This window comes from Bos indicus, chromosome 2, assembly GCF_029378745.1.
Source record: "Bos indicus isolate NIAB-ARS_2022 breed Sahiwal x Tharparkar chromosome 2, NIAB-ARS_B.indTharparkar_mat_pri_1.0, whole genome shotgun sequence".
Taxonomy (NCBI): Eukaryota; Metazoa; Chordata; class Mammalia; order Artiodactyla; family Bovidae; genus Bos; species Bos indicus.
Genome location: NC_091761.1, coordinates 104,375,973 through 104,520,151, shown reverse-complemented (window position 1 = coordinate 104,520,151; position 144,179 = coordinate 104,375,973). Strand labels below are relative to the sequence as shown.

At 45.8% G+C, this 144,179-nt stretch overlaps 2 protein-coding genes across 4 annotated transcripts; both read right to left on the bottom strand.

Moving 5' to 3' along the window:
* Positions 1–65,148: 65,148 nt before the first annotated feature.
* On the bottom strand, positions 65,149–67,551 carry RPL37A (ribosomal protein L37a). Its single transcript, XM_019976444.2, has 4 exons — positions 67,441–67,551; positions 66,948–67,076; positions 66,301–66,383; positions 65,149–65,271 (listed from the first exon to the last, which is right to left on the bottom strand). The coding sequence occupies exons 1-4, from the start codon at positions 67,441–67,443 to the stop codon at positions 65,208–65,210; spliced, it is 279 nt and encodes a 92-aa protein (XP_019832003.1). The 5' UTR covers positions 67,444–67,551; the 3' UTR covers positions 65,149–65,207.
* Positions 67,552–80,614: 13,063 nt separating this feature from the next.
* On the bottom strand, positions 80,615–134,340 carry SMARCAL1 (SNF2 related chromatin remodeling annealing helicase 1). Of its 3 annotated transcripts, none has more exons than XM_019976435.2 (18): positions 134,044–134,340; positions 131,827–131,862; positions 130,593–131,431; positions 129,933–129,983; positions 125,505–125,744; positions 122,620–122,670; positions 114,938–115,124; positions 112,384–112,534; positions 111,332–111,490; positions 109,638–109,703; positions 102,487–102,627; positions 98,934–99,152; positions 92,195–92,265; positions 88,209–88,311; positions 86,735–86,917; positions 85,611–85,711; positions 84,560–84,656; positions 80,615–81,484 (listed from the first exon to the last, which is right to left on the bottom strand). In XM_019976435.2, the coding sequence occupies exons 3-18, from the start codon at positions 131,371–131,373 to the stop codon at positions 81,272–81,274; spliced, it is 2,814 nt and encodes a 937-aa protein (XP_019831994.2). In that variant the 5' UTR covers positions 131,374–131,431; positions 131,827–131,862; positions 134,044–134,340; the 3' UTR covers positions 80,615–81,271. The 3 variants fall into 3 exon arrangements, with proteins under 3 accessions (XP_019831994.2, XP_019831987.2, XP_070628035.1); XM_019976428.2 differs by having other exon boundaries at positions 134,119–134,340; XM_070771934.1 differs by lacking the exon at positions 125,505–125,744 and having other exon boundaries at positions 134,119–134,340.
* Between the last annotated feature and the right edge of the window lie 9,839 nt (positions 134,341–144,179).

Genomic DNA, 144,179 nt, shown 5'->3' with positions numbered 1-144,179 from the left:
TTTCTTTCTGCCTTTAAGGGAAGTTGATTTGAATGGAAAGCAGTTTTTCAACTTAGTCAGTGGTAGTCCTATTAATATGAAACAGGAGTAGGGAATTCTGGTGCTCAAAGAGATTCAAAGCACCCAGCTTTCACGACACACTTCTCTTGTACTCATTTTGAATCTCAGTGAACTGCCACGCTTGGTGCGCACAGGAATTCAGAGCTCCTGGGGCATTCCAAACACTCTGTGGGAATGGGGCAGTGAGGAATGGAGGACACACACGTTGCACGGACCTGCTGTGCTCATGAGCAGGCTCCAAGACCTAAGTTCACAGATAAAATTATTGTAAATTTCAAGATGGCCAGCAGAGCATTGGATCAAGCCCAGAGCCCTTCTGCGTGTGGGGCTTGATGAGACTGCACAGGCTGAGCATCCGTGACACTGGCCCTGAGTTTCCTTGAGGACATTCTGCTCCATTCAGGTCAAAGCTCTGTCCTGCCTCTGTGTTGTGTCACCCCCTTCCCTCTTTCACTTCCAGGAGGTCACAGGAACAGAGCTCTTCCTCCTGTCATCTATCTGCCTGATGGTCAAACCAGAAACCTGAATATTGCCTTGCATCCTCTCTCTCCCTCTAAGTCCTTATTCGCCCACCACCCCCTATCAATGCTCCTCTGGAAGCATCACTTGACTCCTCTCTCCTCCTGTCTCCACTGCCGTCACCTGGTCTGCTTACAAACCCTGCACATAGCTGCCTGATGGATTTCCCTGTTCCCACTTCCTCCTTCGGGTGGAACCCCAGACAGCAGCCAGAGAGATCTAGCTAAGAATAAAATTGAATCAGGTTGCTTTCCTGCATAAGATCCTTTAATGGCCCCCAGAGTTCTCAAGATCAAGGCTTACTCTGACCGTGACTTCTAGACTCTTTCTGGTCTGGCTCCTACCTCTCTTTCCAGCCACACTTTCTCACCCTTCACCTCTTTTTTCTGGTGAAACATGTTGAACAATGAACATTTCTCTGAACATATCTCGTTTTCCCTTCCTTCAGCTATTTTTACTCATTCCTCTCAAGCCTCAGTTATATCTCCCCCTGCCATGTCTATATCACCCCCATCATGTAACACTTCCAGTGCTACATCACCAGGAGTTATCTGCATCTCTCACTAGACTCTAAGCTCCTGAGAGCGCAAGAATCTTGTCTGAATCACTATAGAGTCTCCAGCACATCAAGTGCAGTGACTTTCACAGAGTCATCACTCCATAAAAAATGTGTCCAAAGAATAAGCTCTTTCTGGGCCAGCTGTGGCCACATGTCACAAGTGAGATAAAAGCTCCTTAGCAGGTGATGGGGTGAGTTGAGTGGTACTCAGCCCATCTCCTCATGTCCCTGGGGCCAGCCTTGGCTAATTCATTCACATTCCTTGGCAGGCTGTGCATGATTCTTTATGAGGGTTTTCTGGGCAAATGCTTAGCAACTTTCCATTTGTCAACAACAAGCCAAGAGGCTAAAGGCCAGAGAGAATTACCAACCTGTTTGTGAAATCAAGATTTTCAAGGATATCCCTTTGTTTGACCCAATCCAGAGCTTTTCCAAGCTGGGTCCACCTAATCCGACAGAGCAATAGAGAGGGAAGGGAAGGAGGGAAATTTATGTCATTTCCATGAGAAAAATGTCAACACTGCACCCAAAATGGTTAATCCAGAATGAAAGAGCAAGCAGTTACTCAGAATCAATTTAACACTTTGCTCAAAGCACCTCAGATTGTTGCAAAACCTCTCTGTGCTATTTTTAAAAAGGGGGGCAGAAAAAAACAAAACAAAAACCCAGCAGTTTGGAGTTGGGAACAAAGAGTCCCAGAATAATTGCATTTCCACACCATAGTCGCAGCAAAACAATCCTTTGGAAATGCTTTTTAGTTAACAAGTCCATTTACTTTCTTGTCTCTTTGGGTCCTTGTGATAAGGCAAGAGTTCCTTGCAGCCTTTGATACCGACTCCAAATCCTCTGCCTGCTTTCAAGGTCATCCTTGATGTGAGTTTGTCTCTGCCCTGTCTGTCTCACATTCCCAAGTTAGGCAGGCTCCGCTACTTGGATACATGTTCTACAAACACACATGCACATGGTCTTCATGGCTTCTCACGGGCACTCTCTACTACAATAGCTCTCGCTTGGTCTTTGCAGGGTTTTTTTTTTTTAATATGTGTATATAAAATTTGCCTTTGGTGTTCTGCAGTTTTGCTGTTGTGTGTCTTAAAGAATAGTTGCTTTTCCTTCTCAGGTTTGGGGTTTGTTGTGATTCCTAAATCTAAACATTTTCGTGTGCTGCATGCTCAGTTGTATCCAACTCTTTGAGACTCTATGAACTGTAGCCCACCAGACTCCCCTGTCCATGGGATTTTTCCAGGCGAGATTACTGGAATGGGTTGCCACTTCCTCCTTCAGGGGATCTTCCCAACCCAGGGATCAAACCCATGTCTCTGTGTTTTCCTGCATTGGCAGGGAGGTTCTTTACCATTGAGACAGCTGAGGAGCCCCCTAAATATTCTTATCTTTCATCAATTCTCAGGCATTTTCCCTTCTCACATGGCCTTACCCCATTCTCTCATTTTATCTTCTGGAACGTGTATTAGATATATGGGAGACTCTCATTTTCTTCTCTGTATCTGCTAATATCCATGTCATAGTTTCCATCTCTGGGCTCCCTCTGGACAATTTCCTAGGTTTACCTCTAAGTTAGTACTTCTTTCTTCAGCGATGTCTAATCTACTACTTAGTTTGTTCACTGAGTTTTTAATTTTAATGAGCATTTTTTTAATTTTTAAAAAAGTACTGTTTTATTTTTTAATTAATGGTTTAATGCTTTTATTTTTAACTGAACAAGAAATATATAATTTTTTCTTGTTGTAAATAATATAAAAGCTACAGAAATCTAGTCTCTTCTCACATCCTGTTACTGACCCACCTGTCATTAACAGTCATTCTTTCTGGATATTTACTGTTTGCAATTTTATACCTATCCTAATATATATAATATATGATATCTTAATATAGATGTATGTATATTTGCTTTATCTTTTAGGTCCGCCTTATTTTGTTTACTTCCTAGATATGTATTATGATTTTGAAACCTTACTTTATGCTATTAGTCATTTTAATAGCATGTTAGCTTGTGATCTCCTAGGATGATTCTGTAATCTAAGGTTCTGGGAAGTCAAGCCCTATTGCTTGTTGGATCTGTGGATTCTGGTTCATGGTTTTTCCTTGTGTGTTGTGTAATTGCAGATTGTGAGCTCATCTTCAGTAGGGATTTAATCTAGAGAAACTGGTATCATCAAAGTGTTTACTTCTAACGTGGTATCATTGGCCCAAACCAAATTTTATGTTATTTCTTAGCCCAGGGGTTTCTAGGTTGTACAGGAACTATTTATTCAAACCCCAAACCCACTAAAGACTCATGCCAGTGGTTTTGAATTCTTAAGGGAGACATTTTCCCCTCCTGACCTAGAGCTCAGTTCAACATAAACAAGCGTTCTTCCCATTTTTTTAAATGCTAGAGATTGACTATTTCTGGTCTACAATTGTTTAAAGGATGGTGTCCTTCCACGATCTTGGCTTTACGTGGAAGTCTTGCCAACACTCCACTTCCCAGAGGCTCAAGATCTTGTTTCTTGTCCCTGAACAGTATGAAAACCCAACCCCTTGTGTAAATAAACTGGCTGTCACACCAGCATCCCTCCTCCACCCCCTGGTAACTGCAAAGGACAGCCCATGTGCTTACTTTTCTAACTTTCAGTTCTCTCTTGGTTTCTGGCTCCTGGAGGCTTTTTGTACACTCAGGCTTGTTAATTAACAGGTAGTATTTCTTGTATGTAAGCACCACGCACCATGCTAAGTGCTTACACATATTAACTTATTTAACTGCAGCACTACCTCTGGAGGTAGGATACTGCTTTATCAGTTTCACTTTCATGTAAGAAAATTGAGGCCCAGAGAAGATGAGTAACATGCCCAAGGTCTCATGGCTAGTAAGTGAGGAAGCTCAGATTGAAACTTAGGCAACCTGCTTCAGAGCCTGTGTTCTTCATCAATAACTCTACACCACTTTCTGATTTAGGACGTGTAGGTGTTTTTGTAATGGGAAAATAGACTCCATATTTTATTTTCACACGTTCTCCCCAAACTAAGTGAAGAATAACTGCATGAATTGACGTGCTTTCTGTTAAGCAGACAGGCAGCTTGGTGATTTTTACCAGCTAGTCTCATTAAGTTGAAGCCTATATCTTGAGGGAGAAGCTAAAATCCAAGCTCTATCATGGGCACTTCTGCTGATGCAAAGTAAATGACTCAGATTTGGGGAAATTTTAGTCCATCGGAGTCATCACAGACTTTAGAGACAAGACTTGGACCATAGATTATCTGCATCAGAATAAATCCTAGATACTTCTTAAAAATGCAGACTTTGAGACCCTACCACAAACCTACTGAGTCAGAACTCCTAGGGTTGGGTCTAAGAATCTGCCTTTTAAAAATAATCTCTCTCTCAAAAAAAAAATCTCTCCATCAGGCTCTCATTCTAATGATCATTGGAGTTTGAGATACTGCTCAGAATGTGCACTGGGTCTATACTCCTTCTCAGGATGAGACCATTACAGGCCCATCAAAGCCCCCTTCCCTTCCCTTTATGATGTAGGATCACATACTGAACATACAAATGACAAAGCAAGCCCACAGAAGGTGACCCTCTGCTGGGCTCCATGGCATCTGGGTCTCCCCCACCTGGCAAGCACCACCTTGCGATATAATTAATTGTTGTGATGGTCGCTCTGTCTTCCCATATAGTCTGTTCAGGTAGAAAATATTCCATAGTCAGCTTTATGTCCCCAGTGCAAACCGTGGAACTTTATACAAGGCCATCACTCAATGTTGAATGGATGGATACATTGATTTGAATTGCTCAAGAGCCACCTGCTAATCAATGATAATGTGAGGGCTAGAGTGCAGGAGTTAATTTTCCCTAGAAGACTTTAAATCTTCCCACCCTGATATCCCAGCAGCCATTTTTCTCCCATTCTTTTAGAAGGAAATGAGATTTCCTTTTTTTTTTTTTTTGCCCAAAGTAGGTCTGAGGTATGTGACAGCCACTCATTCCTGCTCACCCCATCGTATCCCACTGTGATACAAAGATTGCTGTCCAGGCCCCTCACTGGGAGGGGAGTGAGGGCAGACCATTTAAAGGCTGTGATGCAGGAACCACTCATAAGTGTGATAGCCCAGACAATGATGAAAAGGGTTCAGACAAGACGTTCATGCTTGTTGGTGCTGGAAGGCAAGGAAGCTGGGCTGAAGTGCCAGTAAGGCTTGCTATGTTGCTCCTCCAAACATGACCCTTTGATCTGTAGGCTTGCCCCCTTGTGTCCGCTGCAGTTCTAGTGAAAGCTGGCAAGAGATCCCACGTCAGAGAAACTGACCCCTGGCCCCCATCAGCACTCCCAGCCCCCTGACATTTCTCCAAAGGACCTCAGTCCACACACTGTTCTTTATACCAGCACGTGCCCCAGGAACTCAGCCCCAGTTTTACCTTCTTGCTTAGCTCCTCCTCTGAGAAGAGGTTGTTGTTGTTATTGTTTAGTCGCTAAGTCATGTCCGAGTCTTTTGCAACCCCACGGACTGTAGCCCACCAGGCTCCTCTGTCCATGGGAATTTCCCAGGCAAGAATACTGGGTGGGTTGTCATTTCCTCCTCCAGGGGATCTTCCCGACCCGGGGACTGAACCTGCATCTTCTGCACTGGCAGGCAGATTCTTTACCACTGAGCCACCTGAGAAGACGGGGTTTACTGAAGTCTCCCGGTTTGTTTCTGTGTAGAACGCCTATACACCCGGTACTATCTGGGTTCCTCTGCAGGTTACTGAGATAAACAGAAGGTGGACCGCACCCTAACCGTTCAGATGGAAGACAGGCATTCACACCCACGAAACACACCCTTTACCAGGTTATCACTCAGGGGGCATTTCAGGCCTCACCTTCTCCTGCCTCCACCCTTTGATTTCTCTCTGAGGGAGTCATATCTTGGGCGGTATTGTTTTAGCACTCACAGGGCCTACGTGACAAGGGGCATGGATGCTGGGAGGTGATCTGCATGCTTCAGGCCCAGAGAATCCCAGGCCTCCCCCCAGAGCATCCTTGCACAGGAATCTAGAAAGAGCAAGACTGCTCCTGCCTCCCTCTCATGTCTCACTCCCGCTCTGTCTGTCTGTCTGTCTGCACTCTCTTCACCTCCCTTGTGTCACCTCTGACTCACAGTTGACTGTGTGTCTCAGTTTTCACTAATCTGCAAGCCTCTTGCGATGCTGTTGCTGGTGTGTTGGCGAGAATGGAGACTCAGCAGTCACCAACTGCTCCCACTCCCTGCAACAAACCTCCTGGGAATTAGGAGGCCAGTGGGTTCCAAGACACTATGACATCAAATGTCAAGGGGTCTGCCTAGCAGCTTCCTGTCCTCTGTACATGGACACTTTTGTTTGTTTATTTGTTTGTTCAGATGTATTTATTTGAGACAAAAAAGGAAGGTGTTGGTTCAGGTGTGAGCTGAAAACTGCTGCGTGGAGCTGAGGCATGATGAGGAGACATTAAGTATTTCCCCAGGCCCCAACTTCTCTCTCCTCATCCGTCTCTCAGCTCTGCTAACTCTGTTTGGCTCCTGTTCTCCTCTGGGGTTGCAAGATAGTCAAGCAGTCAAGCCCTCACCTCACCTCCAGTCCAATTCCAATGCAAGTGCCAGGACTGATTCTCACTGGCTCTAACTGGCCTCTGGTCATGTGACCACCCTGAAATTCTTACCATTGTCAATAGAGTTCACCCATCGTTCTCAGACCTGATCTTCCTAAGATACCCTCTTGAGTTAGTTCCACCAGGCCCACATAGACCTGAAGAAACACAGGAGGAGAGAAAATGAAGGCAAATGTTTGTAACAACTAATATTTTGAGCACCATAAGCAGTTCACATGAGTTTTGTTACTTAGTACCCACCTCTAAGGTATCTATGTTTAATGATGCTACGCTATGCTATGCCAAGTCACTTCAGTCTTGTCCGACTCTGTGTGACCCCGTAGATGGCAGCCCACCAGGCCAAATTTTACCCCCAACGGTGGAGAAGGGATGAGAACCCAGCTCTCCCTGATTTCAGAGTCATTCTCCCTCCATTTTACCTACACACCACTCCATTTTACACACTACACAGGCTTGAAAATCCAAGGTCTCTTGCCACCTCTCTTTCTCCCTTATTTCCAGGGCCAACTGTCAGCAAATCATGTTGCCTTTCCCTCCCCCATCCCCACACATTTGGGCTCTACTCCATCTGCCCCTGCTCTGCCAACCCACTGCCCCTGCCCTAGGCAGCCCTCAGCCCCTCTCTCCCAAATAAAGACAATAGCTTCCTAAGGGATCCTGGAATCCCTATGCCAGGACCCCACACTGATGGGCTCAGGCTGAACACTGGTCATAGACCAGCCTCATTTAACCTGTTTTTTTTTTTTTTTTTTTCCTTTTTTTAAACCAACATTTCTTAACTGGTGGAGCGGCTTCTCAGGTGGCACTAGTAGTAAAGAATTTACCTGCCAATGCAGCAGATGCAAGAGACCTGAGTTCAGTCCCTGGGTTGGGAGGATCCCCTGGAGGAGGAAATGACAACCTACTCCAGTATTCTTGCCTGGAAAAATCCCATGGACAGAGGAATCTGGCAGGCTATAGTCCATGGGGTCATGAAGAATCAGACATGATTGAGCCCTTGCTTTTGTTTTGCTTTTTTAAATTGGCGGGAGATTCCTCAAATTCAATTATTATTTCCAGTTTCTCTTAAAAATTGGAAGAACTGGAAAGGTTTTTTGCAAGTTTTAAAATTTTCTGAGTTCAATTTCCCACCTAAACTAGAGATAGTAATACCCACCTGAGAGGGTTGCTGAGATGATCATGTGGGGACTTGTACAGAGAAGGTACACTCAAATGGGCTCTTTCAGTTCAGTTCAGTTCAGTTGCTCAGTCCTGTCCGACTCTTTGCGACCCCATGAACCGCAGCATGCCTGGCCTCCCTGTCCATCACCAACTCCCGAAGTCCACCCAAACCCATGTCCCTTGAGTCGGTGATGCCATCCAATCATCTCATCCTCTGTCGTCCCCTTCTCCTCCTGCCCTCAATCTTTCCCAGCATCAGGGTCTTTTCCAATGAGTCAGCTCTTCGCATCAGGTGGCCAAAGTATTGGAGTTCCAGCTTCAACATCAGTCCTTCCAATGAATACCCAGGACTAATCTCCTCTAGGATAGACTGGTTGGATCTCCTTGCAGTCCAAGGAACTCTCATGAAATGATGGGACTGGATGTCATGGTATATTGTCACCCTACTTATTTAACTTATATGTAGAGTACATCATGAGAAACACTGGGCTGGAGGAAGCACAAGCTGTAATCAAGATTGCTGGGAAAAATATCAATAACCTCAGATATGCAGATGACACCACCCTTATGGCAGAAAGTGAAGAACTAAAGAGCCTCTTGATGAAAGTGAAAGAGGAGAGTGAAAAAGTTGGCTTAAAGCTCAACATTCAGAAAACTAAGATCATGGCATCTGGTCCCATCACTTCATGGGAAATAGACGGGGAAACAGTGGAAACAGTGTCAGACTTTATTTTTGGGGGCTCCAAAATCACTGCAGATGGTGATTGCAGCCATGAAATTAAAAGACGCTTACTCCTTGGAAGGAAAGTTATGACCAACCTAGAAAGCATATTAAAAAGCAGAGACAGTACTTTGTCAACAAAGATCCGTCTAGTCAAGGCTATGGTTTTTCCAGTAGTCGTGTATGGATGTGAGAGTTGGACTATAAAGAAAGCTGAGTGCCGAAGAATTGATGCTTTTGAACTGTGGTGTTGGAGAAAACTCTTGAGAGTCCCTTGGACTGCAAGGAGATCGATCCAACCAGTCCATCCTAAAGGAGACCAGTCCTGGGTGTTCATTGGAAGGACTGATGTTGAATCTGAAACTCCAATCCTTTGGCCACCTGATGTGAAGAGCTGACTCATTGGAAAAGACCCTAATGCTGGGAACGATTGGGGGCAGGAGGAAAAGGGGACGACAGAGGATGAGATGAGATGAGATGAGATGGCTGGATGGCATCACCGACTCCATGGACGTGAGTCTGAGTGAACTCCGGGAGTTGGTGATGGACAGCCAGGCGTGCTGCGGTTCATGGGGTTGCAAAGAGTCGGACATGACTGAGCGACTGAACTGAACTGAACTATGAAAACAACTTCCTGGATTCCTGTAGTGTCTTTCTCTAGGTACCCAAATGGCTCTCACCTGTGGGGTCTCCCCTTGCGATAGTCCTGAGAGGGACCTAAGAGCAGCTCTGGACGCCATTATGAGAAAAGAAACAGTATGATCCTGGAAAACTAAGAGGTTTTTATTTTCCCTAAAATCACACCATCAGGTAGAACCAGGACTAACTGTTCCGTCCAATACATTATATCAGGAAAGTCTGCCAACTCGTATTTTATAGACATTCTTACAGTGTTTACAAGATGTAAACACCTTACAGTGTTTACAGAAGAGATTCAGATGAGATGGAAGGAGGAAGAGCTGTCTGTTCTATCTGTGACCAGCCACCAAGGGGAGTTACACAATCCTCTGTGAGGCTGAAGGATCTAGGGATGCTCATCACGCCAAGAGTGCTCCCACTGGAATGATAATTTCTACTGCCACATCATAACTAACCAAATGATGTAATCAGTTTCACTGTTAGAGTCATCAGATATGATTATTGGCAAGGACAGCATTATGAAATATTTACAGTGAAGCCATCAAAACAATGGGCAGATCTATCTATGTGTACTGAAATACGGTTTACTAAAAAAGTGCAGAACAATGAAAAAATGGGAAGATCTGGCAATATTAAACCTGCATCTGTCTCCTCATGCCAGTAATGCATAAAGCACCGTGCCTGCCTTAAAAAGGCATCCGTGCTTCGGTGACGGAGAGGTAATGAATCCACCTACCAATGCAGCAGACACAGGAGAATTCCATCCCTGGGCCAGGAAGATCCCCTTGAGAAGGAAATGGCAAACCCCACCCCTACCCAGTACTCTTGCCTGGAAAATCCCATGGACAGAGGAGCCTGGCGGGCTGCAGTCCACGGCGTCGCAAAGAATCGGACACAACTGCGTGACTGAGCACACACAATGCTTCTGTTTGCCCACCTCCCCTTACTGTTCTTTTTTAAAAGTAAAGTTTAAATAGTAGAAGTACTGTATCCACAGATTTTAAAGTCTGGAAGTACCAACGGGGATACAGTGAAAAGTCTCCTTTCAAGTTCTATCCCACAGCCAAATAGCTCCCCTCTCTTATAGCCTTCCAGAGATATTCTGTACACAGACAACCAAACACACACACACACATATGTACTCATACTCTGTTTTCCTTGTCTTTATGATAACTCACTAAACTTCCTTTGATAACTCAAGGAAGTTATCTAAACTTCTATGAAGATAACTAAACTTCTATGATAACTCAAGAAACTTCCTTTCTTTATGATAACTCACTAAACTTCCTGCTGTTTACCTTGCATTTTCTCTTAACATTGTCTCTTGGAGATTAGTTAATATCTCTAAAAAAAGAGCTTTCTCATTGCTTTTTCTGTTGTTTTTGTTTGTCTGGTTTGGTTGGGATTGTTTTTGTTTTTGTTTTTTAACTGCTGGACAGAATTCCTTTCTATGGATATGTCATAGAGTATTTAACCAACACTCTCCTGATGGACTTCGGGGATATTGCTAATTATTTGCTATTATAAACAATTCCATAACAAATAGTCATATGCAAGTGGTATCTCACACATAAATAAGAATAAATTCTAGCAGTAGAATTGCAGGGTCAAAGTCTGATGTTAAAATGAAGCTTTTATAATTATTTATTTATTTGGCTGCATTGGGTCTTAGTCTCAGATGTGAACTCTTAGTTGTAGCATGCAGTATCTATTTCCCTGACCAGGGGTCAGACCTGGGTCCCCTGCACTGGGAGTGTGGAGTCTTAGCTACTGGATCACCAAGGAAGTCCCTAAAATGAATCTTTTCATTGCAGGGGACAAAACATGGTATCAGAAAGACTAAAGATGGCTCCTCCCACACTTGCTACACTACACTAACTGAGCCGTACTGATGTCTCGTATCATCTCTTCCACCAGACCTTAAGTTCAAGCAAGACAAGAATCTGTCTTACTTATCACTGTGTCTTAGAACGTAGTATCAGTAAATAGTTGCTAAAGGAAGGAAGAGGGGAAGGAAGAGTTATTCTAAATAGAGGCTAGTCCTTGGGTACAGTGGCCTCAGAAAGGTCCTCCTTGCCCAAAGGCCCTGATTTTTATGACCTAATCAAGTAAGAAGCCACCAGGCTCCCTAAAAAAGTCTCCAAAGTACACTAGAGGGAAAAATAAGAGAAACTCAACACCAAGGTCAGACTGAAGGAGAGTGAACATATTTTCTTCTGAGACAAGGAGCTGGTTAGATGCTGCTCTCCTCGCTGGCCGCAGTGAGAACAATATTGTGGATGCCAGACTCTATTCCAGGAAGGGAAAAGTTGAGATGAAGATAGAAAGATGGTCCATCAGGGGAAAAGATAATCAACCCTCTGGCCTCATTTTAGTTTTAACTAGATCCACATTTGCTCCCCAGCTTGGCAGACTGATGTTGACAAATGCCTTCTGTTTTCATTCAGATATTCCCCAGATATTTTCAGGAGTCCCTGAGCGGTATGTTTTGGCACAAATCTACCCATAGGATCTTCAAGAAATCTCATCCCTAAGCAAATTCAATACAGTAAGTCCCCTACATATGAGCCTATAAGTTTGTAAACTTTCAAAGATGCCTACGTGCATTCACATGTCCAGTCATGGAAGTTAGTCCACGTGTCTGACATACATTGTCACATGCATGCATTCTCTACACGTGGTTGTGCTTTTGTGTACTTCACTGTATAGCACTGTATAAAGTGCAATAGTACAGTATCTTTATTTCAAGCCCAGCATGTCCAGAAGCAAAACGGCAGATAGAATTGAACCCAGCAGGGAACCAGAACCCATGCCATCAATGCAATCAGGTATGAGTGAAACTGCATCCTGCCCTCTGTCTTCTGTTGCTGACGATCCTTCAGCTCGACCATCTCCCACCTCCTCTCCCCCCTCCAGTCAGTAACTCATGTTGCCTGTTCACTTGATGCCAGCCCTTGTATGGCAGCTGCTATACTGTACTACTGTACTCTTCAAGGTACTGGACTGCATGATTAAAAAATGTTTCCTATTTTGTGTGTTTGTTTTTTATGTATCATTTGTGTGAAAACTATTATAAACCTATCACAGTACAGTACTATATCACCAACTCTGTTAGTTGGATACCTAGGCTGTTATTGGACTTAACAGCACACTCTCAGAATGGAACTCATTTGTATGTAGGGGACTTACTGTAAAAGAAAATTAATAAGTCCATGGCGCTAGCTAGAATTTTCTCCAAATCTCATGTTGAGGCCTTATGCATTTTTCAAAAACAGAAGTCATCAGTAGGCCCGCAGTAGAATTTGTTGACTCCTATGAAAGGATGAAGGCAGAGCATTGAAGGTGTCAGAAGATGACTAAGGGTCTGAGAACCTCCTCCCTCCAAACCCAATAAAACCAAGCTTGGGAGGAGGAAGGAGAACCAGGGGAAGAGGGGGCAGGAGAGAGATGGTTGTGACTGGAGAAGGTGGATGAGCCTGGAAGGGAAGCAGGAGAGCGGTGAGGCAGAAGCTTTCCACGCTGTGGTTCAGAGAGTGAGAGAGAGGAAGGGAAGGGAGGAGATGGGAGAAGATGAAAGAAGAGGGCAGAAGACAGAGGAAAAGAGGGAAGAAAGGGAGAGGAGAGGAGAGCTGGGGACACATGAAGACCTGCTGGCCTCCCCAGTACCATCTCTCCAAGCTGGGACGAGCAAACACCCAAATCTTCATGGGGTCCGTGAGAGGCTGCCTCCTGGGAGGTTATGGAAACAGGGGCTGCGGGCAAGCCAACTGGAGAGGCATTTCGGCGACGGTTTGCCCTGGTATGTGAAAAATTTTTCCTGCTTAGATAGTTGGCAAACATTTTAGAAGCAAAATGGAATTTATTAACAGAAAATATTTGTCGAGGATTGTTCTGATTGTTCCCTCCCACCTCCCTCTGTTCTTTTCTTTCTTTCCTTTCTCTCTCTCTTTCTTCCTCTTCTCAGGGTGGAGGACTTCAACTAGATTCTTTCATCTTCCTTGGCAGTTTTGATCTTTCAGCCTGGCTCACGGGGAGAGAGTTGGCTTTAGGGGAAATGCTCACCTCCCACCCCCAACCCCAAACAAGACAGCTTTCTTCTCTATAGGCAGGTGTTTAGCTTTCTGCCTCAGAAGAGCTTGGGCTGATGCGGAACTGTTTCCCCTGACATGGGCTTGGAGCCCCCCACGAACTGGGTCTGAATCTATAATTGCTATTAGTGCTGTGGCTTTCATCTTTTTGAGCCTCCATTTCCTTAAAATAAAATGGGACGGGGGGAAATAATCCTTAGCTCTTGCCACTGTTGAGAAGACAAAATGGGAAAGTGTTTATTTTATTAAGTGTCTGGTACAGGGTCTGGCCCAGAGTAAAACCTCAGTACGTGTTAGTTCTGCTCCTTCGATACAGGACAGACATCCTGGTAGTAAACTGCTCACAGGGTTAATCAATTGTGGCTTAGAATATGGCAGTTTGGGTATCAGTTAATAAGGGAGAGGTGAGACCCAGCCGTGATGAAACCTACATTTAACCAGAGGCAGCAAAAGTGGACAATGTTTATTGAGAGTTTACTAAAACCAAGTATTCTAAAAACTGTATGGTGTTATTTCACCCACCCAAGTACCCTCCTATTTTACCAAGGCTTATGGCAACCTAGATAGCATACTCAAAAGCAGAGACATTACTTTGCCAACAAAGGTCCGTCTAGTCAAGGCTATGGCTTTTCCTGTGGTCATGTATGGATGTGAGAGTTGGACTGTGAAGAAGGCTGAGCGCTGAAGAATTGATGCTTTTGGACTGTGGTGTTGGAGAAGACTCTTGAGAGTCCCTTGGACTGCAAGGAGATCCAACCAGTCCATTCTGAAGGAGATCAGTCCTCGGATTTCTTTGGAAGGAATGATGCTAAAGCTGAAACTCGAGTACTTTGGCCACCTCATGGGAAGAGTTGACTCATTGGAAAACACTCTGATGCTGGGAGGGATTGGGGGCAAGAGGAGAAGGGGACGACAGAGGATGAGATGGCTGGATGGCATCACCGACTTGATGAACATGAGTTTGAGTGAACTCCGGGAGTTGGTGATGGACAGGGAGGCCTGGCGTGCTGCGATTCATGGGGTCGCAAAGAGTCGGACATGACTGAGCAACTGAACTGAACTGACTGATGGTATAAAAGCGACTGAACCAGCATTGAACCCAGACCATCTGCTTCCCCAGCCTACTTCCTTAACCATAATGGATGCTCCATCACTGAAGCAAATGAAAGAGAAATATGGAGTCATATTCTTGTGGATTGTACAGGCTTGGAGATCAGCTTTTCCAGATCTGTTTTGAGGAGGAGGGAAACAAAGCCCAGAGACAGGAAATTCGCACTCAGGGGCCATGGAGCTGGTGATGCTGGAGCCAGGACCGAAAGCCTGGCTTCTGGAATTTCAGGTCAGTTCCTGCCACCTAGAGAGGACCAGCTGAATCTGCTGCGGGAGAGAGCCAGCTGGTTGGTCACATTGTCCTTGAGGATTGTGGGTCTTGACTTAGAGCCCCAGATGGGAATTTGAAACTTATTTAACCCACCCCAAACCAAATGTTTTCCCAAGCACCTTGGTTGGGTGCTTGGCATTAGGGAGGCACCTGCGAGCGCAGACACCATGGAGGAGACCGAGGCAGAGGAATCTTCACTTGTGGAGCTTTGGTCCATGTTATGCTCAACTCTGATGAGCTAGAATATTGCAACTGCAGGAACATGACTCCAGAAACAATTGTTGGGCTCTGGGATGCACAGGAGGAGGAACCTAAGGGGAAGAGGGGTCAGGAAAGACTCATTTGCAATGACCCTAAGGAACCATGGGCAGGGTTTCATTGTCTCCCATCTAAGCCATACCTGTACACACAGGCACAGCCATACCAGTTCTCAAAATATCAAAAACGTCATGTACCACGTGGTAAACAGCCAATGCCCTGAGCCCCACTAGTGTCTCAGGCCGCAGTACTGTCTCTCCCAGCAACTTCATACCTCCCTCAGGTCCAGTAACAAAAGACTTTATGTTTGCCCCACCAGAGGTCCTCAGAGAGTGGCTCCTGCCTTTGGAGCTGGCCATCTGTGACTCAACTGGTCACAGGACCAGTCACTAAACTGGTCTAGGACTAAACTCATTCTTGGTGGTGGTTTAGTCACTAAGTTGTGTCCGACTCCTGCGACCCCGTGGACTGTAGCCCGCCAGGCTCCTCTGTCCATGGACTTTTCCAGGCAAGAATGCTGGAGTGGGCAGCCATTTCCTTCTCCAGAGGATCTTCCATCCCCAGGGACTGAACTCGGGTCTCCTGCATTGTAGGCAGTCTTGCATAGGAGGCAGATTCTTTACTGCCTGAACTCATCCTTACTGTTTTTAAATAGTTTGAATGTCCTTCTCCAGATGAAATTACCCAAATGGAATGAGGCATCTAAACAGAGCCACATGGGGTCCATCTGGGGTGGCTCCCTGGAGGACAAATCTTGCAAAGGAAATCTGAAGGGGTAAGAGATGCAGTTTACTGGCGGGGAGAGTAAGGGTTTGGACAAAAGCTCTGATTAAGGGGCAATCCTTCTGTGCATGCCAGGGTTTATACACAGGGTTCAGGCGCCCCGCACACCCCTCTACTTTCAGCTACCCTCTGGGCCCCTCCCCTGCGACAGACCCTGTGGGCAGGCCTAGCAGCCGGTGGCCACATTATTAATACTCCTTGATCTGCCCGACTCCCCATGGCTTCCCTGCCAGCAGTGCCCTCCCTCCCCTCTTTGCTCCTAGACAACATGTGCTGGAAGAATGCAGGTCAAAAGAGCCACAGAGGGCTCCCCAGCAACTCCTGAAATTCCTGCCTGGCAGTGTCCTCCAGAGGCTGTCCAGGCAGGGCTGTGGGTAGGAGGCTTTCACTGGGATGCAGAGATTTTGCAGGGAAAGAGGTTCAGTAACTTCTGGGCGATGCTGTCCTATATCTTGTGACAGTTGGAAAGGATTCCTTAAGGCTTCATCTCAGTCCCTTCTATTCAGAGGGAGAAAGAGTGAATTGGAACAGGGAAGAAGGGAGAGGAGGGGAGGGCCAAAGCCATGGCTTCTCCCTATCTTACTATGATGGGCTAGGTGGGCAGTTCAGGTGCCTGGCTCTGGAGCTGGACAGCCCTGGGCTCATATCCAGGCTGTCCCCTTACCAGCTGTCTGATTCCCATAGGTTATCTAACCTCCCAGAGCCCAGCTCCCTTTTTTGTTGTTGTGCTGGGTCTTTGTTGCTGCACGGGCTTTTCTCTAATTGCAGCAAGCAGGGGTTAATCTCTGATTGTGGTGTGCAGGCTTCTTTCTCATTGCAGTGGCCTCTCTTGATGTGGAATATGGGTTCCAGAGCGTGCAGCCTTCAGTAGTAGAATCAACTGTACCTCAGGCTTCCCAGGTGGCTCAACAGGTAAAGAATCTGCCTGCAATGCAGAAGATGCAGGAGACATGGGTTTGATCCCTGGGCCAGGAAGATCCCTTGCAAGAGGAAATGGCAACTCACTTAAGTATTCTTGCCTGGGAAATCCCATGGACAGGACTGAGCACACACACACACACACACACACACACACACACACACACTATACCTCAATTTTTTAAAAAGGAAAAAAAAATACACTGGAGCAAAAACAAAACAGGTTTGGGAAAATATTTAGTGAGAGAGAGAGAGACTCTTAAAATAGAAAGTACAGTGAAAAGTCAGAACACAAACTGTATTCATGGCATGATATCAAATATTCAATAGATATTGAGTAGACAAAAGGCTGGAAGGAAATTCACCAGAATATAAATTCTGGTCAATTTTGAGTGTTGAAATTAAAAGTGAGTTTTATTTCCTTCATTATACACGTAATCCATGTCATTGGGTTAATAGAAAATTTGAAAAATGCCGAATGGAATCACCACAAAGGGTTGATTTGCACTTTTAAGTATCGTTTTAAAAGAATGGGTGGCTTCTAACAGACCCACCAAAACCATCAGTGATCAAAATGATCAGCTCCTTTACTACCTGCTACTTACCTCCGATGTTTGTAACACCATACTCCATACACACCTACACACATACAAACGTGCACCAACTCCTGCCTATACGTGTGTGTGTGCTCAGTCATGTCTGACTCTGTGACCCCATGGATGTAACCTGCCAGGCTCCTCTGTCCATGGGATTCTTCAGGCAAGAATACTAGAGTGGGTTGCCATTTCCTTCTCCAAGGAGTTTTTCCAATACATACGTGTGCACGCACATGCGTGCACACACACATACGCAAACACAGAGAACCACCGAGGAGATTCCCACCTTAAATCTCTTGGGGTTATTGCAGGAACCCTAGGCTGAGGATAAGGCATCTGCTGGAAGGATGGAAGAGAAAAAATAAGAGGAGGTGGGACGTGGGGCTCGTGAGGGAGGAATGGAATGAGAAGGGTGGGAGAGTGGGCTTCTGGGAATAAAATTCCTGCAAATCACCATCTTCATTCAGAAAGATGAGCTGAGTTTTTTCCAAAGAAAGGGGAGTCGACAGGATGCTTGGGTGGCAGCTGTTTTTTTTTGAAAAAGTAGAAGCAAGAAGGTTGATTGTCTAGAAGGATTTGAGGGGCTTGCTCCCCAGCACCAGGAACACTAGTGTTCTATTTCGCGACAATAAACCACCCCACGACTTAGTGGCTGTAAGAGCAACAAGCTTTATCGTGCTCAGGTACCCTCGATTTGGGCGAGGCTCGATGAGGGCAGCTGACCCCTACTCCGCACTGTTGGCTGGACTGGCTGGACTGGGGGCTCCAGGACAGCTCGCTCATGGGGCGGGCACCTTGGCACTGGGTGTTCAGCCTGGGCCACGGGCTCAGAGCATCGGTTCCTCCCACGTGGGTCTCTCCTCTTCACAGACTGCTTTGGCTTCCCATTGGCACAGTGGCTGGCTTCCAAGAACCAGCGTCCCAGGAGACAGGAAGTGGCAGCTGCCAGTTTCTGAAGACCTGGACCCAGATATGGGCACAGCGCCTCGTCTACTGTATTCATTTGCCAAATAGTCACAAGGCCAGATTCAAGGGGAAGGGAGACAGATCCTGCTTCTCAGGAAGAGGAGGGTCGATGAGTCTGGGGACCGTGTTTTAAAACTGCTACTGAGGAGAGCAGGCAAGATTAGTTTTCACGGGCTTCATCCAGACCAAGCTGTTTATATTATAACATCAGGGCACTCATAAGGGTGGATGCGATAAAAATCTGTAGGGTGAGCAATGTTGCATCATATCCATAAAGAAGCAGTCTGCTTTGGCCTGGAAAAAGAAAGTGCAGTTTCTCTTTCTGGTCTACTTCCCAGCCCCCACCACACAGACCGCTTCAGTCTCTTGTCTCCTTCTACTTTCCCACGCACCCTAACGACTTTGGACAACCTCGCGACGGTCCCCAGGGCTGTGACTCCTCAGACCCAGCTCTGGGAGCCAGAGAATGTCAGGGACCACTCAGGTGTCCCTGGCGGGAGAAGAAGAGGCCACTTTCTCTCCGTGGGCAGGAGGAGGAGGCTTGGCAAGAGGCAGGAAGGAGCTGGTTGTGCTTCGTCCAATCAGTGTGCAGCCCTAGGGGACTGCTCCTCTCGTGAGACTTTAATTCCCATAAGCCTCTGAGAAGGGACCTCACCCATGGAGTCTGGCCCCTCATTCTCAGAGGACGCTGAGGCCTAGAGAAGGGCAGAGAGTGCCTGGAAAAGCAGGACTAGAACCCAGTTCTCAAGACCCCGAGCACAGCGCCCTCTCCACCAGCTCACCTCTTATGGCATTTTCATCCTCTACTATGGAGTTTCTACTGTAAGCGAGGCACTCACACGCCAAGGGGCTCATTTTTGTTGAGACGATATTTCCAATTCAGCACCTCCACCCAGCAACCCCTAATAGGGCATCTAAACATCTCCTCTAAAGAGGCCAGGCGCCGAGGAAAGAGCTGCAAAGCCAAGGCCATCTGCTTCCCATCCTGAGCTCACCACTCCCACCCAATCCACCAAGAGTGAGACTTCTCTATAGTCACAGCGCTATCTTCAAGGTGGGAAACGTACTTTCTACGGCACCATGTAGCCAAGGCCGATACCCAGTAACAACCATGCTTCCAGGAAATTAGGTTAAAAGGATGATACATTTATAGCAGAGTCCTCAAGTCCCCCTCCACACCACACACACACACCCCCCCAAGCCCCGTGCTCCGGGTAAGAAGCACAGCCTCAGTGGGAATGTTGCTATCTCACTTGAATATTGTGGCTGGCACACTGGTGGGAAGACTGGCACATGAATCTGGGCATCTGGGCACGAAATACAGGAGTGTTAGAGTTCTCCTCCAGCCATATCACACACCCACCCGGTCACCCCACAGGCTGTACAAGTCGTAACCTGCCTCAGGACGCCCAGAGGAAGGGACAAGTGAAGGCTAAAGCTCTGCTGGGGACTGACTTGCCCAGGCATGCCGCTGTAGGCAAGAAGGCCCTGTGCCCCTCATCCTTCCCCAGGCAGAATCCACCTTCCCAATATTTTTGGTTTAATAAACCATTTAACAAATATTTATTGAATATCGATCATGTGCTGAGGACTGTTACAGTCGCTGGGAATGAAACGAAAAAACCAGGCAAACAGAATCCCTGCCTTTGTGAAGCTGGTACCTCCGAGAGGAGACAGGAGAGAGTCAGAGGTCGAGAGTGCTATCAAAACGGCAATATGGAGGAGACAGAGGTTGCTGGGGGCGCTGCTCTAGATACCTGGTCTGGGAGCTGGGACCTGAATGAAGTCCTGCAGCCATGAGGAGACATGGTGACAGCAAGACCTGAGCTGAGGGGACGGCAGGCATCGACGCCCCATGGTGGGGTGGGGGGGCGTGTAGGGGTTGATATTCGAGCTGGCACGAGGTGAATAAAGGGAAGAGAAGTAGGAAATGAACCTGCAGAAGTAACAAGGGCAGGACTTCCCTGGTGGTCCAGTGGTTAAGATTTCGCTTTCCAAGGCAGGAGGTGTGGATTTGATCCCTGATCAGGGAGCTAAGATGCTACATGCCTTGAGGCCAAAAAACCAAAACAGAAGCAATATTGTAACAAATTCAATAAAGACTTTAAAAATGGTCCACAACAACAACAACATCTTTAAAAAGAAAATCTTTGGGGAATAAAGAGAAAAATAACAAGGGCTCCTACTGCTCTCTCTATGCTGGTGAAGAGGTAACTGGCACTTGTTTAGGGCTGACTGTCTGGCAGGCACCTGTCTTGCTCAACTCTCAAAACTGCCCCAGGTGGGCACATTCAGAACCCCCCAAGAGGACATCTAAACATCTCCTTTAGAGGGGCCAGGGGCTTCCTTCATGGCTCAGATGGCAAAGAATCGCCTGTCATGCAGGAGACCTGGGTTCGATCCCTGGGTCAGGAAGATCCCCTGGAGAAGAGGATGGAAACCCACTCCAGTATTCTTGCCCAGAGAATCCCATGGACAGAGGAGCCTGGTGGGCTACAGTCCATGGGGTCGCCAAGAGTCGGACACGACTGAATGACTAACAACAACAGCAGCAAAGCCAGGAGCCGAGGAGAGATCTGCAAAGCCAAGGCAAACTGCTTGCCAGCTCCCAGCTCACTACCCCCACTGGGCACACCAGGAGTGAGGCTTCTCCAGTCACAGTGGCATCTTTGGTAAAAGTGGTAACTGTACTTTCTGTGCCGTGATGTAGCCAAGGCTGATAGACCAGAACCATTCAGCCTAAATCCCCAAGCACCAGACTGTGTCCTCACCCTGTCGGGACATGAGAAAAGGTTTGGGAAGCGTTGCCACTTAAGACAAAATTTGCTTTCCCTTCCAGTTCGGAAGATTCAAAATGCATTTTCTATCCATTTAGTAGAGAAAACCTTCTACTGAGCTTTTCAGCCTTCCTCTCTTCCTCTTGTTCTTCGTTTCCTTTTTCCTTTACATATCTTCCGCATCTATGCTTGAGTGCTCTCTCTCTGTCTCTCTCTTTCTCTCTTTTTCTCTATCTCACACATCTTCACAATCTAATACAATGAAATACTCTTCTTAGGGGATCATGGGGGAATTTCTGACATCTGGGAACCTGGATAGAGTATATGTATTTACACTATATATATTGAGTTTTATCTCAAGAATTTGCTATTCCTTTGATTACCATCTTATTGGATGCAAGGGCAGGAACACTTTCCGTGGTGGCACCAGACTTGAGAGACACACTTCTAGCTATCACAGCCTCCTCCCTGGTTATTCAGTTCAGACATGACATCAGACATCCTTGGACCATTTCTAAGTAAAATTTTAGAAGAATCATGCTTCTTCTGAAAACTAAGATCATAGCATCCAGCCCCATCACTTCATGGCAAATAGAAGGGGAAAAAGTGGAAGCAGTGACAGATTTTATTTTCTTGGGCTCCAAAATCACTGTGGATGGTGACTGCAGCCATGAAATTAAAAGACGCTTGCTGCTTGGAAGGAAAGCTATGACAAACCTGGAGAGTGTATTAAAAAGCAAAGACATCACTTTGCCAACAAAGTGAAAGCTATGATTTCTCCAGTAGTCATGTATGGATATGAGAGTTGGACCATAAAGAAAGCTGAGCACTGAAGAATTGATGCTTTTGAACTGTGGTGTTGGAGAAGACTCTTGAGAGACCCTTGGACAGCAAGGAGATCAAACCAGTCAATTCTAAAGGAAACCAACCCTGAACATTCATTGGAAGGACTGATACTGAAATCGGAGCTCCAATACTTTGGCCACCTGATGCAAAAAGCCATCTCACTGGAAAAGATCCTGATGCTGGGAACGACTGAAGGCAAAAGGAGAAAAGGGCGGCAGAGGCTGTGAAGGAAAGGGAAGCCTGGTGTGCTGCAGTCCATGGGATTGCAAAGAGTCGGACTTGACTGAGTGACTGAACAACAAATGCTTCTGAAAAAAAAATCATTAGGACATTTTAAAAAAGACGTCAATCATAAAACTTGCTCCTACTGTCTTTGAAAAAAATTAGCATTGGAATACATCAATCTGGGATTTAAGTTTTCAGGGTGGGGTTAAAAGAAACACATGTATGGTTTCAGTGCTATCAATGATTCTAAACACACATCAGCTTCATGTGTCGAATGGTTTTTCTGATTCCATACATTTATGAGTGCTCTATGCCCCACCTTAGAACTGAGACATTGAGTCATGGAAGATGCTTTGTTATCAGACAACCCTGGTTTTAAATCCTGACACAGCCACTTACCATCTCTAAGTGTAAAAATACTTCTCTGAGCTTCAGTTTCCTCATCTATAAAATAAGAGACAAGAAATATCCAATTCTTAGGGTTGAAAAGACATGATGAGATAATGTCTAAAAGCCCTGGACACATGTTAATTTTCCTCATTCCCACATCCTTGCCTTGGGAGCAGAGAGATGATTCAAACAGGTATTACCACACCCTTACCATCAAGACGATTACAACGTTGTGGAAAAGACAACGCTTAGTAATATAAAATCGGAGAAGGCAATGGCAGCCCACTCCAGTGCTCTTGCCTGGAAAATCCCATGGACAGAGGAGCCTGGTTGGCTTCAGTCCGTGGGGTCGAGAAAAGTTGGATACGACTGAGCGACTTCACTTTCACTTTTCACTTTCATGCATTGGAGAAGGAAATGGCAACCCACTCCAGTGTTCTTGCCTGGAGAATCCCAGGGACGGGGGAGCCTGGTGGGCTGCTGTCTATGGGGTTGCACAGAGTCGGGCACGACTGAAGCGACTTAGCAGCAGCAGCAGCAGTAATATAAAACAGAAGGCCAATTTGGTGCAAAGTTGGAAATAATCAACACAAAGTAAGGGCATAAAGAGGGTGACTTGATAGAGAATGCTTCACAGAAAAGAGGGGCCTTGAAAAACTGTCAGTTTGAGGGACTTCCCTGATGGTCCAGGGGATAAGACTCTGAGATCCCAATGCAGGAAGCCAGGGTTTGATCCCTGGTCAATGAACTTGATCCCACATGCGGCCATTAAGAGTTGCATGCCACAACAAAGATCCACAGGCAGCAACTAAGACCCAGTGCAGGCAAATAAAGAATCTTTTTTTTTTTAAAGAAAAGAATTGGTAGTTTGGAGCAGAACTAAGCCTGGCACTTCAGACCCGGGTACAAAGGGAAGAATCAGACTAACATGTTTGAGGGAGAGGAGAAGACAAGACTGAGCAGAGGAGAGAAGCCATGGAAGGGAGCCACAAAAAATGATCAGGCAGCAGAAGGGCAGGGGTAGGAAGCGGAGATGCTGGGAAGCCAGGCAGAGGCAGGTGGGCATGACATCATAGGAAACGGGGGTAATTGCAGGTTCTGCTATCATGAAATCAGCTTGATGGAAGGGGAGGTTAAAGGCCTCCTGTATCCCCAGACAAGGGGCCTGCAGGAGGAGAGTCATTCACCAGGGAGAGGATGGGAGGTTCACCATGGCAGAGACGGCCGGGGCACAGGGGCGGAGGAGCAGGGAGGACTCCTGGAGTGAGTCAGGGCAGCAGGGAGAGTATGCTAACCACACTGAAACTGAGAAGTTAAGGAGGAGTGGCCAGAAGGAGAAAGCCCTGCCGTCGACGTTGGACAAGCTGATGTAAGAGCCCTCATGTGGATGTCTCTGGGGCCAGGTTCCACTTGCTGCCTCTTCTCTCACTTCCTTCCAGCATGTTTTCTTTTTTTTTTACTTTTTATTTTGTATTGGGGTTTAGCTGATTAACAATGTTGTGATAGTTTCAGGTGAACAGTGAAGGGCCTCAGTCACACATGGTATCCATTCTCCCCCAAACTTCCCTCCCATGCAGGCTGCCACGTAACACTGGGCAGAGTTCCCTGTGCTATGCAGCAGGTCCTCTTTAGTTATCCACTTTAAATACAGCAGTGTGTACATGTCCATCCCAAACTCCCAAACTGTCCCTTCCCTCTATCTTTCCCTCCTCCCTCTCCCACCGGCAACCATAAGTTCATTCTCTAAGTCTCTGAGTCTCTTTCTGTTTTGTAAGTCCATTTGTATCATTTCTTTTTAGAATCTACAAGTAAGGGCTGTCATACGAATATTTCTGCTTCTCTGTCTGACATATTTCACTCAGTATGACAATTTCTAGGCCCACCCATGTTGCTGCAAATGGCATTATTTCATTCTTTTTAATGGCTGAGTAACAGCATCATGCTTTCTAAAACCTCAACTGAATTCATCACCAGGTCTGCCTGGAGGCAGAAAGATATACAGGCTGTCCAGAGGAAGACAGAGATGCGCTCAGCGCATCTAAATCTTGGTTGGATCCCTGACCTATGCAGCTATTGGTCCCCCTAGTCATGTTCAGACTCCCTCACCTTCTGGCAGAAGAAAAATCAGAGTTTCTGGAAAGGATGTGATTGCATGTCAGGCAAAAATCTCATGACTCAGGGACAGTCAATGCCATAGAGGATATTAGAATCCTAAGGTGATGTTGTTATTCAATAACTCAGTCATGTCCAACTCTCTACGACCCCATGGACTGCAGTACGCCAGGCTTCCCTGTCCTTCACTGTCTCCCGGAGTTTGCTCAGATTCATGTCCACTGAGTCAGTGACGCTATCTAACCATCTCATCCTGTATCTTAGAATCCCAAGGTGACCTGGAGCTGATTTTAATGGGCTGTTGATACTCTCCTTCCTTGATTATGTGCATTCCAACTTCCTCCTCTCAGCTGTAGCTCGTCTTTTCTCTTTCTGTGAGGTACCCTTTGATAAATGGTCAGAGCTCGCTTGCACGGATCCTCTGGCCCTTGCATCCTGCCCCCAGGGAAGCCCACCCTTATCAGCTGCTGCAGCTCCCCGTGGCTTCTGCTGGCAGAGCTCTATGGGATTCTGGGCACCGGAATAGCAAGCAGGCCCGGAGGCAGCCAGCATCAGGAATCGAGGAAGGGAGTTCCAGATGGAAGCAACAGAGTGTGAAGATGCTTGACTGCAGGCCAGCCCTGGGGTGGGGGGAGGTGCGGGGGCTTGGAATGCCCTAAAAGGTTCCAGACCAGTGGAGAGAGGCTGCTAGGAAAGGCTGAGAGCATTGGCATGCAGACCCAAAGGAACGTCTGGTATTCAGCCCCTGTGTTAATAAGATTTGGGGAATTACAGACTCCCCACGATTGACATCACCCTCACCCCAAAATTCTCATGTCCACCCTTGAGCCTCCTGCCAAGATGACCAAAGCGGCATTTTTCAAGCAGAGGTGGAAATCTGCCACAACTCTTAACGAGTCTTTCATTCAAGACCCCCTAATACTTCTGCTGCCATCTATGAAATGTTGAGAAGGATAGGAAATCCAACTTCAGATTTTTCTGGACAGCTAGAAGGAAACAGGTGAACACAGAGGAAATGATTTACATCCATTACAAAGAAATGAATCAAAGCTAGAGAACAGAAAGAACTTCTCAGGAGTCTGAGAGGGTATGAGGTACAGACGATAGCCTCAAGAGCAAGTTTCCTTGTTCTGTCAGCTGCCAACACCTCCTCTGCTTTCGGAGGATAACTTGCTTCCTGCTCACAGAAACAAGCATGTTTGACCACTCCCAGGACTTGGTGAACCCAAGTACTCCAAGACCACCTCCTACCAGCCTCCATCAGAGCTCCCAGGTGGAGGTACAGACTCCTTCTGGCAGCAGCGACCAGCCTCACGCCCAAATGGAGGCAAAGCGAGAACACAAGGAAAGCCTGAAACACCACCTCAGCCTGAGGGCTTCAACTGCAGCTGAGGGAGCCCCAGAGTCCTAGCGAGGTGCCCCAGTGGGCGGGGGGTAGCGGCAGGCCAGGACTAGTTTGGGGTCTCCTACCCATACCGCAACCACAGTAGCTCTGATGATCTTGGTCTTACACACTGGGGTTCCATATGCTCTTGTTTACTAAGGGGGTTCTGAAACTCTAAAATTGTTGAAATGACTCTGTCTGCACTAATATGTTCTATAGGTAAAGAAACCAAAGCCTCGAGGTGTAAATGAACTGTACTCCAGACTTCTTTAGAATCAGATACCAAATCCAGCAGAAGAATTCTGCTGGGGTAAGTGCCCACGCTGCTGACCCCAAACTAAAGTAACATGCACATAAAGCCCATTTAGCCTTATATTCTTGCTTTTCTTCAGCTCTGTCTCCTCAGTTCCTAAGTACTTCTAGGACAGGCAGAGATGCCATTTAGGAAAGCGTCCCCTATCTCCCTCTGGGGCACTGCAGACACTCCTTCAGTTCTGTTTTGTGCATCCTCCATCATGAATGCGCTGTACTGTGGCTAGATCTAGGCTATGTACATCTTGAGGGTAGGGACCGGGTCTAATTCCAAAAATCTGTATAGTCTACACATTAGGGACAGTGCCAATAACTCAGGAGAAGCTCAGTAGATGTGATTGTTGGAAGGAAGGAAGGAATATACTTCTGCACAGACAATCTCTCCATTTCTCTTCCCTAAGCAAGCTAACCTCCACAGTTTTGTCTTTTTTTTTTTTCTTCTTCTTCTTTTTCCAGGTTACAGAGGGCAAATGCTGTAAATTCTCTTTAACGGAATAACTGGGCAGATGTACTTGGGAACATTTAAAAAACTAAGTTGGCATCGGAAAGGAAACAGCCAATATATTTAGCTACCCATGGCATGCCAAGGCCTTATTGAGACAGAAATAAGCACTGTAGGAGGAATCTCAATTAAATATTTTTCTAAGCAGTCAGCTCTGGGGCTTTGGCTGAACATGGATATAGAGCTGGGGCGAAGTACAGGACAGAGAGCCCAGAGGATTTTGAGGGGGGGCTTTGGAATCGTCTTGGGGCTGGGCTGCTTGCTAGTGACCCCAGGACCCCAGGGGTAGGGGGCCGACCTACTTCCATGGTCCAGAGAGCAAGATACCCTCCTTTCAGGCATTTTCAAGACTCCTACATGGAAGGCACCCATCACCTATTCTTAAGTGGCATTGTACCTCTGAAATAGTCTATGAGCGCTACAGTCTATCCAAAGTTCTTTCCATTAGTTAGCTCTCCCTTAGACTGTTGCTTTATCGAGAGATAAGGTTCCTGGAATGACCTGAGGGGAAACAATGACACTTTGGGCACAGAGCTCCACACACATCCTGCTTATCTTTGTTCAAATACACACTACTTCAATCCAGTGGCTCGGAATCGACCTGTCCCAGATGGCCTGGGGTGTGGGGACGCTGGGAGGGGTGAGGGAAAAGAGGGTACCTGGTGGGGCACTGGCCACAGGCAATCCAGTACAGAAGCCGTATCGTCTGCCAAAGTACACACATGTGAATAATCACACATATCTTTCCTTTTTCATATTTGGGATCATACTGTTTTGAAAACAGCTTTTCTCACTTAAAAACATATCATCAACATTTTCCCATGTCATTGAGTGTTCTCCTACGGAGCGATTTTTAACATCTATATTGCATGCTCTCATTTGGAAGTCAGACTTGATCTAGCCAGCCTCCAGCTGTTAAGCATTTAGATTGTTTCCTGTTCTTATAATGCTAAAATGAACACCCCCAGGGCGCAGCCTTGTGTTCATTTCTGGTCATTTTAAGAGGCAGAATGGCCCAGTGGTTAAGAAGGGCCTCACAGCTGTTGTCCTTGAATATCAAACCTTTGCTCACATGACAGAATCACTCTGGGCTTCATCTTCTTTATTTGTAAAATGAGAACTTACTTGTAAAAAGAACGAATAGTACCAGCCTTATAAGATTGTCCTGAGGAATAATTAAATTCATGAATATAAAGTGCTGATCAAAGAACTCTGTTCCTTGTTATGTGGCAGCCTGGATGGGAAGGGAGCTTGGGGGAGAATGGATACATGTACATGTATGGCTGAGTCCCTTTGCTGTCCTCCTGAAACTATCACAACATTGTTGAACAGCTCAGCCAGTTCAGTCGCTCAGTCGTGTCTGACTCTTTTCGACCCCATGGACTATATAGCACACCAGGCCTCCCTGTCCATCATTAACTTCCGGAGTTCACTCAAACTCATGTGAGTTGGTGACGCCATCCAACCATCTCATCTTCTGTCGTCCCCTTCTCCTCCTGCCTTCAATCTTTCCCAGCATCAGGGTCTTTTCAAATGAGTCAGTTCTTTGCATCAAGTGGCCAAAGTATTGGAGTTTCAGCTTCAGCATCAGTCCTTCCAGTGAATATCCAGGACTGATTTCCTTTAAGATGGACTGGTTGGATCTCCTTGCAGCCCAAGGGACTCTCAAGAGTCTTCTCCAATACCACAGTTCAAAAGCATCAATTCTTTGGTGCTCAGTTTTCTTTATAGTCCAATTCTCACATCCATACATGACCACTGGAAAAGCCATAGCTTTGACTAGACAGACCTTTGTTGAAAAAGTAACGTCTCTGCTCTTTAATATGCTGTCTAAGTTGGTCATAACTTTTCTTCCAAGGAGCAAGCATCTTTTAATTTCATGGCTGCAGTCACCATCTGCAATGATTTTGGAGCCCCCAAAAACAAAGTTTCTCACTGTTTCCACTGTTTCCCCATCTATTTGCCATGAAGTGATGGGACCAGATGCCATGATCTTAGTTTTCTGAATGCTGAGTTTTAAGCCAACTTTTTCACTCTCCTCTTTCACTTTCGTCAAGAGGCTTTCTGCCATAATGGTGATGTCATCTGCATATCTGAGGTTACTGATATTTCTCCTGGCAATCTTGATTCCAGCTTGTGCTTCATCCAGCCCAACATTTCTCATGATGTACTCTGCATGTAAGTTAAATAAGCAGGGTGACAATATACAGCCTTGATGTACTCCTTTCCCTATTTGGAACCACTCTGTTGCTCCATGTCCTTTTCTAACTGTTGCTTCCTAACCTGCATACAGGTTTCTCAAGAGGCAGGTCAGGTGGTCTGGTATTCCCATCTCTAATCGGCCATGTGCATGCTAAGTTGCTTCAGTCTTACCCAGCTGCTTGTAAACCTATGGATTGTAGCCTGCCAGGCTCCTCAGTCCATGGGATTCTCCAGGAAAAATACTGGAGTGGGTTGCCATGCCCTCCTCCAGGGGATTTTCCTGACCTAGGGATCAAACTGGAGTCTCTCACGTCTCCTGCATTGGCAGGCAGTTTCTCTACCACCAGCACCACCTGGGAATGGGCTACACTCCAATATAAAATTAAAAATTTGTTTAAGTGTAAGGTACTAAAAAAAGTTATCCTTAGCACAAAGAACTCTGCTCACTGTTATGTAATAACCTAAATGGGAAAAGAATTTGAAAAAGAATAGAGTTGATTGTTAATCAACTCCAATACAAAACAAAAAAAATTTTTTTTAAATTGCTATGCTGTGTTGTTGATTGAGAAAGTACTCAATAAACTTCTGTATTACGTCTTTTGGGTTATATTCTTCAACAAGGAATTTCTGCATCAGCAATTTTATAATGTTTAGACCTTTCCTTAATGTCTTTTGTTGCATGCCCTCCCATGGGACCAAGTAATGCTAAACATTTCCTCAGGTCCAGACCTCAGTAGCCACCTTCCCTTTGACCATATCCCTGCTCTCAGAGGTCTCATCTGCTCCACCCCCTCAGCTTTCTGACACCTGTGGTTCTCACTCATCACTAACATGCCAACCATGTCTCCACATGGGTGTCCCACCATCTCCAATCTCCAAATTCGACACCAAACCCACCACATCCTGCTCCCTCTCCTCCACCTCCCCAAGGCTCCTGGTTTCCATCTTCCTGTCATCAAAGCTTGAAAATTCAAAGACACCCTGAGTCGCTCATCCTCTGATATCTAAGCAGTTATCAGACCCACACATCATTTTTTCTCAGTATCTCCTGCAGTATCTTTCCCATTGCATTTCCAACATTATCACCCTTAGTCAAACTTTCATCATAAGGCAGATCCTCTTGCCAATCAGCTCTCCTCCTGCACACTCCTCCTTTGATCAACTTTGGCATGTATCTCTAGATGACCAGCCACACCCCTACTCAAGGATCCTCTGCAGTCCTCACTGCCTGAGTGAAGCCCACAGGCCTCCACTCGGTGTCCAAGGACTTCAAGGACCTAGTCTATATTTCCAGCCCTGTCTTCTGGACATTTTCTTGGGCAATTTTCTTTGCCTGGAATATCCATTTGCTCTAAATCTTATCCATCCTTCAGATGATTCTCTTCCCTGAGGGCTTTTCCAGTCCACAATAATAAGTTGTTTTACTTGGGACAGTTGAGCTACAGGCAATAGTTTGAGAAACACTCAAGGATATTTGGTAGCTCTCCTCAAAGGAAATCTATGGGCAGAGTCGCCAACAGAGTCGACAGTAGCAAACACAGTTGCTAACCAACATCTATTTCTTTCTTCCTGTGTCCTAACTGAACTTCAGTATTATTCAAGTCCTCACCTCTCCTTCAGTCAGCCATGTGCTCTAGGGAGGTCGACCTCATTTCTTTTTTTTTTTTAAAACACCAAAAACATTTTTGTACTGGGGTATAGCCAATTAACAATGTTGTGATAGGTTCAAGTGAAAAGTGAAGGGACTCAGCCATATATATACATGTATCCATTCTCCCCCAAACCCCCCACCTCTCTGACCTCACTTCTTAACTGGAGGAAGTAGTGATTAAGGACACAGGACTTGGGGCCTGAGTTCAAAGCTTAGTTCTGCCACTTCCTAGCTGCGTGGCCCCTGGGTAAATTATTTTAACTCTGTGTTTCAATGCCCTCAGGTATAAAATGAAGATACTAACAGTACTTCTCCTAGGGCATTATTTTTTATTTTTTGACCATGTGACACAGCTTACTGGATCTTAGTTCCTCAACCAGGGATCAAACCAGGCCCGGGCGGTGAAAGCACTGAGTCCTAACCACCGGACCACCAAAGAATCCCCTCTTAGAGCATTATAATACAGGTTTAACACTTAGCACAGTACCTGGCACATAATAAAAGTTGTAGGTATAGAGTACGTGCTGTTTTCAGCCCAACTAAGATGATCGGGCCATCACAGCATTCCCAGGCCACTTGTCCTTGCTTGCTTTGGGGCAGCCGTGGAATCCCAAAAAGTGCTGGCCAAAAAGTCATGAGCGTGTCTGCTGGAGATCTTCTGGGGGGGATTATCCTAACTCTTAAGAAGGAGACACAAGATTTTCTGACCCTTTATCCCCTGCACTACAGCCACGTCTGAAGTCTAGGATGAACAGTCTCAGGAGGGTGGGCCTCTGTTGATTGAATGATGTCCTCAGGGACCCAGACTCTCTCCTCTCTCTGTGCATCCTCTTCCATACACTGGTTTCTTCCAAAGAGCCAATTAGTCGTAGCAGCCCACTCACCACGTTCCAGGCACACTGACAACCCGAGAACTAGCAAGATTTCCCCTTTTCCCGGCTCATTAGGAGAAACAGACGCTTTCCCGTGGGCTGCCCAACAGCGCCCCTTACCCCCACCTCTGCCCGGGTTCCTGCCTCATTAGCTGGAATTGTGTCACGTGGCCTTTCTTGAAACAACCAATGGCAAAAGAAAGAAGGCTTTTTGTTGCTCAATCAAGGCAAGCCTAGACCTGGGGGCGGGGTCATCATCCAGAGACTACAGTGCCGCTTCTGGCAGCATCTCTCCTGGCTCCTTTTTATCCACTCGCAGTGGTGTCAAGGTGAGGAACTTCCGGGTAAGTTTCAGGAGACCTGACTTCTTGCCCTGGCACTGTTGCTAGCTAGCTGGTTGACTTTGAACACGTCACTTCACTTCTCTGGGGCAGTGTGCTCAATGGTAAAGCTTAACCCTGCCTTCTTGTTCTAAGAATCCAAGAAGAATATGAAGACAGCACTTTGTGAGCTTAAAGCTGTTCTATAAATGTAAATAAAGTGTGAATTTTAAGGGGCGGTTTTCCTTCTTCACGAATCCATTCCCTTAGGTAACAGATCTCTACAGCCTGCAGCCAGCTCAGGGAGTGAGTCAGGAATCTGTCTCCCTCCTCTTGGCTGCTCTCTAGGAGCTGCCTCGGCTTGGACCCCACTGTTGTATCAGCAGCCCCGCCACAGGTCATCTCCATCTCCACCACCATAACCACAGGTCTTCTTTGGACTGAAGAGTCTGTATTTTTTGGCCATGCCACTCAGTATGTAGGATCTTAGTTCCCTGACCAAAGATTGACATCATGTCCTCTGCAGTGGAAACGTGCAGTCTTAACCACTGGACCCATAGGGAAGTCCCTGGACTGGAAAGTCTTTAGGGAAGAAAACTCCTGCCTCTTTCAGATATCGAGGTCTATGTGCCGCAAATCTCACTGCCAGAAGGGCTGGGATGTTGCATTTCTATCTAGAAGCTCTAGGCCGTCTTCCTCTTGAACCAGTTTCCTGAGATCTGAGAAAGCCAGACAGGAAGGTGTTAGAAAGTAGCTGTTAAAAGCATGGGCTCCAGGGACTTCGCTGGTGGTCCAATGGCTAGGACTCCTCGCTTCCAGTGCAGGGCGCCTGGGTTTGATCCCTGGTCAGAGAACTGTACCCTACATACTGCAACTAAGAGTTTGCATGCTGCAACTGAAAGATCCCACACGCTGCACTGAAGAAGAAGGATTCTGTGTGCTGAACTGGAACCAGTGTCGCCAAATGAATTTTTTTTTTTTTCTTTAAAAAAGCATGGGTTCCAGAATCAAGCAGTTTCTCAGTTAGAAACTAGATCTCGATGCTCAGTAACTGGTTGATCTAAGCAAATCCTTTAGCCTCTGACCTTCAGTTTTTCCATCTTTAAAATGAATGTCTGCTTCATAAGGCTGCTCTTCGATAAGATGAAATATGTAAACCACTTAGCACTGGTTTGTGCCTGGCATGTAGCAAGAAATCAACAAGCAGCAGCTAGGCTTTCTAGTCTATTTATAACAATTGTTGGGGAAAACGAATCCTAGCTTCTCTCCGGTCCTTGAGAAGGTGGGAGCCTTGGGAAGAGGAAAGGAGATGTAGGTTCCAGTCCTGGTGCTACCACCATGAACGGTATGGCCTAGGTCACCCCATTTCTCTCTCAGCTTCTATTTCTTGATTCATAAAGTGTTGGGAGTTGATTGGAGCAACTCTCAGGCTCTGCCTGAGAGATTATTTCTGTGACTTCCGAGTTTTTCCATGACAAGAGTTCTAAAGTCTTCTTCTGTCCATCTGACTTTCAGAATTGGCTCGCAGGATGGTGTCCAGGCGTTGGTTCCTGGGGCGCTTCACCATTTTCAGACATGGACACTGCATCTCCAGATCAGTGCTGCTGCTGCCCTTTCTCCTTCACCCAGGGCTCCACTTAGGTTTCTTGGAGGAGACGCCATCCTCACCCGCCACCCCCACCCCAGGCCACTGTGTCCTTCCACTTTCTCGTCTCCTGCCAAAATTCCTGGCTCACTAAGCCAGGTAGGAAAGCGGTTTAGTTCGACCCAATCTGGCATTTTCTCAGAACCTCCCCTGCCTCTGGCACATTCCTTGTGTTTGGGCAGAACCCAGAGAGCTAGAGAATTCCTCTCCCTCCTTAGCGTGGGTCCCCGTGTTGGCATGCCAACAGCCCCAAATATTTAAAGCAATCATGAAAATGAGCTCAGAGTCCCATGCCAGAGCCTTGAAAGGAATTAGGCTAAAAACAGGACAAAGGAAGAGGTGAGGCCAAACGGAAAATGCCATGAAAGGCACTGCCCAGTGTGGCCAGGGCCCAGAGCCCTCCTCACTGGTTTCATTCATCTGCAGCCAGACCCTGTGCTGGGCACCAGTGATGCAGAGTTAAATGCATCATCACGCCTGCCCTCGAGGAGCAACTAGTTCAGCCAGGGAAGATATTCAAACAGAGTGCAGAGTGGTGAGTAGAGGCAAGATGCTACGAAAGGCACAGTAGAGCCACCAAGGAAGGGGGCATTGTCTCAGCCAGGGAGGTCAGCAACGCATCTGACGCAGGCCTGACTTAGGACAGGCATTCTCCAGGAGACAAGGCAGAAGATGTACTTTCAGGCAGAGGGAAAACGTGCTGGAGCCTGAGACAGGGTGGAGGAGAGAGAGAAAGTGCTCAAGCGTAACTGCTTTGTAAAGACCGGGTGTCTCCAGCAGGCATGTTTATGTGCAGGCAATGTGCGGGACAGAGAACAAAAGTAGCCTTACTATCTAAGATTTTTTTTTAATGTTGACAGAGATGGACACTTGGACGCACACAAACAGAAGGAAAGTCTTGAGCAGAAAGCCTGTATCAGAAGGGCCTTTGAGTGCCAGCCAAGCATGGTGCCTGTGTAGGGAGGAGTGCCCTCAGATCAGCACCTTTCCTGTGATCAGTCCAGGGAGACTGAGCTCCTGCTGGAGGGGAGGTGGGGTTTCCCAGGTCATTCGTGTGATGGAAGAGAGGCAGCTTGGCAGACAGGAAGAGCTGGCGTTCCTCCAGACACCAGGCACCGCCGCACAGAGAAGGCGCCAAGGTCAAAAGCAGATGCCCGAGTGAGCTGTGGTGAAGAGCTCCAGCAGGGGATGGGAGAGATGGGGCAGGCCCAGTGCCTACTCCTGCCGGAGTGCTTCCAAGTCCTCACAGCAGGGGTTGAGAATAGCTTTGATCTGAATCTTGGGCAGCCAGTGTGCCGGACAGCCATGGGGAAGCCTCTTTTGGAAAGAAATGAGCAAAATGAAAACGACACACGTGAAATGACCACTAGCTGCTGTAAAAAAGGAATGACCAAGACCTCTGCTAATAACAGTGGTGCTGTCAGCATCATCATCATCTTTATTTCAGTGGCTCTAACATTTACTCTGTGTGTGCTAAGTCGCTCAGTCACGTTCTACTCTGCGATCCCGTGGACTATAGCCTGCCAGGCTTCTCTGTCTATGGAGTTCTCCAGGCAAGAATACTGGAGTATTGTGGGTTGCCATTCACTTCTCCAAGGGATCTTCCCAATCCAGGGATCAAACTGGGGTCTCCTGCATTGCAGGCGGATTCTTTTACCATCTCAGCCACCAGGGAAGCCCAGTGTTTACTAAGCATCTACTATAATGCTTCATGGCACTTAATCTTCACAGCAACTTCAAGATATCAGTATCCTTACTAACCCCATTTTACAAAGGAGGACATATCTCCTCAGAAACCTCAATGAAGGTCCAGGATGCCCTAAAACCAGGCAGTGTGCACTTAAAAAGTGGAAAGTGTTGGAGGCTGACTTCTGTCTTACCCTCTAAATTCATATGTTGAGTCCTGCTGCCGCTGCTGCTAAGTCGCTTCAGTCGTGTCCAACTCTGTGCAACCCCATAGATGGCAGCCCACCAGGCTCCCTTGTCCCTGGGATTCTCCAGGCAAGAATACTGGAGTGGGTTGCCATTTCCTTCTCCAATGCATGAAAGTGAAAAGTGAAAGTGAAGTCACTCAGTCGTGCCCAACTCTTAGTGACCCCATGGACTGCAGCCTACCAGGCTCCTCCGTCCATGGGATTTTCCAGGCAAGAGTACTGGAGTGGGGTGCCATTGCCTTCTCCATGTTGAAGTCCTAGCCCCTAGTAGTTCAGAATGTAACTGTATTTGGAGACGGGGTCTTTAAAGAAGTAATTAAGTTCAAATGGGATCATTAAGATGAACTCATTCAATATGACTGATGCCTGATGAGAAGGGGAGATGAGGACACAGGCAGGCACAAAAGGGAAAATCATCTGAAGATACAGGAGAGCAGATGGCCATCTATAAGTCCAAGAGAGAAGCCTCAGAAAAAAACCAAACCTGTCAACACGTTGTTCTTGGACTTCCAGCCTCCAGAATTGTGAGAAAATAAATTTCCATTGTTTAAGCCTCCCAGGCTGTAGTGTTTGTCATGGCAGCCCAAGCAGACTAGTACAGGGAGCAGGAGCCCAGGAGTGCCTTAGAGAAAACAGGCAGCTCAAGTCTGCAGGAGCACATGGGGCCCACGCAGGGGAGCTGACCGCCACAAGCCTTTGCCTTATCCTTGGCTGAAGGGAGCCTAAGGACCTCTTAGCATCCTCAGTTGGGCACTGGGGGTCTGCAGTGGTGCAGCAACAGTGCATTGATGGGTGTCTTCCTTGACAATATCAGGGCTTGAAATCAATGGGGTGAGAACTGAGTTTAAAGAGACTGAAATACTAGCTCTACAACAAAGCAAAGCCATCATCATCTTTCATTTATACACCAGACCTCCGTGAGAGGGTCAGGGAAGCAGACCGATGTTTCCATTTGCTTCAAAAGCAAAACCGGTACCATGAAGGAATTCGTGTTCTCACCTGCAGTAGACCAGAAGAGCCCAGAGGCTGGACCCTCATGAGAAACGTGACTAGGATTGGTTAGTAACTAGGTCAGCAGTCACTGTGTCTGGGTTCTTGAATTCTTCGAAACAAGTTAATCATTAAAGGGAAGAGGTAAAAATATAGTCTTCGAGTTTGGTTAAACTAAAATTGGTCTAGTCGAGAAGGGGAGAGGGGAAGAGGGTTTCAGGAGTTCAACCAGCTTCTGATACAAGTGCTGTATCTGCTCTGGAATCTGCAGTCGATCTGGAAATTACCAGCAGTACAGAAGGCTCTAGGTTTTAGGATAGTGGGGCGTGGAGGTAGAGGAGTGAGGGAAAGGAGTCCAAAACTTTAAGAAAGCTAGATTTCTGGGTTGACAGTAGACTTTAAAGTAGGTACAGGCTACTTAGACAAAGAGAAGGCTAGCCAAAGAAATAAGGAGGACATCCTGCAGGAGGTGCTTTGTGAGCTGGGGTCTGGAGGAATAAGGATATGGAGCTTAAAGGGCGGATAAGATGTTTTTTCTCATAGAAAGTGTGAGAGAGAAACTCAAGAAGGTTCAGCTTCAGGAAGTCCTCAACAAAGCATTTAAAAAGAGAAGCAGGGGCCTCCCTGGTGGCTCACTGGTAAAGAATCCGCCTGCCAATGCAGGAGACACGGGTTCGATCCCTGATCTGGGAAGATCCCACATGCTGCAGGGCAACTAAGCCTGAGTACCATAATTACTGAGCCTGTGCTCCAGAGCCCAGGTATCACAACTGTTGAAGCCCAAGCACCCTAGAGCCCGTGCTCCACAACAAGAGAAAGCACTGCTATGAGAAGCCCTCGCACGGTAAAGAGTAGCCCCTGCTCACCACATCTAGAGACAAAGCCTGCCGCACAGCAACGAAGACCCAACACAGCCATAAATAAATAAATAAAACCACATTAAAAAAAAAAAAAGTAAAAAGTAGACGAGGATGGGATTCCCTTGGTGGTCCAGTGGCTAAGACTCTGCACTCCCAGTGCAGGGGACCTGGGTTCAATCCTGGGTCAGGGAACTAGATCCCACATGCAGCAACTGAGACCTGACGCAGCCAACTAAATAAATAAACAAACAACTGAGCAGTACCTTGGAGAGGTGTGTGTGTGTCCTGGGATTTTTTTTTTTTTTTTTTTTTGCTGCGCCACATGGTATGTGGGATCTTAGTCCCCAGACCAGGGATCAAACCCACGTCTCCCGCAGTCGAAGAGCAGAGTCCTAACTACTGGACAGTCAGGGAAGTCCCTGTGTCCGGGGACTTTAACGGGGAGGACCACTTGGTTGAATGTCTCTGGTGAGAAGCAGCACTAACAGAGCCAGAGCTGACGGTTGTGAGGTTTGCAGAGAGCTGAGCTAAGGGCGAGCAGAAATAAAGGGTCGTGAAAGAGGCCTGCTGGATTTCCAATCAGACCTGGAGTGTCAAGTTGCAGCCCCAGTGATAGTCAAATGTCTCGTATTTCTATTTGATCATTTCCACACTTAACTTCCAGCGAGCTGAGCACGCCATCTGCACAATGTCGGGCCAAAGAAATGAAACCCAGGAGGAAATTGCACTCTGGTGCAGCATAATCGGCCCGATATGCCTGGGATATTAGTTGAGACATGTGTGTCTTCACTCATCTAAGTATTAACATCCTGACTGTTTCGAAGCAGGATGTTTCCCATTTGGTCTGGCCCAGAGGTGGCTCCAAAATCAGCCATGAAGTGGTAGCTTTCCGGTCTCTCTGCACTCCTCTCCCCGGCTCCTAAATCGTATTTCTCCCTGGTTGTTGCCGACGATTCTCGTGTGTTGACAGGTTATGCGATTCAAGACAAGACACCAGCAGGAGTCCAGGTCTGAGCAAGAACCAGGCATGCGGCAGGGAGGCAACGTGAAACGAATGTTAAGTGACCGGGGCAGGAGGTGACCTGCCCATTCTTCCCAGCCGGCTCTCTTCTTGGCCCTGCTGACATGTCCTCTGTAGCCCGTGGGGGCAGTGGCCTATCTCAAATAAGTTCTGTGAACTCTGCAAACCTTAGTTTCTTCCTAAGGCTTTCTCCAGTTGCAGCGTGAGGGCTCCTCACTGCGGTGGCTTGTCTTGCTGTGAATCATGGGCTCTAGGCATATGGGCTCAGTGATTGGGGCATTTGGGCTCAGTGATTGGGGCACCTGGGCTTAGCTGCCCCTCAGCATGTGGGATCTTGCCAGATCTGGGATTGAACCTGTGTCTCCCACATTAGCAAGTGGATTCTTAACCACTAGACTACCAGGAAAGTCCCAGGAATGGTCTTCATTTACAAGACTGATTTAACCCTTCACAACCCTATAAGGCAAATTCCATTTTTATCTCTACTTTATAGAGGAGGAGGCTAAGGCACAGAGAGGTTGTGTAATTTGCCTGTGGTCATAGGGCTAGTAGATCTGGGATTCCAACTCCTCTGGATTCCTGACTCCAGAGGCTAGGTGTGAATACATAAAGGAGTGAATTAAAAAGCTGGGCTATTTGTGTGCAGACGGATCAAGGACGTGGATCCCAACAAGCTTCAGGAAGGTGCAGGTTATCTAAGCAGCACATCCATGACTTGAGGGCTGGAAGTTCTCATCCTGGCCCCACGGTGCCCAGTAACCTCAGTTATAATCTAATATTGCTGTGCAGTGGCCTAGCCACTCCAAGCTAGAGGTGAAAGCTGTCTCCCTTACTGAAAGAGGCACAGTATAAGCTATAATTTGGAAAGTTAGAACTGGAAAGGACCCAGAGGTTGCCTAATCCCTAATTGTACATTTGCGGGAATTGAGGGAAGAGGCAGGAAGTGGTGGAAGCAGGGCCCGCAGTACCTGCTGAGACAGAACCGCATCCCTGCCCAGCACCGTTTTTCCTGCCATGTCAGGCCAGGAGACAGTCCTATTTGAAAGTCAGAAGAGCAGTTACAGACAAAAAATGCAAGTTTTTTTTTTGAAGAAGAGTTGAATACATGAATACATGGCAGAGTGTTTTACAACGGAAGGTTTTCCTTTTTTGCAAGAAGTTCCTACAATACATGAGTCTGGTGAAGTCATCAGGCTTCGTGTGTCCTCCTGCCTGAAGCCTCAGGCTGATGCATGGCTGCATAGAGTGGATAGGACGCTTGTATGCACCCTCCTTGGCCAAATGGGCCACTTGCTGTTCCCCAGCCATCACAGTCAAGAGTGAACTTTCTGGGCTTGGGGTACTTTAGACCAATGGGTCAAGTTCTGGCTCCCACGTTAGTCAGACCTGAATGTGAGTCTCCATCCTCCTCTGATCAGGGTGTGACCTTTGGCAAGTCCCTTAACAGTTTCCCTGACTCCACTTTCCATTTATCAAGTGAGGAAATAATCTCCTCCTGGGGTGTTATATACATGAGATTAACATATGTACAGAAAGAATGTAGCAGAGGGCCTGACACTCAGTAAATGGAAACAGGACTGCCTCCCTCGCAGGTCTTATTCTGCATGCTGATTTGATTTATGGTGGTTTGGGTTTACTTCTTATCTCTGTCCTATCTTACTGGCAGGAACTAGGCCAAGTTCATCTCCATGCCTACCTCACCCTGAGCCCCACAAAATTGGTGCTCAGTGAGCATGCATTCAATTGGAATGACCTGGACACACAAATACCATGAGTTCATTGTAACCAGAAGCAAGGGTTATAGCTTTTGTAAAAAGCCTGTGGTGACTGCCTTTATAAATAGGCTTCAAGAGGTTCTGGGTAGAAATGGAGAGTGGGGCATTGTTCATGCTGACAGAAAAAATATGCACAACCTAAAAATTGAGTTGTGCTTTATTCATCGGGGCATTCTGAGGCCTTCAAGCCCAGAACACAGCATCTCAGATAATGCTAAGCAAACTATTCCCAAGAGGCAAGGGCAGAGCCAGGATATACAGGAATTTTTTGCAACAAACGACCAGGTAGTTGGCACATGAAAAACTTACTGCTAATCAAAGAAAACTAGACATCTCAAGATGCAAAGAATGAGACATTTAGAATGAGAAGATGCAAAGTCTGGGCTCACTGAAATCATTCCTTTGACTTGCACCTCAGCTACCTGGGGCCAGTATTCTGCGCTTTCTCATCCCGAGTTTCCTCCGGGCTCACCGTCAGGACAGCTGTAATGCAGTGGCTGGATGGCTGCATTATCCTTGGTTTACTGATATGGCAGGCAATAGTTTAGTTCACACTCAAAATTCTCGGCACTAGTTTTCTTATGGGTGATGAACACGATAATGGTAACCCCCACCGACAGAGGACTTTAATAGTCCTCTATTAAATAAAATAGTCCACATCAAGTTCTTCACCCCCTCAACCTCATGTCATGCTCACTGAGCTAGATAGACATCGTTTTCCCTATTTGAGGAAAAGGAAACTGAGGCTCCGAGAGATTATGTCATCTGCCAAAGGTCAGATGCCAAAGGTTAGAGCCAGGGTTTGACCCCAAGCCTGACTCTCAAGTCCACATTCTAAGCCCAGGGCCTGAAAAACTCCCTCCCGTGTCTGCCCCTGTGCCTGTTTCTGCATGGCCATCACGCAAAGAAGGGATTTTAGATTTTTAAGCTGTTTGGGGAAAAAAATCAAAAGGAGACTAATATTTGTGACACATGAAAATTATATGCTATTCCAATTTCTGTGTCCATAAATACAACTTTATTAGAATACAGCCACATCTTTTCGGGTATGTATTGTCTGTCTGTCTTTGTTCTGAAACAGAAGTATTGGAATATTTTCAGGAGAGACTGTTGTTCCTTAAAGCCTAAAATATTTACTACCTGGCTCTTTACAGGAAGCGTTTGTTGACCCCTGCTCAATGCCATGCTACCTCTTCAAGATAAACTTACTGCAAAGAAAGTGTCCCTTTCCATAGATATGTCACTACAGAAAGAACACCGACCCTGTAGCTATCAATATTGGTCCTAGATCCTGCCTTTCCCTGTGCATGCCAAGCCAGCCCTGGATTCTCACGGCCATCACCCAGCTCCTGGTGCAATTCGAAAGGCAGAGCTGGGGGCAGCCTCTGGACCCTGCCAGGCAGGGACAGGCTGGAGCAAGCCCAGAAGGAGAAAGAAAGGGATTTAGACCCAGAAGTCGGCCTGACTTCTTTAATACCTTCGTCCCCTTGATTCATGGTTTCCTGCCACATCTTGTTCACCTGTGAACGTGCCCGGGCTCCAAGCGGGGACAGGCAAGCCAGAACCGATGAAAGCACAGGGCCTGTGCCCCACGACATTTCTTCAGCTCCCACCCTGGAGCTGGATGGAGGCCTGGCTCAGAAGAGCCTGTCTCGGGGGGGCCTCAGGCTGTTCCCTCCCTGTCCTCATTTGTGAAATGAGAGCTTGGCTTGGCTGCTCTGTCCCCCACCTATCTGACGCACCTGCAAGGAGCAGGCCTGTCCTTCACGTTGCATAACCACTTTGGGAGAGTCCACAACACCCTCTGCCCTTCCATTGCACCCTGGGGGAGAGTTCCAAACAGCAGATTTTGCTCTCTGCAGCACTCCTTCATTTAGCAGGATTTTTGAGCACCAGCTGCATCCAGCTCTGTAGGCATAGGAAGGAAGTAAAAGTAATGCAGAAGCTTTCTGTTGGTTTCAGGACACAAGATGCACCAGATGGAGAAGCTACATGACAATCCCAGCAAATTCAGATGCCTCATACAAAAGCTGAGGGCCAGTTTTATATTTGGCATGCTCTGGGTACTTTCACATCCATGCTTTCATTTAAACCACAAAACACTCCTGTGGGCCAGGCATCCTTGGACCCATATTAGAGATGAGGAAACTGAGGTCAAATTGCTGCTAAGAGGTGAAGCTAGGCTTTCCATGCAGGTCTCACTGGTTCCCTGTGCATCTTTGATAAGCGGAGCTATCCGCACAGGGTGCAGTTGGGTGTCTGAGTGGGTATAGCATGGCAATGTTAAGACGAATTCCTTAGAGAAAAAAGTCTTAATTGAGCCCTTATAGAGCAGCACAAGAGCACTGAGACAGCAATCAAAATTCTTCTAGACCCCGCTCTGCCTTTTAATGAGCCCCTGGGTGAGATTTTGTTTTTCATCCCTGGGGCTCAGTCTCCCCTTCTGTGAAACTGCAGTGGGGAAGCTGAAGCAAGTAATCTCAAAAGTACTACCCAACTTCACTGTTTCTCTCTGTACCTGGTTCACAGGTGCTGCGCTTGGCACAAGGTTCATCCTTCAGCTATGGCCCTGAACCACAGGGTTCAACCCAAGGGCCTGTATCAGAACCTTAAAAAGACAGAGAAGCTCTCGTAAAACTCAGACAGGTGAGCTACATGGGCGCATCTTGCAATGAGAAGGGAGTGGAAACCAGGTAATGGGGGCAGGGCAGGGGACAGAATTCTGTATTCTTCTATTGCTTAAACTTCTTTCCCCCCTCACCCCACCCCCGCCTTTTACATTTTTGAGTCATGTAAAGGTGGTACTCATACAAAATATAAATAGAAAAATATATATACTAATAGAAAAACAAAAGGAGATGGTTTACAGAACATTATTAACTTACATACTAACGAGGTGATACGTGGATGCAGCAGCAGTCATGAAGGCGCTGTGCAAATGATGGGCACAGAGGTCTGCCGTGCTGTGCCATGCATGCACGTGTGCTAAGTCACTTCAGTCGTATCCGACTGCAACCCAACGGACCAGAGCCCGCCAGGCTCCTCTGTCCATGGGATTCTCCAGGCATAAATATTGGAGTGGGTTGCCATTTCTTCCCTCCAGGGGATCTTCCTGACCCAGGGGTCGAACCCTAGTCTCTTCTCCTACATTGGTGGGTGGGTTCTTTACCACTAGCGCCACCTGGGAAGCCGCGCTCTGCCAACTGCCTGCTAATGGCACCTCGTTCTGCTTCCTAATATTTGATGGATTGATTGTTGATCACCTTTATGGGGTGAAAAATAAAGTGGTGAGAGAAGAAAAAAAAGCAGCAAGACAATTCACAGAGTTTTAGATGAGAAGAAACGGAGAGGGCTTCTAACTCAGCGCCTTCACCAAACAAAAAGAAAGCCCTGGGGAAGGAAGGAGGGCTGGAGGCTTGTAAAGGCTCGTCTGCAGGACGGCAGAACTAAGACCTCCCTAAGCCCTGGGCCCATGTTCTTCTGGAGGCTCTATCTCCCGTCAAGCATGTCCAAATGCACTCACATTGAATAAATTTTTTCGTATAATCTCTAAAGCATAATTCTAATTTTGCTTTTGAAGTGGTTGACTCTTAGTAACATAAAATTTATGGTTGCTTATGATTCCTGGTATTTGAATAATTGTGTTGCCGGAGATTCCTGCGCAATGTGAAAACCTGAACTAAAAGTTGCTCTCCTAGGAAAATTCTAAATGCTGAAGTCTATAGTTACTGAAGGGACATATGAAGACGTTCTAATTAAACATATTAACTTTGATCTTGCCATTTCCTTTGATATCTTCTTTTTTCGGGGCTTAAAAGTTCTCTAATGCCTACAAAGCTCCTAAGTACGAGGGGTTGTGAGCTGATGGCAGCAGAGGTAGGAACCCACGCTCTCTATCTCCCATACCAACGCCACCTTTGAGAACCAGTCCTCAAAAGGGAAGAGAGACGCCAACCCCCTCTGTGGCCACTGGCACCGTCAGACAGAGTCAGTCTGCTGCCCACTCCCACCTACACAGATAATGCTGATGGTAGGGGTGATGGCAGCCCAGAGGGTCATCCCCCGCCCCCGCCTCCATTCCTGAAATAACCGGCTGTGGAAGAGGCTGCCCCTCCCTCTTTCAGCGCCTCCCTCCCATTAGCCCTTCCGGCAACTCCATAAATCATCCAGGCGCTGCACAAAACCCCTTTCCAAGGTTTCCCAGAAAGAACCACTATTAAGTAAAACAAATGGGGGGGAGGGTGATGCTTCTCAGAGGCTGACCGAGGCCCGAGGAGAAAGAAACCAAGAATGTAAGCTGGAGGCTGCACGCTGATGCCGACCAGACCTTGGTTTTTCAATGACAGCGCTCTGGGTTGCCTCGCTTTCATTTCCATTTGAAGTTGTGGGGCAGGGAAGGAGAAGGAGGAGGACTTTGAAGTGAGGGTCAGTGTGGGGAATAATACATACAGATGAGGGTGAGTCAAGGCTGGAAGCATACAGATGACCAGGACGAAACGCTTCCTGCCCGTAGAGCCACAACTTCTCTGCTCTTTAGGGACCCAAGAGATGACTGCAGAGACATGGAGTCCGAATCTGTCTGTTTTTTATAGGATGTGGCTGCACAGGCACAGCTATGTAACCGCTCTTACTCCTGTACCTCAGAGAGCACGCAGAAGACTGGGGCACCCGACCAGACATGCATTTACTGTCCTTGGTATGTACAAGTGTCAATGCATTTTCCATTGATGGCATCTTCTACCCATTTAATTAGAGCCTGTACTCGCTCAGTGCTTAGCCTTTGTCCTCTGTGAGATCCCAGAAAGCACTGGCCTTAGCTTACTTCATGTAAATACAAGAAGATAGCATCAACAGCTAACACTCATGGGCTTTCTTGTGCCGGGTATTTTGCTGAGCACTCCATTCTTGTTTCATTTCAATCTCAGAGCAACACCCTGAGTTAGGGTTTGTCATTATCTCCGTTTTACAGATGGGGAAACTGAGGTTTGGAGAAATTAAATATCTCCCCAGTTAAATACCTACCAAACAGCGAGGGTCAGGAAAAGCCCAGGTGGTCTGGCTCAAGCCTTCCCTTGTACCAGTCCCCTTCACAGCCTTATTACCTGACTTCTGACTGCTGTTTCAGGTTTGCAGGTGACATGTTCTCATAATCCCCCATAGGCTAAGATGAAAAACCCTCCGCAGGGGACTTCCTTGGAGGACTAGGGGTTAGGACTCCACGCTTTCATTGCTGAGGGCCCAGGTTCAATTCCTCATCATGGACCTAAAACCCACAAGCCATATGGTGCAGCCAAGGAAGAAAACACTCCACAGGACTCAGAGTGGTCATTCTAAAAGCATGGACCTCAGGGCCTCTACGTATCCACTCTGACTCCACCCCACTCTCCCATGGCATTTTCCTACCATGCAGCTGGCACCAGCTTAGCTTGACACACCCTCTGCACTTTGAGTCTCACATCTACCCTGTGAGGTGTGTAGGCAGGGCAGGCCTTTTATCCCCGCTCAACACAGGGAACTGAACATGACAGGGGTGGAGCATTTGGTAGGCTGGAATTCTAGCCCAGTTTTCCAGAGGCAACGCCATCCCCTATTGCTGTTCTATACCTCAGGGTCATGACAGGGAAGGTAAGGAGACTCTCCAGGGTCCTTGGGTCCAAGGCTTGCCCTCCTCTCACCAGAGGTCAGCAAACCACTCTCTGGTATTCTCCAGAATGACTGACAATGGTAATTTCTTCCCAACCAAGTCGCTTCCCTTATTTATCTGTTCCTTGGTCTTACACTCAAACCACAAATGTGCCCTTGGGAAGAATAACACACTAACTGCCTAATTCTTTCATGTTGAGAGTTCCCAATCCCTTTGTGATAGATAGGAGTCCACTGAGCTAAAAGAGAGGCAAGGCCACAGGGGTCTGGGAGACAGGAGAAGGGAGTTGGGGACTGTAAGCCATAGAAAACTCCTTTATAATTTTGCCAAAGTTGGTCCAGCACACTCCAGACAGCTTGCTGAGTGGAAGAAGGAGGCCTCCACCTTCTCTTTGATTTTCTCTCTCTCCCTCTCATACTCGTTCTTGCTGACCTAGCAGTGTTAAAGCATGCCAGGATTCAAGAGGGGGTTCAGGTGATCAAGATGGGGTTCATTGGGGCTCTCCTGAAGAAAAGCCAGAGATAGTCTAGTTATTAATGAGGTAAACCATTCACCAGAATCTTAGGAGTCAAGGAAATAATTCCAAAGACTACATTCTCAAAGTTCATCTTTTAGCACAGCTGGCTTGTCGTTCAGTTGCTCAGTTGTGTCTGACTCTTTGCAACCCCACGGACTGCAGCATGCCAGGCTTCCCTGTCCTTCACTATCTCCTGGAGTTTGCTCAAACTCATGTCCATTTAGCAGATGATACCATCCAACCATCTCATCCTCTGTCAACTCCTACTCCTCCTGCCCTCAATCTTTCCCAGCATCAAGGTCTTTTCCAATGAGTCGCTCTTCAAATCAGGTGGCCAAAGTATTGGAGCTTCAGCATCAGTCCTTCTAATGAATATTCAGGATTGATTGCCTTTAGGATTGACTGGTTTGACCTCCTTGCAGCCCAGGGGACTCTCAAGAGTCTTCTCCAGCACCACAGTTCAAAAGCATCAATTCTTTGGCACTCAGCTTTATTTCTGGTCCGATTTTCACATTTGTACATTACTACTTGCTTACCAGCTACTTTATGTGACCTTGGGCAGATGGCCTATTCTCTCCAAACTGTTTTCCTCAATTGCAAAATGAGGCTATAAGAGGCCTATCTTCTCAAGATTAGGTGAAGATCAAATGAAAGAAAGTTAAAGTGTTAGTGCTCAGTTGTGTCCAACTCTTTTCAACCCCATGGACCATAACCCGCCAGGCTCCTCTGTCCATGGAATTCTCCAGGCTAGAATACTGGAGTGGGTTGCCAGTCCCTTTTCCTGGGGATTTTCCCAACTCAGGGATCGAACCCAGGTCTCTTTACCATCTGAGCCACCAGGGAAGATCAAATGAGATCATATAAATTCTTTGTCAACTCTAAGCCATCATTATTCCTCATTCACTGATCACCTTTACCCCTAATTGGCTGCTGCACACAAAGTAAGTACCAGAATCTGCCATTAAATTGTTTTACTGGAAGAGATAAAAAGGCAACACAAACTGAAAAAATAGTTAGCATAAGAGAGCAAACTTGGAGAGACAGTCCTGGACGGAAGTCAACAGCAGCCTTGACAAAGAAATGCCAAGTTCTCTAACCTTTGCACTATACCTCAAAGGGCATTGGCCCCTGACTCACAGGTAACACAAATATTTTTTACTCCAATGTATTTCTTCATTCAACACACTCATCGCATTCTCCCTGGGTTCTCTCCATGTTTATCAATATTATGAGTGCCTTTTAAACAGAAACCCAAGTGTGATAAAAATATCACAGGCTCTTATTTAAAGTGCCAGTTTCTGGGTTCCATACCTAGAGACTCTGGGGTGAGCCTCACAAGTTTGCACTTCTGGGCAACCCCAGACCCGTCCTTTCAGACACTCTGCATTGGTTAAGCCCCAAAGGGGATGGGCTGTGGTCATTAACTACCCAGTATATTGTTAATGCCCAGCACTCAGAAAAGATGCTTGCTAATAAACAAGGCACGCCAGGAAGTCTGAACGCTTGCTTCTTAGAGAATGTCATACTTTGTCCCCAGTATCATTTCACAACTTCAACCAGTTGCATAACTCCTACCCCTCCTTAAGAAAGAAATTCCAGCCACATCAGTTTTCCCGTAGTGAACTTTTCTGACACCCCCAGGCTGGATTAAGTGAACCTCGCTGTGGTTCCACAGATCCCAGACCAGACCAGCACTTACTTTATATTCCATTTGTCGACCTCACTGCTAGTCTTTCCCCCACTAGCAAGGAGTTTGCTCTCTTCCTAAGGACAAGGGCTGTATCTCATTCTCTTTTGCATTTCCACCATCTAGACCAGTGACCAGCACTAAATCAGCCGTGATTAATGAAATGAACCATTTGTTCAATGGAATAGGATGGGACAGGTGGATAAACACCTCGGGATGGGAGAGAGACAAGACCCTCTGTGATGTTCTAGTATAAGGACCCTCTCCTCCCGGGATGAGCCACATGATGTATGTGGCTGGTTTTCAAGGAATGGAGATTTTGTTTTCATCCATGGTTTAGGGATTTTGAGAAATTATTTCAAGGAATAGGGCATCAAGAGATGCTCCTTTTAATGCTGTGGACATGTCTCTTAGTTTTTCATACCAATTTTCACACCTTGGAGCAGGTGTTAACAATTAGTTCATGTCAGAGGACCACTCACACTAAGATTATATTTGTTTATGTAGGAAATCATCATACACTGTGCTACTCTTTACCCATATCTGATCATCTCCTATAAGGGGGTTATGCCTACCCACATTGTGGAACTCCATATGGCCATGTGACTTACTCTGGCCAAGAACTGTGGGCAGAGGTGATCAGACTCACCCCTAGAGGGAGGCTGTATTGTAAGAGCAGGTCCCAGAACAAAGAAGATAATGATAGAAGCAGAGCACCAACTGACCCACAACAGATACAGAGTGTGGGCAAGAAATGAACATGTTTTTGCCATAAGCACTGGCATTTAGGAGTTGTTGCTGCCATGTAACCTGGCCTTTCTTAGCTCATATGCAGATACCCGCATGCTCCCTTTTTTAATCAATGAAAATGTTCACACACAACTAGGCTCATTTTGTGATTTTAAGAAATATAATTCTTTGGTTTTCCTTTCTGGCCACGTTGTACAGATGTTGTACAGCTTACAGGATCTTAGTTCCCCAACCAGGGACCTAACTGGTGAGAATGCCAAGTGCCAACCATTGGACTGCCAGGGAAGTCCCAGAAAATATATTTCTTAACATACACCTCTGCAGGTCTCAGTTCCCATTTCTGTAAAATAAGAGAAAGAAGAATAATATAATATCAATTGTTAATTCAATGTTTATCATGCGTCAGGCTGTTCTTTGGGAAAGTATCCCATTGTATCCTTACAACAACCCAGTGAGGTAGGTGTTATCATCCTCCTTATACAAAGGAGCAGAGGCCTAGTGAGGTTAGGAAACTTGCCTGAGGTTATAAAATACTGAGACTAGTTAATGATGAATGCAAATAATCCGGCACCAGAGTCTGGTCTCCTGACTTCTGTGCTACGTCTGTGGGTTCACCTCTAAGATCCAGTCTGTCTGGGACCCACAAAGGCTCTGTGACATTGCCATATGGTAACAACTGCCCTAGGTCTTCAATTTTGAAACCGAGACCCATTTCCACCACTGCCCTTCTCTTGTAGGTTTAAGACATCATTTGTGCCATGCTTTGAACATCTTGGAGGAAGGCAGCAGAGGCATGGGGGTGTGGGGTGGGGCGGTGGGGGGTGCCCTGGTCTGTAGAGGAGGATGCGCCTCCCCCCCGGGGGCAGGGTCCACTCCAGTTATTTTCCAAAGACGCAGTCTTGCTGCATGAGAAATGTGCTGCCAAGGCAGAAAGCCTTCCTGCTCCTGCCAGGAGACTTTTATATATACGTGGAAATGGCTCACTGGAGAAGTGGGAGCCGGGGAGCGGGGGCTTCCCTTGGAGGAGGTGGGGATGAAGGGGTGTGGGCTCATCGTGTGGCTCTGGATTCAGGTCTGCAGCTTCAGGTTGCAGGGAATTTGGTTCACTTAATCCTAATAAACCTCACAACAGGCACACCTCGAAGGCATGAGTGAGTGTAAGGCCAGCTCCTTTCATAGAAGGACACTGGTGGAAAACACAAAGACTTCCCGTATCTTGAGCCCAGTTAGACCCTGCAAGGAACCTGCATCTATCTCCCTTCTTCTGCTATCTTGAGAAGACATTTCCATTCTCTGTGGTCCTCTCTCCTGATGACTGGTTCTAGAGGGTAATAAAAGCTCGAGTTCAATTGACCTGAAAAGAAACTGGTTCCTTTAGAGGGATAGAAATACCAAACCAAGAGCCTCCAGAGTCTCTCAGCTGGAGGGCAGTAATGAAGCTCTCTCCCATTAACCTGTGCCCTGAACAACCCTGAGCGATTTGTAAGGCTCTTGCAGATTCAATCCTGGGTTCTGGTCAGGGACGGAGCCCTGAGTTGGACTCCTGGCTCTGTCGTCATGACTGCAGGCAAACCACTTCGCTTCTCTGAATCTGCACCTCCGTCTCTTTGAAATGATGGAGTTGGAGAAGACAAGCTCTAAGGATGCGCTCCTAGCAGTGTGAGTCTAGGATGCCATGAGATCTGTGGTTCTGGGACCATATTGGCATAGCTGTCTTGCCTGACCATTAGCAAGAATAGCAACACTGGTTTACCCTCTCCCAACACTCGGTCTTCCCTAAGTGTTATTGGAAGGCTAGAGACTCAATTTCTGTCCCTATGTCTACCTTCCAGCCACATGTAACTCTCTTCCTGTCTCCACTAGCAGTGTGTACTGCCTGTGGAGCAGGAGTACAGATGGATGCCACCAAACAGCTGCCATGTCATCAGCCACTTTGCTTTGACCCTCAGCAGCTCTGGCAAAGGACATGATAGGATTGCTGTTGGCATGTATATGAGAGTTTCACTCACCTGCCTTCCACCTCACCTGTTAGCTGAGTTCACGGATATTTGGTTTCCATTTTGGCATCTCTAAAAGAGTAGAGCTGAAGTATGAGAGGGACAACCTGCATTTTTTAAGGGCCCCAAACAATATGGTTTGAGTAATCCCTGTGTTTTTCTACAAGAAAGTGTTCTACCAACCGCTGATGGTCAGTAACACCAACAAATCCACCCTCTGCTCAGGCTCCTCTGATCACAACCCCAGTGCCCCCCATTCAGCTGCTCCTCACCACGCCTTCGTTTGGGCAACTAAGTGCTCACTCCCTTCCCTGCAGGGGAGCCTCCTGCGGTACTGCCCCCTACCCCCAGCCAATCTTGGCCCTGACTCATTGGTGCTGACTCAAAGAAAAGAAAAGCAGACCCCTCAGGCAGCCGGAGGGTGGACCTGGGCCAGAGCCTGCAGGAGTGGGTGGGAGAGCCAGCAGGGGCGGGAACCCATCAATCAGCCTGTCACCAGGTCTTTGCTGGGCCCCTTCCCCACTCCCTACCAGGCCTGGGTCCCAGGACCGAGCAGCACAGCGGGGTCCCAGAAAAGGAAGGGGAGACGACAGGCATCTTTATTTTGTAGCAATTATAGATGTGAAGATGGAGCTCAGTCCTTTTGGGGGTCCTTCCCTGAGTGAGGTAACCCACCATCACTCACAGGAGGAACATCTGAGCACCATCAGGACAGGCCACCACAGTGCAGCTGAGGGAAGGGGCAGCCAGGGTAGAGTTCTGAAGCTGTATTTGCAGATTCAGACAGAAGACTGAGATAGTGTCAGCTGTTTATAAAAGAGAGAAGGCAAATGGAAATTATGAGGAGAGTTTAATGCCCCCAAATCTACTCCCTAGGTACCACCATTTCCTTCACCACCCTCCACATTCTCCTGTAGGCTTGCTGGCTACAGGACAACCGGCTTCTATGAGTTAAACCATGCTTTTAAAATGTCCCTACTAAAACTAGCTACTCAAGGAGTGTCCTTTTAACCCTCTTAGTACCCAGGACTGCATCTGCAGAGAAGGAATACAGGCCTATACAACATTCAGGGACACAGAAAAGTGACTTGAGGATGAGGAGGCCAAACTTTAGAAATCCAGAGAACTCTAAGAACGAGAATCCTGACTCAGCTGCTTACCAGTCTGTAACTGAACTGGGGGCAGTGAGTCAAGTCCCGTGGGACTTGTTTTCCCTATCCCCTATCTAGTGAAGAGGAGTAAAGCCACAACCATATAGGGCCTCGTGAGGGGAGGCACAGAGCTGCACTGCATAGGCACATCTGTCCAGGAAATGATACATGGCACTGAGTGAAAAATGGGAAGAAATAAGCCGGTGGTGAAGGAGCACCAGAGAAGACGGCACTTTGTCACTGTCTCCTTATTCTGAGACCGGGCTTGATGAGCAAAACTTACCAAGAGCTCCCTCTGCTGTCCATCCTTACACTCACCTTCCTGCATCAAACATATGCCCGCAGTCCTGAGTCCGAGGCTCGGAATGTGCACCTGACCTAATTTAATCAGTGGAATCCTGTTTGCACTTTATTAACATTACTTCTTGAAAACCTTCTTTCCTTTCCATTCTGTTATTCCCTCCCTAACTTTATGCCTTTGTCTCAGGCCTGTGTCGCTCTCCAATCACCAAAATCCCTCATAGTGCATCACGCTCAGGAAACCTCAATCTTTTTATCTGTAAAAAGTAAGTTTTCTCTGAAGTTCAGGCCACTAAAATAACAGAGCTAAAGCTGGAAAACAAAACATCTAGGTCCAAAATTCATCCTTTTCCCACATTCCTATCTCTCTCTCAAGTGTGTGACCTTAGACATAACATTTAACTTTTCTAAGCTGCTTTTGGGAAATAGATGGGGAAACAGTGGAAACAGTGTCAGACTTTATTTTTCTGGGCTCCAAAATCACTACAGATGGTGACTGCAGCCATGAAATTAAAAGACACTTACTCCTTGGAAGGAAAGTTATGACCAACCTAGATAGCATATTCAAAAGCAGAGACATTACTTTACCAACAAAGGTCCGTCTAGTCAAGGCTATGGTTTTTCCTGTGGTCATGTATGGATGTGAGAGTTGGACTGTGAAGAAGGCTGAGTGCCGAAGACTTGATGCTTTTGAACTGTGGTGTTGGAGAAGACTCTTGAGAGTCCCTTGGACTGCAAGGAGATCCAACCAGTCCATTCTGAAGGAGATCAGAATCAGCCTTGGGATTTCTTTGGAAGGAATGATGCTAAAGCTGAAACTCCAGTACTTTGGCCACCTCATGTGAAGAGTTGACTCATTGGAAAAGACTCTGATGCTGGGAGGGATTGGGGGCAAGAGGAGAAGGGGACGACAGAGGATGAGCTGGCTGGATGGCATCACTGACCCAATGGACGTGAGTCTCAGTGAACTCCGGGAGTTGGTGATGGACAGGGAGGCCTGGCATGCTGCGATTCATGGGGTCGCAAAGAGTCGGACACGACTGAGCGACTGATCTGATCTGATCTGATCTGAAGCTGCTTTTACCTTGTCTGGGAAATGGAAGAAAGAACTGTACTAATCTCACGAGTCTGGTGAGAAGAGAAAGGGAGACAATGTAGGAGCAGAGGACAGTCAACAACAGAGAGAGCGTGACCAATACTTGCTATGATCTTCAAGCACGACACAAGTTCAGTGCTTAGAGTGGAAACAGAACATGAAAACAGATAAGACTGGAAAGGTAAACAGGAGTCAAGTCCAGAAGAGCATTGGAAAATATGGTCCCACAGTCACTTGGTGCAGGCTGCCTCGAGGATTACATGAGCTTACACAGGTCAACAGTCAGGCTCACAGCAAGGTCACATGTTAGGTATTCCTGATAAAACTCTCCTGCTGCTAGTCACAACTTAAAAAAGAAAGCAGGGAAATTTACAAGCAGAATAGCCTTGAGTTGATGAGGATGGAATAGTTGATGATTAAGGAATAGTGGTTTGGGAGGGAAGAAAGACTTAGAAAAAAGAACATCAGGAAAAAGAAGTGAAGACCCACATCAACCCTGTAACACTGGCCTTTGAATCGTAACAAATTACACCATTTCATGTGCACATGTGCACACACACAGCTCCCTCATCAGAGACGAGCCCCTCTCATACTGGCTCCCTTTTAAGTCATACCTCCCTTGAGCAATCCACTGGCTCTGCCCAGTGGCGGAGCCATGAGGGCATCTCCCTGCATTAGTGTAACCTTTTCACTTACTCTGGGCGGGTTACTGGTTTGTGTCTTCATTGCTTTAGTTACTCAATTAGAAAGTCCAGGGTTTTGACAGTGTATTTAATACGTTCCTCCTGTACTGACCTTTTTAAAGAGAAAAAAAGATTCTTGAAGAGTCTGAAAATGTGGTCAAGAGACCTGCACACCCTAAGTTTGAGAAATGCTTCATAAACAAAACCTTATTCAATTAAATATGTTTCAAAGATGCGTTAACACTACAAAAGAGTTTTTACAACTGGTAAAAATAATTTTTTTATTAATGAAAATACTAAATTAAAACTCTCTCTTCAAACTAGCAAACTCTAGAAAATACATCCAAGTTCATTTTAATTATAAGCGCTTTGTTTGTCCCCAAAGACCTATAATTATTAAATCCTTCGGTTTCTTTCCTTACTTAGGCTGCTTGACATTATGGAAATTTTAAAATAATACTTACTAAATTGTAATTTTATACAAGTTCCTAACCATTTGATACACGCCCTCCAGATGAATCTTCCAAATCTTGCACTGCATTGCCAGGCTATGTTACTTTCTTCTGGTTATCTTGTATCACCCCCTAGCGTCATGTATGTTGCTTGCAGCCAAAACATGACAAATCTCTGCTGCGTTGAAGGAATGAGTATCTGTAGATAAGTACTTTCTTGATTTACAGATTAGGTTCCCAAAGAATATATGTAAACCCATCAGGTTCCAAGGCCAAAGTACACTATATACTTGTGTGCTGTGATTAGTCATTCAGTCGTGTCTGACTCTGCAACCCCATGGACTGTACCCTGCCAGGCTCCTTTGTCCATGGGATTCTCCAGGCAAGAATACTGGAGTGGGTTGCCATGCCCTCCTCCAGGGCATCTTCCCAACTCAGGGATCAAACCCAGGTCTCCCACATTGCAAGCGGATTCTTTATCAGTTGAGCTACCAAGGAAGCTAAACCTTCAAAATCATCTAGAAAACTAGTGACCATACCATGGCATCTTATGAAATCTGTTCCCAAAGTCACAAAACAAATGGTGAATATAGTGATATACACTCAACAATGATTACTCCTGTTTTCCCCTGCTGACATAGAGATACATCAATGTTTAATGCCAGTCCAGGAAAATGGAGCAGCAGGCTTCAGTAACAGAGAACAAAGCCATAGACAACAATGGCTCTAGTCTCTTAAAAAGTTAATTTTCTAAAAAATGATTAGCAGCTATTACATCTTGAGCTATTGGAATATTTCTTGGTATTTTTTTAGTTTTTGCTTCATAGAATTAATTATTATTTAGAAATTAACTAATTAACATCTTTTCTAGCTTATGATGACTCCAACTTGCTGGGTCTTCTTGCTCCTTGGCATTGACTTTGTAGAACTTATCAGTTCTCCCTATTTCCTCCTGGTTCTTCAGTTAATTGTTCAGTATGCTCCTCAGGAACATCTTCAGAGCCATCCTCGCCTACTTATCTAGTATTTCCTATCTTCATCAGTGGCCCAGAAATGCTAAAAAATTATGCACACATTTTTATAAATGTCACTCTTTGTTTCTAGCAATGCTCTCCTGCCTCAAAGTCCACCTTGTTAAATATTAATACTGCTTTCACCTCATGGATTAGTGTTTTCAGGTTATAACTTTATCCTTTTACTTTAAACCTTTCTGTATCTTTATGTTTTTAATGTGTCTGTATCCTTATATTTTATCACTTATATCTGATTCTTTAGGTCTTTCTTTAATCTTTTCCTGTTCCTTTTAATTGCTTTTTAATTCTATTTTCAGTGTTTTAATTTGTTATACATTATTTTCTATCCTTTTAATGATTCCACAGATTACAACACATACTTGATTTGTAGTTTGACCTCTTGTCGAACGATCCAAGAACCTTGGAACATTTTAATAGTTTATCCTTTCTCAACCTATATGCTGTTGCTATATTTTAGTATTACCCCAAATTTATTAGTGCAGTCTATGGAGAAGGCAATGGCAACCCACTCCAGTACTCTTGCCTGGAAAATCCCATGGATGGAGGAGCCTGGTAGGCTGCAGTCCATGGGGTCGCTAAGAGTCGGACACGACTGAGCGACTTTACTTTCACTTTTCACTTTCATGCATTGGAGAAGGAAATGGCAACCCACTCCAGTGTTCCTGCCTGGAGAATCCCAGGGACGGTGGGGCCTGGTGGGATGCTATCTATGGGGTCGCCCAGAGTCGAACACGACTGAAGCGACTTAGCAGCAGCAGCATATTTACTTTTACAGTCTATCAGATCCATCAGTCACTCAGTCGTGTCCGACTCTTTGCCACCCCATGGATCGCAGCACGCCAGGCCTCCCTGTCCATCACCAACTCCCGGAGTTCACTGAGACTCACGTCCATTGGGTCAGTGATGCCATCCAGCCAGCTCATCCTCTGTCGTCCCCTTCTCCTCTTGCCCCCAATCCCTCCCAGCATCAGAGTCTTTTCCAATGAGTCAACTCTTCACATGAGGTGGCCAAAGTACTGGAGTTTCAGCTTTAGCATCATTCCTTCCAAAGAAATCCCAGGGCTGATTCTGATCTCCTTCAGAATGGACTGGTTGGATCTCCTTGCAGTCCAAGGGACTCTCAAGAGTCTTCTCCAACACCACAGTTCAAAAGCATCAATTCTTCGGCACTCAGCCTTCTTCACAGTCCAACTCTCACATCCATACATGACCACAGGAAAAACCATAGCCTTGACTAGATGAACCTTTGTTGGCAAAGTAATGTCTCTGCTTTTGAATATTCTATCTAGGTTGGTCATAACTTTCCTTCCAAGGAGTAAGCGTCTTTTAATTTCATGGCTGCAGTCACCATCTGCAGTGATTTTCGAGCCCAGAAAAATAAAGTCTGACACTGTTTCCACTGTTTCCCCATCTATTTCCCATGAAGTGATGGGACCGGATGCCATGATCTTCATTTTCTGAATGTTGAGCTTTAAGCCAACTTTTTCACTCTCTATTTTCACTTTCATCAAGAGGCTTTTTAGTTCCTCTTCACTTTCTGCCATAAGGGTGGTATCATCTGCATATCTGAGGTTATTGATATTTCTCCTGGCAATCTTGATTCCAGCTTGTTTCTTCCAGTCCAGCGTTTCTCATGATATACTCTGCATATAAGTTAAATAAACAGGGTGACAATATACAGCCTTGACGAACTCCTTATCCTATTTGGAACCAGTCTGTTGTTCCATGTCCAGTTCTAACTGTTGCTTCCTGACCTGCATATAGATTTCTCAAGAGGCAGATCAGGTGGTCTGGTATTCCCATCTCTTGAAGAATTTTCCACAGTTTATTGTGATCCACACAGTCAAAGGCTTTGGCATAGTCAATAAAGCAGAAATAGACGCTTTTCTGGAACTCTTTTGCTTTTTCCATGATCCAGCGGATGTTGGCAATTTGATCTCTGGTTCCTCTGCCTTTTCTAAAACCAGCTTGAACATCACGAAGTTCACGGTTCACATATTGCTGAAGCCTGGCTTGGAGAATTTTGAGCATTACTTTTCTAGCATGTGAGATGAGTGCAATTGTGTGGTAGTTTGAGCATTCTTTGGCATTGCCTTTCTTTGGGATTGGAATGAAAACTGACCTTTTCCAGTCGTGTGGCCACTGCTGAGTTTTCCAAATTTGCTGGCATATTGAGTGCAGCACTTTCACAGCATCATCTTTCAGGATTTGGAATAGCTCAACTGGAATTCCATCACCTCCACTAGCTTTGTTCTTGTATTTTTACTTACCTACTTCCCCTTTTTTGCTAACTCTCATCATTTCCTGCATCTCAAGTTTTCTCATTCACTTTCTGTCCAGTAGGTGGATCTGCAGTCATAAACTCTGTCTTGTTTGAAATTGTCTTTATTTCACCTTCATATTTTAAGAATACAGCCACTGAGTATACAATTTGAAGAAATTTGAAGATACAAACCTATCATCTTGCAGAGTCTATTGTTAAGAAGCCGACTGCCTTAGTGCTGCTCTGTTTTTGCTACTAGCTGCTTTTAAGATATTCCTTTTGTCTTTTGTCTCATAGTATTCATAATACTATGAGATTCTTAGGTGTGACTGTCTTTGTATTTATTTTGCCTAAGGCTTACAGGGAGATTCTTGAATCTATGGCTTGATACATTTTGATTGATTTGGGAAAACTCTTATCCATTATCATCCCTCCTCTTTCTCCTTTTGGAACTCATTACACGTATTAGAGGTCTTCATTTTAGCTCCTCTCATACTTTTTCATTCCTTCCCCTTGTTTTTAGTGCTCCTGGATATTCTTTTGATTTTTCTAGCCACTGATTCTCTCTCAACCTGTATCTAATTTGTTGTTAAATTCATCTATGGAGTTCTAATTTTAGCTAGTAAAATTTTCAGTACAAGAATTGTCTTTTATTTTTGGTTACAACATTCTTAGTCTTTTCTTTTATTACCTTGTTCATATTAAGTAGTTACTTTTAAATTAGTGTCGGAAACTTTACTGTTTGGATACCCTCTGGATCTGTTTCCATTGTCTATTGTTTGTCTTGGTTTTTTAAATCAAACTCTCATTTCCTTGTACACTTGGTTGTTTTTGCTTGCATTCCAAATATCATATATTAAAAAGCATAGAGATAACTTGAAGTTCAGAGTATCTTTTCTTTTTCCAGAGAATATTTACATTTGCTTCTCACAGGCAGCTAAGGCAATTCTAAATTAACTAATCCAATCATGGATTAAGATGATTCAGAGCTCATCTGGCTTATTTCTTGCTCTCTTCTACTCCGTGTGGAGCCTGCTGGAGCTTTACTCCATACTGGGATCTCACCCAATCAAAGGAAGAACCTGGGCAACTTTAGGAAATCTTAGAGGGAGAAATTCATGATCTGCCTTTACTTCCACTAAAACTCAGTTCCAAATAAACCTCTCTGTGTCTGACTGCCCAATTTACAAATTCCCAGAAGAAATCAGGTTTGATCAGTTATATCAGTTTGTATCATGTGACCAAGGGAGAGGATCGTGCTATTGGTAACCCCACCATAAACAAATGGAAAGGTAAGTTGGTCAAAGGAAAAGATTTGGGAAGACAAAAATGTTTTATTACAGAACATTAGGAAGAGGGAATCAGAGAGAGATGACAAAAGACAGGGAACAATTTTGGAGGAAAATATGATTTCAGCTCTAGAAATGTCAAAACAGATTACCGTGAAACATCTGATTTGATCAGGCTATAATGGGTAACTGAGGAGAGCTGAATAAAACAACTAAGGTCAACAACTTGGGTGGGGTTAAGGGAAATCAACAATGGATGAAGCCTCCCAGGAGTAGTTAACAAGGGGAGTCATTACTACACTAGGCCTCCAGCAATAAGGGGAGAGAGTAGATACTAAATCTCATTGCAGTTGTAAATACAGGGAAGAACCACTTAAGAGAGCTGAAGCCTTCAGCAGGATGGTCTACCTGAAGCAACTGTGCAAGGAGGAACAGGGGAAATAAACATCATGACTCCCCTTTATTCTCTTCCGCCAAGTCTTCTGCTGTTGCCTCCTATTTACTGAGCCTAACCGGAAGGCAGAGAACAGACACACTGCTACAGCCTGTAAGGATTTGGAGCAGAACTGGTAAAGATGATGTATCTGGAGAGATTCCCTTTTCTTCTGTGGCACAAAGAACTCAAAATGATCAAAGAACTGCCTCAAGACTTCAATTTAAATAGAACTGAGACAGTGTTCCCTGGAAGAACATTTCTTCCTCAGGCATGAAGACCTTGAAACTCATCGAATTCAAGGTCACAAAGCAAGAAAAACAAAAAACGCCTTCAGCGGGTCAATTGGTATAATCCTCAGTGGTGTGAGTCCCACTTCAATCCACTGATTGACCCATGCATCCTATGGGAGAGAAAGCACTGTATACTCTTAGATTTAAGGCATATACTGTATTTTGTACAATAGTACCTAGCCTCACAGAAAGTTAACTCCCAGCTGGTCCTATAACTGAGCCTTTGCAAACCATCAAAAGTAAACTATCTCCAGGCAATGGGGCACACGGTAAAACACACGACTTCCATGCATGCGAGTCAACTGCAGCAATTCCTTCACTTTCTTCACTGTCAGAGTCTACGCCATATAGGTATCACAGTGATGAATTAGGAGTTCTGAAAGTCCATCTACACTGATCCTGGGCAGACATGTTGTAGGCAACAAAGACAAATCCATACCCATACCACCTGTCTATCTCTAAGACAAACTGCAGTCCTTTGCACGATGGAAGTCATCCAGTATAATCACTTGTCCAAGCGGCACCCCTAGGGAATGGTGGGTATCATTTTAGCTCAGCATTGGCCTCTTGTTGCAGTGTGCCACTGAGCATAGCCAACAGCCAGGTCATCCTTGATAAGGGCAGGTCCATCTTTTGAGCTCACACACAGGCTCAATCCCCACTATCATGACTGTTTTGTTCATAGGCCTATTGAGCAAGCGCCAAGGTAGTGGCTGGTGAAAACTGCTGACATCAACAGAATGGGTTCTTATTTATCTGCTTAGTGAAAACAATGTCCATAGTAAAGGCTTTTTGTAGGCATTCACATAGGATCTAAATATCAAGAAATATCTACAAACTTATCCCTGCAACATCCTTGTCACCAGTCTTTCTTATTCAACTCTTGGACCAGCTGCTAACCGAGCTGGTTAAGTCTAAGACGTTGGAGCAGGTTTAAGTTGTGGTCCAAGACACTTAAGTCTCTACAACCTAGCAAAGTGAACATTCCATTTTAGAAGGCTGCCGCACACATCTGATTTTATAATTTTATGGACCATGTAACAGATGGGCAGTTTCAGATGCATAGAAACTTTATGTTCAGACATTCTACCAGTAGCAAACAAGAGCTACCTTTCCAATGAATAATAGACGGTAGACATCTCTAACTCCAAACCCTACCGCATGTGATTCTTCTTTTGGAGCATCACTGAGCAGCTCTACCACTGGCATGTGCTGGGTCAGACGAAACGGCAGAGTAACTTGGACAATGACTTGGACCTGCTCCAAAGTCCTTTCTCCAGTCTCCACTCAAAATGGATTGCCTTACAGGTTTCTCAGTAAATGGGACAGGCAAGCACTCAAATGTGACCTGTTTGCCCTCCAAATCCAAACAAGTCCAATAAATAGTATGCTTTATTAATTAGGGGTGGTCTAAAGTGAAGAAACTTGCTTATCACTGAAAACAGGCAGTGTTATCTGTATTACCATACACATGTCAAAGGCACGTGAGGTTCACAATACTTCTGATTTCACTTTGGTCCAGTTATTTTATCAGTGTAATGGATTTCTACGACCTTTTGAGACACCAACGTGATCAAGATTCATCAGAATGATGACAGAATGTGAAGTGATAGCCTTGAAGTAAAGAACGTATACTGCTATCCCAGTAGTGTAGCAAATTCTGATTATTTTGCATATAGGGATGAGGGGAAACATTTGTTGGGTTAATACCACATCAAGGTCAGAGGTGTTGCTTTCCTCTAATATAGTACTACATTTGTTATCAGAGTGGAGATTGATTATGACCAAGAACACTGCTCATTGACAATTTCAGTTGTTCAGTGGTTATCATTCATCGGATTCCTCATGTATTCTTTTTAGTATATTGGGGTGTGTCTGAGGTGCATGGGGAGGGGAGTAGCAGAGGAGTACAATTCTAGGTTTGTGCTTGACCTTTCCAAACCTAACAGCCTTCCCTCCAAGGAATGAAAGAAAGGACTTCACCAGTCACTAAGTATACTCAGTCCCATTCTACATTCTGGGAATGAGATAAAAACCTTAGGGTGGGAGGCAGCATTCCACATACCCAATGATTTGACCCAAGATACCATCTGACTTCCATAAGCCCATATTCTGACCACGGTCAACGGCTTTCAGATTTCCACAATTTACAGCCTGTACTTGTAGCCTAGTTGTAATGTTCTTCAGTGAGTTGCAATTTACAAGGTGGTTTGAGGGACAAATTTTAAATTAGGTGAGTTAATAAGTTTGATGTTACAGATACTTGCCCTTCTAAAATCTGATTCCTCGCAGAGAATTCTTCCTGTCATGTGTAGTTCTGATGAGAGTATCTACTAAGATGCCTAAGGTCAGAAATGCAACCCATTAAGCCACTTGAACTCTCTTCAGGTTTTTGACTTATGAATAATGCCCAAAAGACATTAACATTTTGTCTCAGTTCCCCCACTGCTGTGAAAACTGCCTTGGTTTCTTCATCTTCCAATCCTAGTCCTTCTCTTCTAGCCTGTGAAACACTCAATTATCCTCCAATAAACATCCCCTTTGCTTTAGTTAGTTCAAGTCAGTCTGCTACATGCAATCAAAAAACTCAAAACTGAAACAGGTAGGAATTGGGGCAGCTCTGTAATCCTGGCAGGAGTCCATGAACCTTTTCCAAAGCTTAGTGCTTTACCTTACCATTATCTTGGTCATCATTTTATTCAGATTCTCTAAAAAGCAATGATTGGCTCCACTCAGCCTATCATGTGTCCAGCCCTTTTCAATAGTGCTTGGGGAAATTCTTTCATGATTCATGTGCAAAAGCAGCCAAACTGTAACTTGTTTTCTCCAGACTGGAGTAAGCTAAAGTGACTAATGTACAATTAGAAAATACTAAGCGAAGCTCCTGGAAAAGTTATTATTGCTTGATCCTAATATCCATGTCCTAGAACTTAACCCTCGACAGATTGACATGACAACTTCATACAGGTAACACAACCACAGGTAGACACGATGCAGCCGAGTAAAATACATCTTCTCCTTACAGGAAACACACAAAAGCCCCAACAATTTTAACTGTAGTGCTCCAGATTATGGGCATGCCATATGGTTGTATACAGGGTTGTATGCACACACCCACACCCACAAACAGGGCATGTTAGCTTCCTATATCAAAAAATTTTGCTTTAGCCCCTCTATCCCCCTTGCATCATATGTACCTTATAACACTTTTCCTGGTTCCCCAACACCGTAACTCACCCTTCTGTCATAGGCAGCTTCCCTCCTGACTCCACCTGAAGCGAGATATGCTGGAAATACAGTACCACCATCTCCAAACTTGACACTCTCTCCAAGATCCACACCATTATTGAGTGTTCTGAGGCCAAACTGACCTAACTTGTTGAGGGGAAAACTACTATATCCTTTCACAGGTGAGAAACCTGAACAAAGAGTAAACATGTCCAAGGCCACTAGCTAGGAAGAAATGTAAATCCCTACTGACTCTAGAACCCGTGTTTTAACCACTATGGTACATTTTGTTTTTGTCTTTTCTAATTTTGTTGTTTCCAAATAAATTTTGGGAATGTGTTCCAGAGTTCAGGTTAAGAAAAATTAGATTAAGACTGAAATTGCCTTATACAGAGATTTACCTTGGAACACTTTTACCACATAAGTTTTCCAAACCAGAGCTGACTGTAGCATGACATTAACTTGACCCTGACTCATTCTGACTCCTGTATCCCAAAACTTATGATCAATGTTTCCATTCCCTGTTGTTGAATTCTGGCCCAAAGTACTATCAACAACAAAATGGCTTTTGGTTTTTCAGAGGAAGACAGTTAACATAAATCACAACTTTCCTCCCAAAATTTCTTCTCAGTCCAGTTTTCGGTTCCAAAATTATCTCTAGTACTCATCTCTTACTGATAATCCTTTAAAACAAAGCTCAAGTATCCCCAGCTCTCACCTCCACACTCAAAACATGCAGTTAGATGTGTTCGTGTCTCTGGCAACCTGTATACATGAACAGTATTTAGGATACAATGAGATTGGCCTGTAAACGTAGAATCTAAATCTAGTGAGGAACACAAGCATTAGTCTTTATATTCTGATGCAAAGTCAATTAAACAACTTAGAAAGGCTCAGAAAACTGCTATAGAAACAAGCTAAAGGGTGGGGAAGCAGATTAAGAAGGGACATACTCCTGAGTCCATAAAATACAAGGCAGAGTACAGTGATAAAGCAAGGATTAGGAATCAAAAGCCTAAATTTCGGCCCTACCCCCACCAGCTGCCTCCTATAGTCTGGGAAAAGTCACTTTTTTTTAAGCTACAAAAATAATTACTATTTCAACAGCTTTCTAGTTGGTCTCTATCTCCAACAATCTTAAAAAAAAAAAAAAAAAACCCAGGTGTATCCAGGAATATCAGCTCTGGAGTCAAGAATGCATGGGTTGAAATGCCAACTTCATGACTCACAAATCATATAACTGTCATGTGTAAATGAAGTTATTATCTACACTTCATTTACTTGTCATGGTATTAAATGATACTCCATGCTTAGAATACCCAGACAAGACAAATGTTACCTCACCACTTAAAATTCTAATTCTCTACTACATACTGAGGAGAAGGCAATGGCACCCCACTCTAGTACTCTCGCCTGGAAAATCCCATGGATGGAGGAGCCTGGTAGGCTGCAGTCCATGGGGTCACTAAGAGCTGGACACGACTGAGCGACTTCATTTTCACTTTTATGCACTGGAGAAGGAAATGGCAACCCACTCCAGTATTCTTGCCTGGAGAATCCCAGGGATGGGGGAGCCTGGTGGGCTGCCGTCTCTGGGGTTGCACAGAGTCGGACACGACTGAAGCGACTTAGCAGAATCACACCCAAATTCCAAGCAAACTTAACACAAAAGCCTTCAGTTAAGACTCCAAATTAGAAATTCCAGCTTCCATCATATACTCCATTCCACTATCAAGCACTGTTCAGCAAATGAAGCAGAAGAGGGTAACCATACAACTACCCAGGCAGTTTGGTGGAATTGGTGCTTCTTAACCACAGCCAATGAATGCTTATTCACCTCCCTATGCTAATCCAAAATCCCATTCCTGAAGGCCTGGGTCAAACATTTCAAATAAGGGCAATGTGTGATCAGACAAAACACCACAAGTTAACAGGCAGTATATGTCATCTTAACCTTTAAAATATTAAAAAATACATATTAACTGTGATTTAAAAATTGCATTTTCTGGACCAATCTACTTCAAAGAAGTCTATCAAGAACAGACTTAGGCTCATAATTTTATGTCATGCATCATTTGACTACTGAAAAAAAAAAGCAACTGGATTACAACCCACCTCAGCATGCTTTCCCAAGAAAAATTTAAAGGATTTTAATTAAGCTCTTATTTTAGAAAGCAAAAATAACGCAATGCAAATAAGAACGTCTAACCAATAAAATTAACACGCCAAAGTAATTCTGTTAGATAAATTAACCCATTTAATAGGCTAGCAAGGGTATCGAATGGTGGCGCCTCTACTGGTCCTTCAGTTCCTTCAGTCTTCTGATGGCGGACTTGACTGTGACGGCAGAGGTGGTGCTGCAAAGAAAAACAAAGTTGGTTCCAAACTAGTCACATGCAGAGTGGCAGATGAGGACACGCCTCACGTTCACAGTGCAACCCCAGCGACGACAGCTACTGGCCATCTCATGCATCTGACTGCTCACAGACAGGAGAGCATGAAATGAGCAGGAATGACTGAGAGGCTGACTACACTCACTAACAAGAAATGGACAGAATGTCAGAAGAAACTAATAAATTACACGATGGCACAATGAGAGCTATCAAGGAAACAATGTCTAAGGCGGCACAGCTGACTAAAGCACACTGTGGAGATGATGAAACAATGTTTTCCTACAACACTCAGGCGCTGTACCTGAAAAACACATAACCACTCCACCTCATGTGGTAGATGAATGCTAATTCGTTTATCCATCACAACCAAGAGCACACTCCATTTTCCCTTTTGTCCACAGAGAACCCCAAGGTGCTTTTATATATATATATATATATATATATATATATGTATATATCCACATCATTTCAACATTTTCCAGTATTTTACACTGCTTCAATTTTAAATTGAACAAAAACCAAAATTTTAAACTACACTAGCCAAATCATTTTGCTATGTGACTAATGTATTGGACAGCACGAGTTCATAAGCTGGCTAAAGGGAAACCATGTCAGCCTTCAGGTTTAGCAATGAATCTCCAGATTAGAGGCCTTCAAGGATGGGCTTGGATTTCCAAAATTGGATAAAGTCCAATATAATCAATAACCAACAAAGAAGTTTATCTCTGCAATTATCACTTGGCCCTTGTCAGTCACAAAGTGGAAGCACCTCAACCAATACTGTTTAGAACAGCAAAGGTGTGTTGGCCAAATGGCCTCACATGTACAGCAATAAGCTAACTGACCTCTTAATTTTTACAAAAACAGCCTGCCATACAAGTGTTGTTCAGGAGTCAGCCCAGCTAACAGATCTGTTAAAATTAGCCCATCCAGCCACAAACCTGAATTTTGACATGGCCCACACTTTCAAACACCGTAAAGAAACGGACTCACTTGTAGGTCCAGGCACCACCAGCTACTGTTTTCATGCAGGAACCACAGTGCCAAATGCCCACAGCTCTTCTTTTCATCTTGGTCTGCAAAAGATAATCAATTTTTCCTATGACCAAAGAAAAGCCTTTTATATTACAAACATCCAGGTGTCTAATAACACTAGGAAGCTAGAACTAGTGTACTTTGTGAGGTTATTTATGTTTTTTTTTTCCTTCTAATTTCAGGGTCTCTGGTGCAAAATTTGCATTCATCATGGTGACACAACCAAGTATGTGAATGACCTCCCCACTTCCAAAAACAGTATTTCTGCACACAGTAAACAAAAATCTCTAGCAACACCAGCAGACAAAAGTTGACAGAACCATATTCCACAAAGGAGGTTTGACTTAGGCTGGGGCTGTCAAATAATTTTCCCCCCTTTAGCTCTCAAATGGTTTTCTTTAAAGGAAAAGCGTTTCACAAAGCCCGAAGATATAAACAACACTCTTACCTCAAAACTGGTCCCCAACGGTGTGTGCAGCTAACTGCTCAACAACTTAGAACCAGCAAACTTATTTATGAACTTCTACGAACTTCCTTCAAGAGAGGACCCGTTTCGGAAAGAAACCATCCCGCCCTTGTCCCTTCGCGTCCAGAGACCATCTTACTTTGCCACAGAAGGAGCAGGTATACTTGGCGTGCTGGCTGATTTCAATTTTCTTCACCATTTTCCTGAGGGAGGCACCATAACGGGTCCCGTATTTGCCCACGATTCCGACCTTCTTGGTGCGTTTAGCCTGTTAAGAATGAGTTAAGACAGAAAACAGAGATATTAGAACTCTGGAACGGGGACTTCGCCTCTCCATCAAGTTCCGGCGCCTCCACACGCCTTTCTTCTACCTGCCCACCTCGCTCTCCCACTCTCCCCACCCTATCCCCGTAAACCCAGGGCCCACGGTGGGCCTGGTGCCCCGGGAGCACCCGGTGAACCCAGACTGGACGCGCCAGCCCCCGCCAAACCGCCCTAATGTGCATCCCAGAGGACAGGCGAGGGTACGCAGGCCAGAGCGGGCGAGCAGAGACAAGTTAGGGCAAATAAACCAAAAAAAGGGGCAGATGCAAGCGGATAGACGTTTAGGCCTCATCCTGAACAACACTCACCATGTTAACGCAACCTAGATCCGAGCCCAAGAGGAAGCTGGAAAGTGCGCAGGCGCGGTTTTAGGCCGACACCAGGAAGTGGTGTATGCGAGGCCCAGATAGGAACTGAACTCTATGGTCTGGAAGTTTTCTCACTCCGGTGCCTCCAGGGTAGTGTGGTCGGAAGCCTCTCTGACAGAGATACGGTGATTTACAAATTGTAGCGACAAACTGTGTAGCAGAAGCTCTCTCACATATCGACATTATCGTTCATGTATCTCACGAAATCCTGCAAAGGAGGTACGATTTCCTCCATTTATAGACAAGATTCAGATTTTAAGTAATTTGCTCACTCATTGGCACTTAGAGAAGTGCTTAAAATATGATTTCAGATCTCACCGCTTTCTACATTATGCCTTCTAGTAGCGGCAAGCCCTGTGGTTGTGGGTAGTGAGGATATTTAAACTGAGTTTTGTCTTTATATATTTCTGCATTTTTCTAATTATCTCTTAAAATTAGTATGTATTTATAACTGGAAAAAAATTTCTAAGTCCATTAGAAATGTGTACACCTTGCACTCAGATCTTGGTTTCTAATATCATTCTACAATGAAAGGAGCCAGGACTCCTTGGAGAAATGACGATCCCAGGACTGCTGAAGGACATATGCAAGATGAGCCTGGAGTGTTGTAGTGCCAGAAAGTAAGGAAGTGCATAAAAACCAAAACAAAAAACCCTGCTGTGATGGAGCTATGTCAAAGAGATAAGGTAACCAGCTGAAAGAACTCCCAATGGATAAGTCTGGCAATTTTTGAACAAAAAAATCAAGTTTTGTTGATTTTTAACCCAGAGTAGAAAATAAATGACCATGAGTCCATGCTGATGTGAATAAATGATTGAATAAATAAATAAATGGGGGAGAAGAGGCAACTCACTCTTGCAGAAGAATTCTAAATAATTTATGTGGATTCTCTGCTCTCTAAGAAGGGGGATATAACTCCTCACTCCTTAACTGTGGGCTGTGTAGGGTGATTCCTTCCAAAGAGCACAATATGAGAAAGCGAGGAAAGAGTAACCACACAATGGAGAAACCTGCCAAATACCAGCAAAGCCGAGTCAAGGTCCGTATCAACAGTTATAAATCATGGAGGTAGCATGTCTCCCTGATATGGTGCAACGACAGTGGCACTTTACTTTTGTGGTCTTTCTCCAAACCCATCACCGAAGTCCAATCATGAAAAATCAGACAAATGCGAATTGTGAGGTGTCCTACAAAATTAAGATCATAAAGAAAACAGAGAGTCTGAGAAATTATCACAGTCAAGGGGAGCTTAAGGAGACATGAATGTAAATGTAAAATGGGATCCTGGAACAGAAAAAGACATTAGGTAAAAACTAAAGAGCTCTGAATAAACTGTGGACTTTAGTTAATAACAATGTATAAATATTGGTTCATTGGGGGCTTTCCAGATGGTTCTAGTGGTAAAGAATCCACCTGCCAATGCAGGAGGCATAAGAGACGTAGGTTGGATCCCTGGGTTGGGAAGATCCCCTGGAGGATGGCGTGGCAACCCACTCTAGTATTCTTGCCTGAAGCTTGACAAGCTCTGTGCATAGGGTCGCAAAGAGTCAGACACAACTGAAGTGACTTAGCACACATGCACATACTGGTTCATTGATTATAATAAATATACCATACTAATGTAAGATGTTAATAACAGAGGGAACTGGGTTTTTTAAAAAGTATATGGGAACCGTGTACAGTCTCTTCAATTTTCTTTTTAGGCCATTCTGCACTGGCATTTGAGATCTTAGTTCCCCAAGATCAAGTTCCTTTGATCAAACTGGTACCCCCTGCAGTAGGAGCATGGAATTTTTTTTTCCCTTTGTTTCACTAACAAAGATTTATTATTTTTGTCTTTCTAATTTAGTTATTTTTAATTGAAGGATAATTGTTGTATATTGTGTTGGTTTCTACCACTCAGTTCAGTTCAGTCGCTCAGTTGTGTCCGACTCTTTGTGACCCCATGAACTGCAGCACTCCAGGCCTCCCTGTCCACCACCAACTCCCAAAGTTCACTCGAACTCACGTCTATCAAGTCAGTGATGCCATCCAACCATCTCATCCTCTGTCGTCCCCTTCTCCTCCTGCCCCCAATCCCTCCCAGCATCAGAGTCTTTTCCAATGAGTCAACTCTTCCCATGAGGTGGTCAAAGTACTGGAGTTTCAGCTTTACCATCATTCCTTCCAAAGAACACCCAGGGCTGATCTCCTTCAGAATGGACTGGTTGGATCTCCTTGCAGTCCAAGGGACTCTCAAGAGTCTTCTCCAACACCACAGTTCAAAAGCATCAATTCTTTGGCACTCAGCTTTCTTCACAGTCCAACTCTCACATCCATACATGACTACTGGAAAAACCATAGGTTTCTACCATATAGCAACATAAATCAGCCATAGGTATACATATACCCACCCTCCCTCTTGAACCTTCCTCCCACCTTCCACTGGGAGCAAGAAGTCTTAACCACTGCCAGGGAAGTTACTCTTCATTTAAAAAAAAAAAAAAATTTATTTGGGTGTACCAGTCTTAGTTTCGGCATGTGGGATCTAGTTCCCTGACCAGGGATCAAACCTGGGCCGCCCGCACTGGGAGCATGGAGTCTTAGCCACTGGACCCTGGGAGGCCCCAATTTTTTTTTTTAAATAAATCTTAAACTTTTCTGAAAAATAAAGTCTATTTGAAAAAAAAGCCCACAAGCCAAGATCACAAGTCAACTCCATGAAAACAGAGCCTCAGTTGTCCACCTTTGCGTCCCAGGACTGAACACAGAGCCTGGCATGATGGTAGTAATGGATACATGTTGCGTAGGGAAATGGTACCTTGCGTGGTATAATGTTGATGATGAGTTTTTAAGGGGATTTTTATTTGTCTGGGCTTCTCTGCATTTCAAGGTCAATCCACTTATGTTAGAACTAAAAAAGGCTTTATAGCTTTTTTATAGCTCCAAGTGGAAACTGAGGCCCAGAGAGGCCAAGGGACTTGCCCAGGGTCATAGAGCCAATGAATGACTTCCAGACCAGTGCTCTTTCTACTGTGTCACAAGATTTGAGCTGATTCCTCAGCTGCAAAATGAGTATACCATAACGACGTCTAAGGCTCTTGAAAAATGAAAGTGTTAGTCACTCAGTCGTGTCCAACTCTTTGTGATCCCATGGACTGTATGTAGCCCGCCAGGCTCTCTGTTCATGGAATTTTCCAAGTAAGAATACTGGTATGGGTAGCCATTCCCTTCTCCAGGAAATCTTCCAGACCCAGGGATCAAACCTGGGTCTCCTGCATTGGAGGCAGATTATTTACCTTCTGAGCCACCAGAGAAGCTTAAGTAACTTCTATGAAGTGCCTAGTGAGCATTTCTAAATGATGGTTATTATTGTTGAGATGATGATACCTGATTTCAATATCTCTTGATGCTTTATCAGTCCTATTTTCTGTCCTCCCACACTCAAGGAACTACAACAGATTTGTTTTCTACTTTTACCTTAAAAATATGCCCATCTCTTTTCTCTTTAATTTCTTTAGCTTGAACACAATGAGACTATTAAAGTCTTGGCTATTGCTACCTGCCTCATGGGTACCACCAATGGAGTAGGGTGTGCTCAGCATCCCTCAGTTTCACCAGAGGCTCCATTCACACATTCTCTGTGCCTCGAGGATGAAGGATGGCAGGGGGCCAAGGGAATAAGTCTCTCTTCCCTCAGAAGAGAAACACACTGCCTTTGGGGGATGATTTCTGGAAATTTCTTTACCCAAACTATGCCCTGCCTCCGGAAAACTATAAATTAAAATATATTGCAAACAAATGGGACTGGTGAAGGACTGTTGAGGAACAAGCACTGGGGAATTCCCTAGTGGTCCAGTGGTTAATCGCTCAGAAGTGTCCGACTCTTTGTGACCCCATGGACCATAGCCCGCCAGGCTCCTCTGTCCATGGGATTCTCCAGGCAAGAATACTGGAGTGGGTTGCCATTTTCTTCTCCAGGGGATCTTGCTGACCTAGGGATCAAACTCAGGTCTCCCACATTACAGGCAGATTCTTTACCATCTGAGCCACCAGTGAAAGTGACATCTTGGGCTTCCCAGGTGGCACTAGTGGTAAAGAACCCGCCTGCCGATGCAGGAGATGCAAGAGACACGGGTTTGATCTCTGTGTAGGGTAGGTCCCTTGGAGGTCATGACAACCCATTCCAGTATTCTCACCTGGAGAATCCCCATGGACAAAGGAGGCTGGCGGGCTATGATCCATAGGGTCACAAAGAGTTGGACACGACTAAATCGACTTAGCAGGCACGCCAGTGGTTATGACTCAGCACTTGCACTGTGATGTGGCCTGGGTTCAATCTCTGGTCAGGCCCAGCCAAAAAAATAAAAAGAAGCAAAACAAGCAGTCTCCCAGTCCTTCTCTTCCAGCTATTCCAGTCTGTGCCTCTAGGTCAAGCAGGAGCTGGGTAAGGACAGGCAGCCTGGCACTGGGGCAGCCTGAGCTGAGGTGAGCTCCCCTGGGTTGGGTCTAGGGTTTAGTTTAGATCATCTTTTAGTGCATTTACCACTTCCCACCCCATCTTCTGTAGAGCTTCCCCTGTCTCTGACCTTCAGAGGGATAGAGAGAGAAAAAGCAGGAGAAGAGAGAATGCATAAGTAGAAATGCAGTAGAGTGGCTGAAAATGAGACACTCCATTATAAGAGGAAATTGTTCATGTTCAGAGCAATTTTTTCAAAACCAAACAATTCTCTTTAAATAGCAAGCTTGAGGATGTACAAATAGCACTCTCATGAAATCAGCTCTAAGTGGCTTCAGAGAATTGTGTGTGGAGTCTCAATTTATCTTCTCTGTGGGCTTGTAAATCTCATCCCCATTAAAGGACCATCAGGTGTACGGGTTGTTAATGGTGATGTGTACCCGTAAAAGTCTCCATCAAAAGCTCTGCTGAGTCACTCCCACTCCACCAGAGCCAACAGAATTCACTTTTTGCTTTTAGAAAAATAAATAAAAGTTGCTTCTAGAGAAGAGTGCTTTTAGCTGTTTCATCAACCAGTTCTCTTGGGGGCATATGGAACATTTTATTTTTGAAAGAAATCTGAGGTGCATGCAACATCCTACGTTCATCTCACGATGCAGACAGAAAGGGCTCATCCTGGAGTCCTGGGCCCCTGGTTGTTTCTTCACTTTGTGCCTGAAGAGCTCTTTGTTCACTCTTCACTGGTGGCCACAGATGAAAGTGAAGTCTGCACAGGACTGTTGAGAGTGCTGCGGGCCCAGCTCGACTCTGAGGAACTGACCAGCAAGAGGAGGGCAAGGCTGCCAAGGCCTGGACACCTGGGAAGAATTGGGTGTCTGAAATGGATTCTTTCCTTCTTCCCGTCTCTCTCCACATTTACCGCATGGCATGTAGGATCTTAGTTCCCCAACCAGGGATGGAACCCGTGACTCCTGGAGTGGGAGCTCAGAGTCTTAACCACTGGACTGCCAGGGAAGTCCCTACTTGGCCACTCTTAAAAGGGATAAAGGAGATCAATATGACACAATGGCCAAATATGTTATGTATAATAAAAGGAGCCATTGCTAGTAGGAAGAGTTTGATACAATTTTTATAAAAACAAATTTTATGTATGTTTACACAGATTTGTTTGCGTAGGGAGTAAGTTACCAGTGGCTTCATCCCAAATTGTTGAGTTATCCCAAAGAGTTATCACATCTAGGAAATAGGGCTGGGAGTAGGGTGGGGATGCAGGACTTTCATTTTTGTATTCAAACATTTCTAGATTAATACTTACATAGAATTTATAATAATGAATAGAGCAGTGGATGAAGGGACAGGCTTTTCAATAAGTGGTACAGAGATAACTGCATCTTCATATAGAAAAAAATTAACTTTGATCTTATGTCTCCCCTTGTACCCACAAATAAACTTCCGGTGGATTGTCGATCTAAACATTAATAGCAAAACAATAAAGCTTCTAGAAGGTATTGTATTTGCAACTTTGGGGTCATGGTTACACGGGTGTTTATTTTATAATATTTTGTTAAATTGTAAATTTGTTTCATGAACTCTTTTGCATATTCTATTTCATTACCTTCCCCCCAGAAAACATTAGAAGGAAGAATAAGGGTGCCTGGTACTCAATGTATCTGTTGAATGGTTTGGGGTAGGGAGCATGTGGGCAGAGGGTGTTATAATACCCCAAAGACTGTGACTCACAGGCTTCTCAATGCTGTCTGCTATGATAAGGAATCCATTTTCTTCTTGGAGAAACCCCCTTCCCTTGGAAAACACACCACCAAAATAAAACTTAGGTATGAGAGACTGTCAGTGAATCCTCCTTAAGCTTCTAAACCTTTTTTTAACCTTGTAATCCTGAACTTGGTAAGAAGTCAGAGAATAGGATGAAAAAATAAGATTGGACTTCTTTTCATCCCCTTTGCAGTTTAAAATTCACTTGAAAAGATCTTCAGAAAACATCATTTCCAATAGATAAGAATGCACAAATAAGGCAAAACCCAAGAGTCAGCAGTGAGGGTACGGCACCTCCAGCTGTTTCTCAGCTCTCCCTCTGACCTAGAAAAAGGCTTCTGGGAAACCAAGTAGGAAAAGACATGATTAATTCATGCACAAGTGGATTGAGGCCAGCAGGATTCCTTACTGCCTCTCAGAGTCTTCCTGATGCCAGCCCTCGAGGCAGAAATTAACCAGGGTCATTCAGGGAACCAGACTTCACTTGACAACCTGGTGAGGAGAGGCAGAGACAGCTGCAGAGGGCCTTTAAGGGGAACACTGTTGGTGGGGACAAGAGTGGGATGAGATGCCCCCAGATTTTCTTCATTCCAACTGGAACATTTCCAGAAAACATGGTGGATGGTGGTGTGCATGTCTGGATTGAACTGCAGAGTGAAGGAGGAAAAGAAGTTAGTGTGGATATCCTTCCTTAAACCCAAAGGTATTCACTATCTAAATAAGTCCAAATATCTTTTACTGAATCACACAGAAATGGCTGGACAGATCTCAATGCATTTCAGAGATACATTTGGGGAGGTATAACTTAAAATATATAGGCTGCATGGGGTAAATGAAATTTGCTTTGGAGGACTTCAGAGACATCTTGGGGGGAGGGGGAATTTTTCTCCAGAGTAGCTGAAACTGAAGTTTAACTGGAGGCCTCAGATAGTGGCTCAACAGGCCATCTTATTGATACTAAGACCACAAAGGAAGAATGGTTTCAAATTCGAGCACCCTCCCACTGGCAGGCACTGACCTGACACCTGGAAGTACCTCAAAGACAGGCCCTGGGATGAATGCAGCAGGTTATCTGTTAATTTGATTTGGAAGTGATTCTTCCAACTGGCACTGTATGTTTCAGAATCACCTACACATTCACTTTTACTTTGAAGCGTACCCCTCGTATCCTAGCCACATTCCTGGAGTGAGAAGGGATTATTAATGGAAGCAGGAAATGAGGTCCTAAGCAATGAAAGAACTTGACCAAACAGCAGCAGCTGTGGATGTCCACAGACTCATGGGAGAGGGCTTCCTAACATTTTTCAAGCTGTGTGATTTAAGGGCATCGTGCAGGGGCTAAGGAGAGGCACTGGGACACGCTGGGGAGAAATGCTTCTTTCTGAAACTCAGGATCTGACTATGATTCCAAACCTTTTTGCTTCCGGAGTCTCGACTCATTTCAGCAATTTGTCCTTAATGAAGAGACTGTATTGTTTTCACTAATGAGCTCCCAGGACAGCAAAAATCACATGGGCAAATTTACTGTAGGATTGTTAGCATTTCTTTTCACAGAGATTCTGTCCCCACTGGGCCAGCTCCTAACAGGCCCCCTGGTGCACGACTGACCCTGTCCTTCTCCATATCTGCATCATTCACATGTCCACTGCAGATGGACAACAGCCATGCTGCTGCTGCTGATAAGTCGCTTCAGTCGTGTCCAACTCTGTGTGACCCCATAGACGGCAGCCCAACAGACTCCCCCGTCCCTGGGATTCTCCAGACAAGAATACTGGAGTGGGTTGCCATTTCCTTCTTTAATGTATGAAAGTGAAAAGTCAAAGTGAAGTCGCTCAGTTGTGTCTGACTCTTAGCGATCCCATGGACTGCAGCCTACCAGGCTCCTCCATCTATGGGATTTTCCAGGCAAGAGTACTGGAGTGGGGTGCCATTGCCTTCTCTGGGACAACAGCCATGCAGTGATGTAATTGGCTCTCCAGAACTGCTGCTCATGAAGGGACTTAATACAGCTTATGTGAAAGAGATGGGAATACCAGACCATCTGACCTTCCTCTTGAGAAACTTGTATGCAGGTCAGGAAGCAACAGTTAGAACTGGACATGGAACAACAGACTGGTTCCAAATAGGGAAAGGAGTATGTCAAGGCTGTATATTGTCACCCTGCTTATTTAACTTCCATGCAGAGTACATCATGAGAAATGCTGGGCTGGAGGAAGCACAAGCTGGAATCAAGATGGCCGGGAGAAATATCAATAGCCTCAGATATGCAGATGACACCACTCTTATGGCAGAAAGTGAAGAAGAACTAAAGAGCCTCTTGATGAAAGTGAAAGAGGAGAGTGAAAAAGTTGGCTTAAAACTCAACATTCAGAAAACTAAAATCATGGCATCCAGTCCCATCACTTCATGGGAAATAGATGGGGAAACAGTGGAAACAGTGGCTAATTTTATTTTTCTGGGCTCCAAAATCACTGCAGATGGTGACTGCAGCCATGAAATTAAAAGACGCTTATTCCTTGGAAGGAAAGTTATGACCAACCTAGACAGCATATTAAAAAGCAGAGACATCACTTTGTCAACAAAGGTCTGTCTAGTCAAGGCTATGGTTTTTCCAGTGGTCATGTATGGATGTGAGAGTTGGACTATAATTGATGCTTTTGAATGTGGTGTTGGAAAAGACTCTTGAGAGTCCCTTGGACTGCAAGGAGATCCAACCAGTCCATCCTAAAGGAGATCAGTCCTGGGTGTTCATTGGAAGGACTGATGTTGAAGCTGAAACTCCAATATTTTGGCCACCTGATATGAAGAGTTGACTCACTTCCAGACCCTGATGCTGGGAAAGATCGAGGGCAGGAGCAGAAGGGGACGACAGAGGATGAGATGGTTGGACGGCCTCACCGACTCAATGGACATGGGCTTGGATGGACTTCAGGGGTGATGGACAGGGAGGCCTGGCATATTGTGGTTTGTGGGGTCCCAAAGAGTCGGACATAACTGAGCAACTGAACTGATGCGATGAAACAGCGGCCTCTGCTCTATGTTAATCACTCTTAGAAAAATACTTAAGTTCCTGTTTGGGAGGAAATGATAGTAAAATTTAGGTAGACCATTTGTCCTCTGGAAGCTTCCAACAAGATTACTTGTTGTTAAAGACAAATGTGGTCAGGTGGAACAGCTCGCAAAGTTAAAAAATAAAGTGCAAAGCTGGGAGTGAGATGGTGTGAGACAACCTCAGGTAGCCCAAGGGAGAGCCCAGGCAGGAGTTCTCTCCCAGGCCTTTGGTCCTGGATTTTCTCCAGACAACCACAAGTAGTTCTTATGTCAGTGGGTGATGAGGAAACCAAAGTCCTGATTATTCATGGAGATCTGGGGCCCCAGCAGAGAATTCAGTGGCAGGATAAACCTGTAGGTGCAGCCTCAGCTGCTAATCCCACAACCCCTCAGAAAGACAGAAGCAGCATCTCATGCCCCTTAAGCTTAGGTGTTCAGGTGAACTTTCCAAAGAGCTCTGACCCTGTGGGGAAGTCAGGAGCAGCAAATCGATAATGGTGATTAATAGGAAGCAGTCATCAAAGGCCAGGTTTGACCCCAGAAAGCAGCAAGGTCAGCGTCTTCCTAGTTATTCCTTAAGGCTGGAGCTTATAGAGGACATGACCCTCAGCCCAGACGGTGCTGAGAGATCAGAGAGCCTGAACAGCAGTGAGGGAGCTGTGTGGCCCCCAAAGAGCCCCTCTCTCAACTGCAGCAGTCTGGGAGCCCAGGAAAGGGTGCTCAAAGGAATAGAAAGGGGTATATCCCAGGGTCTTGTCCTGGTCTGTTGAGCAGAGAGCTGACTGGGAGCCTGCAGAGAGACCAGGCTAGGTTCACGGCCAGGGCTGAGCCCCTTGGGAGGGAGGCTGTCTAACACACTGCTCTCCATCCCCCCGCCTCACCAAGCATCGTGGGCCTCCTGCCCTGGCCAAGTGGCACACTGACCCCTAGAGTGGGCCCTCAAGGGGGCCTGGCTGCCACGCTGCTCTGTCTCTTCCCAGCCGAGACACCCTCAGTTCAGCGTCTGCATCTACACAATGAAAATGCAGCTACCTACCTCAGGGCTGGGGTTCACCGTGTCTGTACATGAAAAGTGATCGGCTGGGTCAGTGCCCATCTGCAGCACAGTGCAAAACCGTTCGGGCCTAACCTTCTGTATAGCTCCAGGAACCCTACTCAGTGCTCTGTGGTGACCTAAATGGGAAGAAAATCCAAAAACAGGGGGATATATGTATATGTTATTGGGGCTTCCCTGGTGACTCAGTGGTACAGAATCTGCCTACAATGCAGGAGACACAGGAGATGCAGGTCTGATTCCTGGGTCAGGAAGACCCCCTGGAGGAGGGCATGGTCACTCACTGCAGTATTCTTGCCTGGAGAATCCCATGGACAGAGGAGCCTGGTGGGCTACAGTCCATGGGGTCACAAAGAGTTGGACACAACTGAAGCAACGGAGCATACATGTCTATGTATAGCTGATTCACTTTGCTGTACAGCAGAAACGAAAACACATCATTGTAAATCAGCTATACTCCAATAAAAATTAATATAAAAAATCATTTAGACCTAAGAATCCACACCAGCAAATGTGGGCCTCACTCCAAGCCAGCACTTACACCTGCCCCCTGGCTTTGCACAACACCAATTAGAGCAGCAATGCCTTTATTTTTGAAACACTCCAAAAAAAAAAAAAAAAAAAAATCCACTTCTGGGATCTCCATTTGGATCCTCTTCTTCCCAACCCCATGTTGTGCAGTGCTCAGCTTTGGGTCAGATCTGCTTTGCTCCTGAAGCCACCAACCCCCTAGATGATCTCATGCGTCCCCATGACCATAAACACCATTCACATCAGGGGAAGGCAGAGTTAGAAGACTCAGATACCCTACTGCCCACGGAACATGTCTGCTTGGATGAACCTTGCTATGGCTGGTTTTCCAGTCACACACTGAGATGCAGTTTGGGATGGAAGAGGCTTATCAGAGATGGCCTGTGAAAGGAAGTGGGAGGAAGCAGGGCAGAGGCAGGTGAGCTGTGAGGCTGACAACCCAGTGTGAAGTGGGAGTTGTGCAGTGAAGACCGCCCACCGGTGGTGTCTTGCATCAGACCCACCTTGCTCAGTCCCTGATGCAGGCTGCCCCAGGAAGGGTGTAATCAAGAGTGCTCTGCGGCCTGAGACCCATCGGAAGTGGTGGGCAGGTGGAGGCTATTTGCTGAGTATACTTTCACAGCTGGGCAGCAAGCTCCTCCTCCAAGGGAAGCTGGGCAGGAGTCGCCAGGACTGCCACAGCTTGTCCAGGGGCCACCTCAAACTTGATAAGTCCACAACCAACTGTGGACTTCTCCCTGACCCCAACCTCTACTCTCCCACCTTTGTGTGTGTGTGTGTGTGCTGGGTCTTAGTTACAGCAAGATCTTCGCTCTTCATTGCACAGCATGTGGGATCTTTAGTTTTGGCATGTGAACTCTTAGCTGTGTAATGTGGGATCTAGTTCCTGACCAGGGATCAAACCTGGGCCCCCTGCATTGGGAGCATAGGGTCTTAGCCACTGGACCACCAGGGAAGTCCCCTTCTCTCCCATCTTTTTAATCTCAAAGTGGCTAAGAGTACTAGCACTTTGCTGAGGCCAAACCCCCAGGTCTCAGAATTGACTCTTACCTTCTCAAATGCCCACGGTCAGTCCATCCACAAATCCTTTCAGCTTTACATCCAAGATCTATCCAGACTCCAACCGCTCACTTCCTTCACACTGCTCCCTGTTCAACCACACCCGAGTGTCCCCCGTGGTCAGTGGCTAGAGCTCAGTAGCCCCTCCTACCAACTGGTCCCTCTGCTCATCCTTCCCGATCTATTTTCTACACTCAAACTGGGTGATCTTTTCAAAATATTATCAGACTGCCTCATACGCCTGCTCAAAACCAGTCAGTGACTTCATATTCAGGATGAAATTAAAAAATCAACCCATTACCAGGACCCAGAAGTGCTACACCATTTGGACTCAGTCTCTCTCTTCAATGTCATCGCCTTACTCTTCTCATGTGCTACTCCACTCCTCTCTCCCCTCTCTAAAGCTGTGGTGCCCAACACAGGAGCCACCAGACACAAGTGGTCACTGGGCACCAGAAACGTGGATATTCAGACTAAGATGCGCTGGTATGAGTGTCAAAGATTTTGAAGACTTGGTATGAAAAAAAAGAATGAAACGGTTCAGACTTCCCTGGTGATACAGGGGACAAGAATCCACCTGCCAATGCAGGGGACATGGGTTCGATCCCTGGCCTGGGAAGACTCGACGTGCCTCAGAGCAGCTAAACCTGTGTGCGCCACAACCACTGAGCCCAAGCTCTAAGGCCCATGAGTCGCAATTACTGAGCCTGTGTGCCACAATTGCTGAAGCCCACCAGCCAAGATCCCATGCTCCACCACAAGCCAAGCCACCACAATGAAAAGCCCACACGTCACAACAAAGAGTAGCTCCTGCTCGCCACGACCAGAGAAAGCCTGTGCAAAAGTAACGAAGGCCTAGTGGAGCCAAAAAAAAAAAAGAGTGAAAAGTTCCTTAATTTTTTAATAGTGATTATGTTGAAATGACAGTACCTTGACTGTCCTGGGTGAAAGTATTACTAAGTTGGTCCTTCTTTGTTTTTAAAAATACTCTTTAGAAAATTAAAATCACATATGTGCCTCATGTCTTGTTTCTATTGGATGGTGTTACTTTACACCAGGGGTTGGCAAACTATGGTCTGTGGTCTCAATTCTGCTCACTGCCTGTTTCTGTAGGGCCTGTGAGCCAAGTCCAGTTTTTTACATTTTTAAATGGTTGAAAATAGAAGAATGGTAATTCATGACATATGAAAATTATATGAAGTTCAAAATTCAGTGTCTGGAATAGAGTTTTATTGGAAAAGAGCCCTAGTCGCTTGTTTCTGGATTGTCTATAGTTGATTCTGCACCACAGCAGCACAGCTGAGTGGTTCCAACACAAACATCCTGACCCATAAAGGCAAAATTAATTACTCTCTGGCTGTTTATAGAAAAAGCTTGTCAACCCCTGCTCTACACGCTTAGCTTACTTTACCTTTCTTCATAGAAAAATATTGCCTCTCCTGTTAATATGATAACCTTGGCAAAAGTGTGTACTTTCCTTCCTTGTTTAGTGAACTGCTGTCAGCACCTACAACAGGGCCTGGCACATATTAAGTGCTCTATAAATATTTGCAGAATCAATACATTTAAAAAAATCTAGATTTCAGGGGCTATGGAGGAAGCACCTCGTTAATTAAAGAACATGATTCACCATTACTACGACCTACTATCTGTTTCTCGGTAGGTCCAGCTAAGGTTAATTAAGACCCAGGCAAACCCACACATAATGAAAGGAAATGCTGACACTTGGCCTGGTAACCCACTGGGCTTGGAGACAGAGACCAACATTGAAGTAAGGACGAGAGGAGCATACGCCTCAAAAAAAATAAAAAGCCTTATGTTATTTTAATAAATTCCATTATTTTTAATGCTTTTTCCCCCTCCTCTTATAGAGGAGAGGTAAAGCTGTCCCAGTTATCAAAAAATTCAAATCTCTTCTTCTTCACTGGGCTGCCCGTCAATGTGCTTTCATCCAGCTTGTCTCCCGTGTCCTGGGAACCTGGATCAAAGGACTCTGCTGCCTCCAGGAGCTCCATATCGTTTCCGTCTTCCTCGAAGGACTTCTGGAATAGGTTGTAGATCTTCTGCTGCTTTGAGTCCTTCATCAGAGGAAGAAAAGACATCAGTACCCAGGCATTAACACTGACTTTTCCTCCACCTCTGTGGGACCAGCTCAGTACACTATTTATCACTCGAGCAGCCTTACTGCCTTCATGTCTGGCTTCTTCTCTACTGCTTGTTGGGAAAAAAGAAAAAGAAATGGTTGTGAAAGCAACAAAGGACCTGCTCTCACACTAATTTATGTTGGGAATGCTTCTCCCTTCTAACTTTACAAATCACTATCTCAGTGATGAAATAGCTCCCAAGCTCTCACTTCCTCCAAGGCCTTTTTCCACTAAGAGGTTAAACTGCTAAGTCAACTCCCAAATCAGTGTGTTCAGCCATGGTTTATACCTAATTTTCAGAGAGGTTATAAAACATACACTTAACATACTGATAAGTAGATACACGCACCCATTTCTGACTCCCCTAAAGTTACAATGATTACAACTGTGCCTATGTGCTGATGACAACAGTGTAGGGCTAGAATCACACCCAGTGGTCACGACCACAACACATGCTGGGCTCGTTCTCACCCCTCTGCTGATCTCTCCTCTGTCTTGGCTCCCAGCCCTGACCATCATTCAACCCAGAGGCACATATTCAGTGTCTCCAGTGACTTCCCACAGGTCCATAAAAACAAACCCGTCTAAAAACCACAGCCATCTCTCACCTCAATCCTACATCTCCGAACCAGCTTCTGTTCTCTGGTTTTGACGGTCTCCCACTTCTCACCCAGTCACCCGGGCTTGTGATCACCGGGGTGTCCTGATTCCGTATCTCACACATCAAGGTTGGCTTCTCCCTCTGATCCCTCCTAGGTTCCTCGAAGGCAGTTTGTTTACTTGGGCCGCATGGCTCTGTACCTGCCTGGACCTGAAATGGTTTCACCGCACTTCCTGCCTCAGGCCTCGTCCCACATCACCTGCCCACAGGTCTGGCCCAGGCCTGATTTTTCCCTCTAGACTGCCCTCTACTAAGATTCTCCTGTCACGTCACTGGGCACCCTGTGTCTACTTCATCAAGTCTGCTTCCAGGCCCTTTGTAGTCAGGTCTCAACCCAACTAGCCACTCTTTGCTTTCATGAAAGCCTTCCACAGTGACACTAAGTTCTTGAAAACTGATGCTGCAAGGACTCTAGATTATTCAGTAACCTGTGCCCTACATTTGCTAGCCATTCAGGATCCCAAATATTCAGATGGGACATGACATTAAAGGTAATTAAGATCAGGCTCATAGCAGCCATGTGCCCTCCTCTACGATAACCTTCATTAGGCTTCTGTCTGGGCAACTAAAAGTCAAGGAAATGCTGCTCAAAAGGCAGCCTACTCCAGATAGAAGTAACTGTCCACGTTCATTGGAGTCTGTGACGGCAAAGCTCTGTGCTAATCTGGAGCACACACAAAGGGAAGCAAATTCCAAGATCAGACAAATATTTCACTTTCCCTCTCAGCAGGCAGGCAGACATGACCTTTTTTGCTTTTGGCTCCTATACAAGGAGGCAAGATTTTCTTGTCCTAACAGTTGATAAAGCTTTCAGTTTTAATTACTAATCAAAATAAATATTGATAAACTCCGTTTGTATTATCTTGCATTTGTACTTTTAGGCAGAAAGTCTTAATTCAGAGCAACTGAGGGTCAGGCCAGTATAAATAAATGAGTTATAAATAAACCTATTCTTATTAGTTGAGAATCCTTTAAAAATAAGGCTCTTTCTTTTTAAAGGGCAAATAATAAGCAAGGCTCTGTCAAAACAGTCATTATTCAACTGAATTAGAGAGTTCTTTAAAAAGTTTAAAAATAAAGTTGTTTTTTAAAATTGGCTTATTAACTGTAAGGATAATTTATATTATATCTCCCCTGAGTCCAATTTATCCCAATAATTACATCCTGAAAAAAGAATTTAGTTTTAAGTAAATGTAAAGATCACACCCTCAGACAAGTCTTAGAATCACCTACAAGACTGTGCTGATTTAAACTCAGCTTTGATGCTCAGTGATTCCACAGGAAGGAGAAGGCACCTCAGTTTTCTGAAGAGCAAGGCTGCCTTTCAGCACAAGGCTCAGACCTCTGTCCAAGTTCACTCTTTAGAAACAATCCTCTCAGGACCTCCTGAATTCTCACCTTCCTCGTCAACCACCTGAGCAGGTGAATGAAGACCAGCCCTGGGAGTCTTTGCACCTCTCACTCCTCTCTTCCTTGTTTCACAGAAATGGAGGAAGAAGGGCTGTGGGTGCCATGGGGCTGGAGAGCTAGGCCAGGGCAGGCCTGCTGGGCCTAGGCTGTTCTCGCCAGAGGCAAACAGATCTCCTCTCAGCCTTTCTGACAAGGCCCAGCTGGTCACGGAAGGATGCTCATGGGCCTCTTACTCTCCTTGATAATAAGAGGCTGTCACACAGGGAGTGCTGGCGGAGCCCGGAAGCCTTCTGCCTTGAGCTGGCTTCACGTGACCAGTGACTGTGGGCCAGCTTGTGTGAAAGTGTTAGTCACTCAGCCGTGTCCAACTCTTGGCAACCCCATGGACTGTAGCCCACCAGGCTCCTCTGTGTATGGAATTCTCCAGGCAAGAATATTGGAGTGGGTAAACAGAGATTTGCAGGGCAGTTGTGGGCTAGTCTTACTCCTATGCAAATCTCTGTTCACCCCTTTATAAAACGGGGAGACACTGAGAATAAAATGCAGCTACAGAGGGGAAAATATGTACATGAAAACAACACCCTATGTGAAACACTCCCCATTGTGGACTGGGGACATGTTCTGGTGGCCAGCCTGCTGAGTGATGCTATGTACTTTTTGCAGCAACTTAGCAGTTTGCATGGGGTATTTTTTGTCAGTTTGGCCTGATGGCAGCATTTGGAGGCCCTGGTTTTAGGAGGATCTAGGAGGGTATGTGAAAAGCAGCAGGAGTTAATGTCAGCACTTCTCCATAAAGGGATGCACACATGGATTGGCCTGAGAACGACTGCAGCCGTTTATTTCGGCTCTCAGTCTGGGGGAGATTCCAGGAGTGATTCACATCTTCCTATTCCAAACCTCAGGACGCCCCAGTGCAGGGAGCCATGGGCTGGTGTTACCTTGGAGAAGTAATCTGTGGCTTCTGTCATTTCTGAAAAATTGGTCTCAGAGAGCCCGGCTTCACCCAGAACTTTAATCTTCTCTTGAATCAGGGGCCTGTTGGGGAAGAAAGGAGCTGCAGTGCGTGGACCCAGCAGACTGATTACAAGACCACCCCTCCTGTGCTTATGGGACAGCTTACTGTCTCACATCTCTGCAACTCTCCAGGCACGAACACCCATCCTGGAACACATACTTCCTCTCTATTGTAAACCAACCAAATCAGGGCTCAGATATCAGACTCAAAGTTCTTTCTACTGGGAGATGTGTATGAAATAAATGCCATTACAACAAAATTTTGGACCTTGTGCTGTTATGAGCTGCCTGAATAACAAATCCACTAACAGAGACAGGGAAGAAGAAGCAAGCCACACACAAAGTAAAGGTAAGATACCTCAGTCATCAGCTAGAAAGAGGGAGGCAGTGGAGACAAATTAGATAATCAAGAAACTTATTATCAGGAGGGAGAAATGGAACTGGGAGGGAGTATTTTGAGATCGTTCTCTTAGGTAATGGATATGAAACTCCATAGAGTTGAACATTTTATCCCAGTTCTGCTAAGAAAGCACTGCATGACCCAAGTGAGCCACTTCTTTGGATGGCCCAGCAGCAGCACTGAAAATGTTGCCTTACGGTACCAGCAGACATCACGAGGGGACAAAGGGGGCGTTTCCCTGTCTAAGCAAGAGCCTTCACATCTGGGAAGAGTGTTTTACAAACAAAATTTCACCTACATTTCGTCCCAGTAAGTTCTCCTCCCTTTTCTCAGGTCAGTGGGAAGGAGCCACGTACTCTTATTCCTGCAAGGTTTCCTCATTCCCCCCACCCGCCTGCAGTCACAGTAATGCTGTGCAGGGGGCCAGACAGGGTCATGATGAAAGGGGGAGGGCACTACCAGTGAGTCTTCTGTGTGGGTCCCTGGAGAGCTCCCCCAAAGCAGAGGCTCTCAGGGAGCAAAGAAAATACATCACTGGTGTCAAGCCCAACTGCTGGGCCAGCCAGCGGCCTCACCAGAGGTAGTCATCAGCCGTGCCTCTCGCCACCAGGTAGTGGATGCTCACGGAGCTCAACTGTCCGATGCGGTGCACCCGGTCCTCAGCCTGCATCAGCACCTGCAGGGCGTGGGGCAGGATGGAGACAGGTCGAGGCTGCTCGGTCCATCACAGCCCTGCCTCCTCACTGTGGGTCACACGGCCGGGGGCCTGCGAGTCTGTGCCCACAAACAACCTGTCGTCTGACAAAAGGGAGAGGCAAACACAGCACTGGGCATCACGGGGAATTCAATCTGTAGCTGCAGCTGTGCTCCCCAGGGCTGGGCCCGGTGCTGGAGGGAGGCTGAGCTGCAGCTCTGCCATCAGCCGTGATGAAGGGGACCCGGCATACTTTCTGTCTTCCTCCGTGTAATGAAAAGTTATCTTCTAAATAGATAAAAATACTGTGCCTGGGCAGAGGCCAGATAGGATCGGGGGTAGGGTGGCTTTTTTATACCGTGGTAAACCCTACAACGAACAATGAAACCCACCAGCCATGGTTTCTATTCTAAGAAGCCTTCCACCTCTAAGCCCCCCATCGTCATCGTTATGGCCATTGCCAGCGTGTGGCAGTGAGAGCCACACGCAGTCAGGACATCAGGAGGGAAAGACCTTCTTTCTGCAGTTGAGGAGAAAACTTTACAAGTCCCAACAAATGTCTTCCGTCTGTTGCCACAGTAGTCAGCTCATCAGATAAGGCCAGTGGGCACGGTGGCAGTGTCCAGGGAACACCACCGTGGTCGCCCTGCTGTGGCCCCATCACTAAAGTGGCTCCCAGGGGTGGTGGATCAAAGGGGCTCAGGGTGGGAAGGCAGAGGCTTGGGACCGGGGCTGCCATGCGCTCCCCTTAAGTGACAGCTATGCTTTCTGAGCCCCCAGCGTCTTCAGGGAGAGATGGATCCGGAGGTTTCTTCAGAACATCAGCCTACCCATTGATAATGAGATGGAGTCGATAATCCTGCTACAAAGCAGGGTGCTGTGAAGACCTAAGATCTGTTTATGAAGCTGATGGACAACCAGGGGCCATGACGCTAGCACCAGGGACAGCGCACACAAGCCCCGCCTCTCGCCGCCACCCCGCCCCTCCCGACGAGCGCTCCTCACCCCCGGGTTCCAAAACAGCTCCCCGAACACCACCAGGTCAGCCGAGGAGAAGGTGAGGCCCATGTTGGCGGCGGTGATGGACAGCACGGCCACGGCAGGGCCCGGGGACAACTGAAACTGCTGGCAGAGGTCCTCGCGGTCGGCCGAGGAGGTGGAGCCATCGATACGGATGTGCTGCACGCGCTGCGGAAACAGGGAGAGAGGCGGTTGGGCAGGGGTGCGCAGAGAACCGCGCTGCTGGGGCTCTGAGCTCCAACAGGCGCCCTCTGAACTGCTTTCCAAGCTTTTTTCTGGCCTTTCCTTTCAAACTGAACCTTGTGTTGACAGAACTGTAGGTTCGCATGTGTATTAAGCAATAAAACAGAGGGATTCCTTGTCCATTACCCCAATGATAATATTGGTAAAAGTTGAAGTATTGTTAGTCGTTGGCTTGTGTCCAACTCTTTGCAACCCCATGGACTATATATAGCCCACCAGGTTCCCTGGTCCATGGAATTTTCTAGAGTTCTCCCGAATACTGGAGTGGGGAGCCATTCCCTTCTCCAGGGGATATTCCCCACCCAGGGGTCAAACCTAGATCTCCTGCATCGCAGTCAGATTCTTTACCATCTGGGCCACCAGGGAAGCCCAATATTCGTAAAACTATAGCACAATTATACCCAGGAGACTGACTTTGATACAATCCACTGACCGTATTCAATTTTCCATTTTACTGAGACTCATGTGTATGTGTTCTATACAGTTTTATCCCACATGTGGGTTTTCACATATCTGCCTTCACAGTGGAGACAGTGAATGGTTCTAACCACACAGGGATGCTCCGTGGCCCTTTTATAGCCCTGCCCACTTCCCTCCTGCTTCGCTCTCACCCACCTGCTCCTTACTAATCTGGCCTGCATTTCTAAAATGTTCCATGTCAGAAATGCTATATAAACACTATGTAAACTCTGGGGCTGTGGTCTCTACTCAGCATCATTGCCCAGAGACTCATCCCAATCATCGCATGTACAGACAGATCACATGTACCTGTAATTATACCTCAGTAAGGCTTCCCTGGTAGCTCAGACAGTACAGAATCTGCCTGCAACGCAGGAGACCTGGGTTCGATCCATGGGTCAGGAAGATGCCCTAGAGAAGGGAAAGGCCACCCACTCCAGTATTCTCACCTGAAGAATCCCATGGACAGGGGAACCTGGTTGGCTATAGTCCATGGTGTTGCAAAGAGTTGGAAATGACTGAGCAGCTAATACTTGCACTTTCAAAGCAATTAAAATTTTAAAAAATTTTAAAAGATGGGTTAAAACAACATGTTCATGGTTCTAAAAGCAAGAAAAATCCTTCAGAAAGTCTTCAGCAATGGTTCTGGAAAACTTCATCTCACTTGCTCAGATCTGACCTCAGCCTGCTCAAAACAACTCAGCAGCCAACACACAAACAAGAAAGCATCCTGTGCTGAAGTTCAAAGGGTGCATACCTTCCTCTCAAGCTCCTTAGTAATTGCATCCAGAACCACCTTATGGTGCGCAAACACAAGAAACTTCTCTCGTCCACTTTCTAGCAGGTCCAGGATATATTCGCTGCATTTAACAAAGACAACAATAAATTGAAAACATATGCGATCCGACTGAAGTTAGTTACTGAAAAGTGACTGCATCTGTGGCAGACACCTTTGGGGTACCTGCCTCCCTGGCCCATCCACTCCCTCCTCTGAGAGCTGACCTTTCCCTCTCGCCCTCAGAAGGTGTAGGGAAGTCATCTTCTGCCATGTACAGAATTCTTCCATACTTTTTAGTCATCTCCCAAACACAAATAAGTCAAAGTATCTTCATGTTTTACATGTTTCTGACAGGTTACTGAAACATTCTTATAACCTAAGATCATACTAGATAATTAACAGTTTTCACTTTGGCTGCTACTATCATTCAAACGTGTTTTCAATAAAAACTGAAGTGCTGTCTATAGATCTGAAAATGCCTGGGCAAGGATTAAGGGATTCTTGACAGTAATCAAATTTCTGGCAATGTAGTACTGAGAAGTAAGTAGGAAATGGCAACCTACTCCAGTATTCTTGCCTGGGAAATTCCATGGACAGAGGAGCCTGGGGGATAGAGGAGTCATGTCGCAAAGAGTCAGACACCACTGAGCATGCACACGAATGCACGTACTCATACTCAGGAGACTCGTCAGGGATAGCCTTCCAGCTCCCTTCCCCATCAGACTGCACGCCAGGGCCTGCAGTTAAGGCAGTGTTAAGTGAATTCTTTTCGAGGCCAAGGAATAGCAGGTGAAAAGGCATTGTTTATGTGGTCTTTTTTCCTCCCTTTAATTTATTTCTCTTCTCCATCCACTGTGGGTTTTTTTAAAGTACTTATTTTTTAAAAAATATTTTTATTATTCTTATTTACTTTTTGGCTGTGCCATGGGACATGTTGGATCTTAGTTCCCTGATCAGGAATTGATCCCACACCCCCTGCATTGGAAACTTGGAGTCTTAACCACTGGACCACCAGACAAGTCCCTAGCAATGTGTTGTTTTCTTGACTTTCTGCTCCTTATCTTTAGCTGTGGCCTTAAAGGCAGGCAGTGACCCCTGAGCGCTGTAGGGAGGAGGGTCGCTCAGTCAGCAGACCCTAAGGCTTGCCCTGGCATTAGCACCCTGCAGAGGGTTCCCAATCTCAATACAGGTCAAGGCTCCTGCACAGGCAGCAGGAATGTGAGCCTCAGTGGACAGGACACACACATGGGTGTCTGGGTAGAGAACAGACACCACTCTCCTTATGGGTCAAATCTCTAAGGCTTCCTATCACAGTATGGGCAGGTGGTGAAAAGGTAAGTGGACGCTCTTCTTAACATTTAAGAATTATTTTCAAAAAACACTGTGGTCAACCATAGTATGGAGTTGAGTTCAATCTGTGAATTGTTGGTACTAATCTAGAATCTAATTAGTTTGAGAGACAGAATTTACCATGATATAAGCAAAAACATTTATTACTACATCATCAAAAAGTCACAAGGCCATAAAATCAACTTGCTCAGGCCATAAACACCATGGCCCCCCATTTTCCTAATGCTTTTCTCCCCTCTGCGTCTCAGACGTGGCACTGCTGCTCTGCCTTCCTCAGTCCCTAGGCTACCAGGCTGGAAATATTTGCCAACCACAATAACCTTGGCTTTATATTGAAATATGTCCATTAAAATGAAAACCAACAACAGCAAATAAGAAAAAAGAAAAGAAGGAAAGAAAGAAAAGCAACTATCAGAGGAAATTGGAGTTTTAAGATTTATAATCTAATTTCTACTTACTAGCTGTTTGATTCTGAAGTTTAAAGATTTACATGAGATTTACTCAGTTTCTACATTTTAACTTATTCTACTGATCTCACGAAGAGGCTGTAAATGTGACATGAGTTAATAGATGTCAGAACTGTTGGAAACTATCAATCACTATATAATTTATCATAGGATTTTGAAAAAGTATGTATAAGATATGTTAGGGACTGAATGTTTGTGTCCCTGCCCACTAGCTCATACGTTGAAATCCTAACCCGCAGTGTGATGGTTCGGGCTTCCCAGGTGGCCCTAATGGTAAAGAACCTGCCTACCAATGCAGGAGACGCAAGAGATGAGGGTTCGATACTTGGGTCAGGAAGATCCCCTGGAGATGGAAATGGCCACCCACTCCAGTATTCTTGCCAGGAGAATCCCATGGACAAAGGAGCCTGGTGGGCTACAGTTCACAGGGTCAAAGAAATGGACTGAAGAGACTTAGCACACACACAATGTGACGGTATTGGGAGTTGGGGGTATTGGGAGTTGGGGCCTATGGGAGGAGATGGAGCCAGTGTTCTTACAAAAGAGAGCCCCAAGAGTACCCGTGCCCCTTCTGCAAGGGAGGACACAGCAGGAAGACTGCTGTCTACAAGCCAGGAAGAGCACTCTCACCAGACTGAATCTGCCAGCACCTTGAATTTGGACTTCCTAGCCTCTAGGACTGTGAGAAATACAAGTTTGTTCAGGCACATGGCCTATGATAGTTTTATTATAGCAGCATAACCATACTAAGTCAAGGTATAACCAAAGTTTCTTTACAAGATGGAAAAATAGCTAGATTTAAATTCCTAGGGGGAATGGGTGGCTCTGAGCCAGCACTCAAGGGACCCTGTCACAAGCTGAGAGAGCAAAGGAAGGGCTGACACCCTTGCCATCTGTTATCCAGGGCACATGAGAAATGGGTTGGTGGGGGCAATTCCGGCTGGTGTCTGAGAGAAAAGTTTTCAGGCTACAAAAACCACACCTGGAGTTCATTAGTCCCATAGCAGTATCATAAATGAAAAGGGTAGTAGCCAGAGGGTGAAGGAGGGCTGCCCAACACTCAGTGGTCCATGTGGAGAGCCTGCAATTGGAACAATGAGGTGAACTCACTCTCCAACCACATATGAGGATGCAGAGGGAGAGGCCAGGGAGGCTGGGCGATGCAGGGGCTGAGTGAGGGGCCGGGGAGGCTGCGTGGCTCAGTTTAACCCACACTGAATTCCTTTCATTGTAACCTAATCACTTGGACTGTTATCCTGCCGGAGTCTCATACGAATGTTAAACAATAAAAATTAGGCAAGCTCCACGTCGTTAGACTCGCTTCAAGCTTCTATCTCAGGGATATGTGAAAAGCAGTGGGGGTTTCTTTCTTTAGCAAAAGCAGACAATTTTTTTCAAGTCACTGAATAATTTTAAGGACAGAATTCATCACTTCAGCTTTAGTTTAAAAGGCGGAAGGAGACTCAAGTGTGACAACAGCCTCTTGCCCGTATCTTTTGAACAAACCCTGACATTCACTTTCTTTCTTATTTAGGTAAATGATGGCTGAATCATGTCTTTGGAGACGACTAGAGACTCCATGAAAGGCAGCTTCTAAGTCTTCTATGAAACCCCTTATTTCCTCCTACAGGCAAGTGAGCACAGTTCTCGGAAGAGGAACAGTTCGCTTCAGTGTTTGGGTTATTCTGCCCTCCTTGGAAGTGGCCACAGCTCCACTTCACTTGAGTTAAGACATGATCACTCAGGGACCTCAGTCACATCCAGGAGGTGTTCCAGCTACAGGGCCACTTATGCCTCCTGAGCCATGAGGCTGTGGTGCCTTAAAATGTATATTCAAGGCAATTAGGATTCAAGTCTCAGATGATAAAGAGTCTGCCTGAAATGCAGGAGACCCGGGTTCAATTCCTGAGTCAGGAAGATTCCCTGGAGAAGGGAATGGCTACCCATTCTAGTATTCTTGTCTGGAGAATTCCATGGACGGAGGAACCTGGTGGGCTACAGTCCATGGGGTCACAAAGAGTCGGATATGACTGAGTGACTAACACAATCATTTCTTACAGAACAATAAAGCCATCCTGATGGACTAAGGTAACAGGTGTTTCTTTTTAAAAAAGAGAGAGAGAGGAGTGACACTTGGTGACCACTTACATGATAGATGGAATTTTAGCTTCAGCTGTTCTGTTGAAGAAGAGAATGAGGGCTTCTTTTTGCTGCTGCTTCTGTGGAAAGAGAAAGGGAGAGTTTAAAGTCTCCCACTCTGAGAACTCTGTAATAGACTGATGTAATTATTGCCACCACGAGCTTTATAGGTCCCAATATCATGTGGCAGAGCCAAGAGTCCCTGACTTATCTGCTTGCTTTAGCCACGCTGTGGCAACTGTCTGGACCCTGGGAGACACGGCGTTATAGCTCCTCCGTCAGCCTTTGAGAGCTGTCGTGAGAATCCAACAAGGCAAGGAACATACGAGCTCTTTGGAAGGACATCTCAGGTGGTACCTCAACAACCATACCAAGTTCAGGTGCTCAGCTGAAAGGCAGCCTTGCTAAGCACACCTGTTTACTACAGGTATTGCAGTCTGGTGACAACTTACATGTGACACTGGTCCAAGACGTTCCCCTAGTCCTTTCCTCCTGCCAAGTTTTGTCCATACTCAACTGACTGAGCTCACCTCTAAGACGTGCTGAATCAATTCCAATTGACACACTGTATTCAAATACTATCTCAATACTTTTATTCATGTGTTTCTGCCCTGTCTCCCCATCAGGCAACTGACTTCCCTTGAGAAGAAACCATATTTTCTTTAGTGTTTGCATCTAAATAAATCCCACTAAGGAATGCTAACACAGGAGGTGCATAAATAGTTTCATAATAATATGAGAGAACATTTACCATCGCTCCTGGGCTCCCAGAGATGACAGGTACTCTTACCAGCCTTGGTAGAGCCACCATCCCGTTCCAGTGTGGGTTTACAGATGCTCCCACAGTTTGGGCCTGGGCCCTGTGAGGCCAGTGACTGACACGGCAGCTCCCTCATGGGACAAAGAGATGGCCCAGCCAGTAATAACACCCATGGCCCTGAACTCATTACAACTCAGAGAAGCAGCCACAGTGGGACATACCTTAAATGACGGACACCACAAGACGAGAGGAAAAGCTACCTGGTCAAAATCGTTGTTTGGCTTTAAACAGCATCTCTCGTCTAGGTCTTGACGAGAAACAAGAAAAAGACCCAAGAGCCACAGGAATCCATGGGGGTACTGACGGGGTAGCAGGTCCATTTCATTTTATACATGGGTGTCATGGTGGTGGCCACTGTTGCTCCTATTTTGTGGCAGCAGTTCAGTTTAACAACTCAAACTTCCTAGGAACTCGTGGTGAACATGTGGTTCTGTGTGTGCGTATGTGTGTGTGTGTCGGGGCGGCGGGGGGGGGGGCGGGTGCGTGTGCCTTGTTTCTCAGCCTTGGGCGTGGTCAGGACTCTGATGAGGCTCCAGACACACACCCAACTTTCCGTGTGTGGCCCATAAGCTCACATGGGGTCCACTCGTGTCCCTCAAAGGGTCCCTGGCAGCAGGTGAGGCTCTCCAACCAAACGTGTCCCTGGAAGGACATGCTGACGGGACAGTGTCAGGCTCCCATCTGGTGACCTCACCGGCAGTGTGCATGCCTTGAGCAGACTGCACCCCACTCAATCCACAAAATAAACTCCTGGGTCCCTTCAGAGACTCCTGTCAGATCCTTCCCCACACCCACACTTACTCCACATCTGCTATTAGAAAAGGAGAGGGCAAAACAGATGGAGAAATGGTAAAAAAGCACTTTCAGAAACCTTGCCCGGAGATTTAACATGCCCAGAGACGATGTGGGTGTGAGAAAACATCCTTATTACACACGGCTAGGGGCTTAGCAGCAGCAGCAGCAAGGGGATAGTATTCTGGGCTAACCCTTTTGGTCAGTATGTAGCAAAAGTCTTCAAAATATGCCCATATCCTGTGATGTGTGTGTGTGAGTCACTCAGTAGTGTCCGACTCTTTGCAACCCCATGGACTGTAGCCTGTCAGGCTCCACTGTCCATGGACTTATCAGGCAAGAATAGTGGTATGGGTTACCATGCCCTCCTCCAGGGGATGGTCCTGACCCAGGGATTGAACCCAGGCCTCCTGCGCTGCGGGCAGATTTCTTTACTGTCTAAGCCACCAGGGACTCCCTATCCTATGATACAGCAACTCAATCCTTAACATTTATCTTCAGGATAGAAATGGAGGTACACAAATTCAGATGTAAACCGCCTTTTCAGTGTAGTGTCATTTAGAATAGTGAAAAACGGAAATAACTTAAATGTCCAACAACAAAGACTGACAAAATTATTATACAGACATGTGAGAAAATATTCTGCAGTGTTCAAATTATTGTTGTTATTTAGTTGCTCAGTCATGTCCAACACTTTTGCGACCACATGGACTGTAGCCTGCCAGGCTCCTCTGTTTCCCAGGTAAAGATACTGGAGTGGTTGCCATTTCCTTCTCCAGGGGATCTTCCCATCCCAGGGACCGAACCTGCATCTCCTGCATTGAACAGGTGGGTTCTTTACTGCTGAGCCATTGGGGAAAACCAGTCTTCAAATACTATGTTTTAAAAGAACATACAACAACACTGAAAAGTGCACAGATATAGTTTTGTAACTTGCTTTCTCCCCTACTTGATGTATGCTTATAAGATCCGAATTCTGCTTTTAAAACATGTATGTTGCAATATCATATATTAATGGATACATACGGAATCTAGAAAAATGGTACTGATGAATCTATTTGCAGGGCAGGAACAGAGACAGACAAAGAGAATGAACTTGTAGACACAGTGGGGGAAGGAGAGGGTGGGATGAACTGAACAGTAGCACTGAAATACATACATTACCATGTGTAAAATGGATAGCTAGTGGAAAGTTGGTATATAACACAAAGAGCTCAACCCTGTCTTCTCTGACAATTTAGAGGGGTGGGATAGGGGTGGGAGGGAGGCACAAGAGGGAGGGGATATATATGTATACTTATGGCTGATTCATGCTTTTGTGTGGCAGGAACCAATACATTATAAAGCAATTATCTTCCAATTGGTAAGCCTGGCATGCTGCAGTCCAGGGGTTACAAACAGTTGGACATGACTTAGTGACTGAATGACAACAACCACCTCCTCCAATTAAAAATAAAAAAATAAAATATATACGCTGCTTATTATGTACATAAGTTCTATGTATATTGATATATAAATAATAAATATTTTAAAGCAAAATACACATAGATTTAATAGAAGAAAATACCCAAATGATACATGTCAAAATTATCAAAAGATGGGTCAATTTATTTTTTATCATATAGTGATAAAAAACATTTAATAAATACGACCCTGTGGACTGTAGCCTACCAAGCTCCTCTGTCCATGGGATTTTCCAGGCAATAGTACTGGAGTGGATTGCCATTTCCTTCTCCAGGGGATTTTCCCAACCCAGGGATCGAACCCGGGTCTCCCGCATTGTAAACAGACGCTTTACCGTCTGAGCCACCAGGGAAGCCCACATATTATAAGCACTTTTCTTGATCAGACTTTATACAGTAGATATCTGCTGTATTTTTAATGTAGGAGAAATCAATAGTTTATCTTTTAAAAAAAAAAGAAGCTCCCCAAACTGAGTAGACATAATATTAGCCCAATAACTATCTTACTTCTTTTGCCAGCCCTGGACTGGGAAATTTTAAATAACCCGCATTCTTTGTTCCTGCCTCTTAGACTTTTATTAAATTAGATCCATTGGGGTTCTGAATTTCTGTGTGGGAATTTGAATGGATTGTCAAACAGCAGAAAGGTGAGCTGATACCATCCCCAGGAAGTCTGCGTGAACCAGTTCCATTTTTCTGCTCCTAGTCTTGCTGATCAAAAAACGGCTTTAGACAAAGGATGATTAGAGTCAGCTTTTCTTAGCTGGTGAAAAGCTATCTATTATTTCGGCTGAAAATGAGAAAAAGCTTTCGCTGTACGTTATGTTTTATAAATTGGCTGCTTCACCTTGGCTTCTGTGATTTAAAGCTTTTCAAAAAATGTCGTCCTCTGGATGGGAAGGTGTGAGGGAACAAAGAAAGAACCGCTTTTTGACAGGTTAGCCGTGCTTTGCTTGAACCACCATAATGTGTAAAATCACAGGGAAACTTGGGGCTGCAGAGTCACTATTAAAAATGGGGGTGGTGGGGTCCTTTCTGCAGATTCACAGACTCAACACACAAAACCATGATTCTCCAGTTTAACTCTTTCAATTCAGGGTTTCACAGGCAGTCAGGGCTTGGAAGGCACGTTGATGGCCATCTGGTCCAAGCCCCCACAGACACTGGTTCTATTTCCTGGGTTGAGTGGGGGATGGACTGCTCCCAGCTGGATCCATGGTTTGCAACGCATTAAATCTGTGGCTTTATGGTAAGAAAGGTTCTAATGTTCTAAAGGCTCATGCTCATAAATTCATTTGCTACTTGGATTTTCCATTATAAAAAATGAATTTACATTAAAGAAGACAAAAGAAAACAACATTTTTCAAGAATTTATCCTATCAAAAAGAACACAGTATTTTAGCACCATGCTGAAGGCAGTCTTTATCTATTCAATTTCTCTCTCTTAAAGACAGACTTAAATTTCCCAAGACACCAAGGAAGCACAGAGCAATTCTCAAGCACTGTGCTGAGAAGGGCTCAAGGGCTCTTCTCCACTGGATTCTTGAAGAATTACAGTGCAATTTAGGGTTTTTTTTTCACAATCTGAAAAATAGCTTGAAGACTCTGGGGTGAAGAAGCAGTGACAACAATCACACAACAGGTGGGATTCAGAGCAACCGCCACCAACCCTTTGCACTTTTCCAGCACCAAGCCCAGGAGGCAGGTTGTGGCTTCCCTTTTCAGGGAAGAAAATACCAACAAATCCCAAAGAATTTAAGGGACCTGCATAGCCACGGGGAGTTATAAACATCCAATATTCCTGATTTCCATGGCTCAGCCTAGTCAATTTCACATCATCCCCTATTAATTCAGAAATCAAACATGCAGGTTACACCTGAAATCATAAAGTGCCACTCACCTAACCGTGCACATTGGCCTAAAGTTTAAAATCCTTTCAAACCTTGCTGCACTAAGTTCAAGATTCCCATACTTTTTTTTTGGCTATTCTGCACAATTGACAGTTGCCTCCTGACCACTTAAAATGACTTTCGTCCTCAATTCAAATCCCCACTGACTGCTTGTCAGTTGTCTACACTGGCTGTTCTCCATCTGGTTCGAGAGGTGAACTGGTGTAGGGAAGGCTGTTCTCTGGAAACTCCCATGAAATACTGATAGACTCTCTTCCACCACACATACAAGGAACTGAAACACTTCATAAAGCATTCTATAAACATTCATACCTTTGCATTTAAAAATAACATGCATCTGAATTTTTTCCATTAATAGTATATATATGCTATACATGTTCATTGGTTTTCCTGTTTGGTAGATTTCACTGATGGGCAAAAGTTAGCAGACTTGTTAATCGCTTAAGAAAGGTTTAAGAAAAAGCTTAAAATTGAGAAAAAATTTCCATTCATTGAGTTTTTATCTCAATGAATGGAAAAGGCCACTGACACTGATTCTAGCAACAGAACACCTTAGTTCTTCTGGTAGTTCCGCGGAAATATAATTTGAGAACCACTGGTCTGTATGTCCACAGTGATGTTATGGAACCTTATTTGAAAATTCCACAGCAAAGAGATTATGCCTGCTCATTTCCTCCAGGCCACCCAGATTATTGTGTATAATATAGCATAAATTAAACACAGCTGGATAAGGTATTAATATCAGTGCAAAATCCTACACGGTTTCTTAAAAGCTACTAGCCAGTTTTGCTCATCACATGGGAAGATAACATTAAAAAAAAAGAATCACACATTCTGTCTCTTGTCATTTTATTTATTTTTTACTCTTCCAGGAGGCTGGTATCTCATTTAGATCTAAGTTTCTGTATACAGGGTAATACCAAGCCCAGATAATGCTTTATGATAATGTCAAAAAATGTCAATGACTGCTATTTTCTTGGGAATGAAAATTGCAAGGTTTTTATGCCATGAGGACAAAAACGGAGCTGGTACAGATTACTTTATAGCACTTAGCACAGTGTGACACCAAAGGCAGATAGGAAATGAAAGTGTTTTGAAAAGATAAAGCCACCGTAGTGGAGAGAGCCCTAAAATACAGAGCTAACAGCCTTGCGTACAGCATCAGCTCTGCCATGGAGTAGGTGTGAGACCTTGGTCGAATCCCAATCTCTGTGAACTTCAGTTTCCCTTTCAATAAAATGGAGGTGCCAACTTCCTGCCAACCACAAATGACTGTAATAAGGACTGAAGGGTAAGAAGGTTTGAAAACTCTGTTATATAAATGTTAACTTGTTACTTTGACTAAAGCAAGTGACATGGGATGGTTCGAGGGTTAACATGTACACCAAATACCCTTAGGACTAATTTCTAACAACTGTGACTACACAGAGGTACCCTCAAAATACACTGAATGCAAATTCCAACTTTCTTAGAGGCATTCAGAATATGTATCACCATCCTGTCGTTCCCCTGGGGTTTATTTTTATGACTGTCCATCAACAGTGATCTACCCAAGGAGAAAGCTGAAAACTCATGAGAGATTTGGGAAGCAGACTAGATAGGCTGAGAAATGAAGCAGGCTCACCATCCTGGCCTTGGGAGGTAGGGAAAGGTTGCAGAAAGACAACAGCAGGGGACTCTGGTCACCCCCAGGGCGCCCCTCCTGGGAAGGAACGGCAGTGCCCACGTGGACTTCCAAATCCCCATCTGCTGCCCCGACTCACAGTTTTGTCCTTGGTGGTCATCTCCTTGGCGGCGGCATCCAGGGCGGCTCTGGTCCTGGCGTTGATCTGGCCTGGGGCGACCACCACCATCTTGCGCTGCTTGGCTGGGAGCTGGGAGAGGACATCACCCTTGAGGCGTCGCAGCATGACCGCCTCCTCTAGCAGGAGCTTCAGCTCCCCCAGGTTGGAGGAGCCCGAGTAGTCCCATCCCCAGGGCTGCTGTGGAGGCAGAACCAAGACACAGCCTGAGAAACTCCTCAGGACCTGGGGACAGGGCAGTGACCCCCAGGGACAACTTCCTCACAAGGCTCTCTTCCCCTGGCCTTGTTCAAAGAACTTCAATTGGCTTTGAGGGATAAATCAAACCTCCAGGAAATCAAATGAAAAATAGGAAGGGAACAGGAAGAAACAAAGTTGGAAATGAGGTGAACCAAAAATGTGTATCATGGCATCCCACAATTTGGTTTTAAGCTTTCTAGCAGCAAAGGGAAGATGTCAAGTGGTTTGGTGCCCGTTACATTCAAGAACAAGCGAGAGGGACTCCCCTGGTGGTCCAGTGGCTAAGACTCCTTGCATCCAAAGCTAAAGGCCTGGGTTTGATCCCTGGTTAGGAAACTAGATGCTGCAGCTAAGACCTGACTTAACCAAATAAATAAATATTAAAAAAAAAAAAAGAACAAACGAGATATTCAGCTTGTCAGGCTCTTCCTATGCATCAAATGAGCTTGAAAGACTCTTCCTCAGGGCTTCTCCCAGAGTCCACTGCCCAAGGTAATAGACGATGCTGTGATATCTTTATTTGATGGGGTTAGCAGGGATTTATTTACAAAGCTGTTCTTCCCCAGTGTGGGTTTCACCAAGCACGACCTGGTGGATGCCATCACAGTGGCCACAGTGGTGGGGGCAGAAGGGGAGAACCAGACCACAGGTGCAGCCACATCTGGTTGAAACCAGAGGTGGGTTTTAGAGCACCCAGGCCGTCCTTCATAAAAATGGTTCCTTCATCCAGCAGCTCACAGGCAGCGGCGAGTGAGATGCCTACTTGCTGCCATACAGCTGGAGGGGACGTTACCAATTAAAAACCCTGCCCTTTGCTAACAATCTTACCAGAAATAGGACTGACTTCTACGGTCTTGTAGAAAATGAGGGAGCCGGGGTGCCTGCTGCCTTAGGGTTTCAGCTGCTCATTTTCCCTCATGCCTCACCCCACCCTGTACTGTGAACCGCCGTGGGCAGGGGCTAGGCTTGCTCATTTTCAAGGGCCAGTGGACCTAGAATAACGGTGGAGATGTGGCAGGTGTGCTTTGCTAAACTAGAGACAGGAAGAGACAGCCAAAGGTAGAGAAATAAAATGATCAAAAACTGCTTCTTTCTTTTTAAAAAAAAAATGCTCTGAAATCAACTGGAAGTTCTCAGCAAATGCATTCACACCATGGGGTGGAAAATGAGCTCAGTATGGGGCATTCTCTTCAGTGGCTTCTTTTATTGCAAGAATCTGGCCACAATTAAAAAAAAAAGTAGATCTGGCCTACTGGCTACATTATATAAAAATCATGCCAGGAACAAATGGATATCATAATTAATTTAGGTATCATGCTCCAACATTCTAATATTATCAGCTCTTAATCTTGCAGGTTAAAACCTGATAATACCAAAGGTTTTAATATATGGAAAAACTACACTTCAGCAAGCTTTTACTGAAAACTTATCAGGCAGCAGGCATTGGGCTAAGTGGAAGGAAGAATACATTGGTCTAAGTGGAAGGAAGGATACAAAGATGGGGAAGGTACTAACTTTGTTTTCTCGGGTGCTGGGGCAGCAAGGAGGAGGCAAAGGGTGAATTTGAGGATGTGAAGGACTGCAAAGATGGTGGCCAGGAACACAGGGAGGGATGCTGTGGTGGTAAAGGCAATGAGCTCTGCTTCTAGCTCTTACCACCCCTGGCTCAACAAGACACCATCAGGGACCAGACTGTAGAGGAGGAGAAAATCCTTTGCAGAAAGTGGATCACTTGCAAAGAGGACAGAGGTATAAATCACACGTGGGAGCTTTGAATGATCAAGACAACCGTGTCCAATCTAATTTGGACTGATCCACAGGGAAACTTAGTTAAAGAAGTGTACAGCTTTAAATACGTTCAAGGACAGAAATTTCTTGCCTCAGTGACCAGCTAAAAATGGTGTGCAATTAAATTTGCCAGGCTCCACAAGTTACACGATAAGTACTTTGAATATAAGTGGATATTTTTAAAGTACTTGGAAAGCTTTTTTCTTTTCAGGAAGTATTTTAAAATAAGGCAGATGATCTTTTTTATGTCATGAACTTGTACAGCAAGGCTCTTCTCTCTCAGGTGGTGTGGGGGGCAGCCACTTCTCCAAAGTGTCAGGGCCAGCCATGCAAACAGCAGCTTGGCATATTTGTGATTTGGTCACCAAACAGCAATCCTTGAGGTCTGAAGTAACAAGGCTTTTGAGTTGAGCTAGAGCCTCTGTGACAGGGGCACCACCCGCAAGAAAGAAGCCGGCATGAGAATGAGTAATTAACTAAGGGGGAAGTCTGAGGGCTTCCTTGGTGGCTCAGACAGTAAAGGGGGAAGTTTGGCATCTAAGTGTTTTTTTCACTCTTTTATTTCCCACAACATTAATTTTTTTCTTCAATTTAAAAAAAAAATTGAGGTTTTAGAAATCATGATAGCATTTGTGTCTATAAGGTTTGCTCTGCCCTTTTTGGAGAAGAGAGGCTGTGTGGACTGCGGCTCTGTGAACTGCAGCTCCAGGGGCAGCCGCTCCTCTGGCTCTGTATTCACAGACAAATAATCGGTAGGTCAGAGGCTTCTGGCCTGCGGACCAGACACAGTTCACCATCATGAGTCAACATCTACGAGCCAAGGCGCACTGCTGCAAGCCCACCAGGGCAGCCTGAGACCACGCCCCCCACTCCACCTGTTCAAAGGCATCCTCTGTCTTCCATGCACCAAGCAGGGGGGCCCTTGGCTTCATCTAAGCTCACCTCAGTGTCCTCCAGTCGGGCAAGAGCTGCAGGCTCTCGGAGCTCCAGGCACCTGCGCACCGCCCACTGGTCGCTTTACCAGAAAATACTATCGAGCATTAGAACTAGGAGGGGCTGCTCTTGTCTTACCATAGAGGACACTCCAAGGTCAGAGTGAGAGGTGAAGCGGAGCTAAAATCTGAATCCAGCTCCATGGCCGGTCCCTTCTGACCACGCCATGGCGGAAAAGAAGGAACAAGAAGGAAAGTGTGACTGTTGTATTTAAAATGGATAACCAACAAAAACCTGTTGCATAGCACATGGAACCCTGCTCAGTGTTATGTGGCAGCCTGGATGGGAGGCGGGGTTTTGGGGAGAATGGATACATGCATATGTGTGACTGAGTCCCTTCACTGTCCACCTGAAACTATCATGACATTGTTAATTGGCTAGACCCCAATACAAACTGTTTTTTTGGTGTTAAAAAAATTATAAAATAAAAAAGGGAAGTGTGACAATCAGGGTGAAGGGTGGGTGGGGAAGAGAGAGAACGGAGAATAAATACCCGCTTGGCGCCACAGTAGCGAAGTCCAAAGGCATGGAACTGAGGGAAGAAGGTCGGCCTGACGGCGAGGATCTGCGTGTAGAGCTCCGCCGGCCGGGACATTGCTGGTGTGCCTGACAGTAAGATCACCCTCTTGGCAACCTAGAACACAAAGAGCCAAAGACGCTGAGGCACACACAGGACATACAGGGCACGCGCCCAGCACCCTCTCACTAGGAGCTGGAGCCGATGGCCCCGGAACAGTATATTCCATGGAATCCCGCAGGAAGGAAGACCTTTGCTTCCTGGCATTCTGACCGTTGGTGCTTCCCAAGTTCACTCGTCTTAGACCCAAGGATCTAGATTCCAAACTCACTAAGACTGGCGTCACGCCAGGGCTCTGTGTGGCATCAGCCTGGGAACTCTAGGCGAAGGTACCACCATCAGAGAGAAGGAGCACGTGTGCTCCAAGAACGTCATGGTTGGACCCCTTAAGAGGCTGGGCGTCATCTTCCACGCTGCCTTGGCCGAGCCCTCGGTCCACGTCTATTTAAGCACTTAGCCCCTTGCACTGAGTTCTATCTTGCCTGACTCCCTCAACTAGACGGCAAGCTTCTTGAGATCAAGGACTGAGCTGGGTTCACCTCGATTTTCTGCAGCACAGTGGCTAGCACAAAGTAAGCACTCAGTGGGTATCCACTGTATGCTGAAAAACATTCACAAGGAGGCTAACCAGTGTCCTGGGGACGGCAGAGTAAACATGAGGAATCCAGCACTGGAAGAGGAAACATGGGAGACTGCAGCAGCTCTGAACTTTTTCCAGGATGGATTTCTGACATCCAAGCAGAACCTGTGATCAGACAGTGGTGCCTAGGACCAGCCCTTTCTCACTCCCAGGAGGAAAAATCCGCGATGGCCTGTGTGTTAAGCCTCTATTTGATTTTCTTTAGAGGAAAAATAGAAAAAACAACAAAAAAAAGTGTCACTAACCCAGCTGCACAATGCTTTGAGCCTGGATATCCCTGGCTCAAGTTCGTTTTGCAGTCAATAAGGACTTTAAAAGGTGGGACCTGGATCCATCTTCCCTAAATGCAGTCCAGGCCTGCAGCAGGCTGCTCAGCCAAAGGCAGGATGGGTCTAAACAGTTGGTCGATTCCAATGACAGGCTTCAGATTCCTCATTACCCTGACATCCACCTGACCCAAGGAGATCAGACCCCAAATCCTACTTCTTACTCAGATGAGAAAGAGGGTGAGGGAAAAAAAAAAAAAGGAGACACTCCCCACCGGATTAGAACGCAGAATGGTCAAAAATCACTGGAGGTAAAATCCATTTCAGCTCTGGGAAGGGACCCTACAGTGGGGCTCAGTTGTCTAGAAACAGCTTGCTAACCACTGTAACCTTGAGTTAATGACGGCAGCATAAGGCAATTGCATGCAGTCAATCACCCAGGGGAGGAAATTAGGTTTTCAGATGGATACACGGCCTCATAAAAATAAATAAATAAAGGTACAACAGAGGGAAGAAAGATGATTCTTTATAAATATACAATATATACCTTTCTCAAGATGCACTTCTGCCCTCTGAGCAACCACCGATACCTAATTCCATTATGACAGGAGAGCTATGAATTTCTCCAGCTATAATTTTCCACAGTTCAATTACCCAGGCCTTCTAATTTCCTGCAAGGTTTGATGTAGATTCATTAAAATAACAAGGAGCTTCTTGAATGACGCCTGTGGCATAGCTTGCCTTGGCTCAAGACTATTTCAGTGAGACGGGAGAAATGAAAAGTCTTATCAGTAAGAGCAAATCAGCTCATCATCCCGAACCTATTCCCCACATCACTGGCATCACCGCTGCTATAGCCTGGGGATGGAGTCTGGGTAGCAGCTCACAGATTAGCTGATGGAAATTAACTCCAGGGTTCTCTGCCAGGGAGTAACAGGCCAGAGTTACTATGGAGTCAGCCTTCCCATATACTGTCCAGACCCTATAGGGCGTGATGGGACCGATGAAAATGGATGCTTGTGGGTGTTAAAAAGCAGAGGCAGCATTATGGAAAACGAAAAAGGCCAGCTTTGAAAAGAAGCCAACAGGGCGTCTCGTCTACTATGGAATGATTTAAACCGCTCAGCCCCAACACGGTCACTGTCATCGCCGTCACACGTAAGGCCGTTAATCACGCCCGGCTGCTCAAGGTGTGGATGTCACCCTCCACCTCCGGAATGTCCCGTTTAGGAAAGCAGAAATGCATACAGCTACACCAATCCACACTGAACTGAATGCCTTGAGTTAACTCTTACTGAACCCAAGAAACCCACAGTGGAATAACGCAAAAAAAAAAAAAAAAAGATTTCTCTTTAGTGTCAAGAGAAGTTAGATGATTCTTACAAGCAGGGGATTCCTTCTGCAGATGGCCTGACCACCCTGGGGGAGAGAGCAGGCCCTCCAGCTGACACCACTCCCTCTCTGACCCGAAGAGGCAAAGACCCATCTCTTCAGAACGCAGAGAGGCTGAGTTTCCTACTCCCTGCTTTTATATCACAATGAAAAGATGGCCACAGGGCTTTCCTGGTGGCTCAGACAGTAAAGAATCTGCCCACAGTACAGGAGACCCGGGTTCGATCCGAGTCAGACAGATCCCCTGGAGAAGGAAATGGCTACCCATGCCAGTATTCTTAAGCGGAGAATCCCATGGACAGAGGGACCTGGCAAGCTATGGTCCATAGGGTCACAAAGAGTGGACACAAATGAGAGACTAACACACTTCACTTGCTCTGAAAGAGTGTTTTTACAGGGTTTCCCAGGTGGCACTAGTGGTAAAGAATGTGACTGCCAATGCAGGAGACATTAAGAGACTCGGATTTGATCCCTGGGTCAGAAATATCCCCTGGAGGGCATGGCAACCCACTCCAGTATTCTTGCCTGGAGAATCTCATGGACAGAGGAGCCTGGTGGACTACAGTCCATGGGGTCGCAGAGAGTCAGACACGACTGAAGCAACTTAGCATGTATGTAGTACTGCATATAACACCCAGAGCTTGGCTACAAATCCACCAAAAGGGAACGAATGATACACTTTACAACAGATTTATGCAGCAGAAAACTACTTGTGAGAATGAGATCCTGTCATCAGTAATGAAATGGAATGATTACCAAGACACATCATCAAGAGGAAAAAGAAAGGTAAAAAACAGTGGTAGAATACTCTAGGGAGGGAGATAGGAAACACACATCATGTCCTGATGTGGGCACAGACCAATGTTTAGAACTAAACCAAGGGACTGGGGATTCAAGGTGAGCACAAGTTATTTTTCAGTGTACACTCCTTTGTACTATTTGCATATGCCATCTGGTGAAACAGCTTTAATGAAAAAGGAAAAGAAAAAGCTCATACACCGTAGATCACTAGTCTCATCTGGTCTAGCCAATCAACAGAGATGAAAGGACTCTACTCACACAGAAAGAGAAACACCTGTTTATTAGGAAGGATGGTGGGATTCTTTCTCTACAGAAATAATCTAACTGGTTTAACAATAAAAAGCACTATAAATAAAACACCACTAAAGAAAACTCAAACACACACCTCACAGCTCAACAGGGAAAAGTCTGACACCCTTCAGGGCTGAGGTCACGAGGAGGAAAAAGACCGTGTGATGATTTGGGCTAAACGAGAGTGAAGATGGTGATGCATGGCCAGACTGAATTTCAGAGGCAGCTGTCAGAAGGTAAAATCACTACCCAGAAATTCCGAATGTAGGAATTTGTCCTAAGAGGACAAGGTATACAAGCTATGAATATACAGATGGTGTTCACTTGCAGAATTATTTATAACAGCTAAACAGTGTCCCACGCTAAGGGTTAAGTTATGGGATGCAACCATACCACATATAAGCCATTAAAAACGATCTTGTCCTACAACTGACATGTCAGAAAAATAACCAAACTGTTAACAGAAGTTTTCTGTGTTGGGAGGGATGAAAGGTTATTCTATTTTTCTTTTTTTTTTTTGTGGCCATGCCATGCAGCATTCAGGATTCTAGTTGCCCAACCAGGGATTGACCCCCACCCCGCCCCCGCAAATCCCCACCCTCTGACAGTGGAAGCTTGGTCTTAACCACTGGATCACCGGGGAAGTCTCAAGATGATTTTAGTTTCAGTTTTGTCCCATATAGCTTTCTGTCTTGCTTGCTTTCACACAACTGAACACCATGGGTGTGACCTGTACAGTTCCACTTAAGCAGATATTTTTCAACAGCAGGTTGAAAATTCAACCACACGGATGAATCTGAGGATGTGGGGGAACCACAGATACGGAGGGCCAACTAACTATAAGCAAGTTAAAGGCGGACTAACCTCCACGTTGTTCAAGGGTCAACAGGAAATGAAAACAGAACCACTTTGTTTAGCAGCCCGGGAAAACAGTGCCATAGGGAAAGAAAGATGCCACCTTTCCCAGGGTACAATGACACCAATTTCCTACAGCACATCCTCTGCACGCAGCTGCTGTTTCCATCCACGGAACCCAGATGCTCTGGCCTAGCTGTCTCAGACAGTGGGATGTAACCTAATTACCTCATCACGAACATCTGCTGAAAATCTTGACATACTAATTAACAGAATGTAGTTCTAAGAGATCCACGAGTGGAGTGAGGGGAATAGTCAAGTGGTATTAAATTAGGCCCTTATGTGGCTTTTCAAAGGCATTATTTTACTTCTTCCCAACTCTCTTCTTATTCCAAAAATACCTAGCTTGACTCGTTTCCTTAGAGCATCTAGATCAATGGTTCTCAAGGGAAATGGGGAAGTGTAATTCCCCTCCTCCTGCACCCGGGCTTCCCTGGTGGCTCAGCTGGTAAAGAATCTGCCTGCAATGTGGGAGACCTGGGTTCGGTCCCTGGGTTGGGAAGATCCCCTGGAGAAGAGAAAGGCTACCCACTCCAGTATTCTGGCCTAGAGAATTCCTGGAAGGCTCCTCTGTCCATGGGGTCGCAGAGTCGGACACGACTGAGCAACTTTCAGGTGCCACACATGCCACCTGGGACCCTTGGCCGTATCTGGAGATAACTCCGGTTGTCACAACTGGGGGTACCAGCGGCACTTAGTGGGTACAGGCCAGGGATGCTGTTAAACATCCTATTAATACAATGCCTAGGACGGCCCTGTGGACAACAAGGAATTGCCCAGCCCAAAATGTCAACAGTGCCAAGGTCGAGGAACAGTGATCTAGATGAAAATACAGCAGAGAGATGACAGGTCTGATCAACAGAATTAACACAGGATGCCTCATCCTCCACCCCTACTCAAAGATGCCAACAGTCTAGCACCATGCAAAGTCAATGTTATGGATGACAATGGTTTTGAGACACCCATGAACAGGCTATATTCACGGGTCCTGTTTTGATACATTAATTCACCCAAGTTCTACGGTAAATCCAGAGTAATATATACTAGTTCGCAGTTAAAAATTTGTTTTAAATGTGTCACTTTGAAATATACCCAAGTTATGAAAAATACTAACACTGTTTAAAAGGTCTGGCTTAGAAGCACATATTTCAGAAACCAATATTTAAGTCCGGCTTGCCTGCCAGGCGATGAGTACATTAACAAGACAGTTGCTAAGAAGCTTTCCTACTATATCTTTAATGATAGCATCTACCTACTGTGCAGTTTCTTTTGTCTACACAATCAAGGGTACAGATTTAATTTTAGTTATGGCTGTAATATTGAAACCACGGTACCAAAGTCTATTAACATTTTTCAAAAGAAAACATATTAAAACCTCCCAAAACAAGGGTCACCACTCTGGGGAAAACATTTCATTTATGTGTGTGCAGAAAGGGCTCTCAACCTATAAACATTTATAGGTAACGTGAGCAGAGAATGAAGCTTTTACGTAAAGTACTTTTAAGTCTAGAGCAAATACGATCCTGCTTTGGAAGATGTATCATGTTACCAGTTACTCTGAATGCAAAGCAAACTTGAAATGAGTAGATACTTGAGTGTGTTTTGTGGGCAGTCAGAAAAAATGTTCAAGTGCTAGTAAGTTTCACCAACATTTAGCATATTAGTTTTCTCCAGCTTAGTACAATAAAGCTTAAGGCAATAAAAGCTGCATTTTTAAAATGATACTGCAACCCAAAGACCGCTTTACTAGAACCCAAGATAAAACAGGCACTTTTGTTTGCTCAGTTCATACAAATCAAAGGAGATTGCTCCAGAGTCATCTGTGAGATATTTTCACCTTGTTATGAGGAAAAAGACTACTTTTCCAATTGTACAATATTTTTCTCCTAAAGGAGGAAAAAGCTCACTACAAAAAAATGGAAGGAAATGTAGGGCTTTCCCCCTGTTGGGAGTGGAGGGACTGGAACACACCAAAAAAGACACCAAAGTGTGTGACACACGCAACATGGCCCTTATACGGCAGGTCAGAATAGAATGCTTCTGCACAGATTCAAAGCTGCACTGTGCACACATACAACACACACACACCTTCTGCTTGGAAGCCAGGACTCATGCAGTCAAAGCGCTCAGCACAGGTGCAGACCCCCCCAGAAAAGCGTGTGGACAGCTGACCTTTCTGTTAACAAATCAGCCTTAGGATGGCCCCAGAAAATGGTATCATCTTATTAATATTATTATTACAGATTAATATTAATTATTATAAAGCAGGTCTCAGCTTTGTGGCTGATACCCACAATACCCAGTTGATACTCACACTTAGTTCTGAGTCTGAATAACTGGTTGCCCTTGGTTCCCAGCACCCCAAGAGCTCTGCCCCACAAACCACTGAGCAGACAGGCAGGTCCTCCTCAATAGTTTAAGACGAGACACTGCTGGAGGCTGTAGCTCTGCCTTGTCCAGGAGGCCCCCAAGGAGGGTCCGGAGTGAATCCTGACCCGACCCGTGACCTTCAACAGGTCTTCATGTATGACAGACAACTACACTGACCACTAGCTCCTCAGCAGCACGTTAGGAAAAAGAGTGAATCTGGGACCGAAGTCCCAAGTAGAGACGCCCTGAGTCAATGATAAGTCATGCCCATGGCCTGCAGCCCCAGACTTGCAGCCCCTGTTCCCCTTGGACCCCTGTCCAGCCAAACAAAACACAGGGCATCTCAGCACCCCGTGGGCTCAGGCGCCAAGTCTGCCCTTGGCAGCACTCACCTTGAGGAGGGGCATAGCTGCGCGACAGCGGGCAGTCTTAATGTTTTTGAGGAAGTGGGATTCATCCTGTAAAGAAACAGTCACATAAGTAGACACGGCCAAACCCTGCATGGACAGAGAGAGAGCCCACGTCAAGCTTGACCCTGGCACATCATCGCCCTTCTTGTTCAGGGAGACGGCTGTGGGCGTGGCTAAGGACCAGGCTCTGGCATCTTCTCCGCAATGTTGTAGGCAAGCCGCTTCATCTCTCAGGGACAGTTTTCCACCTGCAAAGTGGGGCTGGCGATGCCCCTGCCCTGCCCTGCCCACCTCACTGGCTGCACTGAACAAATCTCTTTGCTGGTTTCTAAGACACACCTCCCACTAACCAGTGTGCTGAGGACCTGGGTGTGCCCCGTGCTAGCGCCTGGTGCTGCTGTCCAGCGTGTGCAGTCTCCTTCCCCTCCCTGAGTACCTCCTTGGCTCCCACGTCTCTGAAGGCACTGGGATGGATTGTGACGATCTGCGTGTGCTTCTGTCTGTCCTGCTGGGCTATGGCTCCCTGGAGGCCAGAGGCTGACCTCCTCCCTCCCTACCCGCAGCAGTGCATGGCCCTGCGCAGGGATGACCCTCTAGTTGGCTGAGCAAATGGATGAAGGTGGCTCCCTTGCAGTCAACCTGCTGCTGGGAAACCTGAGGCAGAGCCTCCACTGCAGCCTTATGGCTCAGAGGCTCACCAAGAGCTTTCTAAGAGCCCTTCCCTTTCGCTCTCTCTAGATGAGATGTGCGCTTGACAACACAAGCAGCAAGGTCTGGGGAGCCACTCTCGACAGAGAATCCTATTTTTAGAGGAGGGAAATACCACTGGCAGTTTTCCAGTCACATGTTCGCATAAAGACCCTTTCATGTCACCTGGAGGCATTGGGGTCGCCTGTTCTGCCAAGAGGAGAAGTGAGGATACACTTACATTGGAATTCATCCATCGCACGCTCCACCACGGACCGTCTGTTACCTGGACTTGGGCTAGGAGCTGACCGGATGTGGGCGGGGATGGGAGAGACTCACACCTTTTCAGGGTTATATCTGTGAGTCTTGTGGACACAGAGTGCTGGAGAGGAGGCCAGCCTCTCCAGACTTTCCTTCTGGAGCGTGAGAGGAGTTAGAAGAGGGCAAGTGGCAACTACAAGACATACCGTCACATCTGGGAGCAAGACTCTGAAAGCTTCTCTAAAAAAGGGTAATGAGTGCTTTTGTGTGTATGTGTTTGTGGTGGGAGGGAACATCTTTACATCGGCTGAAAGAAAATCTATTAGCTGTTTGAACTGCACGCCTGGGTCATGCCGACAAAGAGGGCAGCAGATGAAGGCGCAGGCCCGTGCTGTCCAGGCTGTAGTTCCTGGAGTTCTGGGCTGTCTGGGGTCCTCGGGCTCCATCGTGACCCCCCGTGGGGAGAGGAGGCGGGCTGGAAACCCCCAGCACAGACCCAGCAGATCACCATTTTCCAAAAAGCCCCCAGAAGATCCTAATATATAGCCAGGACTGAGAATTGATATTTGAGAGAAATGAAATACCAGTTCCTCACAAAATGAAGCCAGTGATTTCTCTTCTAGAAACCTAGGGAGGCTCCATGAAGTTACAGATGTGGACATTCGTGGAGCTTTCAGGGAGCCTTTACCCAGGGAGGAAGTACTGAAAGACTTTGTCGAGTCACTTACAATGATGACAACTTTAAATGGGGGTTTTAGCTGCTTTTCTAACTTGCTCAGAAGATCAAAACTGACAATGTTGACCAAGCCATCTGTCAGGCGGTCCTTCCCGGTTACCACGACGTTGATGTCTACTGGGTTCAGAGACGGCAGCCACCGACAGAAGGCCTGGGTGTGACAGGAGAGAACAAAACCCAAGTGAGGCTCTGGCCCGGCAGCCGCCAGCTGGGACCCCCGCCAAGCCATCACTGACTCTCTCCAGGTGGACCAAGGTTAGCGCCCCCTGCAGGTACACTCGGTCTGCCCCCTCCCCACCCTCCTGCATTTATTTGTCTTACCCCTGTCCCTATGAACGGCCATAGCCTGAAGAAGCCGACAGCTGCCCCCGAGTAGCATGAAGCTGGGGAAAGCTACGGACAATGAACCACGTCTTCCTTCCTCACCGCGTCTGCTTATGGAGAGTTTTATTCATTTCACAGGACCACTCTGATCCCTGGGTTTATGCTAGACAAGCTCACGGCTGAGAGACAACACAACAGTCGTGCCAGGTTCTTCAGCCAAAAAGTTGCCCAGCAGACAGAGCACCTCCTACCCACACCACCTGCTACTGGGTGTAAAATCCCGAGCCCCCAGTTAGGAGGTGTGACCTCAAGGTCCCGGAACCGCCCCTCACTAGCAGTAAGCGTGGTGCTTAGCCTCTTTGAGGGGCAGTTTTCTCATCTGTGAGTGGGGTTAACATCTCGTGTCTATTGCACATGGCTACTTAAGGATTAAGGGAAATAAAGGGAGTAAAACTATTCTGAAACCTAAGTGAAAGGTGTTGTCAGCAGGGACACCAGAGGCACTCAGGAAGCATCTGTAACAGACGCAGGTGAGTTGGAGCTTGGAGTGTTCCTGAAGGCCAGGGGCCTGACCTCAGGAGGCCATCTCATCTCCCTTCTCGCCCTCAGCTGACACAAAGCCTCGGAGCTTCCCTGGGTCCTGCCCCCGAACAGTCATGTGGTGACTCTGCCTCTGAGGAAAACCGTCCTTGTTAACGTGATGACGCCAGGAGAACTGACCTGCTCCCAGGTGAAGCGCACAGATGACGGCACCACCACCAGGAGGGGCCACTCCTTCCGGTAATAGGCCGCTATGCAGATGGCTTGGATGGTCTTCCCCAGGCCCATGTCATCGGCAAGCAGCAGGCGGCCTCTTTGTGCTATAGCGAAACTGAAGTGGACAAGGTCAGGATACAGCACAGCACACCTCCCAGGGTGGCGGTTAAACTGCCGTCGCATATCACAGGAAGCCACACTGCTGCTTGGGTGGGGGCTACCTGTTCATGAGAGACCTCTCCCCCGAGAAGGAAGACAGGGGCCACAGGGGGCAGGGTGGTAATAATCTAGAGAAGACTACAAACAGGGACAACGTGCTGTGCTTAGTTGCTCAGCTGTGTCTGACTCTTTGCGACCCCATGGACTGTAGCCCGCCGGGCTCCTCTGTCCATGGGGATTCTCCAGGCAAGAATACTGGAGTGGGTTGCCATGCCCTCCTCCAGGGGATCTTCCCGACCCAGGGATTGAATTCAGGTCTTCCACATTGCAAGCAGATTCTTTACCATCTGAGCCACAAGGGAAGCCCATGAATACTGGAGTGGGTAGCCTATCCCTTCTCCAGTGGATCTTCCTGACCCAGGAATTGAACAGCAGTCTCCTGCATTGCAGGTGGATTCTTTACTAGCTGAGCTACCAGGGAAATGTGTAGTCAAAGGGTAGGGAGAAGCTCCAAGACCTTTAGGTCATGGAAGCGAAGTAGGCAGAGTTTCCAATAAGATGAGTTGCTCTTTGCCTGGTGCAGGTGAGGCCCACGGGATGGAAGGGAAGAGAGTGGGAAAGCCTCTTTAAAGAGGGACTGGGAGGGCTGTGCTTGTCACGGGAGGGATGTTGGGAAGGGAAGAAAGGAAAGACGGTGGGATCAAAATATGGTTTTTCTCAAGGTCAGAGAGGACTCTGTATGCATAAGCGTGGCAAAGACAGAAAACACTGGAGAAAAGAATGATGTCCAGAGGGAAGGATGGAGCAAGAGTGTTGGTCTAGGAGGGGCACTGTGGCTCATTACCTAGCAGCCTGCAACCGTGACCCTGACCCTCCAGGGCAGTAGCCCTGGCTAACAGTTTGTGAATAAGGCATGGATTACTACTCCACTCCTTCGGAGCCCCACTGGCCTGGGTTAGGATTCCAAGTCCACCACCTGGGAGCTGTGTGTCTTTATCCAAGTGATCTATACCCTCCTTGTACCTCAGCTGTCACGTGGAGTAACAGCCAGACCTACTCCAGAGAGTGTAGCAGGCATTCACAATGTCTAAAACATTTAAAACAGTGCTTGGTGCCATTGTAACTGCTGGGAAAGTGTCTCTCTTATAACTAGTATTCCCCAAAATGAGAAAAATAACCAAGACACAGTGACAGTAACTTGCTTGACTCACATGATGAATCAAGGAAAAGCTAAAAGGATCTCTGAAAGCCAGATACCTGGTCTCCTGCTCCAAACACCACTCCTCTTTCATCGGAATTCCTGCAAAACTGATCACTTGCTCAGGACCCTGATAATAAGCCAACTGACTAGTTCTCCTTTTCTTCTTACACAGAAAAGACAGAGGACATCCCCTCTTCTGATCAGCAGTTGGCATGGCCCACAAGAATTCCAGGCTGCACAGGTCTTTCTGAATTGCCTGAAAACAGCATTTCTGCCCTTCAGAAGCCAGTGACCAACCAAGGTGGGAAAAGTGAGCAGTGGGCCTGTGGGTGGCATGAACCGAGGACACGTACGTTACTTCTTACACTATTTTGAGTAGAGTTTGTGCACCCTTGCCATCCAGAGTCCTGATTAACTTCATTTCAGTCGCTCAGTCATGTCCGACTCTGCGACCCCATGGACTGCAGCACACCAGGCTTCCCTGTCTATCACCAACTCCTGGAGCTTGCTCAAACTCATGCCCATTGAGTTGGTGATGCCATCCAACCATCTCAGCCTCTGTCATCCCCTTCTCATCCTGCCCTCAATCTTTCCCAGCATCAGGGTCTTTTCCAATAAGTCAGTTCTTTGCATCAGGTGGCCAAAGTACTGGAGTTTCAGCTTTAGCATCAGTCCTTCCAATGAGTATTCAGGACTGAATATCCTTTAGGATTGATTGGTTTGATCTCTGTGCAGTCAAAGGGACTCTCAAGAGTCTTCTCCAACACCACAGTTCAAAAGCATCAGTTCTTCGGTGCTCAGCTTTCTTTATGGTCCAACTCTCACATCCATACATGACTACTGGAAAAACCATAGCTTTGACTAGACGGACCTTTGTCGGTAAAGTAACGTCTCTGCTTTTTAATATGCTGTCTAGGTTAGGGATTAATTTAGGGAACTAACTTAGGGAATTCCCTGATTAACTTAGGGAATTTGAAATCAATGGTTACAATCAGGCTTTGGTGATGGCACACTTGGGCTGTTTAATTCTAATCCCTAGATGCTTTCAGAAGGTTGTGAAAGAGGAGTATTCATAAAAGAGGGAGCATCTGAACCTAGGTCATGGTGATCGATAAACCTGAACGGGAGACAGCACAAGAAGACAAAGGAAGAACCTACTTGACTCCAGCTCTCTGAAAGGGCAGCAGGCTAGACACAAGCTTGGAGTCCACCCTGGACAGGTCTGCCTCGGGGATGTCTGCCACAGGAGAGAGAGACGTCTTCTGGAGCTGAGCGGCGAAAGCCAGGGTGAGGGTCTTGGGCAGAGGATCCAGCTGAACTTGTGGAAGGCCGCGCACTCTTTCCACTAGAAAGAACAGAGGTGTAAGAATTGGAGTGTTAATGCCCAAGACTTCTGGGAGAAAAAAGAAGGGGCTTTGACACACAAAGTTCAAGGGCTGGAATTCTGCAGTGTGCCACCTTCTTCAAAAAAGTAACTGGAGAGAAAACTGGGCGCTGACAGATACATGGCAGAGCACCAGCTTTCTCCCTCTGTACTTGATGTCCGCAAACAAGAGGGTGCTCAGTAACGCAAAACTGATCTTCACTACGCTACGCAAACACTGGAAAGAACTAACATGTTTTTGTGACTGATCTTTTTTAACCTTATGTCATTTAAAAATGACTTCCTTTCAATAAATAACGACTCATATTCTTCAAAAACTAGCCCAATTAAAGCAAGACTTAGAATGAATAAATCTTGCCTTGTTTTCATTCTCCTTATGTTTTATTTTGGTTCTGATACTTGAGAAGACGGAGAACTTTAAGCTACATGCTGTCCACAGGCAAGAAAGCACTGCGGTCCTTGCAGAGAAACTGTGAGGTGTTTCCAAGAAAGAAGAGCAGCTGCGGCAGCCTGGATGGCAGGGGAGCGTGGGGGAGTATGGATACATGTGTATGGCTGAGTCCCTCTGCTGTCCCCTGAAACTACCACAACATTGTTAATTGGCTATATTCCAATACAAAATAAAAAGTATTAAAAATAAATAAAAGCAAAAAAAATACATAAAATTAAATTATATCACAAGCCGGGAGGTGGGGTGGGGGGAGGGAGAAAAATCAGTAGGACAGGAGCGCTATTCATAAATAATGACAAAGGGCAGCGTCCATGCAAAGGCCACCGACTGAGAACAATGCACATGGCCTTGCACTTTGGACATTTTCCGTAAGAGAAAAAGCATCTCCTCTTGGGAGAGGTGGCCTGTGGACCAAATCAGTCTACTTATTGTTCTGATAAATAAAGTTTGTGTGGAGACAGCTGTGCCCATGTGTTAGTAGACAGTCAATGGTGGCTATCGTGACTAATGGTGCAGCTGAGTCACTGCGACAGAGAGAGCACAGCCCACAGAGCTTGAAATATGAACGGTCTGGCCCTTTACAAAAGAACTTTACCAACCCCTGCTTAGCTTAGAGTCTACACTGGGCGTGGCCATGGCTCTCTTTGAACTAAAGCTTATACTTCAGGGTCTTCACTTTCCTTCCATGCGTGTGGCTTCCACACGCCAATATAATGGATGGAGAGACTTTTCTAGTTAGAGCCATAAAACTAGCTGGGAAAAACAAACGACCTAGGAAATGAAATGAAATGGAAATGAAAGCAAAGTAATTGCATTGATTTTTCTTTTTTGAAGGAATTTAGCTTCAACTGATTTCAAAAGAAAAACAAAACAAAACCTCTTTATTCAGTAAAGAAACAGAAAAAAAACAAAACAACCCAAGTTCCAAATAAAACAGAATTCTGTAGGGTGGGGGAAGGCAGGATAACATCAGTTAAAATTTAAAGTTAGAGAAAAGATAGAGCTAGAAATCCCTGGTAGTAGAATTATCATTGAACTACCAGTCACAGCCTACTGTCCCACAGTGGCAGCTTTCAAGATATCTTCCCTTTCATCATTTCCTTCAAAAAATCTAACTAGAAGAGTGACCAGTGTCTACAGATCCTCAACTGCTCTTTACCCTTTACCTCTCAGGGGCATCCTGGGAGAGTCGTAGTAACCCACCAAGGGGCTCATTGGATTCTCCAGGAATCCAGGTGAAGGAATCAGAGAGAGAACTTGGGTCCATTTCATTTCTAACCCATGTTACTTGAAATTCTAAGGCTGCTGGGTCTCTATTCCACAGGCTCATGTGTTCTTAATTTCCCCACAAGGTATTCCAAAAGCCTTCAGCCACAACCATCAACTGCCGGTTGTAAATACTGAAGTGAATATGGAGGCTGAGCCATCTACCACCACCTTAAATTGGGTTGCATTTTCAATATATTTAAATCCATTTGTCTTTCCCTAAATATTTCTGTTGTTGTTCAGTCACTAAGTCATGTCCGACTCTTTGTGACCCCATGGACTGCAGCATACCAGGCTTCTCTATCTTGCATTATTTCCCAGAGTTTGCTCAAATTCATGTCCATTGAGTTGGTGATGCTACCTAGCCATCTCGTCCTCTGCCACCCCCTTCTCCTTTTGCCTTCAATCTTTTCCCAGCATATTTCTGGAAACCATTTGCATGAATTGCATCACCCTGATAAGAAATTAGGTAACGCTGATGGCTTTAATAAAAGATAGACTGTTCGTATTGATGCCTACATACACTGTAAGCTTCCAAATTAAATCTGAGCGTGCTGATTTCTGCACGCTTCAAAAGGCTGAGCACTCCATGTGCTTTCAGAACCCATTTTCATTTTAATCCAGTGATCTTCAGCACTCAGATACCTGATGAAAGCTAAGAAAGGGCTGATGATCCAGCGGGGGTGGGATGCAAGGCTTTGTGCGCATTATGTCCTTTCAGCCACTCAAGGGGGAAAAAAGAACGCTCTACTCTGTTTCCTATCGACTGCTAGCTCCCCAAATCCTATGCTGCCGGTTCAGCCCACAGACTGTGTTTCTGAGACCGCCTGAATTCTCTGTCAGCAACTCTCTGCTACCCTTTCCCTGCGCTGGGAGATCAGATGGATGTGCTATCTGGCTTCATGAGTCATCGAGAAGTCGTTTCTGTAAAACAGCTCTCTGGCAGAACGCTGCTGGCCCACATGGCGGAGAGATGTGGATGTGAATGTTTTCAAATAGCAGCCGACAAGACGAAATCACTGATTTGGGGATGAGGAACCCTTCTGGACTGTGACAGGCAGGGGAAAACAGAAGGCCTGCTGCCAGTTTCGCTGTGGCCAGGAGGCCATGAGTCATCACTGAGAGAAGAGGGAGGAGGAACACTCAGAGGAGACTGGCCTGACCTGGAGATCGGAGCTGCCACTGTATCTGCAGTGGGCACTCACACTCTCAGGTCTTATTGTTATTTCTTAATTAGTTTCAGAGGCACATGGTCACTAGCTCAGGTCAATAATCTGATTCCACATACGAGACCTAGGGGTGGGAGAGAGGTCCAGACTCCCCAGGTTTATGATCTGTTACCAGAGGAATGGAACTGCGATATATGCAGCACTTCATCTCCCTAGTCTCTTAGTTCACAGACCTGGTTTCTCCATCTCCTAGCAGGTCACATCACAAACTCAGAATCACAATTTTAATCAGACTTTACTGTGACCCTGCGAGGCTCCCTGACAAGAAAAACAACTGTTTCCTTTCTCTGGGTCCAGATTTTCCCCAATCTATGAAATGGGGAAAGGAGAAAAGGTAAGATATACTCAACTGAATGCAGAGTTCCAAAGAATAGAAAGGAGAGATAAGAAAGTCTTCCTCAGTGAACAATGCAAAGAAATATAGGAAAACAATAGAACAGGAAAGAATAGAGATCTCCTCAAGAAAATTAGAGATACCAAGGGAACATTTCATGCAAAGATGGGCACAGAAATGTTATGGACCTAACAGAAGCAGAAGATATTAGGAAGAAGTGGCAAGAATACACAGAAGAACTGTATAAGAGAGAACTCAATAACCCAAATAACCGTGAAGGTGGGATCACTCACCTAGAGCCAGACATCCTAGAGTGCAAAGTAGTGGGCGGTAGGAAGCATCACGACCAACAAAGCTAGTGGAGGTGATGGAATTCCAGCTGAGCTACTTCAAGTCCTAAAAGATGATGCTATGAAAGTCCTGCAATCAATATGCCAGCAAATTTGGAAAACTCAGCAGTGGCCACAGGACTGGAAAATGTCAGTGTTCACTACAATCCAGAAAGGCAATGCCAAAGAATGTTCAAACACAATTGCATTCATTTCACAAGCTAGCAAAGTAATGCTCAAAATTCTCCAAGCTAGGCTTCGACAGTACGTGAACCAAGTGAGAGCTTCCAGATGTTCAAGCTGGATTTAGAAAGGTAGAGGAACCGGAGATCAAATTGCCAACATCCACTGGATCATAGAAAAAGCAAGAGAGTTCCAGAAAACCTTCTACTTTATTGACTACACCAAAGCCTTTGACTGTGTGGATCACCACAAACTGTGGAAAATTCTGCAAGAGATACGAATACCAGACCACCTTACCTGCCTCCTGAGAAATCTGCAGATCAAGAAGCAACAGTTAGAACTGGACATGGAACAACAGACTGGTTCCAAATTAGGAAAGGAGAACATCAAAGCTGTTTACTGTCACCCTGCTTATTTAACTTATACGCAGAGTACATCATGTGAAATGTTGGGCTGGATGAAGCACAAGCTGGACTCAAGATTGTCGGGAGAAATCAATAACCTCAGATACACAGATGATACCACCCTTATGGCAGAAAGTGAAGAAGAACTAAAAAAAAAAAAAAGTTGGCTTAAAACTCAACATTCAAAAAACTAAGATCATGGCATCTGGTCCTATCACTTCATGGCAAATAGATGGGCAAACAATGGAAACAGTGACAGACTTTATTTTGGGGGGCTCCAAAATCACTGCAGATGGTGACTGCAGCCATGAAATTAAAAGACGCCTACTCCTTGGAAGAAAAGTTATGACCAACCTAGACAGCATATTAAAAAGCAGAGACATTACTTTGCCAAGAAAGATCCATCTAGTCAAGGCTATGGTTTTTCCAGTAGTCATGCATGGATGTGAGAGTTGGACTATAAAGAAGGCTGAATGCCAAAGAATTGATGCTTTTGAACTGTGGTGTTGAAGACTTTTGAGAATCCCTTGGACTGCAAGGAGATCAAACCAATCAATCCTAAAGGAATTCAATCCTGAATATTCATTAGAAGGACTGATGCTGAAGCTGAAGCTCCAATACTTTGGCCACTTGATGGGAAGAACTGACTCATTAGAAAAGACCCTGATGCTGGGAAAGATTGAAGGCAGGAGAAGAAGGGGTCAACAGAGGAAGAGATAGTTGGATGGTGTCACCAACGCAGTGGACATGAATTTGAGCAAGCTCCAGAAGATGGTGAAGGACAAGGAAGCCTGGCATGCCACAGTCTGGGGTCGCAAAGAGTCGGACATAACTCAGCGACTGAACAACAACAAGAAGACATGGAAAATCAGCACTCGGGGTCACTGTTGACCCTCTATTATAGTCTATGAACCATTATCATCCCTTCAGTTGTGTCTGACTCTTTGCAACCCTATGGACTGTAGCCCACCAGGCTTCTCTGTCCATGGGATTCTCCAGGCAAGAATACTAGAGTGGGTTGTCATGCCCTACTCCAGGGAATTGTCCCAATCTAGGAATCAAACCTGTGTCTCTTACATCTCCTGCATTACCAGGTGGGTTCTTAACCACTAGCGCCACCCAGGAAGCCCATCATTATAGTGAATGCAAAAAAAGCAGTCCTAACTCTAGAATTCTTAAATCAAGGTCCATGGGATTAGTAATATAAAAAACAAAATCTTTACATGTGGGGACTTCTCTGGTGGTCCAGTGGTTACAAACCTGCCTTCCAATACAGGGGACGAGGGTCTGATCCTTGGTCAGGGAAGGAAGATTCCACATGTTGCAAAGCAACAAGGCCTGAGCACTGCAACCAGAGAGGCAATGCGGACCCCAAGTGCTGCAACTAAAACCCAAGGCCCAAGGCAGCCAAAAATAAATAAACAAAATAAATGTTTTTTAAAAAAAAAAAAAAAAAAACAAAACCTTACACGTGGCCATTCTGTACATTTTTCCCAGTGAAGACTCCATTGTTTCATCACATATTTCAATGAGTCCATGGCCCACGAGACTTGGAACCATTATATAACGCTACGTGAGCTGCAAGTCATGGTTTTTCAATGTTACATTCATCTCCTAATGCTGTAAATGTCCTGCTTTTTGGTGTTCCATAAAAGTCAAAGGCTTCATAGCTCACATATTTACATGTCTTTCTGTGATTGAAAGACAAAGGGCTGAGAGAGAAAAACTCACTTTGACCTCTCATCAAAAATTCAGCTTTGGCCAAATAATTTGTTCATGCCACAATCTCCAAACAGTTGCAGCTAAGGAGTCTCAGATAAATGTCAGCCACCCTTTTTGCCTCAGCTAGTGGCTGCTGACACTAAATAAGTAACTCATCATATTCAAACTGAACCCCAAATCTGCAGCAAGTTTTCCCTCAAGGAATCAAATGCTCTTCCCTCATATTTAATTTCTGTCAGTAGGATAGATATGGATTAAATACCTTCCCTCCCCCCTTTTTTTTAACTGAAGGGCCAAACGCGACCCAGAATATTGAGCTACCTACCTGATGTCACACAGTAAATCACATAAAAAGGAGACAGAGGGAAGAGACCTCTTCCTTACACCCCTAGCCTGGTGGACACCTCTCCACCTCCACTGCGCTGGAAAATGTCTCTCCCGGCTTGACAGGTACCATCCCTGGGACCAGAAAGTTCTCAGGGGTCAAGCAGGGGGAACCTGTGCTGTGCCAGCTGCACACCCTGCAGGATTTGAAGTCTGGAAGACGGGTGACACACGAGCATTCCAGGACAGGCCAAGATATGACCCATCACCCCACCCCACCCCTTCCTCAGGCATACTGGAATCCATTCATTGCCCCACCTAAGCAGAGCACAGAGAAGCAAAATGATAAGCCCAAACTGACTTCTTCTCATAGTTGTATCTGTACACATAGCCCTTCCCTTGGTCAGGCTCCAAAGCGTGTACTAAACACCGATGTGCCCTGGCCTTGGCTTCTGCCTCTGGCAGAACTCAGCCCATCATGAAGCCCGTTACCACTATGGCTCTCCCGCTTCCACAGACCATCTGGTTCTAGCAGTAAGTGAAGAGCCCGCTCTTACAGGGGACCTAAAGTAGCTTCCATCTAACCTCAGCAATCCTAGCTTGCCTCTGATTCCCAAAGCCCACGAACGCTCACTTCTCGTTCTTCTGTGATGGGTGGGAGGGTGCACAGGCCTAGAGTATCTGACTAGCACCGCCGCAGCCTGATGGAACATGTGGCCCTGCATTTCCCTGAGCTGTCATAGAGCCACTATCACAGAGTGCAGGGGCATGGCTGAGAGCATCTTCGCCTTTCCCAGTCCTGCACTCAAGCATGCCATGTTATCGCAGCGGAGGGGAGGAAGGAGGTGATTCTTCTAAAATATGTTATGTTGGGGCTTCCCTGCTGGTAGAGTGATTAGCGGTCTGCTTGCCAATGCAGGGGACACAATCCCTGGTCTGGGAAGACCCCACATGCATCGGGGCAACTGAACCCACGTGCCACAACTACTGAGACCTTGCTCTGGAGCCTGTGCTCCACAACAAGAGAAGCCCGCACACGGCAGCTAAAGAATGGTCCCTCACCACAGCTACAGACAAGCCCATGTGCAACGGTGGAGACCCGGCAGAGTCCAAAGTAAAGAAATCGATCTTCAAAAAAAAACTACATTAAATCCGAGGCATGTGATTAAGGCTTAACAACAGCATGATATAAACAAGCAAGATGGGCAGCTCACTGAGTTTACTGTATTCTTCCAGGAGAAAGCTCCACTTCCGGGTCTTGACATCTGCAACGACAAGAGACAAACAGGCAAACGTGACACCCTGCCCTCCTGCAAGGTCACCACGCTTACGAATTCATCCCCTGGTTTCACAAAACCCCAGGAAGTTTGGGCGGTGGGCACCTTGTGCTAACCTTGTGCTGGGCAGCGAGGATAGAGAGACTGACACCACCTTTCATCGAGGCTTTGACAGAATTCAGGGAGGAAAGACAAGCAGCCGTGGAGATGGCACTGGGCTGCTAAGGGTGGGGACAAAGAGAGTTACATGGACAGAGGACCAGGGATGGCCTAGCAGGTGAGAAATGCCCTGAATCTCCAAGGCTGGGATAATACTATAGCTTGTACTTATTCAGTGCTTACTTTAAGCCAAGAAACTTATATGACCATGTCCTTGGCTCCTCAGTGCGCTATAAGCTGGGCACCATTATTAGTAGCTTCGTTTTGTGCATGGAAAACAAGCTACGTGTGGTCGGAGTGGTCAAATCCCAGGTCTGCCACTTCCTGGCTGTGTGACTTTGGGCAAGTTACATAACTTCTCCGTGCCTCTGTTCCCACCATCTGCCAAAGGAGGATCCTAAAGCCCTGCTTCATAGGCTTCTTGTAAGGATTATGTAAAATTTAAATGTAAAATGCTTATAAAAGTGGTCTGGCAAACAATGCACTCAAAAAAAGGTAAACAATGATAACTTATTATTATGATGATGATGCCATCTTCTGATTAGTGGAGTATAGCATCATCTACACACGTTATTAACTAAGGAGGGTGAGCATTTCCCTACCCAGCACTGACTCGTTACGTCCGGTTTTCCTACCAATCTACCTTTTGAGAAAATCAAGTAAGCTGCAACTCAGTAAATGCTTTCTGGGTAGTACAAGAGGATTCTTCTCTGTCTGGTTACTGAGGAAGCAAGGTGGTTAGGGAAAAGGCATCACGGACACCAGGTCCACGTCCGGAGAGAAGCAAGGCAGCCCAGGTGTAATGTGACAGAAAGACCCAAAGCAGACAGCCCACTCCTGACGTGGAATAGTGCAGGAGGCCCTTTCTGGCAACAGCTGGATCCTGACGGCAGCAGGGCAGCAAATGGAAAGGCCCGTGAGTAACTGCTATGGCGAAAAAATATCCACTCATGGTGTTTTAACATCTAGTGGGTCTGGGCAGGGTTTGGGCATGAATATTTTTGCTGTTCTCATTCCTCCACAAACAGTAGATCATGTCAGGAGTGTGGTTTCAAAGGCCACACTTATCAGAAGTCACAGGTCATCGGTACTTGCCTTTTGAGGGCCGCCCCAAGCAGAGGTCGAAGACCTAAGGGGTCCAGGGGACGGGGGGACAACACTCTCTGGACTTGGACTGGGCCCTGTGCATCACACCTAAACCCTACTCCCCAGCCGGGTCTCACCGGTCAAAACTCTATCCATCTAAAGGATAACAAGGCAGCAGCCAGCACCACCCTCTCCTGAAGGATCCCCAACCTCGAGGAAGGCTCGCTACGCAAGTCACTCCACAGAGGCTTCATCCACGATGCTGCCTGAGCATAATGTCTCAAAGGCAAGAGGTTTAAAGGTTTGCTTTCTACCTGCCTGTGTGTGCTGTGCTAAGTTGCTTCAGTCGTGTCCGACTCATTGCAACCCTATGAACCATAGCCCACAGGCTCTTCTGTCCATGGGGATTCTCCAGGCAAGAATACTGGAGTGAGCTGCCACTTCTTCCTCCAGGGGATCCTGCCGACTCAGAGTCTGAACCCGAGTCTCTTATGTCTTCTGCATTGACAGGTATGTTCTTTACCATTAGCGCCACCTGGGAAGCCCTTCTAACCTGACTAAAAAAAAGCTAAAACCATTTCAAGAATGGGAATACAAAAGCTACACTGTTTTGCAAAGCAACAAGGCCCAAGCTAAGAATGAAACCCAGAAGTTCAGAATTCTGCTCCTTATTCTGATGTGGCAGCTTTTGAAGAACCTCACAAAAAAAAAAAAAATCAAGCAATACTGCTCTGCTTTGTCTGGTGGATTTCAAGCCTAGCTGATTATTAGCTGAAGATTTTTCCTTTTTAATGCCAATATCCACGGCCCCACCTCAAGCCAATTAAATCAGTAGCTCTTGGTGGGAACCCAGGCATCAACATTTACTCTGGGGGTTGGATCAGCCAATCTGTGATTTACCCACTGCTTTAGGTGGTTGGGAGGCGGGCTCAAGCCTGAAAACCACTGGCTTAGTCTATGCAAAGAGTTGGACACGACTGAGCGACTGAACTGAACTGAGTCTGCTGTTGCTGCTGCTGCTGCTGCTGCTAAGTTGCTTCAGTTGTGTCCGACTCTGTGTGACCCCACAGACGGCAGCCCACCAGGCTCAGCCATCCCTGGGATTCTCCAGCCAAGAACACTGGAGTAGGTTGCCATTTCCTTCTCCAATGCATGAAAGTGAAAGTGAAGTCACTCAGTCGTGTCCAACTCTTCACAACCCCATGGACTGGAGCCTACCAGGCTGGCAATCATTTTTATGGAAAACACCTATATTTCAAGCTCTCCTAAGAACAAGATAAAACTAAATGGGTTTAAGTGGTTACAGCAGGAACTTACTTGCTTCTACTAAGCAGACACTGCCCAGGTGACCAGGGAAGGAGTCTTCTCCTTGGGAGGCCTTTAAGGACAAAGCAGACCCTACTACGTGCTCAACTATCGGTAACAATTTAGGGAACACCTTTCCACAGGAAGAGGAGCAGGTTAGGAAGGCTTTGCCAAGAAAGTCACTTCTGAATATTTAAAGAGACAGGAACACCTTGCTCTGAGATCATGGGCCACCCTGCCTTCTGGGAATTAGGCCGAGGCCAACTACTTGCCATATTTTCTGGAATCCATCTGTTTAAACAGTGCAATCAGGTCTTCTGAATAGCTGATGTCTGCCTCGAAGCGGGCCCGGGAGATGAGCACGCACTGCCCTTTGACAAAGGCCAGGGAGGGAGCTGCAGGAAGGCCGGTCTTGGCTATAATGCCACTGCTGGTGGAGGGTGACTCCACGTGGCCCTCGGCTCCTTCCAAAGGCTGCAGGGTGATCCCTGGGAGGCGCTGGGCTGCTTTCACTGCAGAAGAAGAAAAGGACAGAGGTGATGACCTGGTAACGTTTAAGGCCCTGGCATGCTCAGGCAGATAGGGGAGGAGGCAGAAGCAGGGTGACAAGGAGGTTTGCTAGGCAGGCAGGAGACAAGAGGTGTAGTTAGATGGGGAAGGTGAGCAGGTGAGCTTTAACTGGAGGTTCAGAGAGTAATTGGTGGTTCAGACGGTTAAGCGTCTGTCTACAATGTGGGAGACCTGGGTTCAATCCCTGGGTCTGGAAGATCCCCTGGAGAAGGAAATGGCAATCCACTCTAGTACTATTGCCTGGAAAATCCCATGGACAGAGGAGCCTGGTAGGCTACAGTCCATGGGGTCGCAAAGAGTCGGACACAGCTGAGCAACTTGACTTTACTTCAGAGATCTCAGGATTACCTGAATATAACTCTTCTGTTCTTTAGGTTTTCCAATTTAAAACTTAGAATTCAGAAATGAACAGGGAGAAGCAGGGTCTCACCAGGATGAATAAACTTATTAGATAATTCCTGCAGCTATGTCAGAGAAGCCACTGAAGGAAATCAACACACCTGAAATCAGTCTCTTAACCCTGTTCCCAGGTCAGTGCTCTGTCCCTCACTGGGAGGACAAAGAAGGAGACACAGGACTGTCAGGCCACAAATGCAGTTTTAAACCTTATTTTCTCTATTACTGAGGCACTTTATAGATTAATAGATTTGATAACATAAAACTAAACAGTCAAAAACCACAAACTGAAATGAAAGGCAAAACTATTGAATAAAGATATCTGCAAGAAATATGAACAGAGCTCATACTTAAAAAAAATACTGAAACCACTAAGATACGTTAGGTAACCAACTCAAAAGGGGGGAAAAATGACCAATAGACACTTGAGAAACATGCAACTCTGCAAATAATCAGAGTAATAAAAAGCCAATTTTTACTTATTAAACTCGCAGAATTAGAAAAAATAGATATCTGAAAATCTTTTGGAAAACAATCTTGCAACACAGAGCAAGAGCTATAAAAAGTCATCATAATGATTCAACTTTTAGGAAATCTGTCTCAACTAACATAAATTGAAAACACAAAAATTTATAGACCAAGGTGTTCCTTACAGCTTTGATACTAGGGAAACTGGAAGCAAATTAATATTAAACCAAAAGAACATGATTTACCCAATTTATGACACATTCTTACAATGGAAGGTTATATAGCCTTCCATTAATTATTTAGTTAATCTTCCATATATAGCCATTAATTTTTTTTGGAAGAAATTTTGGAAAACACAAAGGTACAAAAAACAACATTAAATCATCTTTTGGAGGCCAAAGCGGTTCAATAACAGAGATGTACATTTTCATCATTTAGAATGAACTGTTTAACATGCACCATTAAAATAAAAATGCTTTAGAACTTCCCTGGTTGCACAGTGGATAAGAATCCGCCTGCCCATTTAGAGGACATGGGTTTGATCCCAGGTCCAGGAAGATCCCACATGCCTACGAGCAACTACGCCCGTGCGCCGTAACTACTAAGCCTGTTGCTGCTACCACTGAAGCTTGTATCCTAGAGCCTGTGCTCCACAACAAGAGAAGCCACAACAGTGAGAAACCTGGGTACTGCAACTAAGAGTAACTCCTGTTTGCTGCAACCGGAGAAAGCTCATGCATAACCGCACAAAGCAAGGAAGACCCAGTGCAACCCAAAATAAATACATAAATAAAAAATTAATAAAAATGCTTTATGCAGGAACACTAAGTGAAAAAGTCAAGATACAAACTATATTAAATATATAAAACATTGTACATTTTAATGCACAGGCAAAAAGGCTGGAAGGAACAAAACTAAAATGCTAATAGTGAGTGGGGACAGATGGGGGGGCAGGTGAGGGGGCTGGTTTTTCTTCTTTTGCCCATTCATATACTTTCCACATGGCCTACAAAGAGTGTGTGGTAGGGTTCAAAGAGTGTGTGGTAGAGTTAAAAAGTCAAAGTTCAGAGGTGAACCCAAACAAATAACAGAAAGACTGACAGTCTTCATAAATTATACTAATGAAAAGTGTAATCTACTAAGATGACACAGCAAACATGAACCATCTGAAAATGAAGAGAGAAGGATAGAGGCACAAATTCATGATTGCTGCAAGGGTTTTCAAGATACACTTTGGTAGAAGCAGATTGTGTGTGCAAAACACTGACAAGGATACGGGGAGTGAAACAGTTCCTGTTCAGCAAAATTCATCTGAAAGCTACGCTGAGAATTTTGTGCCCAACAAAGTTTAAAAAAAAAAAATATGTGGAGCATTACCAGAAATAATCATACTGCACAGAAAACCTAAATGAATTTGCAAAAGCAGATATCATGAGTCACCATGCATTATGGTCAGAGAGAGAACAGGAGTAAAAAGATGACAAATCAAACAAAACAGAGACTTTAAACAGTCTCTATAGGTTACTTTTTTATACACATATAAAAGTAGAAAAAAGAAAAAAACACAGGACATGAAAAAGATTTCCTAACGTTGGAAATCACTGGTTTAATATGTAACAATGCAACACCATGTATCAAGACCTGCAGTGTTAACTCAGAGCACTGTCTCTCCCCTTCCTAACACGCAATAAATGGATTAAAATAATGGTAAGGGCTTCCCTGGTGGCTCAGTGGTTTTGAATCTGCCTGCCAATGTAGGCGACCCCTGATCTGGGAAGATCCCACACGCTGCAGAGCAACTAAGCCCGTGCGCCTCAACTCCTGAGCCTGTGCTCTAGAGTCCGGGAGCCGCAAGTACAGAGTCCACATGCCACGACTACTGAAGGCCACTCACCCTAGAGCCTGTGCTCTGCAACAGGAGAAGCCACTGCCGTGAGAAGCCTGCACACCGCAACTAGAGAACACCCTAAGTAGCAACGAACACCCAGCATGGCCAAAAGTAAATAAATAGATAAAATAATAAAAGAAATAAAATAATGGTAGAAGTGAGCTCTCCCAAACCTAATGGTGTACATTTCAAGTGGAGGAGGCAAAAGAAACCCGAAAAAACAAAAAAAACACACACAACACAGGAAGTTCTGCAGGGGGGCTGTCTCATCACTTCCAGAAACTATACTAGTGATTCTAGAGAATTCTACTCCATGCCCCAAATCTGCAGAGGAGTAACCTCCCCATGGATCCTCAGCTTTCCCCTTTTTGAACTGGGTGGGGAGAGAGAGGGCACTGACACGGCCAGCGAGGAGGAGGAGCAGAACGGGGCTGACACTGACCAGGTGCAGGCTCCAGGCTTCAGAAGGCGCCAAACCTTGGTGCGGGATAGTCAACAAGATCACAGAACACAGGAGTGGTGCACCTGGGAGCCCTGGCCACCAACAGATGTGGCACAGCCTGGCACCAGCCGGGGCAACAGCCCTTCTCTGCGCCCTGGGGTTTGTGTTGTTGCTGAACTGTTACTCTTCCTGGCAGCAGGGCCCGCACAGCTGCCTGGCATGGCTGGAGCCCACAGTCTGGTGGGAATAGGCCCTCTGAAGTCAGATGGGCTGGGTTTGAATTCCAGTTGCATAACCTATTGGTTGTGTGTGATCCTATGTTAGTTACAGAGCCTCTCTGGACCTCAGTTTTCCCATCTGTAAAATGCTTGTTATAAGGAATAAAGGAGTTAGCAAATATATAAGGGGCTTAGAACAGATAAGGGGCTTAGAACAGCCTTTGGAGAAGGCAATGGCACCCCACTCCAGCACTCTTGCCTGGAAAATCCCATGGGCAGAGGAGCCTGGTAGGCTGCAGTCCATGGGGTCACTAAGAGTCAGACATGACTGAGCGACTTCACTTTCACTTTTCACTTTCATGCATTGGAGAAGGAAATGGCAACCCACTCCAGTGTTCTTGCCTGGAGAATCCCAGGGACAGAGGAGGCTGGTGAGCTGCCGTCTATGGGGTCGCACAGAGTCGGACACGACTGAAGCAACTTAGCAGCAGAACAGCTTTGCATGTAGCAGGTTCTGATAAGTGCTAGCTTTTGTTAATATGATCAGTGAAGTCCTCCCAAGGACTTGCCTCACTAGGCTGGCCATGGTGAGAAGAGGAACATTGGGATGGCACCCCATAAGCCATGTGAACCACCAGCTAGACTACATCTGCTACTTCTAAGGAACTCCTCAAGAGCAGCTTCTCCCTGGAAGAAGGGGCACTACACACCTACTTACTTAGGGGACCATAGTCAGTCATGCTGAAGTTCCACGTCTTGGTGGCAGGATCTGAAATGAAACAGAAGTACCCGGTTTGCACACAATAAGGCCAAAGACTTGGCATGAGCAGTACCTGGACATTCAATAAAGGCTTGTTGAATGAGTGAATGAATGAATGCACACATGCATGCTAAGTTCAAGACAGGTGACTGAAAAGCCCCTGCTGAGGTACAAAATCCCGGGAGAGGACAGACAGCAAACATACCTGAGGAAGCCACTTTGGTTCTGCCCTTCCGGATTAACTAACCTGAGCCACTTCACCTGGCCGATCGCCTTTAAAACGGAAATAACATCTGCTTATCACATCAAAAAAAAAAAAAATGCTGTTTGGCTTAAGTGCTACAATGCACACAAAGCACCTGGCAGCAGGGGAGGGCCTGTGAATAACTATGCATCCATTCTCCACAGGGCCACGAGGCAGCCCTCCAGGCGCGGCAGCTATTGGAAGGGATGCCTATTACAAAAGGAAACATGAACTAAAATAGAAAATTTTCTAACAACTGGATGGACAGAATGTGCCAATGCATCTTCTTCATATTTATGAGAAACTGTTAGAGACTCTACAAGTAGGGGAAAAAAAAAAAAACATCTGAAAGAACCAGTTGGAAGACTCATTACCATAACTTCTGCTGGGCAGACTCTTAAACACTGCGATGAGCGCCTCATTGTACCCAATCTTCACCTGGAATCGCTCTCCGTTCCGGATACACCTTCCCTGCTGGGAGCCTACCACTCTGTGCAGCGGGGTCCCTGCTTTCTGTTGCAGTCTTCCTTCTGTCCTGGGCATCACACTCCCCGAAATGTTCTGCCCAGAGGTGGAAGGTCTTGCCATCCTGGCCTCTAATTCAGGATCCCTAGGAGGCTGTCCAGAGGAAGAGGCTGCTGTCTCCTGGAAATTCTTCACTTTGGCCAAAGGCTCGTGAGTTGTGTTAGCGAAGGGTGTTGACTGGGTCTCGAGTGAAGCCTGAGGATGACCTTGACCTAACTCACAACCCCAAAGCTGTTGGCTGGGGACCCCTGGAGGACTGTTTGCCAGGGGCGGGGAGATCCCAGCGACAGTCACTTGATTTGGTGGGCGGTAGCTTGGGCAGGCTGTGGGCATCTCTTCTGGCCTCTGCCACATCCCCTTCGCCTGCTCGGAGGTGTTGGGTGGAAAACTGTGGGGATTTTGAGGTCTCTGGTCACCATGAGATGAACTGCTGGGATTTTGTTGTTTGAAAAAGATGCCATGGCTCCCTGACTTAGAAGGATCTCGGGGGAGGTTTTGGGATGGGCCCTGCTTGGACTGGGCAGGTTTCTGATGCTGTTCTGCTAATAGTTTCTCAGCTCTTCGGGCCAGAGCCTTCTGCCGATTTGCTTCAATTTTTTTCCTCTGCTCCTCTGTAAGAGGCAAGGACATTTTAATGGGGAGATGCTCATGCAGGAATGTCAGTCTGTAATCGGAAACTTGGCAAAAGCTGAGAAAGGAAAAACAACATGGAAATAGACATTAATTAAAAAATTTTTTTTTTGCTTACCTTGATTTCAACAAGCTTTTGTCCCAGGAAATGCACAAGGAGTATAAACAAAGTATATATTAAAATTTCTTTTAAAATTAAACATACACACACATATGACAAAAACCATGACCCTGATAAAAAAAGCAAATAGCAAGGTCAGTCAAATCCAAAGTTGAAAAGGTATTTCAACTGCAATATTTTTCTCCCTCTCATCCACCAGCCAAGATGAGTTAGTTATCAGATCCCAAGCAAGTTACGCAGTGCAACCTAAATCCATCAGATAAAGAGAAGGGAGTATTTCAAACTAGAAAGGATAATGGATTAGACTGACATAGACCAAAACAACTACATACCGTGACGTGACATTTATAAAATAGCCTCTTTCCAACCTGGAAGAAGGAAAAAAACATTAACATCACACAGACTGCACACTAAATTCACCCCTCAAATTGAATCCTTTTATTATTCCTAGCAAGGCAATCTGCAGGTGGTAAACCTACAACCAAGGAGCAACAAGTGACTCTTGGAAAAGTAAGGTGAAAACAGTAATACATGCTCATTGTACAAAGCCAGATGCTACATACAGGTGTAAAGAAAAGAGTACAATTAATCTGTAATCTCATCATCCATCCATAACCACTGTTCATAGGTGGTAGTTTAGTCATTAAACTGTATCCAACTCTTGTGACCCCATGGATGACAGCCCACCAGGCTCCTCTGTCCATGGGATTTCCCAGGCAAGAATACTGGAGTGGGTTGCCATTTCCTTCTCCAGGGGATCTTCCCCACCCAGGGTTCAAACCTGTGGCTCTTGCATCTCCTGCTTTGGCAGGCAAGATTATTTACCAACAAGTCACCAGGAAAGCCAGCTAGTGTTCATAGAGTACAGTATAATTCTTTTTTTCTATCCATATCCTTAGATACAGGTCCTGTATTTTGGAGATAGATGAATTTACTACAAATTAACAATGGCACCCCACTCCAGTACTCTTGCCTGGAAAGTCCCATGGACCGAGGAGCCTGGTGGGCTGCAATCCATGGGGTCACGAAGAGTCGGACACGACTGAGCGACTTCCTTTCACTTTTTACTTTCGTGCATTGGAGAAGGAAATGGCAGCCCACTCCAGTGTTCTTGCCTGGAGAATCCCAGGGATGGCGGAGCCTGGTGGGCTGCCGTCTATGGGGTCGCACAGAGTCGGACACGACTGAAACAGCTTAGCAGCAGTAGCAGCAGCAGCATTTCTCTTGAGGACTATTGATTCTAGATGCTCTAAGGAAATGAGTCAAGCTAGGTATTTTTTGGAAGAAGAGAGTTGGGAAGAAGTAAAATAATGCCTTTGAAAAGCCACATAAGGGCCTAATTTAATACCACTTGACTATTCCCCTCACTCCACTCGTGGATCTCTTAGAACTACATTCTGTTAATTAGTATGTCAAGATTTTCAGCAGATGTTCCTGATGAGGTAATTAGGTTACATCCCACTGTCTGTGAGACAGCTAGGCCAGAGCATCTGGGTTTTGTGGATGGAAACAGCAGTGGCATGCAGAGGACGTGTTGTAGGAAACTGGTGTCATTGGAGGATTCATCAGCTGAGCCACCAGGGAGACCCTGGTTCTATTCCTGGGCCGGGAAGATCCCCTGGAGAAGGGATACATAACCCACTCCAGTATTCCTGGGTTTCCCTGGGGGCTCAGATGGTAAAGAATCCAACATCTGCAATGCAGGAGACTTGCGTTCAATCCCTGAGTTGGGAAGATCCCCTGGAAGAGTGGTAAAGAACCCACCTGCCAAAGCAAGAGCCCTAAGATATGCAGGTATTCTTGCCTGGAGAATCCCACGGTCAGAGGAGCCTGGTGGGCTACAGCCCATGGGTTCACAAAGAGTAGGACACAACCGAAGCACAGCACAGCAGGATCTTTTACATACTGTATCCCAAGCCTGATTTTATCCCCCAATTAATTTACTTAGGTCCTTTTTCCAAGAGCTGAGCCACTTTTACAGCATTCTAGGCCCAGGCTCTTTACACTAACTTCTCTGGCTTGTTTCAGAATAGAGTCGGCTCTCAATGTGCCACGGAATGTTTACAGTGATGACAAGGGGGTAGGGGTGGGGTACTCTGAGAAGAGCCTGGGGTTAAAAAGGTTTCCTTCCTCCTGCGACTGTCTTTGACTAGAACCCCAAACATCTGTCCCCAGAGACCTCCCACTTCCCCCAACCGCCAACATAAGGAAGGGGTTAGAGAAAGGCTTTGTTCCCGGGGCTCCGCTCAAGTTCTCTGGTTCCCTGGGCAAAACACTCCTGCCTAAACTTTCCATCCAGGGCTTTGCCGCGAACCCAAATTCTACAGGCCCAAGGCCTGGTGCGCAGCCTCCACTAGCCAGGGGAGACGAGGCCGTCGGATGAGGTCCCATTGATCAGCCCCAAACCGTAAAGCCACCCCACTACACGGAAGCCCCTCTTCTTTTTGCTAGGACCTGGGTTCCACCCTATTTTGGGGGCGCGCATCTCCCCCCAGACTTGGCAGGACGGAAGCACCATTCCCACCCCTATCATCTCCATTTGGATTCACCCTTTCCGTTGGCCACTCCCTGCTCCAGGCTGGTATTTGGTCTCGTCCTTCTCCGCCGCCTTCCTCCCAGTTTACCTTCTCGGCTGGTGAGACCTAGACCGCGAGCTTCATTCTCGCCAGACCCCGAACCCAGGCGCGTCTCCAGAGCCTTCCTGAGCCAAGTTGCTCTTCCGGTGACCGGTTAGGCGCAGGTACTCGAGTGCTCGCCAGTTGGCTCGCCTTATTTCAGTTCCCTGGCCTGAGAGGTAGTGTTAGTGGCAGGGTCGGTCATCGAGGAACTACATTTCCCAGTGGGCAAAGCGGCCCGAGTTTCCCTTTAAAAAGTGAGAGTTCAGGAGGCGGGAGGCCGGAGCGGTGCTGCAGAGCCTTCTGGGATTTGTAGTTTGAGGTAGGAACCTGGTGAGAATTAGGAGAGACGCAACGTCATGGGCGGGGTGGAAATAGTCCACCCTGGGAATTGTAGTCCTCCATTTCCTGATGATGAAGCCGAAGCTCTAATCCTTTGGCCACCTGATGGGAAGAGCCGACTCATTAGAAAAGACCCTGATGCTGGGAAAGATTGAAGGCAGGAGGAGAAGGAGACGACAAGGACGAGATGGTTGGATGGCATCACCGACTGGATGGACAGGAGTTTGAGCAAGCTCTGGGAGACGGTGAAGGACAGGGAAGCCTGGCATGCTTCAGTCCATGGGGTCCCAGAGAGTTGGACCCGACTGGGCGACTGAAAAACAATTCCCTGAAAGGTTTCACCAAACTCCGGATCATTAAACCAGAGTTGTTGAGGTTTCCAAAACTGAAGTCTTGCTGTGAAGAACTGTCAGAGTTGTGGGGTTTTTGTTTTTGTTTTTCCATGCTCTTCCTTATTTTTAGTAGCACCCAGGAAGGAAGCAGCATGAGCTGTGCAAAGTATACAACATCATCATAACGCAAGAATTTCATTTGACAAGTCAAAGATCCTGAATCTGTGGCTAATCTCATAGTACTATGGAGAGATGGGCAGTCGGATTTGGTAGTCCTGGAGGACCGGTTCCTGATATTGATAACTTTGCAATTTAAGCATCACCTGCTGTTCCAACGCCCACCTGACCTTCTTGAACCAAAAGAGAATTAGCATTGTCATCACTGTCATTGTCATAATCATCCTTTTCATCTTCAGTCGTTGTGTTGAGCATTTATTCTGAACTATCTCATTTAATCCTCACTACAATGTTAAGGAACACACGGTATTTGTATCCCCCTTTTACAGATAGGAAAATGAACGGCTACTGGATAACTTTTTCAAAGCCTTATTAGCCTATTTGTGGTTCTGACTCTGGAGCCCACTTGAGAGAAAATTAGTAACCTGACACTCTCAGAGTCAGTTTACCCCATTTCTGAGCACCAGTGTGAGCCCTGTTTCCATTCCATAATCAACTCCACTGTTAAATATTGTTGGTAAGTACAATATTCCGCTATCATCAATATTGCTATTGTTTCCAAACATGGCACATGTAAAAACAAACAGGTATATCATTACTTAAAGATCTGGAAATACGACCAAGATGTATTGTTCAGGAAAACAAAGCACATCAATGTGTACATTTTGGTCCATTTAAAAAAAAAAATCCTTACCTATCAGTGTGTATAAACTCAGTTCACAACAAAGGGAGGATGGGGTACAGTAGTCTACTTTTTAATCTAGAATTTCCTGAATTACTTGAATTTTCTTAAAATAATCATATAGAACTTGTGTGACTTTTGAAACAGTGAACCAGGTTTTTTAAATGACAAAGGCATTGGCCTGTCTTACAGGCCTTGAGTGAAGTTAAGCATAGTGTTCAAACCTCAGCTCCACCCCTTTCATTGGCCAAGTCAACACAGTGACCCTACCTCCATTTCCTCATCTGTAAAGTTACAGTAAGAAAACAGTACCACCTTTCTAAATCTTCTTGTGGTAAGGATCAACTTGAGAAAATACAGGAGAAGCACTTAGGGAACTGTGAAATCTCAGAAGAGATGGGAGAGAGACATTGCTATTATTTGAGAGACATCTTCGATTCAGTCACTCAGTTGTGTCTGACTCTGCAACCCCATGGACTGCAGCACACCAGGCTTCCCTGTTCATCACCAACTTCTGGGCTTGCTCAAACTTATGTCCATCAAGTTGGTGATGCCATCCAACCATCTCATTCTCTGTTGTCCCCTTCTCCTGCCTTCAAATATCTTCTTAGGCCTTTCATTACTTATACCCAGAAGCCATTTCCTACTATATAGTGTGAGCAAAAATGAATGAACATCTGTCCCTGCCCTTTCTGTCCCCCAGTAGAGTCAGTTAATTTGCTAAAAAGCTGGGTGCTGGGCACTCCACCCACGTCTGCCACCCATTCATACAACAGTCACTGCCCTTGGCAGTTGGCTTACTTGTAAAATGACATATTGCCCTTTGATGTGTGCTAAGCAGGCATGGGGACCAGCAGAGCTTGGGTTCTAATATTCCTATAGATTCATGGGATCAAATCCTAATTCGGGAAGTCTAGATTAACTAAAAGATGTGCTTATTGTTCTAGCACAAACATTCTAAAATTCTAAAAATAGGAAATTAGACTAAGAATTCGGTTTAAAAAAAATTGTTTTCAGAAAGTAAACTAATCAAACACCACTCAGTGTTCACATCTGCTTTGTCAACAGCACCACTGATTGAGTACTGTTATATGCAAGGCTTCTTTGTTTAAATTTCTGTACTTCCAAAGTTCTTCAGGCAACTTATAGTAAAAAATTCATTCACTGAAGAGATTTAAAGTCCTGGAGGAAAACATGGGAGACAAAGATTAGAGGGAAAGGTGAGAGTAGTTGTAGAAGCTGAGCTCCAGACTGACTCAGCTTCCTCGCAGCTACAGCAGAAAAAAAAGAAAAAAAGAAAAGAAAACAAACGTTGTTCGAGGCCATCAGATAAACACCACACAGCTGAAACTCCCAAACACCGGTCAGCTGGGCGGTGTCTGCTGGTGTGAAACATTGCCTGGTTGCCTTATATGCACACAAACAAAAGGAAAATGTGATAAGTAGCTTGTAAAGTTATTTTTTAATGATTTATATAATTACATAAAATTACATAAAATGGCTTGAAGGCTCATTTTGTTTTGGGTTGGCCAATAGTTCATTCAGGATAGTGTGGGAAAACCCGAGTGAACTTTTTGGCCAGCACAATAGTTTTTAAAAGATTAACTGGTTTTTCTTTAGGAAAGTGAAGAATGTCATAAATGTCTTCGTTTAGCAAAATTAAAAGTAGTTTCCCTTTCAAAAATACCAATAATATTTAGTCTGTGAAATCCAAAAATCTGACAGATGCACTTATAAGGGATTCCAGCGATAAGATCCACTTCCTGTTCCTCCAAAAGGTTACATTATTTGGAGGATAGAAGACAAATAACTAAAATTGTCAGATTTAGCAAATGTCCCAAATATTTGTCCCCAATAGTGCATGAGACATGCTTTTATTAAAAAGCTATTATGTATCTAAAATTTTGATCTAACTGAGGGTCCTGTATCTTATCTGACAAACCATAAAAACAGTCCACCCCTTTTGTATCTGTTAGCAGTGAACCAATATGCATCAATAGTGTAGATACACGATTCACAAATACATTGACGACGTGGAATTTTAAATCCAGTTTTACAAATGAGGAGACAGAGGCCAGACCAGCTGCAGGTTCAGACAGCACTGTTGTGTATTGTAAAAACACACCAGAGGATTTAGCTGTGTTTGACAGCAAGGACCAGGCAGAGGCTGGGCTGGTGGAACATCAGTCCCACCGCAGAACTTTTTCTGACACTAAACATACAAGTAGCTGTTGCATGCTTGCCCTTGCTTAGCAGTATGTCTGGGTACCTACTGCAGCCCTTTCCCTGGAGCTTACACGCTAGTGATGCAGGCACTGGGTTTCCCCCTTCCCTGTTTCTGATCCCCTAGTGACAGTCCTTTGGGAAGGGAATTTTTGACAGGCACCTCAAGGGCTTGCCATCACTCAAGTTAATTACACCTAGAGCACTGTGATAAGATTTGGGAGCAGATGCAAGACTTTGGGTGGATAAGGAGGCTGTTCCCACCTCAAGTGCTGCCAGTCAGTAAAGGTATTTGCATATCCAAAGCACAGAGGAGCCATGTGAAGGTTTATAAGCCAAGAAATTCACCTTCCTTAGCGGTTGTTCCATTCTGATGGACTTAATTGCTTTGAGTCTGACAGTTGAGTTTTTCTCCCTCCTCTCATCTGAACCCCCCACCTCCCTGCCCTGCCAAAGCTCTAAATGTATAAAGACAGAAACTCAGTATCATTTCTACACTGTGCATTCCACAGTTAGGTGTGAATGTTCTCCAAGCATTTTAATTTCTCATAAAGATGAGAAATTATTATTCTTGCCTGGAAAACATCATGGACAGAGGAACCTGACAGGCTACAGTCAGTGGGGCTGCAAAGAGTCAGACACAACTGAGCAACACACTTGGGTCTTAGTGGCTGTGATTAATTCACAAGCCTCTCCCTCAAACCTGGGACATTTCTGTTGCAAGGACTTTGCCAAAAGCACCCCCCACCCAATATCCTGCTCCAGTTTCCTTAAACCTGTGAAATTTTACTTTTTTGTTTCTCCAAAATCACAAACTCCGTTTTATGCATCCATCTATTCATATATTCATTTAGCAACAATTCAAGGACCTGCTGTGATCCTTTATATGCTATGTAAAGGCCCTGGGGTTGCCACAGTCAATAAAAACCCAGAGATGTCACCGTTTCTTCTTAAAACTTACAGTCTGGTTGGGGAGGCAGACACATACAGATGAAAAGGAAACAAACTAAATAATAAGTCTTTGAAAAACCTAAATGGAGGGCCCAAGGAAAGATGGAAGGAACTAGTTCACAGTGGTCAGGAAAGGCCTCCTCAAAGGAAGTCATTGAAGCTGACAGCAGAGGATGAGGGGAGGCAGTCATGAAAATATTGGAGGGAGGAGGGTCCTCAGCCCAAGGGACCCAAACAAGAAAGAGCTGGGTGTGTCTGTGGAGCTACAAGAAGGCATGTGTGGCTGCAGGACAGTGGGAGGGAAGGTGGGGGGCACCCAGGGAGGCCAGAGAGGCCTGTAGGATCATGCCAGGATCCTGCATGAATGTTTGGATTTTGTTTAGGGAGCCGTGGGGACCCACTGGAAGGATTCACCCTGAAATAGTGTGATTTGGTGTCTTAGGAAGATTGCTTTTGCTGCTCAGTGGAGATATCCCTGGAGGAAGGGGAGAGTGCCAACAGGAAGGCCTTTTGGGAAGCCATGTAGGAAGGAGTCCAGACCAGAGAGCATGGTGGCCTGGCGAGATGGTCATGTTAGAAAGATGGTGGAGGAAGACTCCAGCACCAAATCCCTTTCTCAGGGAGCCTGACTGTCAGAGGCCAGCACACAGCATGCAAAGAGAGACCCATTGCTCACCTCCCACTGGTGGCAATGGACCTGAAGTTGCTTAGAAAGCTGGGGAAGTAAACAGAACTTTTTTACACATTGCTGTGTTTTTCTGTATACTAGGGAGCTTCTTTACAGAACTATGAATTAGAAAAATTCTGTTCTTTCATGATTAAAGGAATATAGAGGCAAAGAGGAGATAAGTAGCTTGTTCGAAGATATAGATAACATTGGAGCCCAAACTTGACCTCAGATGTCCTGCCTCCTACTTCTTATCCAGGTTGCTCCTCTGTAGGTGCTACAACAAGGGAAGAACCTTCAGACTTGGCTCAGTATTGTATGTTTGATACACAGTAGATAATCCACCCCATGGGAAATTGCCCAGGTGGTAGCACCCAATTTGTGTTTTGTTTTGTTGTTCAATTGCTGAGTCATGTCCTACTCTTTGGGATCCCATGGGCTGCAGCACTCCGGGTTTCCCTGTCCTTCACTGTCTTCCTGAATTTGTGCAAACTCATGTCCACTGAGTCAGTGATGCCATCTAACCATCTTATCCTCAGTCGCTGCCTTCTCTGCTTGTCCTCAGTCTTTCCCAGCATCAGGGTCTTTCGGATTAGGAGTCATTGGCTTGGTGCAATATCCCTGAAGGCCACCAGGGGGCGAATAATAGTCCATGATCCCAGCCTGTGTTACTGTTCCATCACTCTGTCTGGACTCTTCTTTCTTCTGGTGGCTCAGCTGGTAAAGAATCCACCTGCAATGCAGAAGACCTGGGTTTGATCCCTGGGTTGGGAAGATTCCCAGGAGAAGGGAACAGCTACCCACCCAGTGTTCTGGCCTGGAGAATTCCATGGATTGTATAGTCCATGGGGTCGCAAAGAGCTGGATGTGACTGAGCGACTTTCACTTTTATCTGTTTATGCTTTGTCTCTTACTATTTCTTTTTTGTATTGTACAGTATTACATTTATTACCTTTTTATTCTTCCCTTTTCCCACCTCTGTTTCTCTAACCCCATATCCAGCCTGCCCACATCATGGAAATAAAACATTTTTAGTAGTTTGTTGTATGTCATGAATTTCTCCTGGTTTTCAGTTGCCAAAGACTGTGAGACTAACAGTTTATATTTCCCTCCTCTAGCTTTTCCCTCGGAGAAAGCAATGGCACCCCACTCCAGTACTCTTGCCTGGAAAATCCCATGGACGGAGGAGCCTGGTGGGCTGCAGTCCATGGGGTCGCTAAGAGTCGGACATGACTGAGCGACTTCACTTTCACTTCTTACTTTCATGCATTGGAGAAGGAAATGGCAGCCCACTCCAGTGTTCTTGCCTGGAGAATCCCAGGGACGGGGGAGCCTGGTGGGCTACCATCTATGGGGTCGCACAGAGTTGGACACGACTGAAGCGACAGCAGCAGCAGCAGCAGCTTTTCCCTGCTTGCTTTGAAGAAATATTTATTTATTTGGCTCCATTCTGCCAGGTCTTAGTTTCAGCACGTGGGACCTTTAGTTGCAGCATGTGGGATCTAGTTCCCTGGCCCAGGATTGAACCCGAGCCCCCTGCATTGGGAGCACAGAGTCTTATCCACCGGACCACCAGGGAAGTCCCTTCCCACTCATATTGGTTTGATTTTTACTTCTGCAGCCGTTAATTGCCTTCCCTCCCTTCAATAGAAAAAGAAAGGGGATCCACTCCTGATTCAAATGAAACATCACACAAACAAAAGGTCTTTCAATCAATAAGGAATTTCAAAAGTAGGGTTCAATTTAAGTGGCCTTGAGGGCTGCATGCTGTCGCCACCCTAACTAAGACAGCATGTAAATAACCATCCAAAGTGTGGGATTCCTCTGGATCTGGGAAACACACCTCTCCTTCCTACCCTGACTCCAGTATTTCACATTTTTTACGTGTCAGACAATTCTCCTTAGTGTCCATTCCAAATTCTCTGCAAGTGCAGTTTTTTCTGTCTATGGGAGAGAGAGAGAGATGGAGGGAGCTGCTAGCCGTTTTATGTTCCTGTTGACCTGGGGGCTTGCAATCAATCCCTTCCGCAGAGCCAGGCTGCAAGCTGCAGGGTGAGGCATTAGGGTGGTGGGGATGCAGGTTGGCCATCTGCTGCAAACAGAGCTATTTCCATGTGCATTAGAAGGAGGCATGCTCAGACTAAATCACAGAGCAGGAACAGTACCATATATCACGAGGGTAAATTGTCCTAATTGAGTGGTTAAGAGAACGAATGCTTTCTAGGTAGTTTACAGTAAAGGACCTCCTTCTCCTGGCTGACTAATAGCAAACCACGGGCCATCAGATCCATTTGGGAAAGAGCATTAGCATCCAGTCCACTCACCTCCTTGGTCCTACAGCCCCTGTTTCCAGGAAATCAACCTTTCTCTGAGCAATCAGCTCATTATGATTTGAGTTTTTATTTTGCTCTTGTAAGCTACTGAAAGAGCAGGGACTTTCTCCTTAACCCTACTTGTGCAGCAAGTGATGTGTAGTCTGGTAAGTATCACATTAAGTGATATCCGGTAAGTTTTAGATTCAGGCCCAGAGTCTCTATTTTCAAATGATGGGTGTAAATTCCCAACCTTCTGATACCCTGTTTCCATTTAAACAGGAGACTCCAGAATTCCTTCTCAGCGTCCTCTCTAGCTTACTACAGGCACTTCCTTCTCTGCTTGTCAACAAATGAAAACAGTGATTTGCTTTTTGAACAATTTAGAAGTCCTGTTTCATGCTATCTGTTGGAGAGAGAGTATTTTAAAATATTAATTAAAAGCAATATATTTTTTGAATAGGCAATACATTCACATGATTCAAATTCTACGCACATGTAAGAGCACATACAGTGAACTATTTTTTTCCAGCTGGAAGCAGATTTAACATGAAGTTATATGAGTTTCAGCTTCAGGGACCTCTTTGCATGGGTCTCTTCTAAGACCCTGTTAGGTACCAGATTCTCTATTCATTTTATATTATTTTTTCTTTAAACGCTGTCCTGACCAAACTGTATGAGTTTCAGTGCCTCCAAGACTTGAATCTGCCTCTGCTTGCACCTCTGGCTTTTAGCCTCCCTGCCCAACAGTCAATATTGGTCATCACATTAGTGCATATATTTCTGGGTATATTCAGTCGTGTCTGACTCTGCAACCCCATGGACTGTAGTCCACCAGGCTCCTCTGTCCATGGGATTCTCCAGGCAAGAATACTGGAGTGAGTTGCCATGCCGTCCTCCAGGGGTTCTCCCCCACCCAGGGATCTAACCCAGACGCAGACGAACCTGCGTCTCTTATGTCTCCTACATTGGCATGCAGACTCTTTACCACTAGTGCCACCTATGTAAGTAAAAACATATTTAACCCTTGTTCTTTCTATAAAAGGTAACAGGCTGAACATGTCATTCTGCACTTTGATCTTTGCATTTGTATTGAAGTACGTTACTTTCTTCCTATTTTGGCTTCCTCCTTTATAAAATGGAAAAATTGAGTCTATCCCAGAGACTTACTTTTAGGATTAAATCAGATCATGTAAAGCACTTAGCCTATCACCTGGAACATAGGAAGTGATGTAAGCTAATAGATGTAAGCTATTATTCTAGAGTTAAAGCTTAAAATGTTCTACAAAGCTACTCTAATGAAAATGGTGGTGGTACTGATAACATAATAGCAAATGGATGAAACAAAGTAAGAAGCATCTGTTCTTTATTATTTGCCTGCAAGATGCCAATTGTCCATGATTGAAACTATTGTTGTTGTTGTTTAGTCCCTGAGTCCTATCTGACTCTTTGTGGCCCCATGTTCTATAGCCCGCCAGGCTCCTCTGTCCCTGGGATTTCCCAGGCAAGAATACTGGAGTGGGTTGCCAATTCCTTCTCCAGGGGATCTTCCTGACCCAGGGATCAAATTCATGTCTCCTGCATGGCAGGAGGATTCTTCATCCCTGGGCCACTGGGAAAGCCCCATGATTGGAAGAGAAACATAAAAGGAAAATGTTTGTCTCCAGGAGCTTCTAGTCTAGGGGAAGATAGGAGATGTGTGTCAAAATGTGATACGAAAAGAATGCATGTCTGTGAGGGTTAGCGAGGAGATCATTGCTGTCTGGAGCGATGGTGGGTGCAGAGGGCCCACGGGACAAGGGAGTGGAAGTGGATGGAGTGGTGCCTGAACTGGCTTTTGAAGGACAAGTAGGAATTTGATGTCCAGAAATAACTAGGGGAAAATGGTAGCTCTGAGGATGATCCAACCTGATGGAATCACAAATGCTGAGGAAGGGACTTTCCTGGAGGTCTAATGGTTATAAGTTTGCCTTCCAAAGCAGGGGGTGAGGGTTGGACAAAGGAGCCTGGTGGGCTACAGTTCATAGGGTCGCAAAGAATAGAACATGCCTAAAGCGACTTGGCACACTCGCATAGGAGAGCTAAGATCCCACATGTCTTGTGACTGAAAAACGAAAACATAAAACAGAAGCGATATTGTAACACGTTCAATAAAGACTTTAAAAATTGCCCGTTATCAAAAACAAACAAAAACTGCTGGGGAAAATTTGGTTAATTAAATGAAATGATGTTTAAGAGAAAGAGTTACAGATTGACAGGGTGTTCTCCTAAAGGACAAGCTGTTTGGGGGAGTGCCTCAGTAGGGGTGTGTTATGTGGCTCTGACTGAATTTGGCCTCTCCACCCAACTCCCAACTGCAATTGAAGGGGCAGAGTATCAATAGT

Coding starts and splice junctions, on each gene's coding strand:
- RPL37A (XM_019976444.2), bottom strand. Junction 66,384..66,947: donor CCTGCTCCTTCTGTGGCAAA/GTAAGATGGTCT, acceptor TATCTTTTGCAG/ACCAAGATGAAAAGAAGAGC. Junction 65,272..66,300: donor GGTGGTGCCTGGACCTACAA/GTGAGTCCGTTT, acceptor TTTTCTTTGCAG/CACCACCTCTGCCGTCACAG.
- SMARCAL1 (XM_019976435.2), bottom strand. CDS start 131,373: ATGTCCTTGCCTCTTACAGAGGAGCAGAGGAAAAAAATTGAAGCAAAT. Junction 92,266..98,933: donor TGACCACCAAGGACAAAACT/GTGAGTCGGGGC, acceptor CTCTTTCCACAG/AAGCAGCAGCAAAAAGAAGC. Junction 84,657..85,610: donor ACGGCTGATGACTACCTCTG/GTGAGGCCGCTG, acceptor CTTCCCCAACAG/GCCCCTGATTCAAGAGAAGA.